The sequence below is a fragment of the Cupressus sempervirens genome, chromosome 9 (assembly GCF_028749045.1).
Source record: "Cupressus sempervirens isolate cs-2001-9-10 chromosome 9, ASM2874904v1, whole genome shotgun sequence".
NCBI classification, from domain to species: domain Eukaryota; kingdom Viridiplantae; phylum Streptophyta; class Pinopsida; order Cupressales; family Cupressaceae; genus Cupressus; species Cupressus sempervirens.
The window spans coordinates 488,344,076-488,488,254 of record NC_143126.1 but is presented as its reverse complement, the minus strand read 5'-3'; positions in this window follow the sequence as shown (position 1 = coordinate 488,488,254).

Sequence of the window (144,179 nt, the reverse complement as noted above, 5' to 3'; positions counted from 1 at the left end):
AATGTTTTCTGAATCTCTTTTCAAGAACCATGGAGGAAACCAATAACTGATCGGGTGACAACCCAACAGAACCAAAAGAACATCAAGCATGCATAATCATACATGGTTTACACAATAAGATTCACAGTGAATCAAGACTAGGGAGAGGTGGATTCTTCCAACTGGAGAAGTCAAGCACAACACCAATTCAGATGCCCAATCGGGGCTAATAACCAAGAACTTCCGTTCTTCCATTTAAACTTTCCATACTCATACCAGGTTTGTGCTGATGGGTAGGGGCCCATAACACCCTACCCTTTATCCCTCTTCTCATCCTGAGAAGAGACTCTATACAGGTTGGAGTCCAACTAAACAGACCTCTCCCAAAATTGGTCACTTCTGCCCTCTCCTAGGGTGAGTAATACCAAAACACCCATGCAAGGAAACTCAAAATTGCAAACATAAACAAGAAAGGAAAACAACCAAAAATAACAAGGTTTACAAATCTTCCCAAATACCCACAACCATACAACAGTAAAACAACAACAAGGTAACAAGAACATGAAACAAAACATAAAAATTGAATAAGGGAGATGGGAGTTTCCTACCTTCACAAAGAGGTAATGGCAATGAACCAATTCGAGTAGAGTATCCCTCCTTCCTTCAAGCTTCAAGAAATCTTCTCTAAATGTAGAGATTGGGTAACCAAACCACTAGACCAAGGAAGGCCTCTAAATAAGCCTCCAACTCAACCACCCAAAAAGGAGCAATAACTATTTCCACCCACTAGCCACACTAGAACCTCCTAACTCAACCTACACCTTGGTTAAACCCTAAGAGGAGGTGGGGTAAGACAACTCATGACAACCACTTGCAATTTTCGCACAAAGGCAAAAAGGGACTTTTTGAGTGCCCTCAAAAGTCAAAGCTAGGGGCTTAGGGGTTGGAAAAGACCCCTAACCCATACCCATACCCTTTGGTTAGAATAAAAACATGTTAAAAGCCTTAGGAAAGAGATTTAGAGACAAAATAAAATCTAGGAATAAAATAGGTCCATCTAACAACTCGAACTAGCAAATTAAGCACATAAACATTTTACGAGTGTCAAGCGACACTGAAAGAGCATAATTATGAACAATAGGGTTTCCAAATTTTAGCACATGGAGATCAGTTTTGCTCCTCCGTAGGGTTTCTCGGCTAAATATCGGCACACTCATTGCACACATCAGTAGTCCCATAAAATCACATGTATATAAACGTATATGTATCAGAAATTTCCATAATTTAAAACATGCATTAATAAAGTTTCTTCTCCCTTCATAATTCTTAACCATTAGAAATATCGTAAATCAAATCTCAATCCTACATCTACTGATTTTGTCAACATACATATACATGAACATTAAATGATAATCATCAAATATATCTGGAAATAATATCACACAACATGAAATAATAAAATATGTTCTAAGCATCAGATAATGTCTCGACATCTCGAGTCGTGAATAACAAAATAAGGGTAATGTATCACTATGCTATGATGGGTCGGGGCGAGGCCTCACACACTTGGTTAACACTGAGTAGCTCAATTAACACTAGACTCACATCACATCAATTACGAACTCGGTAAGCATTATAAAACTTAGTTTGCACTAATAAGTTTGACATACACTGTGATGCTTGGTTTACACTACTAATCAACAACTTTGTAGTAACTGCTTGGTGCAAACTAAATACTATCTAAGGGACTTGGTAGCAACTGTAGAACTCGGTAACAATTGAAATGCTTGGTTAACACTATTAACTATACAATATGCTTGGTAGATACTTACAATCTAAATAAATGTATGTCACTAATAACAAACATGACTGAAATGTCAACATATATCATGTATATGTACATCATGTGTATGTATATATGCATATATACATATATGTGGGTGTATATGTACATATATATATATATATACACACACACACATAGATATATATATATATATATATATATATATATATATATATATATATATATATATATATATATATACACATACATATCTACATGTGTGTGTGTATGTACATATTATGGATATGCACATAATTTTAAAATTTTAATGTACACACATGAACTTGTAATATATTAATTTTAAGTTCATATCTATATAATTTGTGTGTGTGTGTGTGTGTGCGTGCGCACATTTGTGTGCGTTTAAATTAACATGTATTAGTTTTTAATTTGTGCATATATAATATCAATACATACTAGAAACATGTATATACATTTTATATGTTTAATGCAATGTAAATTTATTAAATAAATGTTTTTAATACTCACACTTAAATTGTATGCCAATGGAAAATTAGAAATTAAATGTCCACAATTTGTTTTTAATACTGCACCTAAATTAAACTTGACTTAAACTAAAAAATTTGAATGATAACTCTAAATTAACAAATTGAACACACAATTAAACATATAAAGTCCCCTAATTCATATAAATAACTTGCATATAACTTAAAACCCTCAAAAAACATTGTATTAGTAAACCATATTAATGAATAACATGAACCTAGGTCTAGGTTATGAGCCCTTTAACTGTATGCATATATTTCAAAACTAGAGACCATAACAAGTTTGTAATTTAGAAATTCATGTGATATATGTATATAGAAATTTTTATATTTAGGACCCTTAAGCCATCATTTTAAGATCACTTGAACTATATTTTCATGTCTATATAAAATTTTTAATACATTAGATTATAGATTCTCCAAGCTCTAGGCTTTATATATGAACATATCCTAAACTAGGACCCAAGTTTAAGACATTTTATATTAGAACCCCTTAATTTATTATTCAATCTAGTTCTATATTTAACCTAGTTATGTGCCATAGTCCACCCATGTGATCTAGACTCTCTAGACTTAATCAACAATTATGAAGTTGTCACATGCACACATGATATAAATTGATAAAGAATCAATTAAATTATGAAGTTGTCATGCATGCACATGATAGAGTTTAGATTTAGAATTAAGATAAAGGATTTGGGTCTAGCTTACGATTATTATTCTAGGGTTATAGTGTACATCATGGTTAACAATTACTTATGGTTAGAGCTAGGATTAAAATAACATTTGGACTACAATTAAGATTCTAAGGTTAGGTTTTTGATTACACTTTTCATGGATTTTAGATTAGGCTTTTATTAGGATTCATATTAGGGTTTTATTGGTTAAATATTAGATTTTTATTAGGGTTCATATATGCACACATAGAACATTCAAATTTGAGGTTTAGGAAGTAAAACACACATTTATGTTATGTTCATTTCATGTTTAGGGTCCATACGTGCATGCTCAATTTGAATGTTCAAAAATAAATTTCAAACATGTGTACATGTTCATTTATGTTTTAGGACTTATATATATATATATATATATATATATATATATATATATATATATATAAAGTAAATTTGATACATGTACATGTGTATTCATTTCAACATTTAAAAATAATTGTGATTCATGTACACGTATTATATGTTTAATTTCATGTTTATGATTTCTAGTTTCTTAAATGTCATTGTAAAAAATTTCAAGTTTATTAAATTCCATATTTTTATTTTTATTTTAGGTTTACACATTATATGTGAAAGCTACATACATTGGTCCACATGGCAAGTCAAAAACCTCCTACCCCCCTGAGCAGCAACCTATCCTCCACAAGCAACACTAATCTATCCTCCCGAGTAGTAGCCTATCCATCTTGAGCAAAAATATTATGTCCCCCTAAGCTGTAGCCTGTACCCCCTAGAATCGGCCTATTTCCCCATATCAGCAACCTATCCCACCTCATGAGGCCTATAATCATACTAACCAAGAGCTTCAGAGACTTCATGAATCCCTGGCTAGTGGTGCATGCTCTAGTGTATATAGTAGTACATGCTAGAGTGATGTAGGAGCATCCAGTAGTGTAAGGGCAATCCTATATCACCCAAAAATATGCTTAGTGTTAGTTCTGTTTAAAGTGTTTTCATTTCTAGATACCCATTTGGGTCAAATAAAGATTTCAACTCTCATAGTTCCACTATTGATTTTTTGTGTTAGAGATTTTGAGCACCTTTGGGTACATGCCAATGTAGAAAATAGGTTATTTTGTGATTGAGACATAATTATAATGAGTTAGAGGGTGTAAGTTGGAAGTATGATTATAATTGTAATTTAAAGTACTCCAAAAAAAGAATCAAGTCAAAAGGCTTTACAATTTGAAAGTTATTGCAGTTTTATGTTGCTTGGAGACCACCTAAAAGCACTTCAAAGTCAGATTTGAGTCACTAAACAGCCTTGTATAGGCCCAAAAAATGGGGAAAGAGTCAAGCTTGTCCATAGGGCTATAGATCACTTGAAGAGCTCTCCAAAAATGTAAACAGTTTGTGAATCGAAGTCTCAAATCAAAAGTTATGCCTCCCAAAAGTTGGACTACCATTTCTAGATTCTTCTAATTTTACCCCAACTTATGACATGTTTTATAGAACCTTTTATTTTGGTGGTGGATGCCAAATGGCATATTATAAAAATTATTCCTAACCCTAAACCTAACCTAGTTTACTTAAGGATATTTTTGGCATTTTACAAGCAATTTTTGGTGGAGTTTGGGAGAAGGTACCATGAGAAGGGTATTCTCTAGAATCTAACAACATTGTAAGCCCATAGGGCATGTTGTGGAGTATATTTTTGTTGTACTAGATGTAATAGCATATCAATCTGATAATAATATTCTCCTTTTCATGTTGCATTCATTTTTGTCTTGGGTAATGTCCCCATCACAGAGCATCTTACACAAACTTACATATATTTGAGATGAGATTCATGTCACTTCTCTATATTCTACACATACTATACATGTTGTCCTTGATAGTAAGAGATGATAGGTCTCTTTAGGTCTCACTACATCAATTGCAGGGCTTAGTGCCCAAAGATGTCCTGAAGAGGGAATGTTTCCCAAATTATGTTCCATAAAATTATGTGAAGGGGTATTCTCCCCTTAAGTGTACAGATCTATAGATGGTTGCACTGATATGCCCATGCTTCCTTTTTACTCATAGTCATTATCCAAATAATTACCAAGTTCCACTCTATTTTTCATGACATCTTTATGCTAAGGTTCACTTAGGTATGGTGGTGAACTACATTGATTTACCATTGCACTGAGGACAAGAGTGTGGTAGACTAGTTGATAGGCTATTGGGTCATCCACCATAGACACAAAGGTCAATTATCGAAGAGAGAAAACCTACTATTTACCCTATATTAGGTCTGTCATCTGATGAGGCCATGCATAGAACCTAGTTGTAGGGGGTGATTCAAGGAGTTGGAGAGATTTTCATAGCTATCAGATCTATTTCAATTGATGAGGTTCGCTAGTATTTAATGTCTTATCAGCATTCTAGATCATCATTTGGTGCTTCATCTTCAGAAGACTTGTACTATGTAGCAGGCATCCCTTCACTGACTAGCTTAGAAGGTCTCACTAGAGTGTTGGCATGAGATACTATGACTAGTCTTGGTGAGGATCAATTGTATTCATATAGATTCATATTAGAGCATCTTGGCATACCCATATGAGATGTTCAACATCCTATCCATGGTAGTATCAGGACACATCCTTAGCCACATTCCTCTCATCAATTAGGTCATGGTGGTAGTACACATTATGATCCACCTTATAACCACTTTTTTTTTGTAGAGGGACATATACATACTAGTATAGACCCTTCAGCTAGTGTAGGGCATGGTTAGAGTTTAGATGTGGGCCTTGATGATGTTGAGTTTATCTTGTCGACCATAAGATGGATGGACTTGTTGATACATGATGATTCTACTTCTATTCCATTACATATAGTCAATCCACTTGTCTTCTCATTATTAGAATGTATGGTAGTCACCAGTCATGCTAGCATAGATGCAAAGATGGAGCTAGATGAGGCCCAAAAAAATTAGCATATATTGGTTGACATGATTGATGCTAGGTAATCTAAGTATTATCAGATGCCAACATCTAGATAGGTAAATCTATAGTTTTTTGATAAGTAGGAGATAATTTCCACAACAAGTCAAACTATGATATTGCTATCAGGATTTAACTATGTGATTTTTTGAGTCAAACTCATTGACCCATGTTTCATGAGTAGTGATTGAACATGAATCCATCTCTCACGAGAATAAATGGAACACTTAGCACTCATTGGATCTCAATTGTTTGAAATTGATAATTTTTGCAGGCATACATATCGTGACTTTGTAAATATACATTTTTTAATTTGATTTTTTGCACATGTCTGTATGTATTGTAGGGGGACATGCCTCTTTTTACTCTATCTTTGATGCCAGATTGTGTATGTCATCAAGACTCATTTGATGATGTTAGTAGTGGACGAGTGAGTTTTAAATGTTTTGAATTAGACACATGTACACAGGCATAGATATGTACATATAAGTTGCTTGCAATTTGTAAATTATTTATAGATTAATTTAATATGATTATGTACATTGATATTACTTTATCTTAAATATATAGAGGGGTCAACACATCCTAGTGAGCATCCTGATAGTTAGTCTTTAGACTATGCTATGAGGAGATGTCATGATGATAATCCTACACATTATTATCTATATTTATTTATTTATTATAGATTATTTGATCTAGACTTTAATCTAGAGAGACATTCACAGATTCTAGATAGATACCTTTGGATGTATACATGCACACTATTTATATTTGATATTATCTTTTGAGATCTAGATTACAAATGCTTTTTTTATTTGTTTGATGATTGATACATATATTTTAGACTTGAGAACAATGTTAAACAAATGTGTTTATGTTCAGGTTCATATACATGTTTGATGATTGCTATGCATATATACATTCTTTAGATATTTCTTTTACATGTTAGATTATGTTGGATAATGTTCTAGTATATATTTGATTAAATTGATGTATACATATGTGGTTAATTTTTTTCTATGAAAGTGATATTTAGATATGATTGAATTCAACATTTGATCTAGAATTTATAATTTACAAGTACATGTGTATGATGGTGTTTGTTGAGAAACTTGTGTTTGATTTAATTCAAGTTAAATCTATACATGTTTGATAATGTCATTTTTGTCCTGGAATTTGGACAAGTACTCTAGATAAATTTAGATATGTATAACATGTAATTTATGTCCTAATATGAACAAGTATCAGGTAATTAAAGTTAAATATATCATAATTAGTTACATAATTCATAATTTCTATAATTAGTTACAAATTAGAATTTAAACTTGACAAGTTAAATGAAAGAGTAAAAGTTCAATATAATTAGTTACAAGTCCTAATTTCATCCCCGTAAGAAAAGTGCTCAAATTTCTTCCCCTCAAGGCACATGTCCTAATTAGTTGCATATAAGTTCCTAAATTCTATAATTAGATTCAAAGCACAATTTAAACTTGACAAGTTCAATGAAAGAGTAAAAGTTCAATATAATTGGTTAGAAGTCCTAATTTCACCCCCTTAAGACAAGTGTTCAAATTTCTTTCCCTTAAGACACATGTCCTAATTAGTTGCATATAAGTTCCTAATTTATATAATTAGTTAAAAATCACAATTTAAACTTGACAAGTTAAATGAAAGAGTAAAAGTTCAATATAATTAGTCATAAGTCCTAATTTCATCCCCTTAAGACAAGTGTTCAAATGTCTTCCCCTCAAGGAACATGTCCTAATTAGTTGCATATAAGTTCCTAATTTATATAATTAGTTACATATCACAATTTTAACTTGACAAGTGAAATGAAAGAGTAAAAGTTCAATCTAATTAGTTCAACCAAATCTCAAAATGTTCAAGTTGTTTCAAATTACAAGTTGTTTCTATCTTGTATCAAGTGGTTCAGATCATTGAGGGCTAACATATAATATTTTTCCATGATCATCAATATTGAGCCTCAAATTACATATTCCAGGTCCTTTAACTAGATGAAGAATTATACCAATGACAATAACATGGTTACTTTAGTGATATACCTTATTGTTAGGTTGATAATCAGTGAAATGAATCCCATTTTTAAGTACTCTTCTTTTCTTCAAATATGTTCCCTATACAACAAGAGAACCTACATACACATTTAAAAAATCATATAGATTAATTAATTACCAAATATATGTACACATATCAATATATATACATCAATCAAATAAGTCAATAAATTTGAATTCATAAAAACCATAGATCTACATATATGATTCAACTATGTACTAACCTACGGGAAACACATTTCATCACTTATTTCAGTCTTTGTTAGCTTCTCTCTTTTTATGGTGCAACACAATAAATAATAGCTAACACCTTCTACATTTTCATATTCTTCCATGACCACAAAAACATTGCCTACACAAAGTATATGTATAAATTCCATGTGTCATGTACATGAATATATATATTATATAAATTAACCAAAATTATGAAACATTTATACACTTTTATATACATACATACCAACTCTGTTCAATCCTAAAATATGGACATAATCACTAGAAATCAATAGAATATCATTATAGTTTTCATCCTCAAAATCATTCGTATTGATAACATCTAGTGACACCAATGTCCACTCACCCACATATCCATGTTCTTAATTAATGCAACCATATTTTTTTTCATCAATGCAATTAGGACAAAAACATAAGCATTCTCTTGTGTACAACGACCACACAAATTTTTACTCATAATTGAATGCAAAGATTTTGTCTTCTCTACCCTCTTGCATGCATGCATTGATCTTCTATCACCACTTGAATGTAAGGTCCATACATACATTTTTAAAAATGAGTTTTAAACATGTGTGTACATAATTTAGCTATCACCTAATGTATTAAAAATAAATTTAATTCAATTTAAATATTCAAATTAATTTATCCCTGATACCTCCCAAAATACTCTAAATGGTATGACTTGATCTGCTTGTGATGACGTGTTATCTATATTTTCTAGCACCATAAAATGTGTTTTGCACCACTCAACCACATCATGAGAATTATTAATATGATATCCTTTATAGTCCATTTGACACTTTCTTAAATCACGTTTGATACAAGCTGCTACACCATCATGCTCACCCTTTCCATGTCCACTCTCAAGAAAATTCCAAATGTACAGTATATTAAGGTATCAATGATATCCACATAATTCATAAAATGGTACAGCTGATTTAAATTGTGTTGCACATCCATCTAACCATACAATTTTATTGTTTCTATTTTTATGCCTTTGTTTTTGAAATATTCAAAAAATGTGTCAAAACAATGTTCCACATAATGTGTGTCATATTCTTTATCATCACTAATGTAAAAGTGATACTCTTTTTTAATGACTCATCCTTGATCTCTACTTTCCATACCATCCAAACCAATTTGTGCATGTCAATAAGAGACTTGAACCATAATAGTAACCTACTCTATAAAGTAGTATTCCACTTGAAGTTTTTCTTGAGAAATGAAAGAGTAATTCTCTACAAATTCAACAACAGATAAAATTATTCTAAGTGTTACAATTTCTCTCAGTGTTTGAAACTATTCTACTTGCCATGTAGCAAAAAAATCATGATGTATATATGGTTGAATCAATTTACAAAAATTTGACATAAATTCTCCAGCAAGTATCTTATCCTCTACATATTCCAACCTTGTTGATTCTTTTCACACTTTTGTTTCTAAATTTATGTACTTATATCTCTTACATTTTACCATCCTCATCATATTAGTATCTTTATCTCTCAAATGAAATTTTGTTAGGCTACCACATTTTTCACAAGTTCCTCTTATGCAATTTATTTCACCTATTGCATGATCTTTTGGTTTGTCACATAAGATTGATGTTATGAATTGGCTTGGTCGTTTATGAAAAGAACTATGATAACCACCACTTTCTTCTATCATCATTCAAAAACCTTGATAGTACAAATCAAATTCAACATGATATCAACAACAATATGTTTCAAAAGATTTATTTATCTACACAAAATAGGGTTTGAATATTTCAAACATTGTTTATAGATAATATTTGTATTAGGATTTCAATTACAAAATGTAAGTTAAAATTCATGTTGCATGACATCCAACCAATTTTTTGAATGTTGAATATATTCCTTAAGCCTAATCCTCTACTTGATGACATCTCTTCTATTTGGTGAAGGTCAAGCATTATCAATCCAAAATTGAATAACTAAGTTCTTAATTATTTCCACAATCCTGTTAGATCAAGTAGCTCTATACATTAGAGCCCAAATTCCTTCTAATGTACTATCATCCAAATTGTTTCTCCTTTTTAGATAATTTATATCATCTTTTGACTTTTTGGTTAAAAATCTGACTTCCTTACCTTTTTGGTTTATACCTTTACTCTTAACTCGCCCAATTACCTATGGAGGAAAAAGATGTTAACAATAAAATGGGTCAATGTAGTAATCTATCAAGGACCCCTTAATTGAAAGGTACAACTCCCTTTTGAATGAAATATATGCAATGAATTTTTTATTTTTGGTTTTGGGGGTATGCTCTTAACAAGAGAGTAGAAGAGGTAAAAACCAAGTTAATCAACACTTTAAAATACCATAGGCAATTAAAAGGGGGACTAACTCACAACATGAAATATATTCTAACCTATAATGCAATAAATGGAACTATGTATAAATAGCTACAATAGTAGGAAGAAAGGAAGAGATGGTGAAATAAGTAATTCCTAGATTACACTATTAGCTAAAGTTTTGACAATACCTAGATTGTCTATCCCTTGGCTACTCCACACACTAATTTTTGGCTTCCTTATGCAACAAACTATACTAAAAAAAAAAAGCTACAATGTAAAACATAGAGAACAAGATGCTTATGCTGAAGAAAATAAAACATACAATCTATTGAATGAAGGAAACAAAACCAAGTTCATTCACATTCATTCAGCTTTCAACATTAACACATTCATTCCATACACTATAATTAAGCTAAATAAATAGAAAAACTTAAGATGAACTTAGAGTCACACATAGTAGTCCCAACTATAGGGGTTTTCTCAAAATAAATTTTGACGATATTATTAATATAGTAAAAGGTTACATTTATAGGCCTTCTCAAAATGACCAATTACATGGAAGATTTAACATCTTTGAACAAAAAGAATAAAAATAGGACAAGCTTATAGGATCATTTTCCATTACAAAGACTGGAAAAATGCCAAGAAAGGCTATATTTAGTAAAGAGAAAAGGGAGAATGACAGATGTCTAAAAAAGTTTTAGAATATCATGCCTTTTTAGATGTAACTAATTTATCTCTATAAGCTTTCATGGCTTCGATTAATTTGTCTAGCTCTTTGACATCTAGAATGATGATGTTGTCAGTTTAGACCATCTAGCAGTCATGCATCTCTATTAATTCATCTATTCTAGCCACCCTTGATTGGAATTTCTTCATTTCTCTTCTTATGATCATGTCCACTACCAAGAGCTCCTGAATCTTGAACACTTGGAAGTTGAGTGGGTCAATTGCTTCATTGAAAAATTCCAAGAACTTTGATTTTGTTCTCTCAATATCCAAAAGATTGTCATTAGTGGACATGAAAGAGTCTACGTGCAATATCTTCAATTATTGAAACAACTTCTCGATGATCTTTTCCACTAGGTCATGTACATCCTTGAGCTCATTTGTGGACCTCATAGAAATTTCTATAACAAACTCCAAGGATTGTTTCTAGTGAAACAATGACTCCTTGCCCTTCTTTAGAATCCCATGAGTAATGGCCACATTTGTCTTCATGTCTATTACTTCTTGTAGAAGTGCTAATGACTCTATCATCTTGTCTATTGCCTTCTGTATAGTTTTTTGATGATTTGAAGCTTCTTCCTTGAGCTTGTGAGCATCCAATACTAGGCTTCCCAAGTTTTCAACTAGTGGGGGACATTGAGCCTTCATCTAATCTGCCCATGCTTAGCCTACCTACCCAAATTGCCTTTCTTGTTGTAGCTTTAGGAGTAGATTTTTATTCTCCTTTGCATTTGGGTCAAATTGACTCGAAGAAGTGCTCCCAAGTACAAACCTTATGTATTCCACTAATTCTCTATTCAACCCTTTCAATATTTCCTTTTCTTCTCTAAGCTCATCCAACTTATTCTCAAATTTCTCACTAGTAGACTTCCACATGCTCACCATGGAGTCATAAAATAGGATGTTGAGATTCACTATAATGATCTAGAAATTATCCTTTGAGAGCTCATGAAATCTACCTTCCCTCTGTGGCTCAACAATCTCAACTAGCATATGGCCAATTAATGAGTTTGTAGCCAACATTAAAATCATCTTCTAATTCATTATTTTCTTGGATGGTTGAGAGGAGGTTACTTCCATGATCAAGTCCTTTGATGGGGATCAATCCTCATATCTCCTCCTATTCCTATCAATGGTCTCTTCAAGCCATGACTCTATAGAGAGCACATTGATAGTGGATTGCAAGGCAGTTGGATCAAACAGCTTCCCTGGGATTAATGGATTTGGCTTGCTCTAAGAAGAAATAGGGAAGGGAACAAACTTAGTTACTAAAAGGGCTACAATATCCCCTTGCTAAGATGCATCTTATTCCTGGCCATCCATTTGGTTAGTGTCACCATCCAAATTAATGACTTGAATATGGGAAGATGGATTGACCACTAATTTTTCTTATTCCTTCCCCTTATCTTTGTGATCCTGCTTCTCTCCAACCTTCTTGATGTTTGAAAGAGGGCTAGCTTCATAGGTAGGAGTGAGCAACACATTCTTTTTTGGAGGTTGGTCTCCACCTTGGCCAATGGACTGTAATGGACTTTTAGATATTGCTATTAGAAATAATATTCCACCAAGATAATTAAGAGGGGGATGAATCATTTATTTAACAATTAAAAAATTTATCTTCTTTAAACAAACTTAACCATTCAACCAAAGTAAAAAACAACCATACAAAGATGCATCTAGACAATTACACTAGATATGTTGACTAGAGAAACCCTTGATTAGAGGGAAAACCCTAGTGGGAATGATGCCCACAAGATGATGTACTAATATAAATAGTTTTTGTTAGATGATATACCTTGTCAGGAGTCTATTTCAACATTTAGTATGAGTCCCTGTTAGGAGACTTTGAATCCCTATTAGGAGATTCCAACCCTGTTAGGAGCTGTGCCAACCTTGTTAGGAGTTATGGTACAATGTATGAAAGAAGAGTCCACTACCCAAACATGCAATTTCAACTACAAGAAGAGCTCACTAGTCAAAAAAGTAATTTACTAGTATCTTCCTCTTTCCTCTATCCTTTCCTTTGTCCTATCAACTAGACCAATCATTGTCAGACCTTGTAGACTAGGTCACAAACCTTAAATCCAAATACTAAATCTTGGATCACTTAGCAAAACCTCCGTAATAAAGTTTCCTTCACTTCCACACTACTCTGATCAACTTCTGATTCTGCACTCTCTTTTGATTATCATCAATCATTCAATCATATCAATACACCATGATAAAGGAAAATGTCCTTTCTTTATACCAAGTCCATAAAGAAATTCCTTGATTCAACTATTAATCCTTCTCAATCAATTATTATAGGACCACATTAAGAACAATTTACACTTAGTGATAGCCTTAATATTTTTCCTTGCAACTTGAATAACTTTCTATACATGCAATATTATGACAAGCAAGCTTAGCTACATCAACCTCAACATGCATTCTGCATGTCCTCAACCTTGATCCTCAAGATATCAACTTTGTTAAGAGATATAAAAAGTTTACCAAAACATGCCTCTGTAAACTCTATCTCAGAATAGACATCACCAAAACTTACATAACTTCTTGTAGACTTCTCCTTTTTCTTCCAATGTTAAATGCATACACTAGATACTCCAAAGTATCTCCCATAACCTTGGGTGGTTATCATGCTCGACTAGCCATCTGTACCAACTTAATCTTTCCATTGTTCTTTTGTCAGATACCACAAAAGACATCAAACATGCTATGTTGACACCAATGAAAAACTTAGTCATGAATGTAACATATCATCATCAAACCAATCTTCCAACAATCTTGCCAATCTTCCAAAAATCTCCCCCTTTGGTATTGATGGAAACATAGATGAAAAACATCTAGTTCCAAGAATATCAACAAAAGAAAAACAATCTCCAAATGCTCTTCGTCAATCATACTCCCCCATTGATATACCTCAATGTGCTCTGTACGAAACTATTATTCCACATACTATTCTTATTCTGAACATCTTCCTCAGCATACTACCAAACTTTTCCTCTAGTATAATATTTTCCTACAATACTTCTCCCCCATAGTATGATGTCAAATTTCTCCTCCATAGTATGATGTTTTTCATGCCAAACTCTCCCCCATTGACATCAATGTCAAAGGTTTCTATAACAAACATCTCTACATCAAACTCTAAAACAACTGATACTTAATTAGCTTGAGTGTCAAGAGACAATATTCAAAACAACATCAACAAGAGTGCTAGATGACTTTATCCATCAAAAATACTCCCCCATATAGGAAGTATCGACATCCAATCTAGATAAAAAATGGTTGTATGTTACCCTAGACTGATGCACTCTTGCATCTTCTTATTCTGATGTAGGAAGGTACATAACCCCAAGCATACCTCGTAAAAAACTCAAAAGTCTCTTTAGGAAGAGGCTTAGTGAATATATTTTCAATTTTCTCTTTTGTGCTCACATATTCCAATCTAATTTCCTTTTCTACAAGTTTTTCTCTCAACATATGATGCTTAATAGAAATGTTCTTTGCCCTTGAATGCAATGCTAGATTCTTAGACATATTTACCATGCTTCTACTATCACAATGTATAAAAATATGTTCACTAATTTATATCCTTATATCCTTCAACATCTAACTCATCCAAATAACTTGATTGCAATTATTTTCTATTGCAACATACTCTTCTTTTGATGTACTTTGAGATGTGCAATCTTTCTTCTTGCTTAACCAAGAAACCAATCTTCCTCCAAGAAAGAAAGCTCCTCCACTGGTACTCTTTCTATCATCCATACTACTTGCCCAATCTACATCAGTATAAGCACTTAAAGGAAAATCATTAGATTTTTCATACCACAATCTAAATTTTGAAGTTGGTTTCATATATCTAAATATCCTTTTCATTATTGGATAATGTGCTTCTCTGGGATAAGCCTGGAATCTTGCAACAATTCCAAACACATTTCCTATATCCGGCCTTATATGAGTTAGATATTACAATCCTCCAATCATGGATCTATACTTCTTTAGTTCAATAGTGGGTGTCTCATCCTTTGTAGATAACTTGTGTCCAATTACCATAGGTGTTGCAATAGGTTTACATGTTTCCAAACCAAACCTTTTCAGAAAATCCTTCAAGTACATAGTCTGAGAAATAAATATTCTTTCTTTATTCTATACTATCTACAATCCTAGGAAAATTTTCATCTCTCCTATCATACTCATTTCAAATTCTTTCTTCATTTATTCTATAAACTTCTTACTTTCTTCATCATTACCTCCAAATATGATATCATTAACAAATATTATTGAAATCATCAAACCATCATCTGTTTCTTTCCAATACATATTACTATCTACCATACCTTTGTTGTATCCAAGATTTTTCAAATGCTTGTCCAACCTTGCATACTAGGTTTTGGGTGCTTGCTTCAATCCATACAATTCTTTCCTCAATCTGCATACGATGTCCTTGTCATCTACCAAAGAACATCCTTTAGGCTATATATACCTCTTCTTCAAGTTCTCCATTCAAAAATGTTGACTTGATATCCATCTGATATACTTTGAATTTTTTTTGTGCTACATAGGCTAAGAATAATTTTACTGCTTCTATTCTAGCCATTGGAGAATAAGTCTCCTCATAGTCTATTCCTTCTTGTTGTGAGTAACCTTTACATAGCAGTCTTGCTTTGTTTCTTACAACTTCTCCTTGCTCATTCATCTTTTTATTGAATACCCATTTAGTTCCTATAACATTCTTGTCTATTTCTCTGGGGACCAATTCCCATGTCTCATTCTTTACTATTTGATCAAATTCCTCTTTTGTAGCTTGTTTCCAATAATCATCTTTACATGCTTCATCTGCATTCTTAGGCTCAACTTGAGATATCAAGTATAGCTCTTCATTCACTCTACTTCTTGTCATCACACCTTTGTCTTTGCTTCTGATGATCTATTTGGATGGGTGATTCTTTATCATCTTCTCTCTTGAAGTGGGAGTTGTTATCTTAACTCTTGGCTCTATTGACGGTTTTGAGCTTTGTTCCTACCTTTTCTCTCCTTCATTCTACAAATCATTGTTAGTCTCAAGAAACACCCCATCATTCCTTGGCTTAGTAACAACAACATCATCATATAAATTGTAATAAACTATTCTCTCTTATATTTTAAACTTCTCATCAATTCTCACATTTGCACTTCCCATAATAGTCACTAAAGTTGTTTCTTCTGACACATGCTTTCCATTAACCAATCTCGTCTCATTAACATAGTCTTTCAAGGATCTTTCCAAACTTTTTCTAAATTCCTCAACTTTATCAGAAAGTAGATTCTTCCTAGCTTTTCTCAATCTCTTAGGACGTTTACGTGAAAAATGACCAAATTCTTTACATGTCCAAAAAAAAAAAAAATTCATACCTTCAGGTTCTCTTCTTGTAAGATGATCAATACCTTCCTTTATCTTTATGTCATCTTCTATTCTAGATCTATCTTCACTTGTGCTACTGTTCCCTTGTATATAACAAAAGGATTTTGGATCTATAAACTCAATACTTTTCTCTTTACACAAATCTAATAATTCACCAAGAATTTCCATAACTTGGGTGTCAAAATTTCTTCTAGTAGATGTAGGACTATCTTCTCTGAATATGTTTTCCATGGGTCTTCCAAAGCTATTAAAATTTTTCTTCGAAGAGGCTGATGCTTTGATACCAATTGTTAGAAACAATAGTCCACCAAGATAACTGAGAGGGGGCGGGGGGGGAAGGGAAAATTAGTTATCCAACAATTAAAACATTTATCTTCTTTAAACAAAATTAACTATTCAACCAAAGTACACAACAACCATACAAAGATGTATATAGACAATTACACTAGATATGTTGACTAGGGAAACCATTGATTAGAGGGAAAACCCCAGTGGGAATGATGCCCACAAGATGATGTACTAATATAAATATTCCTTGTTAGAGGATAGACCTTATTAGGAGTCTATTAAAACATTTAGTAAAATGACTCCCTATTAGGAGAATTTGAATCCTTGTTGGAGATTCCAACCCTTTTAGGATTGTGCCAACCCTATTAGGAGTCATGGTACAATGTATGCAAGAAGAGCCCACTACCCAAAAATTCAATTTCAACTACAAGAAGAGCTCACTGCTCAAACAAGTAATTTACTAGTATCTTCTTCTTTCCTTTTTCTTTTCCTCTATCTTTTCAATTGGACCAATCACTATTAAACCTTGTAGACTAGGTCACAAACCATGGATCCAAATACCAAACCTCAGATCACTCAACAAAACCTCAGTAATCAAGTTTCCTTCACTTCTGTACTAATTTTCTCAACTTCACATTCCACACTCTCTACTTCTTATCATCGATCATTCCATCATATCAACACACCATGAGAAAGGAAAATTTCCTTCCTTTATGCCAAGTCCATAAAAAAATTCCTTCAGTTGGCTGTTAGTCCTTCTCAATTAATTATTATAGGACTACATTAAGAACATGTTACACTTACTGATAACATTAATCTTCCACCTTACAACTTGAATAACTTTCCATACATACAATATTATGACAAGTGAGCTTAGCCATATCATCCTCAATATGTCTTTTCCATGTCCTCAACCTTGATCCTCAAGATATCAACTCTATTAAGAGATATAACAAGTTTACCAGAACATGCCTCTATAAACTCAGAATAGACATCACCAAAACTTACATAACTTCTTCTAGACTTCTCCTTTCTACTTTTGATGTTAACTACATACACTAGATACTCCAAAGTATCTCCCATAACCTTGGGTGGTTATCATGCTCAACTAATCATCTGTACCAACTTAAAATTTGAGTTGTACTTTTGTCAGATACCACAAAAGACATCAAACATGCTATGTTGACATTAATGATAAACTTAGTCATGAATGCAACATATCATCATCAAACCAATCTTTTGATAATCTTGCCAATCTTCCAACAACTGATTTGGTGGCCATAATGGTTGTTTCTTTGATTGACAAGGAGACTCCAGCTAATACTCCACCTATAGAGCCAATGCCTCTGGACCTCTTCTTCCTTGCTTAGGTCCACTCCACCCATTTGTCTATTCTCTTGATTATCCCTTGCATAAGAACCTCCATAGTGTTAATGACTAGATCTACAGGTGGGGTAGACAAGATTGGGATTCCTTTAATCTTCTCATAGGATGTGGGGTGCATGTAGGCTCCATAATCTGAAAGGTTAGAAACATCAACAAAATCATTATATAATTTAATTTCATCAATGGCTAACCACGACCAAAATCTCTCCTGAGTTTGGTACTCATTAAGACACCTAGACAAAAACTATTCAATATCTAGAACATGCCTATAGGCATATGCCAAATTTAAATGATCCCTTAAAAAGTTAACTAGATCATATTGAGGCGTAAATACCTCATAGTCTAACAACTTAATTTTTCTCTCAAAGGTCTAATCTAGACGCACATGAATATGGGCCAACCACTATAAGGAAGGGAATTTTGACAATCTTCTTCACATTAGAACATAGGGTGTTCACTTTAAGGATGTGTTGACATAGTTCATCTAGAATAACCTTATCTTCTAGATATCTTGGCAAACTCTTAGGAAATCTATCACAAGAGGGTAAAAGCACAAACTTGTGTCACCTTTTCTATAGGAAAAGTGATATCAAAATTTAAACTCTTCAACTTTAATGACATAAAAGTGGCATTTGTGTTTAGAATTTGAAGATGGTGTAAACTAATGAAATGTGTAAAATTGGATGAAGTTTATGTCTATAAATTTTTAAAAAAAAACTGAGTGAAAATTTTATTTATTTTTGAATTTTTAAAGTGTATTTTTTAATTTTTTAAAAACACTAAAAATATAGAGTTTTTTCCCTATCAAACAAATATATGCAAATTTTCATATTTTGGTTTGATTTTGGAATATGTTAGAGTTGACATGTATACCTAGTGCACAAAAAAAGAAAAATTAAAATTTGGCTAAAATTTTTGAAGTTATAACTAGTCAAAGTCAAAGTTATAAAAAATTGACAGTTTTTTTCTCCCATCAAACTTTTTCTATCAAATCTACATATTTTTTAAAACAAATCACATATTCTTGAAGAAGACTATCTCCTCTAGTGCAGCATTAAAAATAATAATTTTTTAGCATGATTTACTATTTTTTTCTTATTTTTTAACTGACATCTTCCCGAATCTTAAGATACATACTTGTAATATTTTCAAATTATAACATAGTATTCATAATCAAAATAAAAATAAAATTATATGATCATAATCATGACTCTGGGACCTACAAATGTATATTTTTAGTTTTTTAAAAGAATTTCAATTTAGTAGGTCAAATTGACCTTCAAAGTGAGATGTTTACAAAAGTTTTGATTTTTTCTTGTTTGGATGCCACATAAGATGCGACATAGACCGTTTCGGTCGGAACAATTTCAACCAAAATGATTTTGGCCGAAATAGTTTCAGCCGAAACCCTTGTTGGGTGATTAAACTGATAGCGATTAATGTCACTATTTGATATAAAATAAAGTTGTTTTTTCTTTTTAAAAAAAATAAATATACAGAGAAACAAAAATTGGAAGAGTATTTTCGAAAGACAATTAATTTTGAAGCAATTATCAGCAACTATTCTGTGGATTTAATCAATATTACAAAGGATCGAATATTTTGAAGGTGCTTTTTTTCTCATCTACTTATTTTTATTTTTATGTATTCTATATTGAACCCTTAGCTGATATTTAGTGAAATCTAAATTTATTTATTTTTGTTTCTATAGATTGAAGTATTTAATGGGTAGTAAAAGGAAAAGATCAAGGAAATATGATAGAATAAGAGATGACAAAATGAAAGGCCATACAAAACATAATCAAAACCAACCTACTGAAATTCCTGAATAGTATGAGATTCATGAAGAAAATGAAAGTAATGAAGAGGAAGAAATTGGCAGTTCTACTGATAAAGACAAATTAGAAAGCATAAAAAATTTGATGAATTTGGATGAAGAACTACTTTTTAGCCAAATTCCATCTAAAGATATGATAAATCATAACACTATTAGAAAGTATTGTCAGAAAATGTGGGATGAATATTTCAAGGATAAAAGTATATTTGGACAGGCACAATTATTTGTCAAATTATTTAGGAGAAAATATATGAGACCTATTTTGGAGTTGTTGGGTGTTGATAATAGGAAAATCCATGTGCACAATATTAATTAAATAATAGTTGAAAACTTGCAAAATGCTTATAACAAAATTGACAACACAACTTGAGGAGGTGATTTGAGTAATGCACATAGAGCATTGATGACTACTATATTTAGTAGAAAATTGACACATAGAAAATAGGTACGTGCAATTTCTGATGTACTACATATATTGAGAAGAACTGTCCAGAGATACATCAAGAGAAGAAATATGCTAGATGATAACATTGAGAATAACTTTTGTAGAGTTCCTCGAAAAGACATGATTTTTGAAGAGGTAAAAAGACAAGTTATTGAATTTTGGACCACACATTCTCGTGTTTCTTCCAACAGGCATGATACTATACAAATTAAAGATCAAGAAATAGGGGCCAAAATTGAACATCCAAAACATTTCATAGATATAACTCAAAGTGAGTTATTTCAAACATTCAAACAAGAATTTTCAAATGTCAAAATATGTCAGAGAATGTTTGAGAGTTTATGTCCTTCCTTTGTATGCATAAATAAGATGCATGAAACTTGTTGTAGAAATCATGTTGAATTTGGTCTACACTTGCAATCATTTAAAAAAGTTATGGTAGTACTTGATCCTAATTTGGTCATCCCTAGTAGTACAACACAATTTGTGAGGTCCATATTATGTGACAAATTAGAAGATTTAGATGAATTCAAAGTGCAATGCATCAAAAATCAGTGTGAATATTGTGGAGATTTATGCAAATTTTCTAAAATTATGCAAGTTGAGAATATTAATGAATCCACACCAATTTTATGGATGAGATATGAATATGAGACATACCAAAATAAGAGAGGAGATGAATCCAAAAAAAATTTTTTGAAGGAGAGTGAATTGCATTATGATGAGTTCATGACCAAGTTCCATCCATTGATATATCCACATATCCAACATTTTCATGGTGCACAATGGCAAGCTAAACAGTTTTGTGATTCCAAAAATTGTTTTCTACCTGGTTGTATACTTTCAGTTGTAGATTTTTCTGAGAATTATACATTTGCACCTCATATAGAGCTTCAAGGCCAATATTATAATTCTGAACAAGTTGCAATATTTGTGCAAGTGACCTATAGACATGCACAATTTGAGGTGGATTAGATAGAAATATTGGATGAAAATAAACACATCATCATCAAAGAGGTTCATTTCTATATTAGTGATGATAAAGTTCATGATAGGATTTATGTGGCTCATTTTTTTTGCAATGTTCTCTGAAGATCTCAGAAATCATGGAATAAATGTTTTAGAGCACTGGATTTGGTCTGATGGATGTACAAGTTAGTATACATGAAGTAACACATTTATTTAACTTTATTTTAACTTATATTTATTTGGACATGTCTATTTCTATTTGATATATGTACATGGATAATTGTAGATACTTATCATGTTTCATATTCACAGGACAATTCAAATTCACAAAAATCATTTAATTGGTTAGCAATGCAACATGCTAGAACCAATGTTAGGTTTTTATGAAATTTCTTTGAAAGTGGACACGGTAAAGGGGATCATGATGGAATAGAATTATGTATAAAATGTGTGCTTCAACAACATGAACTTGCAGGTAAATATATGCATTTTTTAAATGTGTATGTTTAGTACTCTAGTAGCATATATTTTAAATTTTATATATACATGCATATTGTATGTACATATAGGGAATAGGATAGAGATCGCAAATCAAATTGTTGAATGGTGCAAAGTTCATTTTGCTACTTGAGATACTGAATACAATAAGCATTACTTTTGGGAGGTGAAAGGTGAACTAAGTTATATTTATTTTTAATGTATTTTTCAAATCAAGTTGAGTTTTTAATTAAATATTTACTTTGAAATATGACAATTATTTTTTGTATTTGTAACAGATATAGATAGATCTAATCCTTACAATTTTCAAACGATTCCGGTATTAGAAGTTTACATCAAGTGATGACTACAGGAAACCATAAACCTTCAATAATTAAAGTAAGAGAGAAAACATGTTTTTGTGATGACTGCATTAAAGACAATCTAGTGAGTGCATGTGAAAATATTGTGAATGGATATGTTTCACATTGGGATTTGAAGGAGATAGTTAGAAAGCCTCCTTTTGAAGATGCTGACATTGACATTGACATTCATGATCCTATATATTTAGCTGATTATGAGCGCATTTTTTATTTAGTTATGGTAGGTTTGTGTGCATATATACATATATATAAATTAATATACATGTATATTTGTTTTAAAATTAATTTATATTTATCTATATTTTTATATACATGCAGGAGATATTTTTGTAGTTCAAGCCTTACCAAATAATGTGGAAAATGTGGACTATTTTCTTTTAAGATACACAAGTTGCTAATCAACAATCATATCCAATTGGATCAGTTTTTATTGAAGAAACATATTATCGACAAACAAGGGTAATTGATAGTGGTATTGAATTTATTGAATACAAGCTTGGAGGAAAGGTTTTACATTAAAGTAACCATGTTATAGCAACCAAATTACAATTTGAAGCAATAAAAGAAGAGGACGTCGTGGAAATCAAAAGTGGAAATTGCCTATTGAAGAACATGAAAAACTTCTAGAGATAATAAAAAGTAGAAAGGGTCCTAACAATACATTGTTTGTGGAGCTCTAGTTTACCTATGTACTTATTGTGGAGCTCTAGTTGAGCTATGCCTGTATAGCTCTTATACTTTCATATTTAATATTGACAAGATATTTGTTTTATAAATTTTTGTACATTGGATCATTTATCTTGGATATGCAAAATTAGACATGTTTTGTTATTTTTATTTAAATTCAACATGGATATCTCATTTAAGACCACTTTTTAGGACCTCCCCTTAAGATAATCTCTTAGGACCTCCCCTTAAGACCACCTATTAGAACATCCCCTTAGTACCGCCTTTTACCTGACCTCTCCTTAAGACAACCCCTTTAGTATTTGTATGTATTTATATATACATTGTTGATTTTTTCTTACATATGATTGTTAATGTTGTTATATATTTATGTACATATAATCTTTATATTTTCTTATATGATACATTCTTTATGTTTGTATATAATTGTTATGTTCTTGCATGTATTAACTTTTATTAATTAAATATTGTAACATGCATTCTTTAGGTCATACTCTTTATATGTTCTTACATGTATATGTTATAAGAACTATGTTACATATTACATACATTATATTTTATTAATTAAATGTTGTTAATTATAGTTAATTAAGACATTAAATATAATTAGATTAAATATAGTTAATTATAGTTAATTAAGGCATGTCATTAAATATAGTTAATACATGAGACATTAAATATAGTTAGATTAAGTATAGTTAATTAAACTTAAACTAAGGCATTAAAAATAGTAACATGTATGTATAAACATGAATATTGAAAACATATACATATGTATATTAACTTTTATTAATTAAATGGTGTAGTTCATGCATTCTTTCTAGGTGATCATAGTCTTTATATGTTCTTATTTACATGTATATGTTAGATTCTTATGTACATGGACCATTAAAATTATATAGTTAATTACACCTAGATTAAGGAATTAAGATGAATAACATATATATAAACATGTTCATAACACATACATAAGTTACATAAAAGATTAAGACATTAAAAGATCAATAAGATACACGTGTACATTAAAAATCAATGACATACATGTACATATATCTGGAGAATATAACATGTACCCATATCAAATGTATAAAAATAGATCATGTATCAAATGTCTGGAAATAACATATATAAAACATCAAAATCTCCATATAAACATGTATCTAGAAATAACATATAAAACATCATTTAGTGTCCATGATATAAACATGTATCTGGAAATAACACATAAAACATCAAAGTGTCCATATAAACATGTATCTGAAAATAACATATAAAACATCAAAGTGTCCATATAAAATGTATATATCTAGAAATAACATATAAAAAATCAAAGTGTCCATATAAACATGTATTTGGACATAACATGTGTTTAATAAAATAAAAGGCCACCTATGATAATCAGCTACATCCCCCCTCCTGATCCTGGGCCTTGTCCCCAAAAGGGTATATTAGCTGCATCTAAACCCTGTGTCAAATGATAACAAGGACCATTTAATTATGTGTACAGACAAATTATATCAAGATCTACATGTATATAAATCAAATATATTTATATTTAAATTGAACATACCTGGGACTCACAACATGTAGGATCTGTTGGTGTCTGCAAATCAACAAAACATAACATACTATCACTCAAACCCTATAACACATACACAAACACACACATATACATAAATTTAAACATATAGACATATTATTTACTATAGTAAAAATAAATTTAAACATATAGAGATATTTACCATAGCATTATGTAATCTTCTATCAATCTGACTGATATCTGAATCATGCAATGAAAAAATAGTATCAGTGTCCAAGTCAATAGTGCGACCCTGATCTGAAAGCATGTAGGTAAATAGACTAGGCTATCTAGAACTAACATCCTGAGTAGGTGGGGGTGTTGTAGGGTCCTGAGTAGCTGGGGCTAGTGCTGTAGCCTGGGCCTGTATAGTAGCAGGAGCAATACAAGGTGCAAGAACGTCCTCCTGCCTTTGTGAATCCTTTGGGACTATTGTACACAACAAAATATGACTAATCTGAGAGCTCATGTCACAAAGTGGAATCCTTGTGAGTGTAGATAATTCTTGATATGCATCTAAAAGATCATATGGTAAATATGATGCCAAACAATGCAATGCATCCACCTCTAAGACTGCAAAAATGTCTACTGGAGAAGGTATGTTTGCAACTCCATAATCATCATCAACAAATGTTCCATATGATGCAGCTATGGGAGTAGTATCTTGAGACTATAGCATTTATCTACCACACTAATTAGAAGAAATCTCATGTAACTATGTGGCGACAGTGGCGATGCTCGAAAAAATATGTGTCCTAATTGTGTCATCAGGAACACTCTTGCCTGCAACAACCATGTGTGGACCTCTCAGCATAACCAAAAGGTTTGGACTGACCATTTCCCATTTGTTAACAGGCACAGGAGTGTCTGTGGGTCTAAATCTATCAAAAAGTCTCGCCTAACCCTGTCCAACATGCCTTGGATAATCTATATAGTCAACATCATAGTGTAAATGAAATTTTCCAAACAATTATTTGCAGAAATATAGAGGGAACTCATCCTTCTATGGCCATCTATGATGAGTGGCCAACTAATGAGGATACATCAATGGTGTGATGAGTGGATTAGTACACTTCATCATAGAGTAGCCTCTGACACTGCGATGATCTATATAAGATAGAAACATGGATTTCACTATGTCGGTGGAAACCTGAGTGTCAACCTGTCTGTACTTCACAGTGCTAGTGACACTATGAGATAAAGAAGAATAAAATGTCTCAATGTTCATATCATCAAAAGGGTTGTATGATTCAATGGTCTAAATAATACAAAATAACTCTTCTCACATTGTTGTCACCTTCTCCCTATTAGGGAGGGTGGTAAAAGAGGAAAGCAAGGTATCCAAAACCTGCATAGCACAAGATAATCTCACAACTGTATCTCTAAATAATTGATGTCTATCCTGAGTGGAGGAGGTCGATCTACGTGCTATACCAGACTCAACACTCTGACCCCCACCACGGACACTGGCATCCCCTAAGGGTGTAGGAGCATGATCCCTAGAACTAGATGCCATAATGTATATATGAATATAAATACGAGGATATGAATGTGAAGCTACAAGAGTGATAAATATCTAGAGATCTGCACATGCATATATAGACAAATATAAACATACAATTGTATTTAAATTAAAATAATTAAAAGTTAAATTTAATTTGAAACACATGTACATATAAATACACAACATTAAATGTATGGTACTATTCAATCATGTAACATGTATGCATTTTTAAACAAATTATCTTAGAGACCATATCTAATGTACATTCTAACATGCTCATGCAAATGTGAAAAATAAATATTCGTACATGTACATGTGTATATGTGATAAAAAAAATAAAATTATTGATTAAATGATAACTAAGTGTACACATGTATACACAATAAATAAATAAATAAATCTTGACTAATTTATAGATATTTATGTAAATGCTTTGATGATTACGGGGAGTGTAGATGAGAGTTAGGACATAGGGATAGAAAAATTTGTTACTAGATAAGTAAATGAGTTTAGTTAGCAAATGTTAGTTTACAATTTAGAACTCATAACTTAATTTTGTAGTTTGAATTAGAGTTAAGAATGTTAATAAAGTAAATGGGATATAGTTTTATTAAGGTTGATAGTAAGGTCGGTCTATTATGTGCTAGTACATGTATGAATACCTATTAGAACCTACAACAAACATAATGACCTAGTAGGAGTCCCTAGGTCCCCTTAACATATATATGGATAAAAATACCTAGAAATGTATCATAAGAGGTTTTTATGTGTCATTTGGTAATGTAAGAATCATCATTACCTAATAAGACCTATTATATCCTAATAATACATATTAAGACTTATTAGAACCTATAAAAAATAGTATGGTCAACCTATTATGACTCCTATGTCCCCTTAAGACACACATGTATGGATAATGTACCGAAAAATGTATCATAAGTGACCTTAATGTGTTTTTTGGTAATGTAAAACTCATTATTACCTAACAATAACTAGTTGTTAAAATGAACATCGTGAATATCTAAGTGTGGTTCATTCGGTTAGTAAAGTGCCTATGTTATGGTTAGAATGTGGTGTAGGTTATGATTGTAGTTAATATAGGGTTATGTTAGAAGGTGTATTTAATAATGTAAAAATTAATTTCACCATAAGAGATTATTGTTTCACCTAGATCCATCAGATTATGTTAGAAACTGAACAATGTGCCCTAAAGTTTTGCTACATTTTTTACTAATGTTTTTCTACATTTTTACCTCATGTTTTTCTACATTTTTAAACTAATTTTTTTGACATTTTTACCTAATGTTTTTCTATATTTGTACCTAATGTTTTTCTACACTTTTAATTAATATTTTTCTACATTTTTACATCATGTTTAACTACATTTTTGTTAACAAAATAATTTGAATACCATTCTAAAAAAATATAAAATAATTTAAAGCAATTTAATTAATTAAAATTATTAAAATATATTAAAAAAAAAAAATTCTAAATATTTCGCTCACAAAATAGGTAAAAAACAAGTAATTTAAGTACAATTAACATTTACTAATAAAAAAACAAGTTTAAAATAAATTTAAAAAAGGGGAAAAAAAACATTAAGCCTTTATGACCAAAATGCTTGAATTGCTCTTCGAGAACCTAGGAATTGCAATGGTGAAAATGATAGCTGCAAGAGGTTTACGGCAATTTTATTATGTCAGCAAGGTTTCAACCAGAACCGTTCCAGCCAAAATCATACCAGCTGAAACAGTACGTGCCACATTAGTGTGGGAAACCACCACGTATGTTCTGCTAGAATTGTTCCAGCCAAAATTGTTACGGCCGAAATACCTAATGGTATCACAAAGGGTGACATAGGTTTGTGCTTCCACCCAAGATCCTATTTTCAAATAGGAGAAACTCAAAAATTGGATGAATGAGCATCCAAATTGGCTTATGTCCAAAATTGCCTCTGGTGAAAAATATCCTTTTAGGGCATCCTTACAATTCTCAACATACCCTCATTGTGAAAGAATCATTGATAGCCACATACTCCTCATAGCTTCTTTGTAGCTGTAGATGTCGGTAGAATTCATATACTTTGGTATGCTCATCATAGTTTGGGATGCTTAGGAGGACAGGCCATAAGTGGTGATAGTTTCCAGTGCATACAATAGATATGAGGACATATAAAACTACTTGAATCCTTTGGCCAAATTCAACCATAAGGCAAGCTCATCATAGATAATCTGTGCCTAGTCAATCTACATATCTTTAGCGCATATATCATGTACTAGGAAGAAATGGTGCTCGATGAACTCTAAAATATCCTCTTTTCCTTTGAGTCTGAGGAGGAGCAAGAGGATATCCACAATCTCTCTTTTTAGATTGGTGCCAAATAAGGTCTTCAACATTTTTCTCTTTTTTGACTAGGTAGTTTGGAATCATGTCCTCTTCATATCTTCCTGTCTAAGGGTCTTCTTCTCATTAAAAATGGATGCAAAAGATCCAAAATCAACATCACAATACTGCTTCTTCATGGGAATACCAAATGTTAACTACATTAGTGTCTTGTTTATTGAGATGAAAATAGATTGATTGGAAAAAAAAATATTCTAAGTTTCTAGGTTGTATATCTCTATGCATTCCTTCACTAACTCAGGTGCATGAATTGCCATTAGAAAACTAGTTGCTTCTACCAATCCACTCTCTTTAAGTTTTTGAGTAATTAGGTAAATGGGTTGAGAAATAAGTTGCCTATGAAGTTCACCCAAATCATAGAATTTGAAAGATGTGTCTGTAAGATCTTTTAACTCACTCTCTAGACCAATTAACTTATTGTAACCAACATCTCCAATTTTTATTTTTTATGATTGCATAGGATATAGTTCTCAATAAATAGTCATTTAAATATACTTGAAGAAACCAATTCCATGAAATTCTGATGAAATAGGTATAGGAATTAGAATGTTGACACCACACCAATGAAATTAAGTTTTCTTAACAATTATAATGGCATGATTTTCATTTAATTCCATGAGTAATGACTATTTAAACATTTTATTCATTTGCATATAAAATATTAAATTCCTAAGACCTCTATTACTTTACTTAAAGTAAAGTGATATGACTAAGAATCACTTAAAAACACAAATGCTTTAGATTTTTTGGAAGTTCCTTACCTCACTTAAGAATTTGAAATGAAGATATACTTGATAATGTTAACATATGCAAGAGAGAGAGTAAAGCTTAGCTTTTCTGCAAACCCATTTTCCTTCTATCCTTGATCATAGCACAAGGAGTAATCCTTTTGCTAGCTTGTGCAATTCATCCTTTCACTTTAAGCTTTTAACACTACATTTCCTTTATATTGGGGTTGTAGTTCCATCACTAATTTTTCCAGAAGCATCTTTGAGAATCTCTGAGGAATATTCTTACTTAAGAGTAACTTGGCTTCCTATTTTCAAATCCTTTGAAGAAGTGGCCTTTTTCATTGCCTTAGGATGGAAAATCCATTTCTTAGCAACATTTCCCAGATTGGAGCACAACTAACAACAATTCATTCTTTCACCTCAATCTGATGGCCTCAAAGCTATAACTCAAGCATGCCTCATTGATTATGAGCCCATAAATGGTTCATTAAACATCATGCTCACACTATTTGATCAATGGGATTGAGATTTGGCTCAACTTTATATAGCATAGGAAGTAGAACAAGAAAAGTTATCTTCCATAAGTATGCATCAAAAAAATCATAGCCCCATGTTCCCTCATAGCACTTGATCTTATCTCTACAAATTTGAATGAGATTCATTTTGGGTTCTATGCACAGATTTGTTTGCCTTTGGGCATGGTGTAGGAGCACACCTAGGCTAACCTCTCCATGTCTAGTATTTTGGCTTGTTTTTTATTCTAGCCAAGTTAAGAAGATTATTTTAGTTTGGTTTAAGACCTTAGTAAGATCATTTTCTATGTGGGCTAAGTGAGTTATTCATTAGGACTAAGGTCGCACAAATAGCCAATGTTAGTTGCTAATTAATTTTCTTAGTGTTAGAACATTAGTGTTGGATTAGGTCTTAAATGTGTTCTAAACACATATAAGTGGTGAGAAAGATAATTTATGGCCACAAATGGTGTTGGTTCCTCAAAATATAGAGGTTAGAGGTCCTAAAAAGTAAGATGAAGGTATAATGGCAAAGATGCCAAATGTTGTCAAGAAGTTGTCATGACAACATTTACAATTATTGCATGCAACTTAGTTACCTTGGATTCCCATCTGGATAGGAAGTGGGAAATTGATCAACATTCCTAGAATGGTGGAGATGACATCTAGAAAGGAGAAAAGACTCAAATCTACAAGAGAGAGTATGCATTGTAATAGTTTTGGGTGTGAAATATAGCTCTACAACAACATTTTCAGCAACTTCAAAAGTTTTAGTGTTGACAATGTCTTGAAATGGATTGAAAGACTCTATTTCATGATTGTATAGTTTTTTTAGATTAGTTTTTATATTTTTTCATTTGATAAGGGAGTTTATTATAGTAGGTTTTGAGGGTTGAATAAATTGCTTAAGTTCTAAACATCTAACTAGTTTTGTGCTGACTAGTCTGTATAGATATGGCTCCTCCATGAAATCTAACCATGGAAAATACCCAAGGGTAGATGGAAATGTTAGGGGATTCAATATTTTATATAGGTTTAGGATCAAGAGTCATGCGAGTATGGGCATATATTTCTTACTACTAAGCCCTATGAGAGCAAAAAGTGTCCGGTTCAAGGCTTAGGATAGGAGAAAGTGAATATTTATTGTAGAGTGAAGAAGTATAATATGGAACAAGTATAGTTCCAAGTGTGTTATGAAGATATATTTCTATGGTAGAAGTATCTAGGGAATATCAATCCATCTAAGTGTGTTGTGAACAAGAAACTAATGAGTTCCTAAGAAATAGGCCTTTTTGTCCCTATTAGACCTAGATAGTAGGAACCCCCTGTATGAATAGTTGAGGAGTCTAAGACATAAATAATATTTTAGGAAATCTAAAAGGGTACTTGAATCTAGATTTTTTTTGCCAAGTTGTTTGGGAAGTTTTGGCAAGAAAGTGGAATTCGTCATTTTCAAGGGCTAATTGGAACTAGGCCTAAATAGGCTTCTTAGAGACCAAATCTTGAAACTGATAGGAAAAAGACTTGAATATCTTTCCAAATAGATCCATAAAGAGGAAAATGGAATTTTTTCTTTAAGATAGATGCCCTTGCGATGAAGGGTAGATTTTGTGAGGAAGAAGCACTTAGATCTTTCTAAGTAAAGGTGGAGAATTATATTATCTAAAGGTGTTAGTATTTCAAGGTTAAGCACAAGGGTTGAGAACACTTTGAGAAGGGTTGGGACTTAGTTAATCACCTAAGCCAATTAGGACCTAGAGGAGAGTAGGTTCCTAGAAGAGACAAGCTAGGTCTCTTAGTAGCAGTGCAAGAAATCCTTGGAACACATACACCATAGTGGTATCAAATCTTATTTTGATTATGCTTGTGGTGGATGTTGTAGTCTATTGAATCAGTGGGAGAAAACACACCAAGTGGAGAAATAGAAGACAAAACCATGGTGACTAATGCTGAGTTAGCCAAGAAGGTTGAGGAATAAGAAGAAGATAACAAGTCACTAAGAGTAAGATTGGCCCAAATGGAGAAACTCTTGGGTGAAGTCCAAGACAAAGCTTATAGGCTCAAAGAGATGATTGAGCTAAAGAAAGAAAAAGAAGCAAAGGAGATGGAATTAGAGTTGGAGGAGGAAGCACCAACACCTGATCCTATTCTTCTTGAAGAGCCATTCTTAAAGGCATTAAAAGCATTGAGTGAAAAATCTTTAGAAGGAGTGCTACTATTTAGTGGACAAATGGATCTAGATTTAGTTGTGGACTAGACTAACAACATTGAGAACCATTTTGAATGTGATGGTATCTCTGAGACACAAAATGTTGTGGTGACCAAGTCTATATTATGAGGTTAAACTCTTACTTGGTGGAATTTTTTACAAATTAAGAGAGAAAAGGATAGAAATCCTATAATTACATGGAAAGGCATGGTAACCAAGGTGAAGTAGACCTACCTTCCTGATGACTATGAAGTTCAAAATCATAGGAGGAGAAAAAATATTAGACAAAAAGATTTAGATGTTCAAGCATACACCAAGGAGTTTCAAAAGCTATGTTTGAGATCTAAGGTGGTTGAAGAGGAAAGCATCAAGCTTGAAAGCTACTTGAATGGCCTCAAATGGTCTATTCAAGAAGAGATGAGCCTAGTAAACTTCAAAACCATTTGTTAATGCTATCAAATGGCCTTGAAGATAGAATAGAAAAGCAAGAGGAAACAAGAAACCTCTAAAGGTAAAACTAAGATAAAGGATAGTAGAGGGAAAAGAGGTGGCTATGGTAGAAGGAGTTCCGATTCAAGGGCTCAAGGTGAGATAAATTCAATGAACAAAAAGAAGGAATCTCAAGTAGAGGTTGTAGAGGAAGAAACTCTAGCTCTAGAGTAAGAAGTGGTGGACAAGGAGGAAGGGGAAATCATTTTTTTAATATGAAGTGCTACCATTGCAATTAAATGGGGAACCTTGCCTATAGACGTCTAGAGAAAGGTGGTTCATCACAAGGAAATGACAAAAGAACTAACCTAGTCCAAGATGAGTCAAATACAATAAATAAGCATACTAAGGTACCATTGAATTTAGAAGAAGGGGAGAACCTCAAGATGAGGAGAACTTTGATCAAGGAGCCAATGAAAGAATAGCCAAGCCAAAGGAGGTTCTTGTTTAGAATAAAGTGAAAGATGATGAGAAAAGTGTGTGGAGTCATTATTGACTTAGGATCTACTAACAATATTGTGTCAAAGGAAGTAGTCAAAAAACTTAAAATGACAAGAATACCCCACACCAATCCTTACAAGGTCACATGGCTCAATAAAGGCCAACTTGTGTTGGTAAATGAACATGCATGGGTGGATTTATCAATTGGAAGGTACAAGGATAATTATTTTTGTGATGTGTTACCTATGGATGCATGTCACTTGCTCCTAGGTAGACCATGACATTATGATTGCCAAGCTATGCATAATGGAGTGAAGAATTCCTATACTTTCAAGAAGGATAATGTGTGTGAAGACCCTCCTTATAGCAATATCGTGAGAATGCTCGAAATAATAGAATACAAAGTGATAGCAGAACTCAGAATGAATCTACTGATCGCAGGCCACTTCGAGGGGGTAACCTCCTTTGAGCAAGCTCAATACAATAAATTCGTCCGTGCCCATCAAGGGCCTCAACCTATTCTTATATATTGGGTACGATCTAGAAAAGTAATACTACCTATGCATGTGGGATAATAAAATATACTCACGGGACGACTTACAAAGCATATGCGTCCAACAACACTACTCTAACAAAATAAACAGAAGGAACACACAGGTTCCTAACATCCCCTCTCCCTTAGAAAAAAGCTTTGTCCTCAAAGCTTAAGGTGTGGAAATTGTTGTTGAATCTGAAGAAGGGGTTCCCAGGTAGCATCCTCTGGTTGCATGCCATGCCACTGAATCAAGACCTCAGAGATGGAGTGAGAGCGAAGCTGGCAAGTGCACTGGTCAATGATTGCCACCGGCTCCAGGATAATGGATCCTTCCGTATCCATTTCAGGGAGAGTAGTTTGTGCTCTGACAGTGGTACCCAGAACTTTCTTTAGACAAGAAACATGAAAGACTGGATGAATGCGGGAAGAAGGAGGAAGTTCCAGTTTATAAGCAACTGAACCAATCTTCTACAGAACCTTATAAGGCCCATAAAATTTTGGGGCCAGCTTATGACGCCCTTTCAGCTTTAGGGAGGATTGTTTGTATGGTTGTAGACGAAGAAAAACCATATCCCCAACTTGAAATGAGCACTCAGAACGGTGTTGATCTGCTTGCTGTTTCATCCGATTACGGGCCATGTGAAGATTATCCTGTAAGGTACGAAGAATCTGATCCCTGCTGCGGAGAACTATGTCAACTGCCTGGACTGGTGAGCTGTTGGGAGTGTAGGGAAGGAGCACTGGAGGTGCCTGACCATAGACTGCTTCATATGGAGTCATTTTAGAGGCAGTGTGGTAAGAGGTATTGTACCACCATTTAGCTAAAGGGAGCCACTTGGCCCACTGATGTTGCTGTTCAGAAGTGAAGCAATGAAGATAAGTTTCCAAGCATTTATTGACAATTTCAGTTTGACCATCAGTTTGTGGGTGATAGCCCGAACTCATCTTCAGTTTGGTGCCAGTTTTCTGAAACAGTTCAGTCCAAAAATGACTGGTAAAAGTTGCATCACGATCAGAGACAATGGAAGAAGGGAGCCCATGAAGACGAAATATCTGGTCCATGAAGATTTGTGCAACAGAGGAGGCAGTATAAGGGTGGCTGAGGGCACAAAAATGACTATATTTCGAGAGACGATCAACCACAACCAAGATCACTGTCTTGCCACCGGATTTAGGAAGCCCTTCAATGAAATCCATAGAAATATCAGTCCAAATCCGTGTAGGGATGGGCAATGGTTCGAGCAAGCCAGGAAGGAGGGTCGTTTCACCCTTGTGGCATTGGCAAGTATCACATTCAGCCACCATCTGTTGAATCGTCTGTTTCATCCCTTTCCAAAAGAAGTTTCTCCTTGCTCGCTCATAAGTTTTGAGGAAGCCTGAGTGCCCTGCTGAAGGAGAAGCATGGAGTTCATAAAAAATAGCCTGATGTAGAGCTGGGTTCTGAGGAAGCACTAGCCGACCCTTGTATCGAAGAGAAGCACCATCCCAAGAGTAATGTGGTATAGCAGAAGGATTATTGGCTAGCTGGTGAATGATTTGAGATAAAGAAGAGTCACTGTCATAGCCCTGCTGAACCGACGCTAACCAATTGGGAACGGGCATAGAAATAGCGGAAAGGGAAGCTTGATTATCAAATGTGCGAGAAAGAGCATCTGCCACAATATTCTCCTTACCCTTCTTGTAGGTGATCTCATAATCATACCCCATGAGTTTGCTGACCCATTTTTGTTGTGTAGGAGAGGATACCCGTTGTTCCAGGAAGTATTTCAGACTTTGGTGATCGGTTCTGATGCAAAAATGACTCCCTAAGAGGTATGGCCGCCACTTCTGTACAGCATGCAAAATAGCCATCATTTCTTTTTCATAAGTAGAGAGGGCTAGATTCTTACCAGAGAGGGCTTTGCTAGTGAACGCAATAGGATGGTCATCTTGCAGGAGAACAGCACCCAATCCATTGCCGCAAGCATCACTCTCAATAGTGAAGGGTTTGGAAAAATCTGGCATCGCGAGAACAGGTGTACTGCACATAGCCTGTTTCAGTTGTTCAAATGCAGTCTCAACAACAGGGTTCCAGGAGAAGGCATCCTTTTTTAACAGAGCTGTCAATGGTGCTGCAATTTTCCCGTAATCTTTGATAAACTTGCGGTAGTAGCCAGTCAACCCCAAAAAACCCCGAAGGCTCTTGAGAGTTTTAGGATGCGGCCAAGTTTTCATGGCATCTATTTTTGTAGGATCCACCCGCACTCCATGGTGTGCAACAATATGCCCGAGATACTCCACTTCCTCCTGGCCAAACACACATTTAGATAGTTTTGCACAGAGTTGATGATCAGAGAGAAGTTGCAAGACAAGCTCCAGATGATGGAGATGCTCAGCCCAAGTTTTGCTATATATGAGGATATCATCAAAGAAGACCAGAATGAATTTCTGGAGGTATGGTCGAAATATGTTATTCATCACTACCTGAAATGTTGAAGGAGCATTCGTGAGGCCAAACGGCATGACTAAAAATTCATAGTGACCATCATGTGTGCGGAAGGCAGTTTTAGGTATATCCTCCTCATTAACCCGAATTTGATGATACCCAGAACGAAGATCTAACTTGGAGAAAAAATGAGCCCCATGACGTTCATCAAGAAGTTCATCAACAACTGGAATGGGAAACTTGTCCTTTATAGTGAGATGATTAAGTGCTCGGAAATCAATGCAGAGTCACCATGACCCATCTTTTTTGCGAACAAGCAAAACTGGAGAAGAAAAGGAACTGGTACTAGGGCGAATAATACCTTGCTTCAGTAAGTCACGGACAAGTATCTCGATTTCGGTCTTCTGATGAAATGGGTAGCAGTAGGGCCTGATGTTGGGCGGAACACTGCCAGGAAGGAGCTAAATATGGTGGTCCTCTGGACGAGAAGGAGGTAATCCCACAAGTTTAGCAAATATACCAGAATACTTGTCCAAAATGTGTTGGAGATCGACAGGAGTGCTAGAGACTGCTGATGGCTGCATCTGAATGGAATGGAGCTGAGCGATGACACCATGTGAATTCTTCTTAAGAAGTTTTTTCATACGGTGTGAACTGATGATGCTGAGAGACCCTGGTTGTAAGCCTTTCAAAGTGTGTTGGTGCCCCTCGGCGGAAAACTGCATCCAAAGTTCAGCAAAATCCCAGAGAATGGGGCCAAGAGTGCGTAACCATTGGGCACCCAAAACCACATCACAACCACCTAAGGGTAAGGCAAACATGTCAGAGCGCATGTTATAATCTCCAATAGAGAGACGCACATTGCGACATTTCCCTTTACAAGGTAAAGTGCCCCCATTGGCAATCATGACTTCAAAGCTAGAGCAGGGATGGATAAAGCAATCAGCCTGTTTGGCTATTCCTGGATCAATGAAGTTATGAGTGCTACCAGAATCAATGAGTATAGTAAGAGGGATCTTCTTGAAGAAACCCTGGACCCGCATGGTTTGTGGAGTAGTGACTCCTGCCAAAGCATGGACAGATATCTCTGGTGGAGCTTCTGGTGAAGGAGGTTCAGGCTGGTGAGGCTCAACCTCATCATCCACTGTTTCCTGAGCATCTACATATTCTTCCAGTTCCGGTGGAGAATCCACATCCAAGAGATAGAGCTTTTGCTGAACACATCTATGGCCCCGAGACCATTTCTCATCACAATTATAACAAAGCCCTTTGTCTCGACTGACTCGCATCTCTGTTTCAGACAAGTGCTTGATCGGAGTAGTTCTGGGAGCTGGTATGACTGGAGGGTTGTGAGAACCTGTATTTCTGAATGGAACAAAATTAGATCTAGAGCGTTGTAGAGCACTAATCTTGTCTTCCGCTAACTTAGCCAACCCAAGGGCTTCCATCATTGTAGTAGGTCGAAACATTTTGACTTCTGAGCGAAGTGCATCCTTCAGACCACTGACAAAACAACTACGGAAGAATTCATCAGACAAGCCCTCTGTGTAATTAGCTAATTTTTCAAACTCTATCTGGTATTCTCTTACAGTGCCTGTTTGACGTAGTTTAGTGAGTGCTCCTGTGAAATCATCAAAGGAACTAGGGCCAAAGCGCTCCAAAATGAGGGTGCACAATTCTCTCCACGTTGGGCCTACATTAGCCTTGATGTACCAACGGAACCATTGAAGAGCTTCATGTTCCAAATGAAAAGATGCAAGGGAGACTTTGTGGTTATCCAAAGTATTATGCAAGCTGAAATACTGCTCTGCCCTATAGATCCATCCAGTCGGATCAGAACCATCGAAGCGTGGAAAATCAAGCTTTGGTCCACGGAAATTGCCAGAAGAGGACCCAGTATCTCCTGAATGGTTTCGGCTCATGGCTGACTGCTGAAAGTTAAGACCCAGAATTTTGTCATCCAGATCTTGAAGTTTGGTTTTGAGGGATGCAATTTCCTCTTCCATGATTTTTGCTCCTGTACGCATAACAACCATAAAACAAGGTTTTTTTTTTTTTTTTTTTTTTTTTTTTTTTTTTTTTTTTTTTTGGAATGGGTAGAAGATGAGAAACAAAAACTTTTTTAGTTACGGAAAACTTGGATTTGGGTAAAACTCATATAGGAAATGGGTGTTCGACGGGTGGTGGGAGACTATCTGGGGACAAGGGAAAAAGAAAAATGAGGGTTTCAAGGGTAGGGAGGCGAAATGAGGCGAACAGTCCAAGAGGGATAAGGGAGCAAAATGAGGAATTGAATCTTGTGGCTCAGTTTGGTGGCGATTGGATGAGAGCTGAAAAAGATAGGGCAAACCCTAAAATTAGATAAATGAGGGATTTAGGGCTTTGATATGTAAAATTTGGGGTTGGGTCGCCAAGGAAGGAAGTATGCGAAATGATATTGCAGACGTTCTGCGGAAGTATGAGCAGAAACAGAAAGCAAACAAGGACACAGAAAAAATTCGACTTAGAAAAAATTCACTCACAGACAGAACAACTGAAAAGAGTTATTGCAATAACAAGAGATATTAGAAGTGAGAAGAACCTGAAGGCCACGACAGAAAAAAAATTTGATGTAATTTCCACCCAGCGAGCCCAAGAGAGTGCTCTGATACCAGATGTGAAGACCCTCCTTATAGCAATATCGTGAGAATGCTCGAAATAACAGAATACAAAGTGATAGCAGAACTCAGAATGAATCTACTGATCGCAGGCCACTTCGAGGGGGTAACCTCCTTTGAGCAAGCTCAATACAATAAATTCGTCCGTGCCCATCAAGGGCCTCAACCTATTCTTATATACTGGGTACGATCTAGAAAAGTAATACTACCTATGCATGTGGGATAATAAAATATACTCACGGGACGACTTACAAAGCATATGCGTCCAACAACACTACTCTAACAAAATAAACAGAAGGAACACACAGGTTCCTAACAATGTGACTTTCATAATTCAATCACTATTAGAGGATGTAAAGGTGAAAACAATAGGTCCTAGTGTGCTCATGGTTGGTGAAAAGGAATTCTTAGAAGCCTTGGAAAAGGGAGAAGGTGCTAGATTGCATTGATGTTATAGCCAAGAGAAGTAGATGAAATAAAAATAACCAAGGAACTAGAGTTACCTAAGGAAATACAAAGCATGCTATAGATTTATGAAGGCATAGTAAGTGATGGAAAACTATTGACCTTACCCATAAAAGAGCTATAAGTTATAGAATAGACCTCATACTTGGAGCTACCCTTCTCGAAAAAGTAGTCTATAAGATGACCTTCCAAAAAAATGAGGAAGTTGTTCGACAAATACATGAACTCCTAAACCAAGGCCTAATTAGAAAGAGTATTAGTCTATGTGTAGTACCAACTGTACTTGCACCTAAGAAAAGAGGAACTTGGAGGCTTTGCATTGATTCAAGAGCCATAAATAGGATAACCATAAGGTATAGGTTCCCTATCCCTATTATTGAAGACCTAATGGATTGTCTAAGTGAAGCCAAGTACTATAGCAAGATAGACTTAAAAAGTGGCTATCACCAAATAAGGATACATTAAGGAGATTAGTGGAAAACAACTTTCAAGACCAATGGATGGTTGTGTGAATGGATTGTCATGCCATTTGGATTATCCAATGCCCCCTCCACATTCATGGGACTTACAAATGAAGTTCTCAAAGACTACATAGGCAAGTTTATAGTTGTATATCTAGATGATATACTAATCTATGGCAAGACAAGGAGGGAGAACCTATAACATCTTGACATTTTTTTCAAGAAGCTACATGATGAGAAGTTGATGATCAACTTGGAGAAGTGTGAGTACATCAAAATAGAGCTAGTGTACCTTGGGTTTGTCTTAGCACATGGAAAACTAAAAATGGATGAGAGAAAAGTAGAGGTTGCAATAATTTGGCCTACTCCAAGGTCAAAAACACAGGTAAGGAGTTTTCATGGTCTTGCACAATACTTTAGGAAATTTATAAGGTAGTTTAGTGCATGTTAAATACTATCAAGGGGGAAATGAAAACTAAGTTTGTATGGAATGAGCATGTTAAAAAGTGCTTTGAACTACTAAAAGAGAGGATAGCTTCTCAACCTATTTTAGTGGTGCCAAGATTTGAGAAGCTTTTCACTATTGAGTGTGATGCTAGCAATGTAGAAATTTAGGTTGTTCTAAGCCAAGAGGGAAAACTAGTAGCTTTTCATTCAAAGAAGTTGAGTGAAGCTTAGAAGAAGTATTCTTCTTATGACCTTGAAATGTATGCATTGGTTCAATTTCTAAGGAAATTGAGGCACTATTTTCTCCCAAATGAATTCATTATGTATTTAGACAATCAACCACTTAATTTCTTGAATTCATGAAAGAAACTGATTCACAAAAACATGAAGTGGGTTGAATACCTACAAGCTTATGCCTTTAATATCAAGCACAAGAAAGGAGTACTCAACAAGGTCATAGATTCCTTGAGTAGAAGAGCTCTCACAATCCAAAAAAATTAGTTTAAGAGCATGGGGATATATCACTTCAAGGATCTATACAGTGATGATGAGGATTTCGCAAACATTTATAAGGTATGTGTTGAATACGAGAATCATTTTCATATTAGATATGATGAATATACTTTGCAAAATGATCTATTTTTTAAAGGAAATCAGTAATGTGTCCCTAGAGACTATATTAGAGAGAATTTGATACAAGAAAAGCATAATGGTGCTTTTAGTGGTCATTTTGGGATTACTTAGACCCAAGAACTTGTTTCAAGGTTCTATTATTGGAAAAAGATGAATCTTGATGTAAGGAGGTATGTGGAAAGTTGTGTTATATGTCAAAAAGCTAAGGGCACTTCTTCAAATGCAAGCCTTTATCAACCACTACCTATTCCTATGGGGGCATGGGAATGTTTAAGTATGGATTTTGTTTTTGGTTTACCCAAGACAAGGCAAGATATGGATAGCATCTATGTGGTTGTAGATAGATTTAGAAAAATGGCTCACTTTGTGCCATGTAAGACCACCAATGATTCTAGTCAAATAGCCTCTCTTTTCTTCAAAGAAATGGTGTGAATCCATGGGCTACCTATCAACATTGTGTTAGATAGAGACACTAAGTTTATGAGTCATTTTTGGAAGACTCTTTGGTAAAGGTTAGGCACTAACTTATCTTTTGGATCAACCTACCATGCCCAAACTAATGGTCAGACTGAGGTTGTAAATAAAAGCATTGGGAATCTACTAAGATGCTTAACTAAAGAGTATGGTCAATAGTGGGATAAGTTGATTGGGCAAGCTGAATATCCCTACAATGATACTATTAATAGATCAATAGGAAGGAGTCCATTTGGGATAGTTTATGGACTACATCCTAGAGGTATCTATGAACTAAGAGATTTGAAAGATGGAGTGAAAGGAAGTGGCTATGCTAATGACTTTGCATGTGCTATGCAAGAAATACATGAAAAAATGAGGAAGAAATTGGTAGAGAGCACCATGAAACACAAAGAAAAGGTGGATGAAAGTAGAAATACAATTGAGTTAAATGTTGGTGATTTAGTCATGGTGTATCTTAACAAGTCAAGATATTAAAAAGGGAGTCCCTCACAAGTTGCAAATCAAGAGGATAGGACCCTATCCTATTTTGGCTAAGTATAGTAACAATGCATTCAAGGTTGAACTACTAGAAGATAGTGGAACATGGATCAAAATCTTCATAAAGTGATCAAAGATGTAGAGGATCTCTAATTACCTATTGTTATAGCTACAAGACCAAAAAACATACTGGACACAAGAGTCTATAAAAAGACTAGAACAAAAGAGTACAAGGAACACTTGATAAAGAAGCATGGATATATGGATGTTGATGTAGTATGGATAAAGAAGTCAGACGTCAAGAAGATGATGATTTTTCCAAACATCCTCAATCCAAGGGTGGATTGATCTTTTCATTTTGGGGAGAATGGTGCAGGAGCACACCTAGGCTAACCTCTCCACATCTAGTATTTTGGCTTGGTTTTTACTCTAGCCAAGTCAAGAAGAGTAGTTTAGTTTGGTTTTAGACCTTATAAAGGTCATTTTAAATTTGGGCCAAGTGAGTTAGTCATTAGGGCTAAGGTTACACAAATAGCCAATATTAGTTGTTAATTAATTTTCTTAGTGCTAGAAGCTTAGTGTTGGATTAGAGTCTTAAATGTGTTCTAAACACACATAAGTGGTGAAAAAGATTCTTTATGGCCATAAATGGTGTTGGTTCCTTAGAATATAGAGGTTAGAGGTCCTAAAAAATATGATGAAGGTATAATAGAAAAGATGCCAAGTGTTGTCAAGAAGTTGTCATGACAACATTTGCAATTGTTGCAAATGTTGCATGCAACTAAGTTACCTTGGATTGACTTGTGGATAGGGAGTGGGAAATCAATCGACATGAATAGAATGGTTTATATGGCATATAAAAAGGAGAAAATACTCAAATCTACAAGAGAGTATGCATTGTAATAGTTTTGGGTGTGAAATATAGCTCCGCAACAACATTTTCAACAACTTATTGAGTTTTAGTGTCAAGAGTATCTTGAAATGGATTGAAAGACTCAATCTAATGATTGTATAGTGTTCTTATATTACTTTGGGGAGATTTTTATTGGATAAGAGAGTTGATTAGAGTAGGTTTTTAGGGTTGAATAAATTGTTTAAGTTCTAAACATCTCACTAGTTTTGTGTTGACCAATCTGTATAGATATGGCTCCTCCATGAAATATAACCATGGAAAAAAACCCAAGGATAGATGGAAATTTTAGGGGAGTTAGTTGTGTATATAGGTTTAGGATTAGGAGTCATGATAGTATGGGAAACTATTTTTACTACTAAGCCATAGGCGAGTAGAAAGTGTCTGGTTAGAGGCTTAGGATATGATAAAGTAAAGATTTCTTGTAGGATGAAGAAGTACAGTATAGAACAAGTAAAATTTTGGGTATTTTATGAAAATATATTCCTATGGTAGAAGGATCCAAGGAATATAAATCCATTTGAGTGTTTTTTGAACAACAAACTAGTGAGTTCCTAAGAAATAGGCCTTTTTAGCCATATTAGACTGTCGTGCCCAAAACTACGTAGGCAAAAACACACAAATTTTTTTTTGAATCAAAATTCCTAATTAAATAATAAATTTAAAACTTAAATTCCACTAAATGTTAAAGCAAAACAATTTAACCTTTCTTATTAGTCTCACATATATATATATATATATAACTAATATTAATTTACAACTTTTAAACTAATTACACAACAAGCTATTCTCAAAAAATCACTTTAACAATATTAATAAATCTAATTTTAAAACTAACTAAAATAAATATCTAAATATTATCTAATAACAACTAACTAACTAAAAACTTTAATAAAATAAAATAACATCAAAGACATTCTAACTATCCTAACATTATTACTAATCTAAACTAACATTATTAAAACAAACTAACTACAATCAAACAACACTTAATATTAAATATTTAATATGACACAAACTAAAATTAAATTAACAAACTAACTAATCTTAAAAATAGCTAAACCCCTACTAACACCTACACTAACCTAACATCATACTAACCCTACAACTAACCCTCAACTAACACCTAACTTTACCCCCCCCCCCCCCCCCACACCCTACTCTCACCTAACAACTCAGCTCCCACACCCACATACCCTTGCGCTTCCCAAACATTGCACTTGGGATAGCGCACTGCCAAGGGAAGTACCTACTAATGCCTCCCCTCAGGAACATGGACAAGACTCCCATGTGAGCACTAGGAAGAAAATAAGGTGGGGAGAAAGATTTAAAATATTTGCCTCCAAAAAACAAAGTAAAGTGAGTGCTCCAAAAACAGATGGGGATGGGATGTGGTGACAGGTGATGTTGCCCTCCCATCATAGCAAATTGACTTTTGCTAAAACAAAAAATTATTTTAAAAATAAACAATCAAGAAGTTGGCGCCCAAGGGGACTTGGGTAAGAATTTAAGACATAAAGTTTATTAGGTAAGGGTAGATTTTTTTGGATATTTAGTTTTTAAATATGTTAATATTCTATTTTTGAATTGTTACATTCATTTATAAATTGATTAATTTATATTTATATTTTAAAATCAAAATATAAAAGGAATCTTTAAAAGATTCTCTATTGTAATGAGGGGAATTAAATTGCCTCCTCATACAAAAACCAGAGAGTTTTTACTCTCTTGGAACACTTTTTTTTTTGTCAAATTTTTTTTTTCTAAGTATAGATTTCAAAGCAATGTATTTTTTTTTCAAGGTGTATTTTTTTCTTTGATGGATTCAAAACATAGATTTAATCATTGTGACACAATAATACAAGATTAATTGATATCTTAAACAACTTAAATTTAACTATCAACCATAACCATTTTTCTTTCCTTAACATAATTTTCATTTTGAACATATAAGGAAACTTGAAAATTTTGCATAACTAAACCATCATCATTTCATCCTATTTTTAATGTGCATCCATATAATTGAAAATTACAATTAAATCTCATCATAAACAAATATACTTAATCACCATTTTATTGGCAAACTTGATTCAAAGGCTCAGTTGGGAAAGAATCGGGAAGAAAACTCAGCGTCGTTGCCACTGACAAAAAAGTTTTGAGATACAAATTTCATAGGATTTCAATCTTGAATTACAACAATTTAATTGAATTTTCTTCATGACCCACATCAAGGGTTCCATAACAATTTCTGCAACACATTTCTAAGAACTGTGGAGAGAACAAAATCCGATCAGGTAACAACAAGCATGACCAAGAAACAAATCAAACATGCATAATTCATACAAGGTTTTCACAAAAGGATTCACAATGAATCAAAACTAGGGAAAGGTGGATTCTTCCAAGAGGAGAAGTCAGGCACAAAACTAAAATAGATGCCCAACATACCCACAATCATACAAGCATTCAAACAACAACAAGGTAGCATAAGCATGAAACAAACATGAAAATATGTACAAGGGAGATGAAAATTCTTACCTTCACAAAGAGGTAATGGCAAATGAACAAGTTTGAGTAGAGCTTTTCCCTTCCTTGCTTCAATCTTCCAAGACTCCTCTCTAAATGTAGAGATTGGGTAACAACCTCAACTACTCCAACAAGGGCCTCTAAATAAGCCTCAAACTCAACCATCAAAAGGAGCAATAACTTCACTCACCCACCTACAAATCTAGAATCTCCTAACTCAACACACACTATGGTTAATCACTAAGTGGAGGTGAGGTGATGCAATTCATGGTAGCCATAGTCAATTTTCGTACAAAGGCAAAAAGCGACTTTTTGAGTGACCTCAAAAGTCAAAAAAAGGGGCTTAGGGGTTGGAAAAGACCCCCAACCCATACCCATACCCCTTGGGTATAAATATTTCATGTTTTAAAGCCTTAGGAATAGGTTTGGAACCAAATAGAAGCTAGGAAATAAATAGGACCAACTAACAACTCTAAAATGCAGATTAAGCACTAATCCAAATTAAGGGTGACTAAACTCGATTAAGAACCAAAATAGCAAAAAGATACTAACTTAATCGGACTTAGATCCAAAGATTACATAGCTAACCCTAAAAGCACACTGAAGAACATAAACAATTCACGAGTGTCAAGCGACACTAAAAGAACATAGTTACAAACATTAACATTTACTGAACATAGAAAGATAAATACACACATCTCACAAAAAATTGACTACGAACAACAAGGTTTCCAAAATTACCAAATAGGGATCAGTTCTGTTACTCTGTCAATTTACTTAGCTAACATATCTGCACACTCATTGCACACATCAGTAGTCCTGTAAAATCACATGTACATATATGAATACATATCACAAATTCACATAAATTGAAACATACATAAATTAGAGTTTCTCTCATTTCTTAACCATTAAAATCTCTTAAATCAAAGTATCAATCCTACATTTACTGATTTCATCAACATACATATACATAAAACATTAAATGACAAACATCAAATATCTAAGGTAACATCACACAACATGAAATAATATAATACGTTATAAGCATTAGATAATGTCTCGACATCTTGAGTCATGAGTATCAAAATAATAGTAATGTAAAAACTAAGGCTACAAAGGGTCGGGGCAAGGTCTCACATCCTCCCCCACTAGGCATGAACTTCCTCCCAGAGTTTATCAAAAGATAAGGGTACTGAGATCGCATCTGTTGCACATCCTCCCATGAAGTCATGACATCATCGTAACAATCCCATGGGACCCTAACCTTGTCCAGCTCTTGACCTCGAAGTGCTAAGGTTCATTGAGAAATAATATGGATAGGCTCTGGTGCTAATTGGCTGACCAACTCCACGTGTAGCCTCAATCATTGTAGCCTCTTGCTCAGTCTGGCGGTTGTCAACCACTGTAAAAACTCTGTGGGACCTACCCACGTCTCCAACTATCAGCTCTAAAAAAGCCCCTCTCTGACCACTGGATGACTATCCCTGTGGACACTCTCTAGCTATGTGACCCGTGCCACCACAAGTGTAGCATGGTCCTTGGGTATAAGATCATGCATCCTGTGATCTAGACTGTTGTGGGCCTCTAGACCTGCTAGACCCACTATATCCACCCATAGAAGAATGCTAAGTCTATATTGACTGTGGCTATGGGATATGTACTTTCTGATCCTACTATAACTGCCACTACTTGGGCTTAGAGCCCATGCAACCCTGTGAAAGTTCCTGCTGCTGCTGCTGAGACTGTTGGCCCTTAGAGGACCCTAGTGTATAGTTCTAATTCCCTTTCCAAGGGGGTTTCTATTGGGTAGAGTTTTGGTTCTGAGATCGATCTCGTGATTCCTGTCTACCCTGAGTATCCTCTACCACCAGTGCTATCTCCACTACCTTTTTGAAGGTGGTAGGGAAGGCCATTCAAATTGGGCCCTAAAGTGAGAAATTTAGACTCATGATAAAATGATGCACCTATAGTTTCTCATCCTTCATGTATTCCACATAAGGAAGGAGCTCAAGAAACCTGCTCTTGTACTGAGCCACTATAAGACCTCTCTGATAAAGAGAATGAAACTCCTCTATTTGTTTCTATCAAAAATGCTCTAACAAGTACCTGTCTCAGAATCTTTCCAGGAGTGATTCCCATGTGAGGGTGTCCATTCTCACTTCTCCTATGGTCTCCTCCTGATACCAACAATTGGAGGCATCCCCTCTCAATTGATGAACTACTAGGCATGCCTTTAGATTACTCCCATAAGGGCATAACCAAAAGCACCACCGTAGACTCTATAACCATCCTTCTACTACTATTCCTTCAGTGGAACCAGTATATAATGTTGGCCCGAGTTGAATCAATTCTATGATGTCATCTCCTATATGTCTAGGAGGTCTATCAAGTGGGGATCCTCTCTGGTGTATTGACTCTTCCTCGTGCTCACCTTGACCGTCTATCTGTCTTGATGGGGGAATCCTAGTCCTCTCTATGACTTTGAGTCTGCCTCCTCTAGGTCTGTTTGCTTCCACTACTGGAATCTAGTGAACTGGCTAAACTATAGGTGCTACTCTCTACTAAACTACACCAATCAAAGTCTGTAGTGCATCTATAATGTCCTAGTTTGGATTTGATGGTGGTGGAGGTGGAGGTGGTAGTGGTGGAGGTGGTCCATACTCCTATCCCGCTTTACCACCTCTCGCCCTACGACCTCTGCCTCGTTGGTTGCTTCGAGTAACAGGAGGCATCCTACACAATTTATTGTTTAGTTCAAGTTTCAGAAGCGTAATGGTTTAAGGTTCCTAGTGTTGAAATAGGGGCTCTGATACCAAAATGTCATGCCCAAAACTACATCGGCAAAAACACACAATTTTTTTTTTGAATCAACATTCCTAATTAAATAATACATTTAAAACTTAAATTCCACTAAATGTTAAAGCAAAACAATTTAACCTTTCTTATTAGTCTCACATAAATATACGACTAATATTAATTGACAACTTTTAAACTAATTACACAACAAGCTATTCTCAAAAAATCACTTTAACAATATTAATAAATCTAATTTTAAAACTAACTAAAATAAATATCTAAATATTATCTAACAACAATTCATAACTAAACTAAATACTAAAAATAATTTTAAACTAAAATTAAATATATCAATAAATAACTTATGCTAACTTAAATTTAACTTACTAACACTAACATTAACTTAAATGAAAGACTTAAATTTAAAAATATAACAACTAACTAACTAAAAACTTTAATAAAATAAAATAACATAAAAAACATTCTAACTATCCTAACATCATTACTAATCTAAACTAACAATATTAAAACAAACTAAATAAAATTAAACAAAACTTAATATTAAACATTTAATATGACACAAACTAAAATTAAATTAACAAACTAACTAATCTTAAAAATAGCTAAACCCTTACTAACACCTACACTAACCTAACATCATACTAACCCTACAACTAACCCTCAACTAACACCTAACTCTAGCCCCCCCTACACCCTACTCTCATCTGACAACTCAACTCCTGCCCCCACATACCCTTGCGCTTCCCAAAGCACACTTCCCAAATGCTACACTCAAGATAGCACATTGCCAAGGGAAGTACTTGTTGACACCTCCCCTCAGGCACATGGCCAAGACTCCCATGTGAGCACTAGGAAGAAAATAAGGTGGGGAGAAAGATTTAAAATATTTGCCTCCAAAAAACAAAGTAAAGTGAGCACTCCAAAAATAGATGGGGATGGGATGTGGTGACAGGTGATGTCACCCTCCCATCATAGCAAATTGACTTTTGCTAAAACAAAAACTTTTTTTAAAAATAAACAACCAAGAAGCTGGTGCCTAAGGGGACTTGGGTAAGAATATAAGACATAAAGTTTATAAGGTAAGGGTAGATTTTTTTGGATATTTAGTTTTTACATATGTTAATATTTTAAAAATTGAATTGTTACATTAATTTATAGATTAATTAATTAATATTTATATTTGAAAATCAAAATATAAAAGGAATCTTTAAAAGATTCTCTATTGTAATGAGGGGAATTAAATTGCCTCCTCATACAAAAACCAGAGAGTTTTTACTCTCTTGGAATACATTTTTTTTTGTCAATTTTTATTTTCTAAGTATAGATTTCAAAGCAATGTAATTTTTTTTTTCAAGTTGCATATTTTTTTTTGATGGATTTAAAACATAGATTTAATCATTGTGACACAATAATACCAAATTAATTGATATCTTAAACAACTTAAATTGAACTATCAACCATAACCATTTTTCTTTCCTTAACATAATTTTCATTTTGAACATATAAGGAAACTTGAAAATTTTGCTTAACTAAACCATCATCATTTCATCCTATTTTTAATGTGCATTAATATAATTGAAAATTACAATTAAATCTCATCATAAACATGCATAATTCATACAAGGTTTTCACAAAAGGATTCACAATGAATCAAAACTATTGAAAGGTGGATTCTTCCAATAGGAGAAGTCAGGCACAAAACCAATATAGATACCCAATTGGGGCTATAAACCAAGAACTTTTGTTCTTCCATTTGAACATGCCAAACTCATACGAGGTTTGTGCTGATAGGTAGGGGCCCATAACACCCTACTATCTCTCCCTCTTCTCATCCCAAGAAGAGACTCTACACTGGTTGGAGTCCAACTAAAAAGACCTTTCCCAAAATTGGTTAGTTATGCCCTATCCAAGGGTGAGTAATACCAAAACATGCATACAATAAAACCTCAAATTTCAAACATAAACATGAAAGGAAAACATTCAAAAAATATGGTTTTCAAATCTTCCCAACATACCCACAATCATACAAGAATTCAAACAACAACAAGGTAGCATAAGCATGAAACAAACATGAAAATCTAGACAAGGAAGATGAAAATTCCTACCTTCACAAAGAGGTAATGGCAAATGAACAAGTTTGAGTAGAGCTTTTCCCTTCCTTGCTTCAGTCTTCCAAGACTCCTCTCTAAATGTAGAGATTGGGTAACAACCTCAACTACTCCAAGAAGGGCCTCTAAATAAGCCTCAAACTCAACCATCAAAAAGGGCAATAACTTCACCCACCCATCTACAAATCTAGAAGCTCCTAACTCAACCCACACTATGGTTAATCACTAAGTGGAGGGGAGGTGGTGCAACTCATGGCAGCCATTGTCAATTTTCGCACAAAGGAAAAAAGAGACTTTTTGAGTGACCTCAAAAGTTAAAAAAAGGGGCTTAGGGGTTGGAAAAGACCCCCAACCCATACCCATACCCCTTGGGTATAAATATTTCATGTTTTAAAGCCTTAGGAATAGGTTTGGAACCAAACAAAAGCTAGGAAATAAATAGGACCAACTAACAACTCTAAAATGCAGATTAAGCACTAATCCAGATTAAGGGTGACTAAACTTGATTAAGAACCAAAATAGCAAAAAGATACTAACTTAATCTGACTTAGGTCCAAAGATTACACAGCTAACCCTAAAAGCACACTGAAGAACATAAACAATTCATGAGTGTCAAGCGACACTAAAAGAACATAGTTACGAACATTAACATTTACTGAACACAGAAAGATACATACATACATCTATCAATAAATTGACTATGAACAACAAGGTTTCCAAAATTAGTACATAGGGATCAGTTCTATTCCTTTGTCGATTCTCTCAGCTAAAATATCTGCACACTCATTGCACACATCAATAGTCCCATAAAATCACATGTACATATATGAATATGTATCAAAAATTGACATAAATTGAAACATAAATAAATTAGGGTTTCTCTCATTTCTTAACCATTAAAATCTCTTAAATCAAAGTATCAATCCTACATTTACTGATTTCATCAACATACATATACATAAAACATTAAATGACAAACATCAAATATTTGAAAGTAACATCACATAGCATGAAATAATATAATATGTTCTAAGCATCAAATAATGTCTCGACATCTTGAGTCATGAGTATCAAAATAATAGTAATGTAACAACTAAGGCTAGGAAGGCACAGGGTGAGGCCTCACATCCTCCTCCACTAGGCATGAACTTCCTCCTTGAGTTCATCAAAAGATAAGGGTACTGAGATTGCATCTATGGCACATCCTCCCATGAAGCTATGACCTCATCATAACAATCCCACGGGACCCTAACCTAGACTAGCTCTTGACCTCGAAGTGCCAGGGTTCGTCGAGAAATAATATGGATAGGCTCTGATGCTAACTGGCTGACTAAATCCACCTGTAGCCTCAATCATTGTAGCCTCATGCTCAGTCTGGCGATTGCCAACCCCTGTAAAAATTTTGTGGGACTTGCCCATGTCTCCAACTATCAGCTCTAAAAAAGCCCCTCTCTAGCTATGTGACCCATGCCACCACAAGTGTAGCATGGTCCTCAAATATAAGATCGTGCATCCTATGATCCAGACTGCTGTGGGCCTCTTGACCTGCTAGACCCACTGTATCCACCCCTAGAAAACCATTGAGTCTGTACTGACTGTGGCTGTGGGGTATGTACTTTTTGATCCTACTATAACTACCACTTCTTGGGCTCAGAGCCTTGGGAACCCTATGAGAGTTCCTGTTGCTACTGCTGAGACTATTGGCCCTTAGAGGACCTTGGTGTATAGTTCTAATTCCCTTTCCAAGGGGGTTTCTGTTGGGTAGAGTTTCGGTTCAAAGACTGATCTCGTGATTCCTGTCTACCCTGAGTATCCTCTGCCACTAGTGCTATCTCCACTACTTGTCTGAAGTTGGTAGGGAAGGCCATCTGAATTGGGCCCTGAAGTGAGAAATTTAGACCCATGATAAAATGATGCACCTGTAGTTTCTCGTACTTCACGTATTCCACATAAGGTAGGAGCTCGAGAAACCTACTCTTGTACTGAGCCACTGTAAGACCTCTCTGATAAAGAGAATGAAACTCCTCTATTTTTTTTGTCGATAATGTTCTGACAAGTACCTCTCTCAAAATATTTCTAGGAATGATTCCCATGTGAGGGTGTCCATCCTCACTCCTCCAATGGTCTCCTCGTAATGCCACCAATTGGAGGCATCCCCTCTCAATTGATGAATTGCTAGGCATGCCTTTAGATTACTCCCATAAGGGCATAACAAAAAGCATCGTTGTAGGCTCTATAACCATCGCTCTGCTACTATTCCCTCAGTGGAACCGATATATAATGGTGGTCCGAGTCGAATCAATTCCTTGATGTCATCTCCTATATGTCTAGGAGGTCTGTTAGGTAGGGGTCCTCTCTAGTGTATTGTTTCTTCCTCATGCTCACCCTGACCCTCTATCTATCTCAAAGGGGGACTCCTAGTCCTCTCTCTGATTTTGGGTCCACCTCCTCTAAGTCCCTTTGATTCCACTATTGGAATCTACTGAACTGGCTGAACTATAGGTGCTACTCTCTGCTGAACTACATTGATCAAAGTCTGAAGTGCATCTATAATGTCCTATTTTGGGTTCGATGGTGGTGGAGGTGGAGGTGGCAGTGGTGGAGGTGGTCCATCCTCCTATCTCGCTCTACCACCTCTCACCCTACGACCTTTTCCTCATCAGTTGCTTCAAGTAATAGGAGGCATCCTATACAATTTAATGTTTAGTTCAAGTTTCAGAAGCATCATGGTTTAAGGTTCCTAGTGTTGAAACAGGGGCTCTAATACCAAAATTTCATGCCCAAAACTATGTGGGAAAAAACACACAATTTTTTTTTGAATCAACATTCCTAATTAAATAATAAATTTAAAACTTAAATTCCACTGAATGTTAAAGCAAAACAATTTAACCTTTCTTATTAGTCTCACATAAATATACGACTAATATTAATTTACAACTTTTAAACTAATTACACAACAAGCTATTCTCAAAAAATCACTTTAACAATATTAATAAATCTAATTTTAAAACTAACTAAAATAAATATCTAATTACTATCTAACAACAATTCATAACTAAAACTAAATACTAAAAATAATTTTAAACTATAAATAAATAAATAAATAAATAAATAACTTATACTAACTTAAATTTAACTTACTAACACTAACATTAACTTGAATGAAAGTCTTAAATTTAAAAATATAACAACTAACTAACTAAAAACTTTAATAAAATAAAATAACATCAAAAACATTCTAACTATCCTAACATAATTACTAATCTAAACTAACATTATTTAAACAAACTAACTACAATTAAACAAAACCTCATATTGAACATTTAATATGACACAAACAAAAATTAAATTAACAAACAAACTAATCTTAAAAATAGCTAAACCCCTACTAACACCTACACTAACCTAACATCATACTAACCCTACAACTAACCCTCAACTAACACCTAACTCTACCCCCCCTAAACCCTACTCTCATCTAACAACTCGGCTCCTGCCCCCACATACCCTTGCACTTCCCAAAGCACACTTCCCAAATGTTGTGCTTAGGATAGCGCACTACCAAGGGAAGTACTTGCTGACGTCTCCCCTCAAGCACATGGACAAGACTCCATCTGAGCGCTAGGAAGAAAATAAGGTGGGGAGAAAGATTTAAAATATTTTCCTCCAAAAAAAAAATTGAAGTGAGGGCTCCAAAAATAGATGGGGATGGGATGTGGTGATAGGTGATGTCACCCTCCCATCATAGAAAATTGACTTTTGCTAAAACAAAAGCTTTTTTTTTTAAATAAACAAGCAAGAAGTTGGTGCCAAGGGGACTTGGGTAAGAATTTAAGACATAAAGTTTATTAGGTAAGGGTAGATTTTTTTGGATATTTAGTTTTTAAATATGTTAATATTCTATTTTTGAATTGTTACATTCATTTATAAATTGATTAATTTATATTTATATTTTAAAATCAAAATATAAAAGGAATCTTTAAAAGATTCTCTGTTGTAATGAGGGGAATTAAATTGCCTCCTCATACAAAAACCAGAGAGTTTTTTCTCTCTTGGAATACTTTTTTTTTGTCATAATTTTTTTTCTAAGTATCGATTTCAAAGCAATGTATTTTTATTTTTCAAGGTGTATTTTTTTTTGTTTTTTTGATGGATTTAAAACATAGATTTAATCATTGTGACACAATAATACAAGATTAATTGATATCTTAAACAACTTAAATTGAACTATCAAACATAACCATTTTTCTTTCCTTAACATAGTTTTCTTTTTGAACATATAAGGAAACTTGAAAATTTTGCTTAACTAAACCATCATCATTTCATCCTATTTTTAATGTGCATCCATATAATTGAAAATTACAATTAAATCTCATGATAAAAAAATATACTCAATCACCATTTTATTGGCAAACCTGATTCAAAGGCTCAGCCGACGTCGTTGCCACCTACAACAAAGTTTTGAGATACAAATTTCATAGGATTTCAATCCCGAATTAAAAAAATGTAATTGAATTTTCTTCATGGCCCACATCAAGGGTTCCATAGCAATTTCTACAACACATTTCTAAGAATTGTGGAGAGAATAGAATCTGTTTAGGTAACAACAAGCATGACCAAGAAACAAATGAAACATCGATAATTCATACAAGGTTTTCACAAAAGGATTCACAATGAATCAAAACTAGGGAAAGGTGGATTCTTCCAATAGGAGAAGTCAGGCACAACACCAAAATAGATGCCCAATCGGGGCTATAAAAAAAAAACTTTTGTTCTTCCATTTTAACATGCCAAACTCATATGAGGTTTGTGCTGACAGGTAGGAGCCCATACCACCCTACCCTATCTCCCTCTTCTCATCCTGAGAAGAGACTCTACACTCATTGGAGTCTAACTAAAAAGACCTTTCCCAAAATTGGTCACTTCTACCCTATCCAAGGGTGAGTAATACCAAAACACCAATACAAGAAAACCTCAAAATTCAAAGATAAACATGAAAGGAAAACATTCAAAAAACATGGTTTTCAAATCTTCTTAACATACCCACAATCATACAAGCATTCAAACATCAAAAAGGTAGCATAAGCATGAAACAAACATGAAAATTTGTACAAGGGAGATGAAAATTCCTACCTTCAGAAAGAGGTAATGGAAAATGAACAAGTTTGAGTAGAGCTTTTCCCTTCCTTGCTTCAATCTTCCAAGACTCCTCTCTAAATGTAGAGATTGGGTAACAACCTCAACTACTCCAAGAAGGGCCTCTAAATAAGCCTCAAACTCAACCACCAAAAAGAGCAATAACTTCACCCACCCACCTACAAATCTAAAAGCTCCTAACTCAACCCACACTATGGTTAATCACTAAGTGGAGGTGAGGTGATGCAACTCATGGTAGCCATAGTCAATTTTCGCACAAAGGCAAAAAGAGACTTTTTGAGTGACCTCAAAAGTCAAAAAAAGGGGCTTAGGGGTTGGAAAAGACCCCCAACCCATACCCATAGCCCTTGGGTATAAATATTTCATGTTTTAAAGCCTTAGAAAAAGGTTTGGAACCAGAAAAAAGCTAGGAAATAAATAGGACCAACTAACAACTCTAAAATGCAGATTAAGCACTAATCCAGATTAAGGGTGACTAAACTCGATTAAGAATCAAAATAGCAAAAAGATACTAACTTAATCCAACTTAGGTCCAAAGATTACATAGCTAACCCTAAAAGCACACTGAAGAACATAAACAATTCACGAGTGTCAAGCGACACTAAAAGAACATAGTTACGAACATTAACATTTACTGAACACAGAGAGATACATACATACATCTCACAATAAATTGACTACAAACAACAAGGCTTCCAAAATTAGCACATAGGGATCAGTTCTGTTCCTCCATCAATTTTTTTGGCTAAAATATTTGCACACTCATTGCACACATCAATAGTCCTATAAAATCACATGTACATATATGAATACGTATAAAAAATTCATATAAATTGAAACATACATAGATTAGGGTTTCTCTCATTTCTTAACCATTAAAATCTCTGAAATCAAAGTATCAATCCTACATTTACTAATTTCATCAACATACATATACATAAAACATTAAATGACAAACATCAAATATCTAAAAGTAACATCACACAGCATGAAATAATATAATATGTTCTAAGCATTAGATAATGTCTGGACATCTCAAGTCATGAGTATAAAAATAATAGTAATGTAACAACTAAGGCTACAAAGGGTCAGGGTGAGGTCTCACATCCTCCCCCACTAGGCATGAACTTCCTCCCAGAGTTCACCAAAAGATAAGGCTATTGAGATCGCATCTATGGCACATCCTCGCATGAAGCCATGACATCATCATAACAATCCCATGGGACCCTAACCTAGTCCAACTCTCGACCTCAAAGTGCTAGGGTTCATCAAGAAATAATACGGATAGGCTCTGATGCTAGCTGGCCGACCAACTCCACCTATAGCCTCAATCACTGTAGCCTAATGCTTAGTCTACCGGTTGTCAACCACTGCAAAAACTCTGTGGGACCTGCCCATGTCTCCAACTGTCGACTCTAAAAAAGTTCCTCTCTGACCACTGGATGAATGTCCCTGTGGACACTCTCTAGCTATGTGACACATGCCACCACAAGTGTAGCATGGTCCTTAGGTATAAGATCGTGCATCCTGTGATCCAGACTGTTGTGGGCCTCCTGACCTCCTAGACCCATTGTATCCACCCCTAGAAGATTGTTGAGTCTATCCTAACTGTGGTTGTGGGGTATATACTTTTTGATCCTGCTGTAACTATGACTACTTTTGCTTGGAGCCCTGGTAACCCTGTGAGAGTTCCTGGGACTACTACTGAGACTGTTTGCCCTTAGAGAACCTTGGTGTATAGTTGCTATTCCCTTTCCAAGGTGGTTTCTGTCAGGTAGAGTTTCGATTCTGAGATCGATCCCATGATTCCTGTCTACCCCGAGTATCCTCTGCCACTAGTGCTATCTCCACTACCTATCTAAAGGTGGTAGGGAAGGCCATTCGAACAGGGCCCTAAAGTGAGAAATTCAAACCCATGATAAAATGATGCACTGTAGTTTCTCATCCTTCATGTATTCCACATAAGGAAGGAGCTAGAGAAACCTGCTCTCATACTGAGCCACTATAGGACCTCTCTGATAAAGAGAATGAAACTCCTCTATTTGTTTTTGTTAGAAATGAACTTACAAGTACCTCTCTCAAAATCTTTCTAGTAGTGATTCCCATGTGAGGGTGTCCATCCTCACTCCTCCCATGGTCTCCTCCTGATGCCACCAACTGGAGGCATCACCTCTCAATTGATGAACTGCTAGGTGTGCCTTTAGATTACTCCCATAAGGGGGTACCCCAAAGCACCACTGTAGGCTCTATAACCATCCCTCTGCTATTTTTCCCTTAGTGGAACCAGTATATAATGGTGGCTCGAGTCGAATCAATTCCCTAATGTCATCTCCTATATGTCTAGGAGGTCTGTCAAGTGGGGGTCCTCTATGGTGTATTGACTCTTCCTCGTGCTCACCCTGACCCTCTATCTATCTTGATGGGGGACTCCTAGTCCTCTCTCTGACTGTAGGTCTACCTCCTCTAGGTCCCTCTACTTCCACTACTAGAATTTGTTGAACTGGTTGAACTATAGGTGCTACTCTCTGCTGAACTACACTGATGAAAGTCTGAAGTGCATCTATAATGTCCTGGTTCGGGTTCGATGGTGGTGGAGGTGGTCGATCCTCCTATCCCACTCTACCACCTCTCGGCCTACAACCTCTACCTCATTAGTTGCTTCGAGTAACAGGATGCATCCTACACAATTTAATGTTTAGTTCAAGTTTCAGAAGCGTAATGGTTTAAGGTTCCTAGTGTTGAAACACAGGCTCTAATACAAAAATGTCATGCCCAAAACTACATGGGCAAAAAGACAAAAAAAAATTTTGAATCAACTTTCCTAATTAAATAATAAATTTAAAACTTAAATTCCACTTAATGTTAAAGAAAAACAATTTAACCTTTCTTATTAGTCTCACATAAATATATGACTAATATTAATTTACAACTTATAAACTAATTACACAACAAGCTATTCTCAAAAAATCACTTGAACAATATTAATAAATCTAATTTTAAAACTAACTAAAATAAATATCCAAATATTATCTAACAACAATTCATAACTAAAACTAAATACTAAAAATAATTCTAAACTAAAATTAAATAAACAAATAAATAACTTATACTAAATTAAATTTAACTTACTAACACTAACATTAACTTGAATTAAAGACTTAAATTTAAAAATATAACAACTAACTAAAAAATTTAATAAAATAAAATAACATCAAAAACATTCTAACTATCCTAACATTATTACTAATCTAAACTAACATTATTAAAACAAACTAACTACAATTAAACAAAACTTAATATTAAACATTTAATATGACACAAACTAAAATTAAATTAACAAACTAATTAATCTAAAAAATAGCTAAATCCCTACTAACACCTACACTAACCTAACATCATACTAACCCTACAACTAACCCTCAACCAACACCTAACTCTACCCCCCCCCCCCCCCCCCCACACCCTACTCTCACCTGACAACTCAGCTCTCGCCCCCACATACCCTTGCGCTTCCCAAACGCTGCGCTTGTGACAACACACTACCAAGGGAAGTACTTGTTGATGCCCTCCCTTAGGCACATGGCCAAGACTCCCATGTGAGCGCTAGGAAGAAAATAAGGTGGGGAGAAAGATTTAAAATATTTGCCTCGAAAGAACAAAGTAAAGTGAGCGCTCCAAAAATAGATGGGGATGGGATGTGGTGACAGGTGACATCACCCTCCCATCATAGCAAATTGACTTTTGCTAAAACAAAAACTTTTTTTAAAAATAAACAACCAAGAAGCTGGTGCTCAAGGGGACTTGGGTAAGAATTTAAGACATAAAGTTGATTAGCTAAGGGTAGATTAATTTGGATATTTAGTTTTTAAATATTTTAATATTCTATTTTTGAATTGTTACATTCATTTATAAATTGATTAATTTATATTTATATTTTAAAATTAAAATATTAAAGGAACCTATAAAAGATTCTTTGTTGTAATGAGGGTAATTAAATTGTCTTTTCATACAAAAACCAGAGAGTTTTTACTCTCTTGGAATACATTTTTTTTTGTCAATTTTTTTTTTCTAAGTATAGATTTCAAAGCAATGTATTTTTATTTTTCAAGGTGTATTTTTTTTTTGATGGATTTAAAACATAGATTTAATCATTGTGACACAATAATACAAGATTAATTGATATCTTAAACAACTTAAATTGAACTATCAACCATAACCATTTTTCTTTCCTTAACATAATTTTCATTTTGAACATATAAGGAAACTTTAAAATTTTTCTTAACTAAACCATCATCATTTCATCCTATTTTTAATGTGCATCCATATAATTGAAAATTACAATTAAATCTCATGATAAACAAATATAGTTAATCACCATTTTATTGGCAAACCTGATTCAAAGGCTCAGTCGGGAAAGAACCAGGAAGAAAACCCGACATCATTGCCACTTACAAAAAAGTTTTGAGATACAAATTTCATAGGATTTCAGTCCCGAATTACAACAATTTAATTGAATTTTCTTCATGACCCACATCAAGGGTTCCATAACAATTTCTGCAACACATTTCTAAGAACCATGGAGAGAATAGAATCTGATCAGGCAACAAGCATGACCAAGAAACAAATCAAACATGCATAATTCATACAAGGTTTTCACAAAAGGATTCACAATGAATCAAAACTAGGGAAATGTGGATTCTTCCAATAGGAGAAGTCAGGCACAACACCAAAATAGATGCCCAATCGAGGCTATAAACCAAGAACTTCCATTCTTCCATTTTAACATGCCAAACTCATACAAGGTTTGTGCTGATAGGTAGGGTCCAATAACACCCTACCCTCTCTCCCTCTTCTCATCCCGAGAAGAGACTCTACACTGGTTGGAGTCCAACTAAAAAGACCTTTCCCAAAATTGGTCACTTCTGCCCTATCCAAGGGTGAGTAATACCAAAACACCCATACAAGAAAACCTCAAAATTGAAACATAAATATGAAAGGAAAACATTGAAAAATCATGGTTTTCAAATCTTCCCAACATACCCACAATCATACAAGCATTCAAACAACAACAACGTAGCATAAGCATGAAACAAACATGAAAATCTAGACAAGGGAGATGAAAATTCCTACCTTCACAAAGAGGTAATGGCAAATGAACAATTTTGAGTAGAGCTTTTCCCTTCCTTGCTTCAATCTTCCAAGACTCCTCTCTAAATGTAGAGATTGGGTAACAACCTCAACTACTCCAAGAAGGGCCTCTAAATAAGCCTCAAACTCAACCACCATAAAGAGAAATAACTTCACCCACCCACCTACAAATCTAGAATCTCCTAACTCAACCCAAACTATGGTTAATCACTAAGTGGAGGTGAGGTGGTGCAACTCATGGTAGCCATAGTCAATTTTCGCACAAAGGCAAAAAGAGGCTTTTTGAGTGACCTCAAAAGTCAAAAAAAGGGGCTTAGGGGTCGGAAAAGACCCCCAACCCATACCCATACCCCTTGGGTATAAATATTTCATGTTTTAAAGCCTTAGGAATAGGTTTGGAACCAAACAAAAGCTAGAAAATAAATAGGACCAACTAACAACTCTAAAATGCAGATTAAGCACTAATCCAGATTAAGGGTGAATAAACTCAATTAAGAACCAAAATAGCAAAAAGATACTAACTTAATCTAGCTTAGGTCCAAAGATTACACAGCTAACCCTAAAAGCACACTGAAGAACATAAACAATTCATGAGTGTCAAGCGATACTAAAAGAACATAGTTACAAACATTAACATTTACTGAACACAAAAAGATACATACATACATCTCACAATAAATTGACTATGAACAACAAGGTTTCCAAAATTAGCACATAGGAATCAGTTCTGTTCCTCCGTCAATTTTTTCGGCTAAAATATCTGCACACTCATTGCACACATCAATAGTCCCATAAAATCACATGTACAGATATGAATACATATTAGAAATTCACATAAATTGAAACATACATAAATCAAGGTTTCTCTCATTTCTTAACCATTAAAATCTCTTAAATCAAAGTATCAATCCTACATTTACTTATTTCATCAACATACATATACATAAAACATTAAATGACAAACATCAAATATCTAAAAGTAACATCACATGGAATGAAATAATATAATATGTTCTAAGCATCAGATAATGTCTCGATATCTCGAGTCGTGAGTATCAAAATAATAGTAATATAACAATTAAGGCTACAAAGGGTCAGGGCGAGGCCTCACATAGACCCAGATAGTAGGAACCCCTTGTATATATAGTTGAGCAGTATAAGACATAAAAAAATTTTTAGGAAATCCAAAGGATTATTTGAATTTAGAATTTATTTACTAGGTTGTTTGGGAATTTTTGGCAAGAAAGTGGAATTAGTCATTTTCAAGAGCTAATTAGAACTAGGCCTAAATAGGCTTCTTAGAGACCAAATCTTTAAATTAATAGGTAAAAGACTTGAAGATCTTTTCAAATGGTTCTAAGAGGAGGAAAATGGAATTTTTTCTTGAAGATGGATGCCCCTACAATAATTAGTAGAATTTGTGAGGAAGAAGCACTTAGAACTTTCTAAGTGAAGGTGGAGGATTGTATTATCTAAAGGTGTTAGTCTTTCAAGGTTAAGCATAAGGGTTGAGAACTCTTTGAGAAGAGTTGGGATTGGAATTAGTTAATTACCTAAGCCAATTAGGACTTAGAGGAGACTAGGTTCCTAGAAGAGACAAGCTATATCTCTTAGTAGTAGTACAAATAATCCTTGGAACCCATGCACTAGGGCATGACTTAATCATATATTTTAGCTTGTTAATTAGTATCATAGCTTCATCCTTCAAATTCATAGTTGACCTAGTTTTCTCAAGGGGAAAATCAGCTTGAAATCTTGGAATCCATGGAACATGGAATTTTAGGGAAAAATAGTAGAACATGAAACATGAATTACTTACTTCTAATTGAAAAGATGCCAGAACACACCCCAACCATGCCTAGATCACCTATACAACATGCGCACTAGAAAAATAGGAAACCCACTTAGATGATTAGTAAAGGTAATGCAAGGGACACCTAGAAGAAAAAGAAAGTAGAGCACTTAGGAAAGATGAGAAGTAAGTGACCTAAAAGATACATATACATTATCTTTGACACCCATTCACTTTCACACTAATGACTTTAAGCTTTTAAAGGGTAAGGCTAAAACTTGGTAATAGTTGGTTCTGACTAGAGACTTAGGCATTGCAAATGTTTTAGAAGGGACCCAAAATCACTAGTTTCACTTAGCCAAAATGAAATAATACTGTGGGAAACTAAACTAAGCATGCAATAGAAAAGAAAAATAACTAAGGAAAGAAAGAACACAAAACAAGGCAAGATGCAAAACAACCCTACCTAGACTAACACTTAACTACAAGGGATACCTACTTTCAATTATGAACTTGATACAACTTTAGATCCTAGCCATTATAAGAAACTAATAAAATCTCTCCAAAAGGATATGCCAGAATGAAAGAATTGTTCTAGTTGGCTTGCATAATCTTGAAAGGACGCTTCTAGAGGGAGTCAAACTTGTGATGCATACCTTTGGGCTTGTTGGTCTGATTTTTCACTATTTAGAGGTTAAGGGAAAATTTTGTGAAAAATCATTTAAGTCTTTAAAATGTTGTAGATTTGGGTTCTATTCCTTGTATTTTCAAATCCTTAGATTTTCCCTAGTTTGAAAAAACCCTTCAAATATTCTTAAAAGAATGTTTTTGGTATATTTTTCACAAAGGGAGGGGCTTGTGCAAGCATGGGTTCATATTTTAAACCTTACGTAGTCGTGCTTGGTATGAAAATTGCTTAATCATTTTATTGAAAATGCCTCTAATAATGCAAAGTTGTTACAATCGTTGATCTTGTTCAGATCAATGGGTATCACATGCCCACAATTTTGAGATGCAAGGTTTTTAAATTATGCAGGCATGTGACTTGGTGACACATAACCTTTACATTCCTAAATTCTAGTGAATCATAAATTGTTAGGAACTTTTGCAGGTTTGTTAGTACTTTTGCACACATTCTAATTTTCCTACAATATCATTGATGGATTCACCAATAGAGATATGTAGTTTACCACCAAGAAGCATCAAACATTGATTTCATTTGAATCAAGGGATAGCGCTTTCTCGCAAGAAGGAGATGCTCGTTAGATAAATAATGCAAGGAAGCGAAAATTGGACAAGTGGCAAGGTATGACAATATGGATCCACCTTTCTCAAGGATGGATATTTTTTGTGGCAAGTGTCAAACAAGTTGGGATGATTGGAGACTTTGATTCATCATTTTGACCAACATGGTGATAAGGATGCGAAGTTTCTATTAGTCGTAGATCTTTCAAAGATCAAAGGCCAGTGCATACCCAAAATTTGAAGCTACATAGGAATTTAAATAATGAGGGCAAGTGGATTTTTGATGTGTGGCAAGGTGGAGTTAGATAGTTTTAATTGTATGATGTAGTGTACCACATTGTAAATGATTGCTGACGTATACTACCAGATGTGCCATTGGAGAATTTTGACTACTGAATGGAAATTAAGTCTTATCAGCCGTAGATCTTTCAAAGATCTATGGTCAGTGCAATCCTGCATTATGAAGCTGCAAGTCAGATAAGAAAAGTGGGAATGCACCTTTGTGGCATGTGGTATAGTGGGGATAGATTATGGAGAAATGCAGAAGTCAATCCGTGTGGTTTGCCACTTGTGCTTAGCTGTAGCTACTTATGATGTGTGCTCGAGAAGTGTTAGAAATAAATACAATAGTCAGAACATGCAGATTAAAATTAGTCATATCATTGGCCCAAGTGGATGATGTGAGTGTAGAATGAAGAGTTGTTTTTGATTGTTGATCCTTGTCCAGATCAATGAAAGGTGCCTCCCCGCATTTTTAATTTGAGTGAAGTTTAAACAAAGTGGGAATGCACCCTGCAGACATGTGTCCATGGTGACATATAAAGTTTTTGCTTAGATGCACTGCAGGGTAGAATCAGTATCACCATTGATCTTTTGAAGATCGATGACTAGCACAAGCCCACAATTTGAAAATGCTCATTAGATAAGGAAAGTGGGAATGTGCCAGCATGACATGTGGACTGAATGATGCCAAGTACTTGCTCGCTCAGAAGAAGATATGTGATCTACTAGTGTGGAATATTCTCAGATGGCATGAGCTCATATGGTGGTTTCTTATTGGTCAGTACAACTGACTTGTTTTTATTAGAAAGTGAATTAGTCTAATCGTTGATCTTGTCTTGATCAATGAACGACACTTCCCCACAATTTTAAGATGCAAGGAATTTAAATAATGCAGGGAAGCAGAATTGTGATACGTAGCATTGTTTTAAAAGTCATAAAGCTTGTTATTTTTTTAAATTAGAACCATCCGATTTGGTAAAAATCTATGGATGAGATTCAAACATGGGTGCAAATTGGAGGTAACGGTTACTGAGAGTAAATATGATTCAGACCTTATGCATGCGACTTCAATGTATGAAAAGATCCCATGATTTCATCATTAATGAACCACCAAAGCATAGAGAGAACATCAGGGCATACAAAATTTTTAGAACCAGGGCACGAAAATCCTTAGTTAACACTCCAATAAAATTGTAGAAGATATCACATAGTGCAGAAGCACAAATTCTGGTAGGTAAGTACTTTGTGACTTTCTAAGAAAATTTAAAGTATCTACTATTGTGAAATTCCTAGGGTTTATTCAAAATGCCTCCTTGAAAAGAGTTTACTAGGAAAACAAATTATTTAAAATGTTCTATGCATGATGAATTTCTTGAACAATTCCCCTTATCAGTGCATGAAATAACTAAGGGGAGGGAACTCATTTCAAAACATCCCAGAGTAGTTGTAGTAGAAGGTTTTTACGACAAAGCTAATTGGGTAAGAGATACCCAGGTTTCCATGGGGGGTCTGGAGTTGTTTAAGAAATGGTTTTTAGAGTGAAAACTAGACACTCCTATGAGCAATGTTTGGGAGTTTGATATTGGTAAATTAATAGTCCCCACAGTTTTCTTTGATAGTGATTTATTGATGGATCTGGCAAAGAAATATGATCCAATTACCGGGTGGGTAAAAAACCATGCTAGAGTAAATCTGTTTAGGGTTTCTCCTGAATTATTTAGTGAGGTTTTTAACCTAAATCCCAACCATGTTGTGCATGAAAATATTGACATAGATGACCTTCATGCAAGGTATGATGCACAACAAATTTATCTAAGAATAGGGCCACTCCAGGAGCATGCTGCTAAAATTGGCACTTTGCCTATGATTACAACCAGTACCCCAGAGCCATTGTTGAGAAGATATTTCAACCTAAGAGCTCAAGCACTGTATTTTTCTCCTTGCAAGATTTTTGGGATAGATAAAGGAGATCAAATTCTAGGTCCTATTGTCCTTATAATGGCTCAAACCCCTCAATTTGGAATGAGTACTATTTTGGATTTTGCTACTTTTCTTGCAAAAGAAATTCACAATAGCCTGGTGGGGATAGCAAGGGGAAAAGTAGACAAACCATTTTGTTGGTATTCATTGCTTATGCATGTATGCTTATACAAGGGATTCACCTTTTTCTCCAAGGGTATGAAGCTGGAAACAACCAGGGATGGGGAGAGGAATCCAGTGCAGCTGTGGAGTGTAGATATGACTTCAGAAGCTACAGATGCTAGCTATGTGAGATTTTATAGATGCTTTTCTTCGAAGCTTAGGTTGCTTTTGAAATGTGACAGCCCCAAAATTCCACAAGCATTGTTGGAATTAGTTAGACCTAAAGACCATGCATAAGGATTGTTGGTTAGTCATAATTGGGGGGATATAATCCCTTATAATGTTTCAACTGTGATAAGGGTATATGATTTTGTAGGAAAGCCACATGTGTTTCCTTTTCATGTGCCCTTGAAGATAGGGATTGCTAAGCTCTTATGGAAGATAGGCACTATAGATGAGAGAGAATTTTTTAAGAAGGGCACTTTCTTTCCAATTGTTATTATAGTGCATGATTTTGTCTTTTTTCAAAAAAGGGTGGAAGCACCTGAATTTTTTTTTGGATAGATATAGCATGGCAGAGTCTCACACTAGATTCATTGACCTTGAAGGATTCTATGACCTTTTAAGAGAAAGGGTGAAAGCTTCTCATATGGTACATCAAGTTTACTATCCAGAAGATATAATCAAAAATATCTCCACATTGCAAGAACAAGAATTGAGGAAAGAGAAATGGATAGTTTTCAGTAAGACCTTGGAATTCATTAATGCTTTTGACCCCCAGTATAACCCATTGAAAGATAAGAAAGATTGGGGAGCTAAAATAAAAGAATTAATGAATAATTTTTCCATAATAATTCAAACCATGAATAAAAAGAAAGCTATGTATGTTGAGACACATCCAGATAAGGCTGCAGGAGTACAAAGAAGAATAAGCAGTAGAAATGTGGTAGCTCCTAGCCAATATACATTGCAAAAAAGGGCAGGTTATGTCATGATTCAAAATGTGCAACAAGAAACCCCTCATCAGAAGCCAAGGTAAAGAATTCCATCTGCAACCAGCTCTCCAAAAAGGCAAAAATTAGAGCAGGGGTCTTCTTCTTCTCAAAAGGAACAATACTGCCCAAGCCAGTTCGCAATCTAGATAGATGATGAAGCATCTCTAAGGGAATAGCTTAGAAAAATGGGTGGAGAAGGGGATGTGATTGTCACTTCTATAGACCTAGATGTTGGAGAGCCACAAGAACCTCCTACACCTTCCTTGGACCTAAACATTGTTGATTACCAAGGTAAGGAATTTGACCCAATAGTTGCCCAGGCTTCTAAAAGATTTATTAATGATGAAAATTTTGTAAGATCTAGGGATTTTTCTCAGTTTTTGTGGAGATTAAATATGGGAAATTTTGAGAAAGCCTGTGAGAAAATCAAGGCTGAGCAACCACATAAACCTGACCCAATTATTAAGGGAGAGGTGAAATAAAAATTTTTGAATGATTTTTCCCAGTTTACTCCTGAAGCTAGGAGGCAAATAGTTAGATAGTCAAGAGTCCTCCTTCTACCAGAATGGGATATAGCAAATGCTATTGTTTTTTATTCAGTAAGGAAGCAAAAGGATGTTCAACTAACAACTCCTGAAGAAATATTACAAGCTCATAGAGGAGTCACATTTAGTGATGAACACCAAGCCCTTGTTATATGGTCCATGGAAAAGAGGGAAAATACCAGGATGCATGAGATTCCCACTGCAGAGAATACTGGTACATTGATAGTATACAGGCTTGGTGAGGTAAGTAGTAAGAAAGTAATTGGGATGGCATTAGAGATGCTAAAATTTGGTGGCATGGTGTTTGGCCAAGAAGAAGAAAAATTTTCCCAACTCAATGCTAGATTTGAGGAGGTATTGAAAGCATATGAGGAGAGGGGTATGCAAATATAGTCATTGGAAAATAAAGTAGCCCAAATGGAGAAGATTCTGGGGAAAAGAAAATTAGGAGAGACTAGTAAGCCCAGAATTGCATACCCCCCAAGGCCACCTATTGAACCTTTCAAATCCACTCCAATCATTGAGATACCTGATACTCCAAAGATGCCTCAGTTTTATACTATATATGATTTTGAAGAGGAGAAGAATAAGTTGTATGCAATGCATGTAGAGCTTAACAATTAGCATGAAGAAAAACTGAGGCATGGCATTATGTATCTAATAGATAGGATAGAGTGGCCCACATTCTTTGATCAATTATCAAAGATTTCAGCAATCAGGGATGAATTAAAGCAAAGTGAAACTATATTCAAACCCATTATAGAGAAGTGGACAAAGAGAAGTTCAACTATCACTGCTATGTGTATATCTGTTATTCATCTAACATATCATCAAATAGAAGGAATTTTTGAGTTACTAAATAAGTTGCAGGATTTTGATGATAAAAAAGATTCTTTCTGCAGAAGATTAACTAATTATCTTTCCAAGTATTTTGTTGAAAATTTTTATTTATTCCCTTGTGCCCTAAAGGCAATTGATAAAATAAAGGAAAAGGAGGAATGGAAGAGAGAGCTAGATGAAGCCTTCTGTGAGAGAATAAATAAGGTTATAAATGAAGTAGGCCATCTATTGTGGGCAGTAACAAATGAGGAGTTAGTTAAAGTGCAAATATTTTATAACTCCATCCAAAAAGAATTGGTTAATATGGAGGCAATTGAAAATTCCCTGATAACTGTACAAAGAGAAGTTTTGATTTTTGATTGGCTAGATGATATTGTTTATAATAAGTGGAAGGACAAATTCATGTCTACAGAGCAGATGTCAGAAGATGACAAGGCAGAAGATCATGCAAATGTAACTATTAGTTTAATAGTCGATGATAAAGATAGAGAAAATCCCCAAGTTAAGGTAAACTTGCAGATAACTGAAGGAGAAACATCACTTTCAAGCCTCATGGTCACTTATTTCGAGGAATCAGATGGATAAAAGAATCAAATTATTATGCCAATTCCAGAGGATATAATAGAAAGGGCCCACAAAAGGAATGTTTGATGTAAAAAAATTTCTGTTACTCACATTTTTGTCATCTTGTGATAAGTGTATGTAAATGTTTCTTACACCCATCACTTTCTCTTAGCCTGAAGCTTGTTGCATCTTACACTATTTAAGTAAGATTCTAGGGCTAGAGAATGGTCTAAATTCTATTCTTTCTGAGTGATATACTTAGTTTGTCTTTTTTCCAATGTTTTTGAAAGAAAGTTTGTGATGTATTTTCTCTATCATTTCTCTGAGAATACATGAATATAGAATGAGCGGTGTTTCTTTCTGAAGGTCATTCTAAGTCTATTCTAAATTGTATACAATTTTCAAGGAAAATAAATAGAAATTATGAACTATCCCCATATCAGTTATTTTTGAACTTTGTCTCCTTCTGATTACTTGGTTATCTTGATGTTGTATAAGTAAAGGCTTGTGTAATCGAATGTAATCCAGTTAGATTGTATATCTATTTATCAATGCTATTAATTCAATGGATTATGTAAAAAGCTCTGATGAATTTGATAAGGTTGCTATAGTAGTGAAAAGGATTTTGAATGATGAATTCTAAAAAGAATTGCTGATAATATCTATTGTAAGGAAACAAATTAGATCTAAGGATTTGTTGTAGACTCTAAACCCCAATGGATTAGGCACTGATCAAATTGATTTAGCTGAAGGAGAAATATGTCACAAATGGTTTTTAAATATAGAATTATTTAATAAATATTACTTTTATTTCCTGTAGATCTTCAAAGTTGGTCAGTACTTATCTGCATGGAATATTTTAGCTTCAGTTAGCCACTTTTGCTGAGAGCACTTGCAGATCTATAGAAGAATTTTTGGCCATATCTATTATATGGGATGTGTTTATCAAAGTTATCAAGAATTGTGTATGTATTTGAGGATTTGAGATTAGAATAAGAATGAAACTAAAAATAATCCTCATACAGTCTTCCCAGTCTTGAATCATCCCTGCGTATACCCACCCTGGTTTTACAGAGCTAGAAGAGTAGAAAACCACCCTTGGTTTTGTTGAAGTTGGGCCCAAATGCTTTTCACATGCAATTATTAACAAGAATTGGCTAGTCTTTAGATTGTATGAGTATTGTCATCTTGGTATTAAGCATTTTTTTGCTTAGTAGTTTTAGTTCATTTTAAAACACCAATAGGGCTCATGCCTTCTATCCCATAATAGGATTAAGTCACCCTCCATGAACTTCCTTGGTCTAGCCTTCTTATCTAAGAATGCCTTCATGTGCTTCTAATGATCAACCATCCTTTCACATTCTTCTTCCAACTTAGTTAGGTACATAATGTGCTTCTCCAATCCATTTTGGAATATTAAATCCTTGATTACTTGTTGTAGCTTAAAAATGGATAGCTCTAATGGGAGAGGAAGACTTGCTTCAAATCTATATACTAGCTCAAATGGGGAAATCTCAATTGCCTTCTTAGGTGTTACTCTATCTTCCTAGATTGCATCATGCAATTTCATGTGCCAGTTCTTCTAGTTCTCAAAAACTAGCTTCTTCATGATATTGATCAAGTTTTTATTGCTTGATTTTTCTTAACCTCTTCCTTGAGAGAAATAGTCAAATGAATGATTAAGGTGTATATTGTTATCATAGAATAATTATGTAATCTCTACAAAAGAAAAATAAGAGATGTTGTCTATGAAAGGCTTCATTGGTACCCCAAACCTTATCAAAATGTTCTCCTTGATGAACTCATAGATGACCTCAAAAGTCATTTTCTTAGTTCACTTGGCCTCCACCCATTTGGTGAAGTAGTATATAGTACTGGTGACATACAAATGACTAGAAAAAGAGGGCATATTGATTGGTCCAATGAAATCAATTCCCCATTGCTAAATGGGGCCTTCAATTACAACTGGCTTTAGGTGTAGAGCAACTAATTAATTCTTTCTAGAGAACATCCTACACTTGTTCTGCTTGGCCACCCACTTATAAGCATCCTTGAACATGTCAAGCCAGTAATAACATTGCCTCAAAATCTTCTATGTAGTAACTATTGATGAGAAATGGTTGTCTTAGGCCTCATTATGGAAACTATGAAACAAATTTTCTTATTGAGGTTTATCCACACATCTTAGGAAGGTTCCATCTATTTCTCTCTTTTATAGTTGATCGTCATATATGGAATATTTAGCTAATTTAGTTCTGAGGTCTCTTTTCTACTTGTATGTTAGTCCATCAGGGCAATGTCCATAAGTTACCAAATAGACAATGTTTGAGAACCAAGGATCTTGAAGACTAACCATTAGTTCACTTAAAGATTCATCTTCTTGGCTCGATTCCTAATTTTCTGCAATCATCTTGCATAAGCCATTGTTGCACACTAGTTTTATTGGCTTCAAGTTGATGCCATACTCTTGAACTTTTTCAATCCATGCACCTCTAGTGTTGCACCCTATCTCTTGTTGGATCAATACACCTTTGATGACCAGATTAGGTACAAATACAATAGAATGAGAGTGTAAAAACACAGAATCTAAATTTTTTGAGTGCTCTTACCACTACATGTGTGTGCTTTTCCATTTGAAAGTATCTTAACTCATGCTCTTTCAGGGGAGTACTCATGAAGGAAATCGGCACTTGGATACCTTCCTTATTATCTTGCATGAATATTGTAGATAGCATATGAGCCGAGGCATAATAGTATAGTATGAACTCATTAGTGTAGTATGGATGTACCAATATGGGTACTTTGGAAATGACATCTTTAATTTGATTGAATACCTCTCTTCCAGAATCATTTCATTTGAAACTTTGACTTCCTTTCATCATATCAACAATGCACTTGGTGATTTTGGAAAAATCAAGGATGAAACATCTTAGAAAGTTCACCTATCCAAAGAATGTTTTGACTCTAGATTTTCTTCCTAGAAAATTTAGCTACTAGATAGCTCTAACATGTTCTAGGTCAATCCTGATGCCTTCTTGGGAGACTATGTGATCTAGTAGTTTTCCTTCTATAACAAAGAAGATTGATTTCTTGGGATTGAGTGAAATCCCATGCTTCCTACATCTTTTCAACACTTTCTTCAAATCTCTTAGATGATTTTCTCTTTTCTTGGAGAAGACTCTTAGATCATCTAGGTAGATAATGATAATCTTATCCTTTAGATTAGTGAAGGAGGAATTCATAGCCCTTTGAAGGTGGCACCAACATTAATGAGCCCAAAGGGAATTCTATTATATGAAAAAGTTCCCCAAGGAGTGGTGAACATGATCTTGAACTAGCCTTCTAGATTTACCTCAATTTGGTTGAAACTTGAAAATCCATATAACATGGACATCATCTTAGAGTTTTCCATAGTTTTTAGTAAATGAATCATATTAGATAGGGCACAATTGTCCTTTAGATATGCCTGGTTCAAATTCCTAAAATCCACACAAATTCTAATCTCCCTGCTCATTTTTCGGACTAGGACAATGTTAGCTATCCATGTTGAATGGTGTATGGGGTAGATAGTCCTTTCTGCTAGCATCTTCTGAACTTCCCTAAAGATGATGTCTGAGACCATAAGGTTGTAGTTACACTTCTTTTTCCTAAAGGGAGTGGTTTTAGGCTTTAGGGGAATTTTGTGCTTGAATTCACCATTCCTAAAGGTCTTTAGGTTCTTGTATCCCCAAGAAAATATGTCTTAGTATTCTTATAAGAATCCTTTTAGTTTTTTCCTTTCTTCCTTTGAGTAACTGCTATTGATATTAACCATCTTGGGCTTACATTTAGTGCTAATGTTCATTCCTTTATACTCTCCAGAAGTTCAACCTTTTATTCCCCTTTAACTTCTAATAAATACATCATGTCTATCAAGTAGTTTCTCAAGGGAAATACAATTTTGAGGGATCATGTTACCTTTGAGTTGTTCAGCTCCAAGCTCCAACTCTTTCTTCATATTAGGGGATAAATATTTGCAGGCATTTTTGCTTCCTTCAAAGTAGAGGTCACTAAAAGGTTCAAATCCTTCCAAGACATATTGGATCTATTTATCATCATTAAACACTTGTTATATTTCAAAATTTGGTCTAAATAAGACTTCAACCTTGTATTGATTATCTGTGATATTTAAATGTGCAAGTAGTAGCAAGGATGATGAGGCTAACAAGCCTACCCTTGCATTCAGCTCCCTTGGAACAACTTGAATTAAGAAGGAATCCAAGTGCTCAATCTCATCCCAGACCCTATTTCTGTAATTCCCAAGCCTTTCATTTTTTACAGTGTACTGAGCTCAAACTTGTTTTACTATAAGTTTGCATGCCCTTGAGCTCTTAATACTTTCACTCCTCTCTTCTTTACAATAGGGATATCTAACAAAAAAGGCTTCATACTCTAGTGTGTTGTTGATGATTTTGAATTGCAGCTTGTATGCAAGATGAGTTATATCTCCATTTGGGGATACAAGCACTACACCAACTCTGGACCCGATAGTAGTGCAACTACCATTGAACTCTAGGGTCCAAATATTTAGGTCACTAGAAGGCTCTGGTTGTTTCTTAGAATAGTTGAACTTAGAGAACATTATGTAATTTTGAAAATCCATTTCTTGATATAGGATCTATGCCTTAGGGTCATTAGGCTTCAAGATCATGAACTTGGCCTTCTCCTCAGGTTCCAACTTGGTTTTCTTGTTACCCACGAGAATTATGGCATGAGAGCAATCCATCTTGATTTTCCCTCCCATGTCCTTACAAAACCTTCTACTCAAAAGAATACCCTATTTGGCTCAAATATTAGCTACCATGATGGATAGATTCGTTCTCTTTGTAAGGTGAGCAACCAATGCTACTTGTGCATCTTTCACTTGACCTATTAGAGGTACTTTCTTTGCATCCATGGAATAGAAATGTCCAAATGTCTTGGTAAGGGTCAATCCAAGGGAGTGAGCAATAGAAGAGGGCATGACATTATCAAAAGCTCCTAAATCATTTATGAAGTTACTAAGCTTATGAATATTTATGTATAAGGACACATAGAATGGGTACAGCTTCTAACTAGGGGAGATAGCCAAACTGATTCTTCTTCTTCTTTGAAAAGCATAGGAAAAATAGACTCTTCATTATCTACTAGGCCACTATCCAATTGAGGTTGGTCATTGCTAATGGTATAGTTGACATTAGGCTAAGTTTTGGCATTACCATCACTTTTACAATAATCTACTAGCTTTTGCAATTTGACATGATGTCTTGAGATAATCAAGGGGAGAAACCTAGATACAAGCATCCTTACAATATTGTATAATATCAAATGAGGAATGAGGCTTACCACTTGATTAAAACTTTGACTACTCTTTCCTCTAAGATGAGGAAGTGGATACTCTAGTTGTAGCTAGTGAAGGGCTAGTGGTTCTATTCTGAGAATAAATAGGATTCACCAAGTTCTTCTCTCTCTAATTTATCATTGCCATGGTCATCTAAATCCCATCTAAAGTGGTGAAGTAGTCACCTCTAACCTCCAAATCTGATTCATACTCCCAAAAGAATGTTCTAGAGTCTCTATGGGGAGAAAAATCATCTTCACTTTCAAGGTACTTGATGGTTAGCTCATTAATAGTAGTTATTTGCTTGTGTCTATTCATTTTTGTGTAGGAATCACCATCATGATCCACTTGTAGATGAAAAATGCACATATTTTTCTTCTTGGGAGGTGCCTCAATAGCAAGTTTTTGCTAAGCATATGATAATTGCAATGATCTACCCTCACGAGGTCTTTGGGGAACATCTTGATATGGTTACTAAAGAGAAGAGTTAGGTTTCCCCATTTGTCTCTTCATGGAAATAATTTCATTAGAGAGCTTCTAAAGAATTGCTTCAGTATTGTTAGTTACACCAAGGGAAGAGCCCATTGATGCTCCACTCTGAATTTCTCTTTTCCATTTCTCGGCTGCTATTAGATCATCTTCCAATTTGATTGTGAATGTCTGAGTAGCCAAAAAATTAGCCACATGTGCATGCCTAATTTGAAAAGTTATGTCAAGGGGCATGGAGTTGATGACGAACATCTTTTGGTTATTAGTAGTAGGCATGCTTGTAGCAAGAATCCTATTGACCAACTTGTTAAATTTAGCAATGAAGTCTCTCATAGGAACACTAGGTTCCTTCTTTATTTGGGTAAGTTGAGTCAACAGAGTATGTTCATCCTCTGTACTCTTGCATCATGCTTCAAATTGGTTCCACATGTCATCCCAGGTCATAATACATCCTACTAGAAGGTACTGAAACTAGTCAGCTGCATTGTCAACCATGGTTTCCACAAACACCCTCATTGCTACATTTTCATGTTGAGGATAGATGAAACTACATGCAGCAAAGAAAGACACAATATGCTCATTAGTAGAGAGCTTCCCATCACCATTGAATTTGAAAAAAATATTTCAAGAAGCTCTAGGGAGGTCATTGTTGGTAGAAAGTTGCAAAGGGCCAATAGCATTACCCTAGGGTACAACCATTAATGCTAGGAGGATTGTTGTTATAGCCTAAAAAGTGATAGTAGTTGGGGTAATTACTCCCTAAAGAGTGAGTTCATTCCAAAATGATGGGATTTGAGTGTGGAAAATAGGAAGAGAACATGAATAGCTACATATCCAAGAAATAGGGAGAGGTGGTGGAAAATGAGCACCGCATATACCTTGATATATTAGATCTCCAAAGCAGGTTCTCCCTCTTCATATAGGATCTTCCAATATAGGGAATTCAACTTTCTACAATTCTTCAAACATAGGGTTGACTTTCCCTTTACCATGACCACTGTGGGTATATGTAGAATCTAGGGTGAACTATCTTAGCTCACAATGGGTGCATTTCTCTTAATCTTCTTTCCTATAAAACTCCCTCCCAATATTCAACATTAGCTTTGTCGCTTTCAAGGCTAAAGCTTACTATTCTATATTGGTCAAGGGACTTTTGACTTTTCCAAGAGAGGGTATTCAAACAATTTATTATGTCCTCTTGTTTGTCCTAGAAACCAAGTTTAGGTTGCACTACTGGGATTTGTCCCTTATGAGGCAACACCATTTCTCCTTAAGAATTTTTATACATCACTCAACTATTTGAGTGCCACAAAGATGATCTCTAAGTTTCGTAGTAAAGCCACAAATGGACTTACTTAAGAGAACTTAGGATGTATGAGTGTCTTACCTAGTAGAATCACCAAAATTTGTTCATTAACAATTTGTCTTCCTTATCTTTTGGTTTATACCTTGATTCTTAACTCTCCTAATGGCCTATGGAGGAAAAAGTTATTAACAATAGAATGGGTCAATGTAATAATCTATCAAGGATCCATGAATTGAAAGGTACAACTCCCTTCTGAATGCAAGATATGAAATGAATTTTTTATTTTGGGTTTTCGGGGTATGCTCTTAACTAAAGAGTAGAAGAGGCAAAAACCAAGTTGCTCAACACTTTAAACAACTTAGTAAATTGAAAGGGGGACTAACTCACAACATGCAATCTATTCTAACCTACAATGCAATAAATGGAAATATGCATAAACAACTACAACAATAAGAAGAAAGGAAGAGATGGTGAAATAAGTAATTATTGGATTACACAATTAGCTAATGCTTTGACAATACCAAGATTGTCTATCTGTCAGCTACTCCACACACTAGTTTCTAGCTTCCCTATGCAAAAAACTATACTAAAACACACAAGCTATGATGTGCAACACAAAGAACAAATGAGATGCTTATGTTGAAGAAAATAAAACATACAATCTATTGAAAGAAGGAAACAAAACCAAGTTCATTCACATTCATTAAACTTTCAACATTAGCACATTCATTCCATATAGTATACTTAAACTAAATGAGTAACAAAACTTAAGATGAAATTAGAGTCACACACAGTAGTCCCAGCTACAAGGGTTTTCCCAAAGTAAATTTTGATAATCTTATTAACATCATAAAAGGTTACATTTATAGGTCGTTTGGTTACATGGATTATTTTCTTTGTAGAGCACCTCTAAATAGAAAGACTAAAATTAGGACAAGGTTGAATCATTGTCCACTATAGATATTGACAAAATACCAAGAAATGCTATATTTAGGAAAGAGGAGAGGGAGAATGGAAGATGTTTGCAAAGTATTAGAACATCGTTCCTTTTTAGAAGTAACTTGTTTAGCTCTATAAGTTTTCATGGCTTTAATTAGTTGTCTAGCTCTTTGACATCTAGAATGATGATGTTGTTGGCTTGAACCATCTAGTAGTCATGCATATTTATTAATTCATCTATTTTGGTCACCCTTGACTGAAATTTCTCCATTTCTCTCCTTATGATCAAATCTTCTGCTGAGAGCTCCTAGATCTTGGACACTTGGAAGTTGAGTGGGTCAACTGCTTCATCAACAAATTCTAAGAACTTTGATTTCATTCTCTCAATATCCACAAGCTTGCCATTAGTGGACACAAAGGACTCTGTGTGCAATATCTTCAAGTATTGAAACAACTTCTTGATGACCTTTTGTACTAGGTCATCTACATGCTTGAGAACATTTTTGGACCTCATAAATCTTTCTCTAATAAACTCCAAGGATTGTTTCTAGTGATCCAATGACTTCTTTCCCATCTTCAAAATCTGATGAGTAATGGCCACATTTGTCTTCATGTGTATTACTTCTTGTAGAAGGGCCAATTGCTTTGATAGCTTATCTTTCTCCTTTTGTATGGTTGTCTAATGATTTTACTCTACTTCCCTAAGCTTGTGAGCATCCAATACTAGGCTTCCCAAGTTTTCAACTAGTGGGAGACCTTGAGCCTTCATCTGATCTACCCATTCTTGGCATACCTACTTGAATTTCCTTTCTTGCTACAACTTTAGGAGTAGATTTTTATTCTCCTCTACATTCAGGTCAAATGGACTTGAAGAAGTGTTCCCAAGTATAGACCTTATTTTTTCCTACACTAATTCGCTATCCAAGACTTTCAATATTTTCTTTTCTACTCTAAGCTCTTTTGGCTTATCCTTGATTTTCTCATTGGTAGACTTGCACATGTTCACCATGGAGTCATGAACTAGGATGCAAAGATCCACTATACTAGACTAGAAATCCTCTTTGAGACATCATGTAATCTACCTTCTTTTTTCAGCTTAACAATCTCAACTAGCATATGGCTAGTTGATGAATCCATAGCTAGTGCATCGATTTTCTTTTTTTTCTTTGTCTTCTTGGATGGCTAAGAGGAGGTGACTTGTGTAATCAAGTCCTTTGATGGGGATGCATCCTCATATCTCCTCTTCTTCCTATTAGTGTTCTCTTTGAGACATGATTCTATAGAGAGCACAATGATATTAGACTACAAGGTAGTGAGATCAAATAGCTTCCTTAGGATTAATGGAGTTGGCTTGCTTTGAGAAGCAATAGGGTAGTGACCTTAGGTACTAAAATGGCTAAGGTATCCCCTTGTTGTGATGCATCTTGTTCCTAGCCATCCATGGGGTTAGTGTTTCCATCCAAATTGATGACTTGAACAAGGGAAGATGGATTGGCCACTGGTTTTTCTTGTTCCTTCACCTTATCTTTGTCATTCTCCTCTCCAACTTTCCTAATGTTCAAAAGAGGGCTAGCTTTTCAGGTAGGAGTGAGTGGCACTTTCCTTTCTAGAGACTGCTCTCCACCTTTCCCAATGGATTTTGATGGCCCTATAAATGTTGATGTAGTGTCCATAGTGGTTGACTAGGTGACTCCAACTAATACTCCCTTTGTAGAGCCAATGCTTCTGGTCTTCTTCTTCATTGCATGAACTACCATTAGAAAGTTGACTGCTTCTACCAATCCAATCTCTTTAAGTTTCTAAGTAATTGGGTGAATGGGTTGAAAATTAAGTCATCTATGAAGATCATCCAAATCATATAATTTGAAAGATGTTTATATAAGCTCCTCACTCTCCAAATCAATTAAATTATCATAACCAACAACTCTAATTTCCATTCACTATGGTTGCATAGGATGCAGTTTCTGATAAATAGTTGTTTAAATATACTTGAAGAAACCAGTTGCATGTAATTCCAATGAAATAGGTATAGGAATTAGAATGTTGGCACCACATGAATGAAATTAAGTTAGGCCAATAATTATAATGACAATATTTGTATTTAATTCCATGAGTAATGACTATTTAAACTTTTCATTCATTTGCATGTAAATATTAAATTCCTAGAAGCTTTGTTACTTTACTTAAAGTAAAGTGATATGACCAAAAATCACTTAACAACACAAATACTTTATCATTTTGGGAAATGCCTTACTTTGCTTCAGAATCTAAAATGAAGATATAATTGATAATATTAACATATATGGGAGAGGGAGAAAAATTTAGCTTTTCTACAAACCTAATTTCCTTCTATCTAGGTTCACAACACAAGGAGTAATTATTTTTCTAGCTTGCACACTTCATCCTTTCACTTTCCACCTAAAGCTTTTAATAGTACATTTCCTTTATATCTGGGTCACAATTTCATGACTAATTTTTTTAGAAATATCCTTTGAGAATCTCTGAGGAATATTCATACTTAAGAGTAACTTGGCTTTTTATTCTCAAAGCCTTTGGAGAAGTGGGATTTTTCATTGCCTTATGATGGAAAACCCCTTCCTTAGCAACATTTCCTAGACTAAAGCACAACTGACAACACTTAATTCTTTCACCTTAATCTGATGGCCTCAAAGCTAGATCTTGGGCATGCCTTATTGATTATGGGCCCATAAATGGATCATTAAACATTGTGCTCACACTATTTGATCATTGGTACTGATATTTGGCTCAAGTTTATATAACATTGGAAGCTGAACAAAACAACTTCACTTCCATGAGTATGCAACAAAAAAACCATAGCCCTATATTCCCTTGTAGGACTTGATCTTATCTCTACAAATTTGAATGAGATTCATTCTAGATTTAGTGCATAGCTTCATAGGCCTTTGGGCATGACTTAATCATATTCTCAACTTGTTAATAATTGTCATGGCTTCATCCTTCGAATTCACACTTGACATAGTTTGTTGAAGGGGAAAATCAGCTTGAAAGCTTAGAATCTGTGGGACATGGAATGCTAGGGTAAAATAGTAGAATTTGAAACATGAATTACTTACTTCTAATTGGAAAGACATTAAAACATACCCCAACCATGCCTAGATCACCTAAACCCTGAGCACACCAAAAACATAGGAAACTCACTTAGATGATGGGTAAAGGTAATGTAAGGGAGACCTGCTCGTGGGAAGGCTAGGATAGACTAGCTAGTTTATGTATTGATCCTCTCTAGGATCCAAGTGTTTATCTAAAACCTCTGATGGTCTATAGGATTCCTGTCTCATCCAAGGATCCCTTGACCTACCCTAACTAGGCCACGAAATTAAACTATCTCATCTTCGAACATTACAAGCTTTGATCTCTAGAAACTATCCCTTACATAAGCTTATAAGGGCCTTCTAGGGTTCAACACCATTCCCAATCTCCAACTGAGGATTTCATGAGTTCTAAGATGTTTTTAGGGAATTTGGAACCTTTTCAATGCATTGGTATGGTTGGGTTATCACCTAATTTGAGGGTTCCATTGCAATATAGGGCTACAAGGAAGAGGCCTAATTAGCCCTCCTTCTAGTTTTACAGGGTCTTTAACAAATTTCCATTAAAGATTCAAAACTCTTGCTCTAAAGAAAATCTACTAAAAATGACCCATTCTCAAGGATTTTTGGAGTCTCAAGCTTTCAATAGGTTGTACAACACCTATGCCAAAAATGAGGGTTTTAAGGGTTTCATGGTCTTGTCACTATCTTGCTTTCCAACAACACCTCTCCAAGGTTATTAAAATCCTCTCCTACTCAAAACCACAACTTCAAACACCCTTATTGACTCCCTCCAAGGGGCAAGCCATGGAACTCCTTCCTCTACTCTTGAGAACTCTTTATCTGCTGACTGCTCCTAGCTAGGCACTACCAAGCTCCCCTAGGGCTTTGTCAAACTAATGCTTGCAATGACATTCAAGGTCCTTGCAAGAATACTTTTATAGAGTACGGTCTATATCTTTATAATTCAAGTTTCCATGGAATTTCCATTGTGGAAACAAAAGTTACAACCCTTTATTTACATGACTCTCCACAATTGGCAGAGCACTATCCAAATGCAAAGAAATTAATAAAATGGTCACAAAGCTTAAAAGAATCTAATCTAATGTACACAAATGAAATAAAAAGCACTATAAAAAAATTCCATCTAACAAATCCACAAGCTCTCCTCTATTTGCTTCAAACCATAACAAAAAATAGTGACTATTTTGGCAATTTTTGGTTTAGTCTATTGTATCCATACTATAGGCATACAATAGCATTTTCCAAGCCTTGATTTATGGTTCCTTAGGTATTAAGTACCTTTCTCCTTAGTAAGTGTGTTGTGTTAGGTTTTCTTAGCTACTTAAGCAAGGTTACAACCTTCACAAAGGAAAAGTTGCTTAGCAACTTTTGAGAAACTTTTTGTTCTTACATCAGCAAGACCATTTGTAGGTCTTTCCAAGGCACTCTTGTGCTCATAACTCCAAAAAATGCACAACCTAACACCTCTAATCATATAGCTTGGAAATGATCTCATGATGACATCTTTTGAGCAACTTTTTCTCTTACACTCAAATGACCAAAGTTTGGGTCCTCCTAAGGTACACATGTGCAAAAAAAAAAACTCAACAAAACTCCTACTAACATGGTAAATAAATTAGGATGATTTCATTCCCTAAGTCATTGTACCATTTACATCAAGAACCAATTGAACCTCTAGGACCTACCCTAGGCCTAGGCACACAAACACAAGCTAAAGCTCTTATTTACTTACATGATTCTCTTAAGAAGTTTCAACATGCTAAAATGTGATAGTGGGAGCCCTTGGAAGGGTGATCCTACACCATACTCCCCCTTTGGCACAAACTAAGGCACTTTGGGGTCAAGAAGAGCTAGATCAACTCCAAACTTCTTGAATTGTCCTTCTTCAATCTAGGTGGCTTTAGATTTAGGCCAATCAACACATTTGATCAAATGCTCCATGTAAACTTGATGTATAGAGGCCTTCTTCACCCTAGAGTCTAATACCTTCTCTACTTTGGTGGGCTTCTTCTTGGGCATTGCATTAGTTTCTATGTATTGCAGCACCTTTCGTGGGTCCATATCTTATTGTTTGACATCTCCCTTAAACATGACCAAGTTTGCAACATTAAACACTAAGGAGATGGCTAAGTCTGATGGCAAGTGCCCCTTGTAAGAATTCCTTCAATATTTGGCTAAAATCTGACATGGGCCTACTCTCTTCATTTATATCTTGGTGGGCATGCCCTTTTGCATCCTTTCTTTGTTAAGATGGACCATGACATAGTCCCCAATCTGAAACTACATTTCTTTCCTCTTTTCATCCATTTTAGCGTTGAGTCTTTGAGTAGACTCCAAAATTATTTTCTTCACTTACTCTTGAACCTCCTTGATAGTTTGAGTGAAATATTCTACATGTCCACTCTTCAACTCCATAGAACCTAAGTCCCTCAACTTACACACTACTCTAGGTGTCTTCCATATACTATCCCAAAAGGACTTCTTCATGTGGCCCTATTTATAGTGTCATTGTAAGCATATTCAGCCTAAGATATAACAACATTCCAAGTTTGTCCATACTCCTTTGTCAAACACCTTAGCAAGTTACTATTCACCTTGTTGATAACCTTAGTTTGACCAATAGTTTGAGGATGGCATGTTGAACTACAAGAGAGATTAGTTCCCAACCTTTTTCCATAAGGTTTGCTAAAAATGACCCATGAACTTGTTATCTCCATTAGACACAATACACAGAGGAAGTCCATGAATCCTAACTATCTCCTTGAAGAAGAGATGTGATATATAGCTTGCATCATGGGTATTTTTGCATGGAATGAAATGAATCATTTTAGAGAACCTGTCTACTACAACATAGATGCTATCCATACCTAATTTTTTTTAGGGATTCCAACCACATAATCCATACTTACAAACTCCCAAGGCCTATTTGGAATTGGAAAAGGTTGAAAAAGTCCTACATTGCTTGAACCTCCTTTAGCTCTTTGGCATATTCCATATTGCTCAGCATGTCTCCTCACATCCCTTGCTAGCTTAGGCCAAAAGCAGTATCCCTCTACTAACTTGAATGTTTTGTGTATGCAAAAATGTCCACTCAAGCTGCCATTATGCTTCTCTTAAATTGGATTTTCCCTCATGGATCCTCTAGGTACACATAGTTGATTATCTTTAAACAAAAATCCATTTTGAAGGGTATAATCTATGAAATCACCATGGAAATGGTTCTTAAACTTTAGGCATACCTTTTAGGCTTGTGAGAAGTCTTCACCTTCCTCATATAAGTCTTTGAAACCTATTATTCCAATGCTTTGCAATTGTACTTCTTGGATAGTCAAAAGATTTCTACTCAAGGCATCTACTACCTTGTTGAGTTGTCCCTTCTTGTGCTTAATTGTGAAGGTGAAGGATTGGAGATCCTCCATCCACTTCAAATTCTTGCTACAAGCTTCTCTTAAGTGTTTATGTAGCTTAAAGTTTGATTATGAGTAATGATAAAAAATTCTTTGGGTAGGAGGTAATGTCTCCACTTCTTGAGAGATTGTACCAATGCATACAACTTTAAGTCATAACCTGAATACTTCTTCTTTGCCTCATTGAGATTCTCACTAAAGAATGCCACATGCCTTCCTTTTTAACTCAATACACCCCCTACTACTACACCACCTGCATCACATTCAATGATGAACAATTTGTCAAAAGTAGGTAAGAGCAAGATAGGTTTTGTGGCTACCTCTTGTTTCAATGTTTGAAATGCCTTCTTAGTCACCTCCATCCACTTGAACTTGGTTTTCAATCCTCCTTTGATGGTGTCTAGTACTAGTGCACAAATCCCACCAAACTTCCTAATGAACTTTCTATAGTACTAAGCTAGGCCATGGAAACTCCTCACTTCACTGGCATTTTTAGGAGTTGTCCAACTCAATATTGCTACAACTTTGTCTTCATCCATTTTTATATCTCCTTGTGAAAGAAAAAAGCCTAAATAGACTAGTTCCTGCTTCATGAAATCACACTTTTCTAGATTAATGGTTAAGTGTTTCTCTTTCAATTTAGACAATACAATTCTAATATGCTTTAAGTGTTCCTCTATACTCATGCTAAAAATCAGTATGTCATCTGAATAGACTACAAAAAACTTACTTTTGAAGTCTTTCAACACCTCATTCATGAGCCTCATGAATGTACTTGAAGCATTTGAGAGGCCAAATGGCATAACTAGCCATTCACAGAGTCCTTCAGTGGTTTTAAACAATGTCTTCCATTCATCTCCCTCTTTGATTCTAATATGATGATAACCACTCTTAAGGTCTATCTTGGTGTAGTACTTAGCCCCTCCTAAGCAATCCATCAAGTCTTTAATCATAGGTATAGGACACTTATACTAGATTTTGATCTTGTTGATGTCTCTAAAATCTATACATAATCTCCATGTTCCTCCCTTCTTGGGTGCCAAAAAAGTAGGCAGAGAACATGGACTGATTTTTTTCCTTATCAACCCTTGATCCATCAACTCTTGTACTTGCTTTTTAACTTCTCTATTTTTATTAGGAGTTAGCTTGTAAGGTGCCTTATTTGGAAGAGATATTCCTAGAACCAAGTTTATTTGATGGCTGATTGCTCTTTTAGGTGGTAGTACTACTAGTGTACCGTTTGATATAATGTCTTTAAAGTCATCAAGAATCTATTTCACCTCATGAGGTATTGCCTCCTTCTTAGCTTCTCTTTCTTCCTTAGGTTTCACCACAATGGCATAACCCACTCCTTCTTCTTTGTTAAGAGTCTTCATGAACTCTTTCCCCTTCAATAGCAGTACATTAGGACCGCTTCCTTGGTTTTTAGATTCTAATAATGACTGAATTTTATAACTTACCCCATCCTTCTTGAAGGTGTATGAGTTGAGCTTGCCATTATAAATGGCTTTCCTATCAAACTATCATGGTATACCTCATAATAAGTGACAAGCATCCATAGGTAAAACATCACATATAACCTTGTCTTTATATCCTCCTATGGTGAACTCAATCCATGCTTGCTCATTTGCCAAAACATGTTGCTGCTTGTTTCACCAGGTGACCTTTTAGGGAGTGCTATGAGGTATTTTTGGAATCTTGAGTTTAGCTAAGGCTTCCTATGAAATGATGTTATCAGTAGACCCAGAGTCTATGATAACTTTGCATAATCTTGGATCTCACTCTAAAGAGTGCTCTTCTTTACTTTGGCTCTCTTTGACTAGTTCTTTAATTAGGATCCTTTTTATCATCAAGTTCTCCCTACATTCACAATCCAATTGGATATCAAGTGACTTCACACTTGCAACATCTTCATGGATGTAGGTTATCTTCTTTTCTCCTTATGATGTTGATCCCTTTTTAGGACACCTATAGGCTAGATTCCCAAGTTATTGGTAATGGTAACATTTCATTGTAGTAAAATAGGATGGTCCTCTTCCTCTTGGTGATCTACCTTGGCCTCTAGCTCTACTTGAACCACCTATTTGACTAGTTTCTCCACTTTGTTTAGTTAGTTTGGATTCACCTTGGGATCTTCCTTCATTACTCCTACCTCCATAGCTTTCCCTTTGTCCTCTACCATCTCAACCTCTTCCTCTATTCTTTGAGGTACTATCTTGGTTTCTTTTCCCTTTCTCTTCCACCTTCGAAGCCATTTGATAACACTAATGGACTATTTTAGGAGTGACAAGGCTCATGTCTTCTTGAATAGACCACTTGAGTCCATTCAAATATCTTTCCAATCTAATGTTTTCATCTTCTACCACCTTACACCTTAAGTATAGTTTTTGGAACTATTTAGTATAAGAGTGCACATCCATATCTTTTTGCCTCAAATTTTGTCTCCTCCTATACAGTTGTATTCCATAATCTTTAGGAATGTAGGCTTGTCTAATTTTAGCTACCATTCCTTTCCAAGTGACAATGGGACTTTTTCCTTCTTTTTCCCTCTTTGTTTGAAAAAACTTCCACCAGGTTAGAATAGTACCTCTTAACCTTGACTTTTCCACCTTGACTTTTTGAGCATCAAAGACACCATCACATTCAAAATGGTCCTCTATTCCTTCAATCCATTCCATGATGAAGTTTGGATCCATCTTGCCACTGAATAGAGGAATGCCTTCCAAGGCTTTGCAATTTGTTGCCTTTATTGCCTTCAAGAAAGGCTCTTCTAGTAAAATAGGGTCTAGTGTTGGAGTTTCTTTGTCCAACTCAATGTCTTTCTCTTTAGCTTCCTTCTCTTATTTCTACTCCATCTTGTCCTTAAATTTATCAACTGTGTCTTGGACCTCACTTAACAACTATTCAAGTTGTGTCAATATTTCTCTCAAAGACCTGTTGTCTTCCTCTTGCTCCTCTACTTTATTTTCTTGTTCTTTTCCCTTCTTGGCCAATTCAGCATTGCTCACCATTGTGTTGGAACCACTGGATTCACTAGGTGACAACATTCACCATGCTTTGCACTTGCTTTTCCCCACACCTTTGTACCCTCTAATACCAATCTAGTGGGGAGGCTAGGATAGACTATCTATTCTATGTCTCGATCCTCTCTAGGATCCAAGTGTTCATCTGAAACCTCTGATGGTCTATAGGATTCCTTACTCATCCAAGTATCCCCTAACCTACCCTAACTTTCCCACCAAGTTAAGCTATCTCATCTCCCAATATTACAAGATTTGATCTCTAGCAACTATCCCTTAAATAGGATTATAAGGGACTTCTAGGGTTCAACACCATTCCCAATATTTAACAAAGGATTTCATGAGTTCCAATATATTTTTAGTGCATTTGGCACCTTTTCAATGCATTGGCATGGTTGGGTCATCACCTAATTTGAGGGTTCCCTTGCAATTCAGGGATACAAGGAAGAGGCCTAATTAGCCCTCCTTTTCGTTTTATAGGGTCTTTAACACCTTTCCCTAAAAGATTCAACACCCCTAATCTAAAGAACATATTCTAAAAATGACCCATTCTAAAGGATTTTTGGGGTCTCAAGCTTTCAATAGGCCATACAACACTTGTGCCAAACATGAGGGTTTTAATGGTTTCTTGGCCTCTTCATTGTCCTACTTTCCAATAGCACCTCTCTAAGGTTATTTAGATCCTCTCCTCCTCAACACCACACCTTCAAACACCATTCTTGACTCCCTCCAAAGGTCAAGCCATGGAACTCCTTCCTCTACTCTTGAGAACTCTTTATCTGCTAACTGCTCTTAACCAGGCACTGACAAGCTTACCTAGGGCTTTATCAAACTAATTCTTGCACTAACAGTCAAGGGCCCCATAGGCATAATTTTATAGAGTAGGGTCTGTATCTTTAGAATCCAAGGTTCCATGGAATTTCTACAATGGAAACAAAAGTTACAACCCTTTATTTACATGAATCTCCAAAATTGGCAAAGCATTGTCCAAATAAAAAGAAAAGAATAAAATGCTCACAAAGATTAAAAGAATCTAATCTTATGCACACACATGAAAGAAAAAACACTATAAAAAATTTTCCATCCAAAAAATCCATAAGCTCTCATCTATTTTCTTCAAAAAATAACAAAAAATAGTGACTATTCTTGTAATTTTTGGTTCAATCTATTGTATCTGTACTGTAGTAGTACAATAGCATTTTCCAACCCTTGATTTAGGGTTTCTCAAGTCTTAAGTACCTTCCTCCTCAATAAGTGTGTTGTGTTATGGTTTCTTAGCTACTTAAGCAAGGTTAAAGCCTTCATAAAGAAAAAGTTGCTAGAAACTTTTGAGCAACTTTTTGTTCTTACATCACCATGACCATTTCTAGGTGTTTCCAAGGCACCATTTTGCTCAAAACACCACCAAAAAAACAACCTAAGACCTCTAATCACATAGCTAGGAAGTGATCTGATGATGACAACTTTTGAGAAGCTTTTTGTTGCTCAAGCAACTTTTTCTCTTACACTCAAATGACCAAATTTTGGGTCCTCCTAAGGCACACATGCGCTCAAAAAAAACTCAAAAAATCTCCTACTAAAATGGTAGATCAATCAATATGACATGATGCCTTCAGTCATTGTACCCTTTACATCAAGAAATAATTGAACCTCTAGGACCTAACCTGGGCCTAGGCACACAAACATGAGCTAAGGCTCTTATTTTCTTACATGCTTCTCTTAATAAGTTTCAACACACAAAAATTTGATGGTGGGAGCCCTTGGAAGGGTGCTCCTACACCACATGGAAGACAAAGAAATTAGAGCAGTCAGGAAAGATGAGAAGTGACCTAAAAGATACATAGATGTTATCTCGAACACCCATTCACTTTCATACCAATGACTTCAAGCTTTCAAAGGATAAGACTAAAACTTGGCAAGATGACTATACCCAATATGAGATGATAGTGAAGAGATCTTTTTTTTTTCTTCATAATTTCTTATTTAAAATAGATGACAATATCAGTCTTCATGCAATGGATTTATCTATGCATCTAGTTTTCTTCCCAATGGAATGTAAACCTTCCTTAACACTTTCAACAATATCTTTTTATAGTGTAGAAGTCTTCCTCTTTTTTATACTTGTATCTATACCCAATAGTTTCAATGGTTATTTTAAACCATCTTTAAGAAGTGAAATTGATAATAGTTGAGTTTCTCCACTATATCAAGATTCTCAAATTGTGCAATTATTTCTTTACACTTTTAATTCAATTTCCTCTTCATAGTATGTGTAGGTTGACTAGCATATTCTCTCAAATTTTCCATATCCATTTCAATTAAATGATATATGATGTTTCTATGATTAATTTTTCTCATCAATCTTTGACCTAGATTAACATTCTCATTTATTGTTTAATCTTGGGTTGCAAGAAAAATTAAAATAAAGACTTAAGATATCCAGTCTTTTTAGGGGACATATGTGTATATACATAGCAAGTGAAATATTAAATACAATTTTATGTAACATTCATATGATCCTTCTTCAATATCCATTGTTTCATCTTCAATTTCCTCCTGTCCAATATTTCTATCATCTACTAATGCACGCACATGATATAACAAATAAAATCAAGAAAGTTTGTAAGAGGAAATGTCTCTAAAATAGAAAATCAAAGATATAAAGTTTTCCTAGATCTAGAAATATAGAGAGAGATTACATACTTATGAGAGATACACATGCACCTATTTGAACTTGGGATGAACCTCAGTACGTTGTCTTGGTTAACTTTGTCCTAAATAAATTCATAATTTAAATTTGATCGTAATTTAATCAAACCTAATACTAAATATTCATAATTCATAAACCCTTAATATTAATTTAATGGTAACCCTAAGGACCCATTTGTTTGTTGGAATAGGAATAGGAAATGTAATTCCTATTTGGTACCCCAAATTGGAATAGGGAATAGGCAAACATATTCCAATTTTGCCCCTAAAATGAGCATATGTCCATTCCAAAATGTAGTTGTCATTGGAATGGACCATTCCTATTCCCAACCTGATTTTTTTTTTTTTTTTTTAAATTTAAATTGGTTTTTTTTTAAATTAACATTTTAAAAAATATTTTAAAATATTTTTTAAAACATTTTTTATTACATTTTTTTATTATATCTATTTGTTAAGAAAAATGAAATAAATTATATTTCTCATTAGCTTCAATAAGTAAAATAAAAATGAAAATAAATTAACTTTTTTACCATTATTGAAAAAATTAACCAAAAATCAATAACTTAAAACAAAAAAATTAAGGGAAATATTTTTTAAAATACAAAACTTCACCTTATTCCTATTCCAATTTTGTAAAACCAAACAAGGGAGCAACATATTCCCAATCAAATACCAGGTTAATCAAACAAGAATGTGATTGCTCTTTTTCATTCTCATTCCACATTTCCATTCTTATTTTAATTTTCCATTCTAATTTTCTATTCCTATGCCAACGAACAATTGGGCCATAAGTTAATATTTACCATATTCCTAATTAGATAAACCCTAATCCTAACTATATAAAAAATGTCTAGAATATGATTGTACACTATATATTAAATATGTATTGTAAAGAAGATTACACGTGTACCTTGCCTCCTATAGTATCCTGCTAAATTTTTTTGATGATTTTCATCTTCTTTTTCTTGAGCTCTTCTTTGTACATATTTACTGTCACTTTTATCTATATTGCCAATGTCACAAATTCTTCTTTCAAAAATAAAAAATAGACAAGTTGTAAAATATTTCCTCCCTCTCAATTGAAATGCAAATTATCTAATTTGATTTGAATGTTAAAATTGAAAACAAAAATAGTTATTACTTACATGATATTTTTTTTCAAAAAAGAAAACCTGAAAGGCTAACTAAAGTTTTGATCAGAACTAACTAGATAGTTTTGATCAAAACTAACTAGATAGTTTCGATCAAAACTATGATCAAAACTAACTAGATAGTTTCGATCGAAACTACCTAGATAGTTTTGTTCGAAATTATCTAGTCAAATAACCACAACCCTAACCCACATTTTTAGTTTCAATAGAAACTATAGGATTTTGTTTCTATTGATAAAATATGGAGGAAGGCCACATAATGGGTAAGTACACCAAGTTGTGGTGCCAAAAAGGGGGTATAAGTGGCCTTTAAAAAAAAAAATTCTTGAAATCAACAATTTCTAAACTTCAAGAAGAATTTGAAGATAGTTATGCTCAAAATTATAAGATATGACAAAAAAAAAAAGTAGTAGTCCTTTGAATCTAGTTTCTAAACTACTAATTCTTTTTCAAAATGGTTTAGTTTAAGGTCCTCAAAAAGGGGGACAAAGAAAGTGGTATTTCTTTTTTAGAAAAACATAACATAGTGCAAAGCATGGCCCCCTTGAAATTTAAACTTTATTTTTGAAATTCTTTAATCGCTTTGGTCAAAATTTACCTAACACCAAGTAGTTTATCCCACAAATTTTGGGTAATTTTATAATGTGATTTTTTAAAATAAATTTTGTAATTGGACACATCCAAAAAACATAAAATATCTGTGTCATCCTCCTAAGTTCTTATTTCTAAAAACTTAAGCTGTTATGAAATTCGATGAACAAGATAAAGTCTACACCCCCATTAGTACATGTTGGTTTTTTTAGAGAAAATGTACATACATTCAAAAGAAATTATAGTTGAAAGGCTTGAAATAGTATGAATTTAAAATAAATTATATGGTTATATAGCTAACATAGAGATCTACAACATCATGTCACCTAATTTTATCGATGCTCAACCATGAGGAAACTTGAAGGAGAGCACACAAGAAAAAACAATCATTTTTTGTATTCTTGATGCAAAACATGTCTCAAACCAATTTAGACACTCCAAACCTTTGGGTTAGATCCCCAAGGAAAATCCAAGCCTTAGGCTTGGTAGAATCCAAAGCTTCAAATAGTGCATGCATGTTATTTAAAGCATTTTTAAATTCAAGGATTACATAGAATGTACACACTTTGAAAGCCATGTATTTCAATAGAGGGAGAGAGAGAGAGAGAGAGAGAGAGAGAGAGAGAGAGAGAGAGAGAAATTTCACATAGTGCATGTTTGTGCTTTATAGTGCGTACGCACTATATGAGAATACCAAAAAATAGTTACAAGGAAAGTTTGGGTCCCTATTGACCCATATTCTCTTATTTGTTTCTTGTCTGTTCTGTTGTTCCTATAGAAAACACAGGTTTCATGGTATTGGAAGCTAGAAAACACCAAATTTAATCATTGGACACACTATTTGAAGGGTTTATTAACATTCTTTTTATAGAAAAGGTTAGTGTAGTCCTTTTTAAGTATTCTTTGTTACCATAGAGATAAATTTTATTATAATTTGACAAGTTGTTTTATATATAGTGAATTAATTGAAATTTGTATGTTTGAATGAATTTTTATTTCGAAATGGTTAGAAATTTTAATGTATGAATAATTCATTATAATTCTACAAGTTTATTAATATATATTGTGTATTCATTGAAATAATTGTGATTTTTATATGTATTTGAATGATTTGTTGTTTACAAATTTTAATTAATTCAAATGTCAAAATAATTTGACATATAGAAATCATCATCATGCCAAGAAAGAAACCAAAAACTCAAAAAATTAAAGAGAGGGAGAGAGATTTGGCATCTAAAAGAGATAAAATGAAACTACTACCTGAACAAAGAAAATTGAAACGCAATAATGAAGAATTTTCTTTAGAAAAGAAAAACAAACTACCAATACAAAAAAAAGAGAGGAAGAATTGGAAAGACAAAGATAATGAATGAGACACTTATGCTCAAGAAGACCATTGAATTGTGAAGCTACACCATCTTCCAATGTTGGACTCATATCATCATCTCATGTTGAAGAGATGCTAATTTTTATATTTGAAAATGCACACACTCCATCATGTCATGTTGAAGGAACAACATCAACATATCAAGTAGGTGATATTCCATCTTTTGCATCTTATTGCCAAGGCACATCATCTTTAGTTCAAGTTACACAAAACACTCAACCTTATGTTGATGTAAAATGTTGACATGATGGAAGAGATTATAATACCTTCTAGAATTCATTTTAGAAGACCAAAATATTTGATTGATATTGATACTAATATTTTGAAATCAATGCCTTACAAGATTAGCAAGTGTACTTGTCAAAAAAATTTAATCCTATGTGAAGATTATTCTTTGAAGAATTAAATATGACAGGTCAATGCCAATTATTTTTTTGAAATGATGAGGAATTTGAAATTTATGCCCATCATGAAGATTCTTGTTCTAAGAATGATGGATGATTCAAATAAAAAAAGTATTGTAAAGAATTTAATGAGTGCATATGACAAAGTAGGTTCTAAATCATGCACCAAAGATATTAATATCACAAGATGTGTACTTACATCGATGATAGTAAATACCCAAATGAAGAAAGCTTGAATCATGAGAAAGATAAGAAAAACACTAAAAATTAGTAGAGGTGCTCTAAGGAGAGCCATGGTAAGGCATGAGAGAGTGGAAGATCCAACAAAAAAATGAGTTATGGACATTTAGATGTGGACTACCACAAAAGAATAAAGAAATTAGTGAAACTTTGAAATCACCGATTGCATATTTTTGGACAAATGCCACGCATGTTTCCCCTAATCAAAGAAATTTAAGAAGGGCAATTGGTAGCCCAAATTGAAATCCACATGGGGAATTTTTTTTGGACTGAACTAAGGCACAATTTTTTGCAAATTTTAATTGTATGTATCCTCAAATTTGAATAAGTCAAAGATTTTTTGAGACGGGTAAACTTTTTTATGTGAAGATAAATAACACATGCACAACTTGTTGTCGTAGGATACATATTGAATTTTCTAAGAATTTTGATGTTTTTAGGCATATTTGTGTGTTTTTGCATTCTAAGTTTGTTTTGCAAGATTATGACATGAATGAGTCACCTAGATCTTCAAGGGAATTAATATCCAATATTTTACATGAGATTTGGGATGGTCAAAAAGTTTACAACATGTCATGCATAGATGGTATATGCTTATTTTTTGGTTCTTTGTTGCTTTTATCAACTTGTAAACATATGGAAAGTACACATGCAATTAGTAATCAAATAGTAGATTATAGAAAATATAAGACAATTCTATATGCTCTAAAAGATGAGAATAAGGGTAAAAGATGTGATTTAGTCATTGAAAATATTCTAGTGCATGAGTTCATGAATATTTTTTGTGAGAATATTAATTATGAGTATGCAAGGCATACACATAGAACTCGATTGCTAGATTTTCAATTCAAGTTGTGCAAGGATACATTTCCACTAGATACCATTGTTTTAGTTGTAGAATTTGCAAATAAATACATGCTACAACCACAAAATGAGGTGCAAGAAAAGTATTATACTTCTCAATAGGTTTCCATATTTGTTTACATAATATTCGTGCATTCACCTACAATTATAGAGGATGATAGGAAGATATTGAGGGAGTGCCATTTTTAGATTAGTGATGATTGATCACTTTCAATAAAGTTTTTACATGGTTACTTTCAACTATTTTATGAAGATTTGGCTAATAGGGGTATACCATATCACCAACACAGACAATTGTGCATCTCAATTCAAGAATGCACAAATGTTCTATTGGTTGAGTAGGATGCACATGTTGTCTAAAATTTAATATATGTGGAATTTCACAGAAGTTGATCATGGAAAGGGAGATCATAATGGTTCAAGCACATGCATTAAAAGAGCCTTAGCTCATGAAGAATAAAATTACAAAGATGGAGCAACATTGATAGATGCAAAATCCATCATCTAGTGGTGTAACACTATAATGTGTCCAGGTAAGGAAGGTGAGTCTATAGTTCATAGATTTTTTTGGTTGATAGATAATACTAACATTGCACCATATGAGGACTGTTGCACATTTATAGGATCAAATGAGTTTCACTCTTTTAGAATCTTCAATGCAAGTTTATGGAGTATCCACACACAAATAATGACATGCTTTTGTCCATCATGTGTAGAGGAATATTGGGATGAGTGTTAGTCGACTGAATGGGTGGACAAATGGGATATACAAGTTTTGGACCCAATTGACACCTATCATCCCTCACACACACCAAAAATGATAGGGATGGATTCATCCATTGATTTTGACCACTTGTCTGATCTAGTGAAACCTAGTAATATATATCTTTCTTATATCAATATGTAACTTTATAACTTTTACCTAAGTATTTGCTGAATTAATGACTGCATTATGTACATTTATCATTGTAGGCCATGTTTTATCTATTATTGCTCCTATAGATAATGAAGAAGGGAAAATTTTTTATTTGTGTCATTGTGTCTAGGCGAATTTTTTTGGATCATTCAGTTACAGATGGTGAAGTTTTAGAGTACCATATAGGTGTGGTGGATATGACTAGTACATGGATTAGATGATATTTTATGAAGAACCCTATCTTGTGATTATTTGAGAAATTTCAAATAGAGAGTGTTGGTGTTTGAAAATGTTGGAGGGTTTTTAATTATCCCCATGAGAATATGACATATCTAGGGGCAGCTAACTCCCATTCTCAACATATCATTTCAAACATAGGGTCAACTATAAGGCTTGACCCTTCTTCTACTTCAGGCTCTGCTAAACCTAGTCGAGTAGACCTAAGATTCAAATGATATTGTACCAGTACAAAAATATATCCCTAAATCTATTAAGTAGATTTTACCCTTATTTCTCCTAATGAATCATGAAATGACATAGATCTATAGTAGCTAAATGCAAAGCTATGAATCTCATAAGTTGAGTGAGGGTTAATCATTTAGGTCCTTCAACATGAAAGGGAAAGACCGTTTGATTAATAAAGTTGAATTCAACAAACCCTCAGATATGCAGCAATATGACTTTAATGATCCTATAACTGACTAGTGCCTAATCCATTGGAAAAATCCATGAATCAAATGCATACATATGGATATCTAATACTCATGTATATATTTAGATATATGATCTATCTATTTACCTTGTAAATAAACATCGGTGCTCAATCCAAACCTCATTCTTACATGATATCATTCTCAATGAACTTGCAACCTTGTTGATTCCCTGAAGCATTTACATAACTCCTTGAGTCATAAGCAACAATAAAACAACATACAACCTTAAGAGACTACAACTATGACCTAAGCTCTTTGTTCAAAGATCATAAAACATTGACAATTCACTGAATCTAGAGACGAGAATCAAAATGAAACTAATGAAATTATTATGCTCTTTGTATTAATATCCTTGAAACAATACAACCAAATGCATGAAATGAAAACATGAAAACACCTAAAAAATATGAACCATCTATATATTCCTTCCTACTGCTGTTCACATGAGAGAATTATGCTGAAAAATATGGTGTCATAGTATGGGAACACATCAAAACTGGATCCAAAACTTGGTATCTCATTAGTGAGTAATTTTTCTCCAAAGACTAGAACCCCTACAATAGATGAAAGAAAGAAAGATATAAAAGATAGATGAATTCCTGGATTTTTTATGCAACTGACACTTGTCCATTTGAAATTCCCTCTCCTAGAAAAGAAAAGATTCTCTCTAACCTCTCTCTTCCATTTGATCTGATTTGATTTCATCATTATTGTGTAAAAAACTTCTAAATATCTAAGCTAAATGATAAAACCTTTATGCAACAAAAAATCTGAACTGCATTATGAAATGCTGGAGCAATTGAGGTTTAACTGTTTAGAATGTGATCAAAATTTGACCCCAATTGAATTTTCATTTGCCTTTTAACAACATTCAGGTCATTTCCATGCTAGAAAACACAATTGAACTTTGATACTTGAATGCGGTTGCCTATTAGGAATTTGGGATAAAACCTCATGTAGCTTGAATCAGTAGTATTCTGTGCAAAAATTGACCTTGGAATCAGAAAGTTCATCTTCTCATGATTATGACGATATATAACATCACATATTTTGCCTCTCAGAAACCCATTAAATCTCAATTTGAAAAATAGTTCCCCCCTGCTAAAAACATCAAGTTTGCACTTCTTTAAAAATTTATTTTTTCAAAAATTTAATTAGTCTAAAGTTTAAACTTTAGAATGTGAGCCTCTTTTGATTTTAAAAAAACCTTATACGTGCAAACCTTCTAAGAAACAATAAAAATAATATTTTTATTATTACTTTCAAATTGCTCCCTATCCCTCAATTTTAGGGTCAACCCCAAGTTTGACCAGTGCCACATGTCATTTGTTGATTGGCTGACCTCTCAAATGTAGTGCCACATCATCACTGGGCAGGCATGGCACCACATGTCGAAAGTTCACTTACCCGCATTATCTATCCAATGTGTATCTTCTTTTTGTGGGCATGAACCATTCGTTGGATCTGTCACATGGTAGCATCTTGTGCCTCGTGTTTGAACTACACGTCTTACCACCTCATTGTGTGTGGGACTCACTGCCATGTGGCAGCTTCTCGCATTCCTGCAATGTTTAAACTTTGAGCACTTTGTTTATGTAGATGTGTGCTATCCACCCGACGTGGACAAATGGCATGATCTAGTGCCACCTCTGCCATGTCATCATTCTTGCGTGTTTGTTTAAAATTTCTCTCAAATGACCTACCAGCTGTCCTCCAACCTGTGCATTGACAACTCATGCACGAGGCCCACCTTGAGGCATGCCCCCTTGCCTTTGAAAATGGCCTACTCTTAATAAAATGTGTTCACTATGAACTATTGTATTTAAACATTTAAAATGTTGTTACATAAAAAATGTGGGACAAAGATCTGCAGAATTTCTCCCAAACTTTGTTGTTTTCCTCAGACCATGCCGACTATTGATCTTTTCCATGTCCCTTTTCTACCTGAGACTTATTATTAATGACAAGGACTACTTTTTAATTGAGTCATGAGCTCCTTTTATACATGGTAGCTTTGGTGAACAAGGATAAGTGATTCACACTTGCGAGTTGGATTATCCAGGGTTGATCATCTTGCAAGGAAGTTGTAGACAAGAACTAATTGAGGTAGCCTACAGAGAACTTGTAGCGGCTAGACAAAAGTTATAATGGGCATGAATCTTCAAAATCTAGCTGGCATTTTTCTATCGAGCTCTAATTTTAGGATCATTGGTTTTAAGTGTTTCCACATACCCATCATGAGGAGCATAATGTCTTTCCTTCGATTGCTGCCTTATAGTAAAGCATCATTTTCTTCCCAAGTCTATTGTCATTGATTGTCTTCATGGCATCCCTTTTCACCATGGGCGGTTCCTTTGATCATGCATTTTCCTTTATTTGGTGTGGAATGTGTTATTTTTCATGGTGGCTTCTTGTTTACATAGGCAGAGCTCCTTGTCTTCTTCAGCTATTCACTATGACTGCTATGTTTTGAAATGAGTGGCTTCTCTAATTCTCTGAAACTCTGCATTTTCATCTCTTATGCAAGCACAAACACTACTGATTGCTCAAAGATTCTACCGTTTACTTGACTATTGCTTGTTCTTGGTATGGCATGTGCCTCCTTTCTTAACACTGGCTACTGTTGGGAGCTCCCTGTTGCCTCACGTGAGCCGTGGTGCTCTCTTTTTTTTGGCCTACATGAGACGCCTCCGTTGTTTCTTTATATGGCTCCATGCTCTTCAATGCATGAGCCTCTCAAACATCATCTTTGCCTTGCATTTTAAAATCTCATCCAATTTGTTCCCTACGTGAATGCTTCTTGTTTTAGTTGTGGACAGAGGCTTCTTTTTATTTTCTGGGCATTTTTTTTATACTTCCCCCTTTTAATTTGAATGTTCTTCCATTTGGCGTGGAGTTTTTTGACTCTAGCTAGTGGCTTTTCATTTTGAATTGCAAGTTCTTCTTTGATGACTAGTCGTTGCCTTCCTTTTAATGGTGTGTGGCTTTGACTGCTCCTTATTTCTTGTCTACTAGGTGTGTTTTTATACTACTTAATGCATGGGAATCTCTCAATGTTTAGCATAGTCTTTGATCTAGTGTTGACTGCCTTCTACATAGCATATACTTCCCTTTTTTAACTTCACAGATTTTCTCTATGGATTACCTCCTATCTGCGGGTTCTCTAGATTGGAGAAGCATTTCTGTTATGGAGCTCATTGTCTCTCTCTTCCTCCCACGTGGTTGTCTTCATGTGACATTTTTATAAAGCTTAATAAGAAATAACACTTGGGTTAAAAAACAAGCTTCCCTCTAATTTGAAACTGAGATTTATAAAACAGGATTGCTAGCCATAAAGCTTAATAAGAGATGCCCCTATGTTAACTATTTCCAACCGCTCAATGGCCTTGATTTTTAATAACCCACTCAAATGCACAATCCATAAAGCCTCTTTCACATCCATAGTTGGTTGAATCAAAATCCACCAATGCTTTCTTAGGCAAGCTTACAAACTTCCTTGTAGATATTGCATTCACACCTTCAATTGCCCTTGTTGTTGAGAAAAATCAGCCTTTTAATCAATAAACATATAAAAGTAAACATAATTTTTGCTGAAGTCTCACACTATGAGTAAGGAGTACACTTGTTAGCGATATAACGTGGACAAGAAGTTTGCATTCCTATCGAAATATGATGGAAAATCAATCAAAATATAAGTCCACACATTCAATTTTATATCCACTCCTCTATATTTCCCATTTTCATGTTTTTATCTTTTCTTCTAGCCCTACTTAAGGTCTTATTAATCTGACAGGATTAGTTGGGCCCCAAAGTGGGTCTGGCTAAAAAAAAATTCATTTTTGAACACTTGAACTGGCAAAATGATCCATTCATCATCTAATATTGATTGAAACCAAGTTCGATCATTGAAAACAAATTTTAAAACTCATTTTTCCACTTATCTATAAACTACAAATTTGGTGCTAGGAGGTCCTTTGACTGGCCTTAAAAATTGATCCAAACACCTGATCAGGTTCTGAAAATTGGTACACTGAATCTCTGTTCCACACACTTGCACCCTATCAAATCTTATCTTATGAAGAATTCCTAGTCAAAGGATATTTTTCGACAAATTTTCCTTCTTAGAATTACCTACAAGTAAACACATTAGAAAGTAGTAAACTGGGTTCAGAATCGGTTTCAAAAAACTAGGTAAACTGACACTTGGGAAAACACAAATTGGGAAACTTGTTCACTGTCATGAGGAGAGTATAGATCTATGATTTGGGCTCATGATGAATAATAGGAAACATTTGGCGAGTGGTCAAAGTGAGCTACTTGGATTTTACAAACTAGAAACACTGATAGAAAGTGATATTTTGCAAATGGAATTGACCTGGAAAAGTGTGCAGATGGATTTGTCATGACCTAAAAATTGGTAAACTTAAAGTATTTTTGAAGGAAAACATAGTAGTACAATCCATTTGATCTCACCTATCATAGATCTTAAGTTATGACATCACAAACAGGGGTACCAAATAATCTACATTTGCTGACACCAGTTAAAGGATAGAAATTGCGTTTGAAAACTGATCAAACAGATTCATCATGAGCCGAAACTTGACAAATAATAAGTCTCTAATGTTTACAATGCAACACAAAAGGAATTTTCTCATTTCCTTCAACTGGTCAAAACTTATAGCATATCAAACAGGGCCTCCCAGAATTATGTGCAATGTGCATTAGCATGAAAATAACAAATGACCAACTTTGAGGGATTCAAAATCTAGTCAAACAGACTCGAAATGACTCAAAATTTGAAGCATAGGCTCTTAGGTATGGAAACTAGACACTCTCAAAGCAGCATATCATGAAACATTTCTGGGTTAAAGATATTCAAAGGAAAACACAACCTTTGGTCACTATTTGACACAAGGTAAAATGCAGATTTGGCAAATGCTCAAAATGGGATCTTACAGAGTAGCTCAGAATGGCAATTTAACATCATGGAACACATAGACACACCAAATAAAAGGTGTTAGAAGTATTGAACACCTCTTGGGCCTCAAAAGTACAGCCAAGTATGACCTCATCAAAAGCATTTATAGGGATCAATTTCTCAATGGTGCTCAAAATTCAGGAAGGCAATTTTGAGCACCAATAGAGAGGAAGATTCTTCATTATTTGAACCTTGTTGTTGTGTCAAATGTCCACTTGATAAAATATGGAGGAAAGCCACATAATAAGACTCTTTGTAAGGTTTGTGAGTCAAACCACAAGGAAATAGTTGAGACATAAAAATGTAGAGAAGATCCAACTAGTTCATTATATTGAATATAATTACAAAATCATGGACCTCTCTCTCTTTTTGTGATGCAGAATGCACAACTATGTAGCTTCAAATGGACTTTACCACTTTTTCACCCAACTAACAAACTACCAAATCTCCAACCTTCTCAGAAGTTTTTATCAAATCTCAATCCTCCAATTGATTAGAGAAATAAGACATCCAAGTTTACCAAGAATCCAAGGAAAAAGAACCAAGTTCACCCAATTTATGGTTTTAGGACCTATTTCCCAAAACTAGGTCAATACTAGAAAAACACAATAAAGATTTATCCCAAGGGTTATAGGGTATGGAATGGACTTAGGGAACTTAGAAAATGAAACTACACCAATGATTTGATTCCCACACTTGCACAATGTGTTAAACCCCAATTTCACCTACTAGCCCTATGAGCCCCTATTAGCCCTCCTTAAGAGGTTTTTAGGATCTAACTTCTCAAAGTCCCAAACATGACCTAAAGAAAATCAGGGTTTTGGATAAAATTTTTAGAGTTGTAGAAATTACCAAAGCACCAAGTTCCAATTCCACTATAGCACTCCCTTTCCTTCACTAGAAACCATAGACCTAATTGATCAAGTTAGGCTTGGTTTACAAAGCAACATAGAGCAAATAGGTTCATGGAAACACACCCAACACTCAAGAATGAATAACAACCTTATTTCAACTTGTTCCAAAATTCTTAGCCCTCCAATAGGTCTCTAACTCCTTTCATACTCCAAAAAACATGTCAAAAAGGTCAAATCCTCTTAGGTACTTGCCCTAGGGCTGGTTAGGAAAAATAGCAAAATATGCATAAAATTGTTGTCCTACAAACCTTGCTGCACTAAATCTTGAATAAATTGAGCAAAACAACACTTAGAAGGATGAAACAAAAAGAAAAGGAAAGGTAAGTAAAATATCCTCTACTATCAATCATTAGATCAAACCTGCCAATCCATACAGTATGACCAACATACATAAAATAGTAAAAATGGCTTCAAAACTCAAAATCCTTAATTGCAACTTCTCCCAATCTGTACAATATGCCCCTTTAAACCTCACAAATAAGATATTTATCCATAATAGGCCTATTCCAATCATTAAAACTTTCTTTTTGAATATTTATAACTCCTTTGCAACCAAGTTTCATTTGTGAGCAACTTTTCAATTTTGTAATTTTGCACAAAAAGTGCAATTTTTTCAATTTTCACTAGATTTCACTTCTAGGACTTGGAAAAGGTTCCAACTTATTCAAAAATAGTTTAAAAAAACCTAATCCTAGGCTATCTTGAACAAAAACACAAAAGGACCCAATTTTGCCTAATTAGAAACTTTTGCTCATATCTTGCACAAAGTGGCCTAGGCATACATATCTTACTCATATCTCTCTTACTATTCATTGTGGGACTAAACTATTTTCTTTTTTAACTCTAAGTGGATGGGTAAACCCTAGTCCCAAGTTCATCCCATCCTTTTGACCACTTGAACATTCTCTGGCACACCAAATGGAATTGACCCTAAGGGCCACTAAATGCCATAGGGAAATGATCTTTGATGGTGCATATCTTAGAGATCGTGTGAGGTATGGATACAATTCTGGGTGCTACAAGATCTTTTTTTCGAGACCTAAAATAACCTCTTTCTCTTTTTTTAGATTGGATTATTTTCTAATTTTGTGGCCCAATCTTGGGTGATGCTAAAACTTGTAGTGTTGACCAATACAAAGTCACCAACTGGTGAATCTCTCTAACCATTCATGATGGGATTGAACTATCTACTTCATTAGCTCTAAGTGATCTAATAAACCCTACTCCAAAGCTCATCTACTCTTGTTGACTACTCAAAAATTCTTGGGTACACTTGATAGAATTATCCTTGAGAGTCACTAAATGCCATAGGGCAGAAATCTTTGATGGGACATATCTCAGAGCTCATGTGAGGTATGAATGCAATTATAGGTACTACAGGATCATGTTTTTGACACCTACAATAACCTCTCTCTCTTTTTGGAGATTGGGTTATGTTTTGATTTTGTGGCCCCATCTTGGGTGATGTTGAAACTTGTAGTGTTGGCTAGTAAAAATTTAGCAACTAGTGAATCTCTCTAACTATTCATCATGGGATCAAACTATCTACTTTGTTAGCTCTAAGTGGTTGGGTAAACCCTAGTCCCAAGATCATATAATCTTGTTGACCACTCAAACATTCTTGGGAAAATCAAACATAATTGACACTGAGAGTCACTAAATACCATAGGGTTGGAATTTTTGATGAGGCATATCTTAGAGCTTGTGCAAGGTATGGATGAAATTCTAAGTGCTACAGGATCATTTTGTCAACACCTATAATAAAATTTCTCTCTTTTAGGAGTTTGGATTCTATTTTGATTTTGCAAACCCCTCTTAGGTGATGTTGAAACTTGTAGTGTTGGCTAGTACAAAGTCACCAACTGGTGAATCTCTCTAACTATTTTTTATGGGACCAAACTGTTTGCTCCATCAGCTCTAAGTAGCCAAGTAAAGCCTAGTCCCAAGCTCATCCCATCCCATTGACCACTCAAACATTCTTGGGCATGCCAAATGAAATTGACCCTAAGAGTCACTAAATTCCATAGTGAAGTGATCTTTGATGGGGCATATCTTGGAACTCATATGAGGTATGGATGTAATTCTAGGTGCTACAGGATCATATTATTGACACCTAAAATAGCCTCTCTTGCTTTTTGGACATTGAATTCTATTTTTATTTTGTGGCCCCATCTAGGGTGATGTTGAAACTTGTAGTGTTGGCCAATACAAAGTCACCAACTGGTGAATCTCTCTAACTATTCCTTATGGGACCAAACTGTTTTCTCTATTAGCTCTGAGTGGCTGGGTAAATTGTAGTCTAAAGCTCATCCCATCTCATTGACTATTTGAACATTATTTGGAACACCAAACATAATTGACCTTGAGAGTCACTAAATGCCATAGGGAAATGATCTTTGATGGGGCATATCTCAGAGCTCATGTGAGGTATAGATGAAATTCCTAGTGCTATAGGATTGTGTTGTCGATACCTACAATAAAATCTCTCTATTTTTAAAGATTAAATTCCATTTTGATTTTGCAACCCCATCTTAAGTGATGCTAAAACTTGTAGTGTTGGCCAATACAAAGTCACAAACTAGTGAATCTCTCTAATTATTCATCGTGAGACCAAACTTCCTTCTCCATTAGCTCCGAGTCTCTAGGTAAAACCTAGTCCCAAGCTCATCTTGTCCCATTGACCACTTGAGCATTCTCAAGAACATCAAATGGAATTGACCCTAAGAGTCACTAAATATTGTGTTGATACTTGGAAGAATGAAAAAGATACAAGAAATTGAAGATGACATCCTATGGGTATAAAACTTGTTCTTGGGGATTTCTCCTTTTGTGCAAACCATCACTTATCATCCCTCTTCCTTCTCTAAATTTGGCTTGAATTATCATCTACATTCAAACCTCAAACTCCTCCAACCAACACTAACTTCCCTAGCCAAGTATCCAAAACTTTCCTAGAGAATCATTGAAAAATTAGCTAACTCCATTTACAGGGCCCAAGACTTATGATACATTATGTACAATGTGTCTTCTCCCATTTCCCTCAGTTTTGTGATGATTCCATCTTGGGAACTCATGGGAGAGTCATTTTTGTGCAGATAGCCTGGGCAAGACCAACACAAATGATGTTTTCAAAATAATTTTTGAAACCTTAATAGATGAGCACTTCAAGTAAAGTTTAATGAAGAAAAAACTATTGTAAAAACATGAACTAACTTAATCTAAGGTAAAACTTCAATGTTCAATCCATTATCTCAAACTTTCTTTCAAAATCCAAAAACTATTAAAGGAAATGTAACAAAACATTTGCATTCAAATTCAAGAATGAACTCTTCCAACATCCAACCAATAGATTTTATTTCTTCTAGGTCTATAGGACCTCCTAAGATATGCATTTGTTTAAACCAAACATCTTTCCTTCATTCCATGCCAAAACTAAAATGTTGCAAAAAATGTTGAGCAACTTTTAAAAGTTGTTGACCACATTGCATTTTTTGCAATTTTTACTTCTAGACCCTTGAAACCTTTTTTAATGGAACCAAATAGGTTCAATAAAGGTGTTTAGAAATAATGTGGTCACCTGGTAACCAATATGCCTATTTTTGTCCCCTAGACCCATTTGAGTAACTTCTTGATAACTTAGCAACTTTTGGCATTTGGGATCCTAATCAACCAACATTACATTTTATGAGTTCTAAACACTTGAACAAGATAAAAAATCACTATTTAGGACCTAGTTGGGTCATATCACACTTACCAATGACTTGTACAGACATTGACACACTTTGACCTGTAGACACCTAAAAACTTTTAGAAAATAAAGTATTTTTATTTTCTGAAAAAGTCTTGATGACATCATCTTTTATTAATTAATTAATTAATTAATTTTTATGCCATTAAATCCCTTTATCTTAATTAAAAATATTTAATTAAGGAATCCCTCCCAAAAATGTTTAAATCTTATTTAAACATTATTTCCTTATTTATTAATTATTTAATTAATAAATTGACCAAAAATCCCAAAATAAATAATTAATTTATTTTTTTCCCAAAAGTTGGCCAATTTCCTTAAGACCAATAAACCTCTTCCAAAATCTTCTAGTCCTTCTTTAATTTCGATTAAAGGCTAATCTCATCATTTCCTACCCCTAATCCCAACTCAAAATATTTAATTAAGATTAAATATTAATCCTCATGTTTGTTAAAAAAATTTTAATAAATATCTCCTCAACCCAAACCCTTGAAATAAATAAAACTTTATTTATTTCCTAAAAATCTAATTTATCCTCATCCTAAGAAGTTCTAGACTCTTCTAGAAAGTCTTCATCCTCATCCTAGGAAATTCTAGACTATTCTAGAAAGTCTTTATCCTCATCCAAAGTTTAGACTCTTCTAGAAGATGTCTTTAAACCTAATCCTAATCCCCTCCTAACCTTGTCACATTCCCTAAAAATGGGTTAAAAACTTCCTAACCCAAGCCAAAGTTAACAAATATCTCCTCCTTCACCCACCCTCATTAAATGCCATCCACTTGCCTATCCCTAAGCTAATCCTAAACCATCCTAATCCATCCTCTAATCATTTGCACAATCCTAAGCAAGCTTAAAACCTTCCTAATCAAGTCCAAGTCGAAATTGCTCTCATCACCCTCAAAATATCTCAACCATAAAACTTTATGAAGTCCACTAGGTCATAAATGACTCTTACAAGCCCTTTTATTGCTCTTACAAGTCATTATGAGGGTCTTTATGAAGATTTTATCCCTTGAACCTCCTTTGTTGACTCATCCTTCCCCTTTCCTCCATCCTCTCACCATGTGACATGTGTCACTCCTTGATTGGCTATAAGGAAGCACAATCCATGTGCTCTCCTCTCATGCAATCTGAGCCCTCCATAAGCTTTTTCCCATCCTTGCATCCTAGCCCTTGATCCCTCAAGCCCTTTGCCTATTTAAGGAATCCTCTCCCAAGCCATTTTAACACAATCCATGAAGTAAAGTTATAATGCTATTTTGAGAGCCAAATCCATACTAAAGCCATCTATCCACACCAAAAATCCACAATCATCCATTGAAGCCTTTGGAAGCATATTGAGCATACATCCTATCCATTTAGATAAAGCCACTCAACAAGAGAGCTTCTCATTGAGAGAGCCCATTAATGGCTCATATTTTCAATTGAGAGCTCATCTTAGTCTATCTTGAAGTTTATAAATTTTGTTTAGTTTTTAGAAGCTTTATTTAAATTTGGTTTCTATTGGCATACTAACATTGCTCATATACATGACCAACTAATATCCCCCTAGTGTTTATTAGCTTGCACATACTTAAAAAAGGTTTAGTCAAACCAACTTGATCTAAGCACACCAACACACACTAGTACATTTGAGGTCATTTTTTGACCATTAATGGTCAAAATTTTGACCCAATTTTTGGCCAAATCTCGACCAAGTTTGGCCAACCCATTGGTCGATAATTTTTGGGTCAAAATTTTGACCAATACATTGGTCGAAACCTTTGAACCATTTCAACACAAGTTCTGCCAATCATTGGTCAAAAACTACCAAGTATTGGTCAAAATTCTGACCAATGATTGGTCAAAAATAGGCAAGCATTGGTCAAAATGTTAACCAATGCTTGGTAGAAAATTTTCAAGCATTGGTCAAAATTTCAACCAATGATTGTCAAAAATAGCAAAGCATTGGTTGAAATGTTGACCAATGCTTGGTAAAAAATTGCCAAGCATTGGTCAAATTTTTTTTTAGGTGTACACTTGTTGAGGTCCACTTCAACAATGGCCCTTCTTGTGAATTTTTTGTTGAAAACCTTTCTAATGAGATATTGTGTTATGAGCTCTTCATCAGTGGGATGGAACATGAATCCAGGAGGTAGTTGTGCATCACCCACATCATGACTGTAACTAAATTTAAGAGCCTCTATTATTGACATGTAAATCATCAACCTAAAAGTGCCCATGCTTGCTTGAAAAATCCCAGCAAAGAATGTTGCAGTCAGGGCCAAGTGCAAAGCCAGTTGAGGATTTTGTGTTGGGGAGACCTCCTTCGCAATCAATGATCCTATAAGAAGTGACACAATGACCAATGATCTATAAGATGGTTTATAGCCTCTTCCAAATCACCTAAGAAACTCTGAGATTAGAACAAGTGCAAAAGGAAATCTATGTGATACCCTTCCAGAAATAATATATGACAACCACTCTATGGATTCTATTAGCAAAGAGCTATACCATTTGAAATTGCCTCCATTCCTTTTCCCTTGGCTGCTTGGGTAGAATCTCATTGCTCTTCAATTACTTCAACAGAGGGATTTCCCATCTGTCAGTAACTACATATTTTAATTAAGGAGTTGATGTTAACATCATCAATCATGTAGAAGCTCCAAAAGAAATACTAACTCAGACTTAGAATGTACTATGACATACATATTTTATTTTTCAATAGAAAATATTATCAATCGAAGCCTTACTTTCTATGGGGGGTCATTTTCTGGTTCAACAACTCCTTCATTGTCAAGTTCAATGTCTGATTCAAAAATCTCATCATCATTGACATTTTCTTTTGGCACTTTTGGTGTAGCACTTGAAGTACCAAATTGTTCATCCAGATCTATATCATCATCACTTTCATCCTCGGAATTACTTTTTTGGAGCACATTTTACAAAAATTTAGTTAAAAAAACTACAAACATTTTGGAGTCTCGTGAATGTTATAATTCAGATCAGTATAAAACTCCATAGAAAATGATAAAATTGATTCAACACATGCTTTCTTTGTTACAATTCCTACCTAAAACTCCTTGGAATAACACTAGTGAGTTCTTAGGTGAGAATAAAGTTAAATGTGGGAGCCAATTTTTATTTAGAAAACCAACTAATACAGTGCAAAATGTACACAAAAGAAAATTTCAAAAGCACAAATACCAACAAAGATGTTTGGGACTCAACTTTGGAGTAAAAACGTATGATATTAAGATATTTCATAAACTATAATTCTAATATAAACCTACCTGCTAAATCATAATATGCTTGTTTGCCTCAAAAATACACAACTGAATCCTAATAGTAAGATCACAATTTGACTTCTTATGTAAAATATCTCCTACTTATAAAGCTTCAAATATCTTAACCTTTTTCTACTTTACTTCTTCTAGTAATGCTTGAGAATTTAATGGTACCTAAATGTTTCAATTTGAAACAAGTACAAATTTCCCGATATCTAAGTGTCCAAGTCATTTACTATAGTCTACACTAATGCAATGTCTTTGTTCCTCATATATTTTTCCTAAGAAATTAATTAAACTAACTAATTAAATATCAAATTGTCTTGATATTACTAATATTCTTTCATTCCATTACTGAGTTTCTTTCATTCCATCCATCCCATATGATGATTATCAAGAGAGTTTTCCAATAGAATTTAAAGGTTTTCTAGGTTCAAGTATTTTCACAAAGAGGAACATGAGAAAAAATTGATTATTGAGGGGGGATTCCAAATACTTCTACGCTGTGAAAATAGTATTAACTATTTAAGTTATTACAAGCTCAACACAGTAACCACAAGTACACTTAGCCAATTAGCTAAAGTCTTGATTCCCAATTAATGGGTTGCATTAAATGCAAGCATGCTGCAATTGATCTTAATTTTAGCGTTAGTAATGATTTTTTGTATTGAAATCATAGATTGGTGAAGCCAATGGCAAGAGCTATTTATTAACGAATTTTTAACTAAAATCATGTATCACTGAAACCCATGGTAAAAGCATTCAAGTTACTAGATGAAACTTATTCTGTGAGCTTGTATATTTGAGTTGCAGAGTTTTTCCACACAATCTTTCTCCATCATCATATATTGACCATATCAACTTCATGCAAAATTTATACAACTGTGGTACTCAGTAAATAACATTCATTCCTTTGCATTTTCTTCATCTTCTGCTTCATTCACATTGACTGTGAAAGTGCACTCTTGATCACACCCAAGCTATCAATCACACATAAAATATAGTGTATACGTCTTCTCTCCAAGCTCTAAAGGTGCAGTAAACCCAAGCTTGACTTTAGTCTTCCTTTGGAGCAATACCCTCCTAATGGCCAGTAGCTGATTACTTTTTAAATCCCTAATTACTAGCCACCATACTTATTCCTTTTCTTTGGGATGCCTTGGTGTATCAACTGGACCCAACTCATGTCTACCTTTAATATCTCTTTCTAGAGTGACTTGCACTATTACATTCTCTCCAGGCCTCACATCATCACTGTTAACTATGTCATATGTCAAATCAATGTTTGGGAAGTGATTACAAAAATGAGCAATGTCTAACAGCTATGAATATGTCATTTGTAACAATTCACACCTTTCATCATCCTCCATCTCAACTAAATCAAAAATAGTTTCAATGTTTTTCCCTAGATTTTAATGGCACTTCTTAGCAAGTTCCTTGGTGAAATGTGGAAGCTATAACAGGACAAAATCATGGTCCCAAAGACCTTGTATAACCATTTGGCTCAATTCCATTGCTGCAAGAGCTAGATTGAACCAACCATTACTAGAAATAACATCCACCATAGCTTGAAGAAGCTAGTTAGTAGAAAGAAGCTCACTGATCTAGTGTTAGGTTGCTAGCTATGACATGACTTGAAAAGTGAGCCTACAACAATACATTTTCCTTTACATGTGGATCAATATATTTTGGTTTGTCAATAGCAAAATTTTGATGATTTATCAATTTTCTTATTGATTCTTCTTCACCTGGCCATATGGGAAGCTATGAATACTCTAACCAATACTTATGACCAAAATAAAATCTGCAATTAACCATTAACCCAACAAACTTCTGCACCTTGGAACAACAAAGCAACTAAAATCATGACCCAATCTTCTACAACCTCCACAATGTTATACAAGGCTTGACTCACCTTACAAGAAGGACCTTATTGAGGTTTTCTAATGCTGATTTAAGCTATCATAGACCCAATTAATAGAATCCTATGGTCCCTCATGCAGAATGATGAGTTCACTATCAATTTGACTTACAATTTTTTTCTTAAGGTTTCTACAGACACTACCTATTGGAAAAAAGTGTGGGAAGTCTAACCCATCCACAAAGTGAATTTATTCTAGTGGATTGTGTTGCATGGTAAATATCTTATGCTAGACAACCTTGCCAAATGTGTTTTTAGTCTAGCCAATAGTTGCAACCTTTGTTTGAAGGATGAGAAAAGGATCAACCACCTCTTTTTGCACTGTGAATGCTCCATTTTTATTTAATAACTCATCCTCAACAATCTCACCCTCCCTAGGTTGTTCAATGAGAAAATAAAAAAATTTACTAATGGCTAATATTTCCCCTCCTAGCACCCTTTTCTCCAACTTCTTTGACAACAATGCCCCCCTGCCCCCAATTTCTATTGGAGCATCTAGAAGGAGCATAATAACAAGATATTTAGGTATACTAAACTATCTCCTCTTATTTTATTTTTCCTTGGAACCATGTTCCTAATCAAGAACCCTTTAGTTTCCCATTGGAAGAGCCCTAGCCCCCAAGTACCCCCTTGAGGTTGCTAACCTTCACATGACTAAGAATTGGAAAATTGATAGAGGGTTTAGAAGACATGATAATTCTAAAATCCTCACTAGAAAGGAAACTAAATGGATCCCATGAACCTCTTGTGGGACAAACTTAACTTTGAAGGTGAGGTGAGTAGTGGTAAAGAGGTTGTGGGAGGATTAATCTACAATAGTAGGAGTTTCCTTATAGATGTGTATGTCAGTCCTTTCAGGGACCATACTATCAACAAAGTGGAGGGTATGGCCCTCTTGTGGGGGTTAAAATTTTCCCTTGAGTTGGGATGCACAAAATTGGAAATTGAGGAGGACTCTAAAATCATTATTGATGTGGTTAAAGGTTGTTCTAGGGTAGTGTGAAATGTGAATACTATCCTCAATGACATCCTTAACCTTCTTTATAATTTTGATATGGAGAAAGTAAAACATGGCTATAAGAAGGGGAATTCACTAGTAGATTCTATGGTTGTTGTTGGTCTATTTTCTATCAGCTTGAATTGTTGGAGGGCAATCAACCTTGTTTCCAAGACTACCCAAAACCTCATAAGGTAGGAGTAGGGTGTTGCCAATAGTGGTGATTGTGATATTTAAACTTTATAGATAAGGATATCTTAAACCTGACATGATGGGGCCTTACCTCCTTGGAGTCATATCTTTTAATATAAATATTATCATAGATTACTCATTCAAGATGGATGTTGATTAGGATTTTGTTTCCATTGGTTGGTAGAGTTGGACTTACACTCATAACCTTGTTCTATGTACTACTCATGATGGTTTCGCCATATGCATGTGACCTCACCTTTTTTGTTGGTGTTCTAAAATAGATTTGGGTGGGACTACTATATAGCTTTTTATTGTGAGTAATCTTTCACCTCTGAATTTTAATCTTTACACTATGCAGATGAGGTGGAATTGCAATAAAATACTCCTTCAGATTAATTATAAAATACTCCTTTCTAGTCAATGACTTCACTTACAAAATAATATCTTTTAAGTATTTGTATAACTCGACCTTTAACCTTAATTATTAACCAACAATGTTATTGTTCAAAGACTTCACTATTCTTGCTATGAAATTCGATTCTTGATATTGAGTATACAAGATAACATTAATAGATTTCTCAATTGTAAGATACAATATGGTCTTAAACTCCTTATGTTCACTTCCTTGACTTGACATTATAATTCTATATTCAACATATGGTTTGTAGGTGTACATGGTAGATATAATCCTATAATGTTCCCTATCCCAGTTATATGCTATTTGGGATTCACTTCTTTAGATGCTTCTCTCGATATAATTAATATCCTTATATTTATCCTCTTTAGATCACCTTGTTTGATTAAATAACTTTTTTCTAAAATATAGGTAATCCACAATTGGTGTTTCCACTATGAGTAGATATTATTACCTTTTTTTTTTTCAATTATAGGTTTTCTTTGTTAAAGAATGGTATAATGATTCTTCTTGTAACTATTTGTTATCTATAAATAATGCTCTGAGTTCATAATACTCAAATCACTATTCTAATATTAATATCTGATGTAAATAAATGCCCCATGACTGTCATTCTATATTCTTTGGCCCCATAGAATGTATGGTATTGATATCTCTATAGTATTTTGCCTTAAATTCCTACTGAATAGACAATGTTTTACTATGTTGTAACTGATGATAATGTCAACACTAATTTGGAAGATTAATTGATGACTATATTGGATTGTTAAATTGATCTTCAAAGATGATTTCTATGTTCATCTCCTTATCATTTGTGCTAGATACTCTATACCAATGGTTTGATGAGCCTCCTCCATTATTTGTAGACTCAACAAACCCATAATTTTGGAAGAAGACATTTATAGTAACATAATGAGTTAACTATGAAATTAATGAGCTCATATTATACTAGCATTAGCTATTTGGCTCTTTTGTTAGCGTGGCCCACTAAAAATCTGAATGAGTCCTTCCTGACCAGTTCCCTATTAATATGATATAAAATTCATTAATACACAATACTAATCAAAACTTCATTAACACATAACAATATTCATTAACATAAAATAAAAATATGTATTAATACGCATCATTCATACATAATTACTTAAAACAAAGTTCTTTCATTATCCAATAAAGTTTATCAAAGAAGATTTTAAAAACATCATTTCTTTTTTTTGTTTTTCTAAGCTCTCTTAAGAAAAGCACTCATAGGAGCATCCATATCTACTTCATTCTATTCCTCTTCTGGTACTTGTAATGTTAAATTACAATGGCTCCTCTTTCGAGGAGTAGGAGGTTGCTGCACTAAAGGGGGCTCTATTGCAAGAACAAGTGAATGGGATAAATTGGCATACTCTTTTTCTTTTTCTAACTATTACAAGTTTGTAATTAAGTACGAGTACAACATAAAATGCATTTTTATTACCTGAAAAATTCCACATCATGTACATTAACATCTTGATCTGCCACAGTGTCAACATGTTGAACACTTGGAACATGGTCCACTCCTACAGCATGATGTTCAACATGCTCTAAAATATTCAAAAAAAGGATACACATCAAATTCCAATTGAAGATGTTAAATTGTATTCATAATTGCATAATTAATTTCCAATAGCAAATTAATACCTCCACCACTATAATGCACATCATGGGCTTCATCACGAGTAGGTTCTATGGTAGGATATGAAGGCTGTAGTAAAATGTTATGCACATTGTTATGTAGTCAATTTACATTTAAAACTAATACCAAAAAAGAATCTTCTCAACTATTTAATTTCATTTAATTTTCATCTGATCAATTTACCTGTGAGATATCATTTGGTGCACTGGATTCTTGGGCAAGCCTTACAGATTCTTCACGTAGGCATGCAACCACAACTTTATAGCCTTCCTTCAAGGCAATTTTTCTAGTTTCATCTATGACCTCCACATTGAAATCTATGCCCTATGTTTTTTTCTTGATAACATTAGTTTTCCATGTATGGTCTCATTAAACAAAACTGTTTGCAACATTATATTTAAAAATAAAAAAAAATTCATTGCTCTACTTACAAGTCGAGACTACAGATTCATATAGCCACTAGAGCCGAGTTTGTGTTGGCCAACCTTTTCTACTCTCGCTTTTGTAGCCACGGATGTGTCCTACAATCTATGAACAATTTCAAATAGCTTAGATTATATATTTACAAATATCAATAATTAGTGCATGATTACAATGTACTTAATACTTTAATGGCATACCTTTTTTTCCCTTGTGCTACTTCATTATCTCTATCTTCACATAGCCTTTTCTCCTTTGCATCTTCTATTATTTCATTCCACTCCATCGGTGGAATCATAGAAGGGTAGTCATACTTTAGGTTATCCTTAAGAGCCCTTCTATATTGATCCCTCACAGTCTTTATATGCTTTAATGCTCTTTCTAGAAGTAGGCCAGTGTCAAAAATGTTTTTCCCAAATTTCTCCTCAATAGATGCAATCAGCTGATTTTTTAATTCCACAGCTTGTAAATTCCACCTTTTTAAAAACAAATAGATTGTTAGATCAATAACTTTAATATATTACAATAAATAGAAGAAAATTAAAATTATGTAGCAATGATATGAAACTACATACCTTTTATGTATGGTGGGTCCAAATAATCTCAATGTCATATGAAAAAGATGTTCAAAGAAAGTAGTATTACCTACAAAAAAGGCCTCCTGCCCTCTGTAGTCACCAAGGACATGTTCCCACATTTCCTGCCATTCCAATATTAGAAACACCATGGGATGTGGGAAAAAAATAAAGTCATGAATAGAGGCTTGAAAGCCTGTTGAGGAATATAATCAGAAGATGAACAAAAAATGTGGACAAATCCCAGAATGATGATTAATAATTTTAAAACAATACACCATTAATCAATTTAGATGACTCCATTCAAAGAGATTTTTGGTTACAATTCTCTTTAACTAGAAGATCTGACCATTGAGTTATAGAAATCTCCAATAGCTCAAAATATAATCTAGAAAATTGAAGATATCAATATGTTGAAAGATAACTGAGTTGTAGTCATAAATATAATGAAGGAACTAGTGTACTAGTGTCAAAGTAAAATGAGTTTTGAAGTTATAGTCATATGCCTTACGTGAATGCCAAAAACTTATATGCAGATAACATTAAAAATAAAAGTTGAAACCTGAACAAAAATTCCTAGATGATGAAATGTGCAACTTATCAACTCCCAATTAGACCTTGCTGATGCTCTGATGCCACCTAATGGATTTATACAAAGTCATGTGTGGTGGCACATGATAAAATAGAGACTAAAAATTATATTCCTACCAGTTTCCTATGAGTGAGCTTAGCTACTACTTTCACACTACCAAGATGATGAATATTTGAGGAAAATTGTGTAGTAATAACTCTTCCTTTTGCAGAAGCAATCTTTCTCAATAATGCTTTGGCAACATCTATTTCACTGGTAGTTCTTCTAGGTGAAAGATGTGGAGTTGCTCATCATCTGAAAATAGAACTAATTTCAACAAGGAGCATAATCTTACAACTATCAAGTACATTTGATGTTCCAAGCACTTTGATGGACCATAGAGAAGCTGATCAATTCTTGAGCATGGCAAATAAAATAGTAGTTCTATAATTCACTGACATAGATTAAATAATAATTATCTAAGAAGTATTCAATTATATTAGACACAAAACCTTGATCCTTTGGAAACAACCATCTATTCATTGATTTTCTACTAAGACATTAAGTCAAAGGTATTCTATTTCCATTTTTCATTTGACACCCTACTAACAAACAAATAGAAAATATTTTTAAAACTATATCCACAAAAATCCTCATCAAATGGGTATATGAAACTTCAATAGAACAAAATTTTATGTGAACTATAGTTAAATAATATAACTCTAGTTTTTTATTAAGATTTGCAACTATTATACCCCATTACAATTTTATTTTCAAGCTTCTTATGCAAAAGGATTTGCTGGAAAACGGTAAGAGGTCATTCAGTGAACTAGAAATTGAAACCTTCCTAAAATCCAATCAAAAGATTGATGTTAGATATTTTCTAGGGCAATTGAGGGATACAAATCCCTATAATCATCTCAATCCACATATATGATGTGGCTTTGAAGTTTTGAAGGGTTCAGAAAGATACATATTTAATAAATAAGCTTCTCAAATACATAGTAAAGAATTGTTTGGTCTGGCATCTCAAAATTCTCCCTTGATCCCATAAAATCAACAACATTCTCATCTTTCGGGGAGCATATATGCTGGCAATTATATCAAACCCTAAAACATAGAAGACAATAGCATAATATTGCTAAGATACATGTCCGTAAGGATAGATGGGAGAAGGGTGTGTAGAGATAGCTAGACCTTTTATTAGACTAAGATTCAACACCCATCCAAAAAAATGCCACACTCTTAGAGTGGTATAGGATATTTGTGGAGTTTTCTTCTTGTATAAGATTCCCTAGCTTCACTATTCATGGATTTTGTTATCTTTTCATTGCTAAAACTCAATTGTTTCTAAGATTTTAATGCATTCACCTTCAAGTACACAATCAAAGTTCTTCAAAGTTGTATCATAAGTTCAGTTCCTTCTGAGGGATTCCTTCTAAATTCTTATGCATGGAGATGTGCATGTGTGTAAAAAGATAAAGCTATTGTTAAGAAGTTGGGGGCATTGAGAAAGACTGGATGGATAAGTAATGCCTTCATTTTCCCAATCCAAGCATTGTTACAAAAACTAATCTATATGAAAAGTGGCAAATTTGGAGAGGACCCATTTCTAAAACTTCAAGAATCGATTCAGCTAACCATAAAATACCTAATATCTACCATTAAATTTAGGGTTACCCAATTCAAGCATGCTTATTGAAAGGCATTATATTATCGACACAGGGCTCTCAAATTTCCAAGTCTACAAATATATTTAGGAGTTTGCAACATAAGAATTCATGGTCAAGATGTTAAATTTTGGATTACCCAATTCAAGCATGCTTATTGAAAGGTGTTACATTATTGACATAGGGCTCTCAAATTGCCAAGTCTACAAAATATTTAGGGGTCTGCAATATAAGAATTCATGCTCAAGATGTTAACATTTATACTTCACTTTGATAGCCTCTCTTCAATTTTTATCAACATAAACTAAGGTAGCAAGAGTCTAAACCATAAATAGTCCACGACAAATAAGAGTTTTTCCAAGAGATATTGGGAAGTTTTGGATCTCTACAAGTTGTGTTTCATTGTCCCCATCTCTTGTTGCACGAAAAAACAATCTCCAAGGCTGCATCATTGGCCTCTCATATGTCCCAAGATCAAGCCTCAAAACAACATTTTGTCTCATTGGAAATCCATGTGACAATTACAATGCAGTATATCTCAGATCATATTAAATCCTCTGTCTATCAATAGTTTGGCTTAAAATTAAGCATTTCCTAAATATGAAATGTCAGGTACTAGTAAAACCTGAGATTAATTGTTTATGTTTAGCCTACAATAATTCTCATTGCAAATGTGGGTTTCATGGAGTAAAACTGATCTTCCTTACCTCCTTAGCCATTTGGAAGTATTTGGAAGTAAGAGATATACTGATGAAGATTTTGTTTGCTTTCATTATTCTTTGATTAAGACGATTAATGTTTGGTAACTTATGTAGGAGAGAAACATATTTAGGTCTTATTTTCTCTCTAATATCTATCTACCGGATTAGGGAAAATTCAATATGATATAGATGGAAGAAATAAAGATAATGTTGATGAAAGATCAAGTAATACTACCCTTAAGGCAAAATAGGAAAATACTGAAAAGAGAATCTTCTAAGGCTCCATCTATACCTACATAATATAATGGGCAAAAAGATACCATAACAACTGAGTTACATATGCACAACTTAACTACCAATCAAGGCATCTTTGATCAATGTCCTTGTTTTTGTATTCATTCTAAGTTACTCTTTGGTCCAAACTGGTTATAGTTGAGTAAATTGCTCCATTTGTAGGGTTATCAAAAAGAGTTATAAAAGTGAATTAAAGATGCATTTAGTGTCTCTATCAGAAGGTGTTGTGATGATTACACAATAAAGATAACAAAAGAGCCCCACAACTAGTGAGTTGAGTTCTCATGAAGACATTAAGAACTCACACCCATGTCACTTAAATAATCAACTCCATATTCATGCATTGTGATCCTCGTGACTAACTTAACTACCATTTTCTACCCAATTTTTCTTATAAAATAAAATTAGGGACAATAAATGTTCATCGTCAATACAACTATACATCTAAACTTTTATGGCTGGAACAAGGGACTGAGTAGTAGAACTGTATGTGATAGGACATAAGTCAAGATTGTTACCAATACTGAGTTGGCTGCATTTTGAACTCTTACAAATTTTGAAAGGATTTCTCCCTCTTATATTGACAACAATTTGACTTACACACATGTGATAATATCAAGCACACACTAAAAATTTTATTTATCTTTTACAAAACTATTCTATTAACTATTACTTACACACTGAACTACTACTTTACAGTGTACAAAATTCTAAATCCATTCCCTATATTTATTTCTATTTCTATAAATTGACACAATCAGAACAAAAATGACCAACTAATAATCTATGCATTGCAATGTCATAAAATATTTAGAATCTTTCAAAAGGCCTGGGTCAACATACCTATTTTAGCAAATAACCCTTTAATGTCTTTAACAGATCTCTCCAAATTAGAGAGAGGTGTGCAGGCATGCTCGGTCAGAGTGTTTCTGCTCACCATACAACATCCCAAATGTAAGTCTCATCTAAGAATATCTTGTAAACTACATCTACTAAATAACACTACATGCATACAAACCTTCTTTCTTATGGTTTGATATTATTTATTCTCTTTCTTTAATTGCAAATTTTTCCTATTTGTAATCTTCCTTTAAAGCTGATATTGTTTTCCTGGATTGCTCAAGAATTTTGTACACTTTCAAATACAGTTCAAAAATGGGGGCCTAATGTACTAGTGACATCACAATTCCTGCCAAGGAAAATTGCATTGGAAGATTGATATAGTAGAAATAATAGATTAGATTAAGAATTATAATGATATTAATCATGAGAGAAACATAATATAGCCATAGGATATGTGAGACTAGAAGGAACAATATGATTAATCGTGATAGCCTTTTAAACAACACTAACTCAAATAACTTGTGGTGCAATATTATTTTGCCCCTTGAAAATGCACACATATATCAATGTCTAATAGTGTATCAGTTATTCATAATTTTAAATTGTTGTTCAAAAATTGATATTTGATACAAAAGTTTCAAGTACAATATTTCTTTAGCACTGTGGCTATCAAGTTTTCAAGGAAAAGGGGATTGGTAGATCATATTCCTTAACTAATGGTTGAAAAGGGGATCCAACATCAAGGAGATTTCCTTTAATAATATTTTTAACATCTAAGATCTATAGCTTAGCTACATTTAGCTCTAGTAAAACAGTGTAGACTAATGTAGAAAATATATGAAAAAATGAACAATGTTTGATGTGTGCATAGTATGTTAGAAGAAAATGAGAACACGATGGGCAGTAGAGGTGGACAATTACCAGACCCAAATAAGTGATCACTTTGTCTACCTTATTCAATTCATCCCCTACAATCATTAATGGAAAATATTCTTTTGACTAATTTAAAAAAAAAATGTGAAGAGATATCCCATAAATACAAAGAACTCAAAACTGACAACCACAGAAATTATGAAAAATTCTATGCATGAAAGACATTTTTTTTTCTCTCCTCTCATGGCATTTACACAATGCAAATATTTATTATCCTTTTTTGATGGATCCATGAGAACACAAGATATGAAAACAACTGCAAGAGACATGAAGAGATCACTAAACTCCCTATTTTTTAAGCATTGGCCACATCTTCAAGGCATTCAAATTTTGAAAACATAGCAAGGCATGTGGACTATTAAAATATATCATCTAGTACTCAAAAGTATATTATTTAATTGATGCACAATTTACTAACATAAACTAAGTTTTTATGTACATTCTTGCATCAGTGTCTGTGATACCTTTGTCTGCCATCTACAATGCTAATTGTAACATATTATGGTCTCTGCAGAATGTAATATGCTTATAGACATATGGACAAACCTCAAAATGGGGTCATTTACTAGACTAAAAAGATAAAGTCTAAAGAGAAAATGGAAATTTGGAAGAAGAAAGAAGACTTCCCTAAATAGATCTTGAGACCATTGGTAGTATAAGAGTGGCTATGTACTATGAAACACTGAAATTATTGAGGAGAAAAGAACTAATGGAATAGTTCTATTCGAAATCAATGGCACTAGAATTGAGGATTTGCAAAGCCTAGGACATAGTAGATGAAGCATTTTTCTATCCCACAATGCTTGCTAGTTTGGATTGTTATTGATGGAAAAACTACTATTCATGTTAGGTTGGATTGAGATTGATTGAAAAACTACAACTATTGTGTTAAGGATATAGAATTCTGCAAAACAACAAATAGAATTACCAAAAAGCCATTAAAATTGTTCTGTCTATAAATAGTATGAGCCACATTAAAGTACAAGATTGCAATAGTAATCATATATGCCAGAATCTCCTAAAGAAAAGTTCATGCCATTGATTATTTTTTAACAGAGGCCCAAGGACTGAGATAGGCAAGTGGGAAAAATGTAAATCCCAATGTTTCAACTGCAAATTAAAAATAACACAAATTTTTTAATTTAAAAAACTGAAAATCTTAAATTTAATTCAATAAACTGATTTCTTTTGCATAAACTATCAAACTTACAGAATCATAATAGCCAATATGAATCTAATCAAAATGATTTTCATCAATGCAATCATTCCATTCTATATTTAGTAGAAGCAAATGAAATCCCTTCAAGACCAATAAATTATAATCTACTATATTATCTATAGCGTTAATTCTATGCATTGTCATTACTGTAATTTTGTTTAACTGAAGAGTTACCCTAGAGAAATCTAGTTCAAGAATAAAGATCTATTAGTAATTAATATTATTTATATAGTATAATTTCATCTATAAAAGAAAACACTAATGAAAGGAAAGAGAAAACACCAATTTTGCATTGACATGGATACAGTCCTATGGGTACAATGTTAGATACTAACACAACCATTTTAAAGACCTCTAATATGGATATATAGGTGTGTGGACGGAAGGTATGGACATAGACCAAAGTAACTGATAGAATTTTTTTTCCCAATAACTATGGTTGTGCCTACCCTTACAGATTTTCATCCAAATGTGGATGTATTGACAATGAATTTTAATAGTCTCTCAGAAAGCATCAAAATTTTTTGGTCTCTTAGAATAAGGTTGTGTTGAATATGAGTTTCTTGCAAAATTTTAGAGACTTACGAATTCACAATCCCCCTTCCAAGCCAAACTTTTTGAAAGCTAAGCCACTCTTTACTGCTATGAGGTAGACTTGAAAATAAAGAATAATATGAATACATTCAAGAAAATCCTTGCACAAAATTCATCTAGTTTTATCTAGTTCCTTGTCTCATAATAGTAAAAAACTCTCAACTTCAAACACTTAATCTGCAGCAGTTGAGACCTAAATTTTTTTAATTTCTTATACACCTCATACTACTATGGACAATTATTTCTGTTATACACTCCCACATGCTCTTCACCAGCAAAACACCTATCTTTAAATATTCTAAATCAAAAAATGTAGAGATCAACTCAATATGGCCTTGTCCAGCCTGTAGTCTGCCATCTACTTTAATTTTTAAATTTTTTCCCATTTTGCACCATAGCTCTTGCTAAATATTGACAAGTATTTTAAGAAGGAATAACTTAAAAATCACATACTAAGCTTAATTCATAGACCAAAAGTGTTAAATAGTCAAAGTTACTTTTTTTTGAAAAACTTAATTCTTCCCTTAGTGTGTGATGTTTAAGGGTAGCCCCTTGAGAAACATACCTTCTCTTGCATTGGTATTTTGAAAACACATCTGCCAACCCTCTGAAACACTAATCAAAGAGGGAAAAAATAAATTTTTCCATGGTTGAGGTAAGAAATATGCAAGTTTTCCATTATGAACATGGAAAACAAAATTTATCCATGAAAAAAGAACAATTCTATTGGCTAAAAGGAAAAAGATTAGTAACTGTTTAACCATATATCCTTGGCAATAGTTCTCAGGAACTAATAAATAGTAATTACCTGAATTTCTTACTTCTTTGACCGGTGTCTCTTCTGGCAATGTCGTGACTCCTCTACCTCTATATAAACTTTACACTTTGACCTTTGATGATTTGGTAAGAAATTAAATCATATCCACCATTCAAACAATATAGAACTTTCCTACAATACTAAACTATGTATCTTCCACACTATTGAAAATGTTGTCAACACAGTAAAACTAGCCACCTTCCAGCTCCTAGTTTTCAATACTGGAAGGTGACATGCAAACAAGGTAAAACAAAAAAATTCTAGTGCTTGAATAATATGAAGTGCAATAATACTTTTTAGTATTTGGGTCATCCCAACTATCATATCTTCCATGTTAGATAGTGTAAATTAATCATATTATACTGACAAAATGGTTAGTAAATAGTCGCTCAACACCCAATTTAGTCAACTATACAGCCATTCACTTTACCATCCACCGTGAATGTTGCATCAAACTTTAACCAATAGTACACTTCACATTTATTATGTATTTCTATATATTGGATGAATTAGTAATGCAATCTCAGAGCTCTTTTATAGAGTTTCTATTGGAATATTCAAATATGGAAAGAATACTTATGAGAGGGGGGGGTGAATCAGAAGTATCACACTTTAGCCAACAAAACTTTTAGATGGAAGTAAATTGCATACATGTAAATACATCAAGTAAACATGAAACTAAACACATGCATCAACAACTCATAACACTGGAATTTGGTAACCCAGAAACCCTCCAGGAATAAGAAGGTAAAACTGGGGTGGGGATGATACCCACAAAAATCACTGCAACAATATTGTTCAACCACTTTCGATGGTCTGCCCTGTTAAATTCTTTACACTGTATTAATAGTGACTTGGTTAGAGGCTTTACAAACACTTTACATGAAGTGTCACCCTGTTAAAGGATTTAAACACCTAATTAAAGGATCTACAAAGTAGCTATTAAGCTAACCTATCACCATAGGATTTTCATTCTAATACAATTGCTAGAAAGTATTAGGTATAATGAACCTGATAGATTACAATCCTTGATTGCTGAATGCAGGCACCTTTTCCACTTTCTCTGATCTTGATCCTTTTGTGATCTAATAACCCTCACTTCTAAAAATAGATTTCCTTGTGCACCCTTGTATGTCCACTCATACATTTACAATGAAATTTTGTCTTCCTTATAAAGACATTTGAGGATTTAGGGTTAGGTATGGATCTATGATCCATATTTAATCTTCATTTTCTACTTATTATTTGTACTTCTTCTATTGGTTGCATGCCTTCATCATTCTTCTTATTGGCTGCATGCAGATTGTATAGGAAAAATAAAAGATTTGATCTGATTATTAAATCCTTCGAGATTTACCTTATGTCGGCTTCAAAAATTGTTTGCATCATAGTTTGTGCAATTACAAACTCTTATGTTGATATTCTAAGTTACTCGGCTCCTGAAGTATTGCTGATACTTGGCACATGCTATTTCCTGGATAGCTCGGTACCTAAACAAAACTGTATCACTCGGCACCTTATGTTGCTCGGTACTTGTTAACACTCGACACCTTATGTTGCTCGGCACTTGTTAACACTCAGCACCTTATGTTGCTCGGCACTTGTTAACACTCAGCACCTTATGTTGCTCGACACTTGTTAACACTTGGCACATGAAGATCACTCAGCACCTGAAGTCTTTCCTAACTCGGCATGCATGGTGTACTCGGCACCATTATAGAGTGGGTAAGTGTATTGGCACTCAAATGTCAAAAACCATTATGAGGTTAACAATCTCCCCCTTTGACATGACTGACAAAAAAACTTAACTAACCTTATGAGTACATTTACTAATCTAATTGGTATATACAAAATTTTAAAGAAAACTTGATCAAAATTTGTAACTTATAATATATACCTCAAAAATTTTGTAACTCCCCCTGAGTTGATTGTGCCTTATCTGTATATCAAGCTCCTTCTTTGTATCTTTTCCTCCCATTAATTCCTCTCATAATATCTATATCTCTCCCTATTATGTCTCTTTTCTCCCCCTTTTTGACACTTATGTCAAAGAATGTTTAAGGGTTAAGACCATATTTTGTCAAAAATGTGTTGTTTACCTCCATAATCATCCTGAGAGTTGCATCCCAATTGTTCAAAACAATTTCCAATGACTTATACTAGATGTCAGTCTCGGAAGCAAGATGAATAAGTCCTTCTGAAGTAGAAAGATTTGGGTCTTTCTTGAGAATAGTTTCATCATATACTTTCTCTTTATGGATATCTCTAAATGTGGGGTAATGGAGGATTGGAGCTGTATTAGTTTGGCCTTGATATTAGTCTCATCTGCTATTAATACGACTATTTCTTTGTGAGTGTGAAGCGATTGAGAAAAATGCTTTTCACTTTGCACTAGATCATTTGGTAGTTGCATGCTTGAAATGTTTAAATTTCTTTCTAGACTCGGTATCTTTTGGCTTGTTTCTTGTGTGAAGTATGAAAAATCACACAACTTTTTGTACAATGAGAATATATTCTCAAGTACCTTTTTCACTTTGTCAATAAGCTTTGCCAATTCAACTTGTGAAAGTGCAATTTGACTTGATATTTTCTCATTCACTTTCCCCTGAAATTTTCTTTCTGACCATTCCATAAGTTTTGCATTTGTTTCTAGATCTTCATTTGTCACCTAGTCAACAATATCTATTAATTACTCCGTGATATGCTTTGACTCATCTAGTGATTGCACACTGAAGGCTTCCATAAAGATGTCTTTAATCTCATATAGTGTTTTCTTTTGTTTATACTCCTTCCTGAGTATCTCCTGTCTTTTCCTCCTATTCAGTGCTTCCTGCACCTCATTGATTTGATCAATGGTTATTGTTTTTGAGTCATAGTTTGGTATGACTATCTCCTCATCTAATTTAGGGTCTCCATAGTGAAGTACCCTTGTGAATCTAGTAGTACTAGATGTTGGTACAGATATTTGCAATGGTTGGTGTGAAGGAGTTCCTGAGGTAGGCAAATCTATTAATGTTTGTATTGCCTCCTATTCTTAAGGGGTTTTTACTGTTTCCTCCTCCTTCTGTCTACCATGATCAATTATTGTAATCTTGGGAAGTGCACCTTGTGTTTGTGCTATAGGATCAGATGAGTCTATCCTATTTGTTCTATTCCTTTTTCTACAGCTACACTTGGCTTCTGTATTGCAGCATCAACTATGCTTGTTGGCATTTGAAATTGACTACTAGTAGTTGTAGAGATGATAGAAGGTGGTTCTTGTGGATTCACCTTATCTTTGACTGTACTTTCTACTAGTTTTTGTAATTCATCTATACTGACCAATACTAGATCTGCACATAATATTACTTGTTGTGTAGATTGGTCAAGAATTCTTTTAAGATCTTTTGCAATTAATGGATTGATATTATGACCAAAAGTATTAGGAACTTTAGTAATAGTTACAGTGTTTGTAGGTGACATGGATGCTTGAGGAGGGCTAGGGGGTGGCAATTGTGTGTCTTGCACACTCTGATTTGGTTGCTTCTCTTGCTCAGCTATTCCCATTATATCCTATTTTTGTGTCTGTTCCTCCTCTCCATCTTTGTTTTCTTCTTCCTTCTTCTCTTCTTCTCTTTTCTTTTGTTCTTCTTCTTTCCTCTCTTCTTCTCTTTTCTTTTCTTCATCTTCTTTCCTTTTTCTCCTCTCCTCTATTGGTACAATAGCTTCTTCCTTGTATTCTTCTTCAAGAAAATCTTCAATCTTTTTGTACAAGTTTTTCCATGATTCCATTGTTCTTTGAAGAATTTCTTCCATCTTGTTTTGGAGTATGAAGAATGCCCTGTATTTAGGTGTAAACCTATTATTGTGCCTTTTGACTGCATTCTTTACTTGTTCCTTAGTCAAATCCGGCAATACACTTGCTAGAGTTGATTCCCTCATCTCTTTCTCCATTTTCAAACATAAATGCCATCTATCTTCTATAATTTTTGACAGTTCTTTTGGCAATTGTCCATCTAATTCAAGTGGAGTGTACTTGAACTGTGCCATCATTCCATAAACTATTTCTTCTATCTTATTCTATTCTTCTTTAGTAAATTTATTGAAATCAACTTTATTTAAATTACTTAAGTCACCATTTCCAATATTTTTACATAAGGTATCAACTGAAGAATGGCTTACCTTTTTAGATTGGTCTTCTTCATCAGTGTCAGGTTGAGCCACATATCTTCTTCTTTTCCTCGGCTCTTCCTATGTTTCCTTGATTTGTTCTTTCTTTGTAACTTCTTCTGTAGCCTTTTGAGTGGAGGCCCTTGTTTAGCTCGTGTTGTTGGCTTTTGAGGTGATGACGTGGTAGCTTTCTTTGATCTGGGCTTAGCTAGAAGGCTGTTCTATTGCCTTTCTCTTCTTTGGCTCAGCTTTAGTTGGTGCTTCCTTGGCTTCTTCTTCCTCTACACCTTCCTCCTTATCTTCTCCAAGACCTTGAGTTAATTCTATTGGCCCTTGTTCTTGCTCATCTTCATCATCACTGTCATCTTCTTCTTCTTATACTTCAGCCTCAATTTCTTTACCAAATTTCTTCTTAATCTTCTTTAATAATTTGTCTTTCTTCTTCAATGTAGAAGCAGTTTTTAATTCCATGTTTATCTTTGATCTTACCACATCATAAGTTCCAAAATGTGGAGCACTTTTATTTGTTTCTTCTGCTAATAATGCAGTTATTGTTATAGATGCCTCATCAATATTAATTTCATATCCAAATGGCCTTAGCCATCTTACCTTTGGTATTACTGCTTGAATATAGGTAAAATCAATGTCAACTAAGAAACATATATCATTGGTATGTTTTTCAATAAGGAAATTGGTATCCTTGATCTTTACTTCATGGATTTCTTGAAATCCTCAAAATAGCTTGTCATCAAGGTATCAAAATTTTCTCCCATTTGCTCTATATATTCATTAATTTGAGCAATGATGGTTCTGTCATTCCTCCATGCCACTTTGCCAAAAGAAGGAAACTCATTCTAAACATAAAGGAATACACAAACTAGGATTATTCCAAATTTGCATTGAGTGCCCTTTATTCTTCTTATGGTAGCTAGGTTTTCATTGATCTGTTGTAGTTGCAGTTCTACAAGATCATAAGTATGATCCTTTTTCACCAATTTGTAGCCTACATCTACTGCAATACATGGTACACTATTGAGTCTACTAGATTGATAGAATTTATGGGTGATGACTCTAACAACAAACTCAACTAGAGGATCCTTTATGGTGTGAATTGTCATTCCTCTTTTGTTCCACTGGGCACCAGTGTTCTTTTCAATAACCTCCTTTGATTCACTTCCCAGAGTTTTGTACTGATCTAGGGTTGGGTACCCTATTACTCTATGTATGATTTCTTTTGTCAATTTGATGGGAGAATCTTCTAACCACAAATTTCCACCATGAATTCTGCTTAGCACAAGTCTAACCCATTCTATTTTGAATACAGTGGGAAGGCTCAAAACTTGGGTTAAACCCTTTCTTTCAACGATTTTGAATTCATCTTTCAAGACTCCATCTACACACAATTTCTCATAAGCTTGTCTTATTTCCATGTCTCCTAGGGAACCTATCTTACAGTTGTAACATTTTATCACATCTTGGACCATTACAACTTTTGGGGGAATATGGGAGAGAGCTCCAGCTAGCTCATTTTTGTAGGCAACTTCAAGTATAGGATGGAAATCAGGTTGCTTGACCTCATTTAAAACTAATTGAACTTCAAAAGATTCTTTTACCTCAGTTTTCTTTGAACTTGATGCCATTTATGCAAGCTAGGGTTTTTACAATAAAAAGATACGAAACTGCATAGCTTGGCACAAATGAAAATACTTTGAGATTGATGAAAAATGTGTTGAATGAGGTTGTAATCTGCTTGAAACGTTGGATTCTTGCTATGAGGTCGCTCAGCTCTCTTCTTCTTTGCTTCTTGATCGCAATAATATACCCTATTTTCATCGCATTAAATGCTCAACTACCAACTCGGCTTGCAAAATATTTTCACTTTTCTCAATTTCCATTCGAGTTAACCAACTCGACATCAGTTATCAGCTCGATCGTTGTTAGGAGCTTGGCATGTGTTGGAGTTTAACTCGACATCCAAAGATATTCTGGAAACAACATTTAGATTTTGTCTTGACATCTTATTTCATGTAGGTTTATACTTTTCTTAGCTTCTTTGTCTTGGGACTGATGTGTGATATAGCTTTGTATATCAGTCCTGTGTACTTCTCATGCTTAGTTTGATGAAGTGTGATCACTTGACCCATTGGGTGAAGTGATCCCTCCACTTGATGTGTTGCACTCATCTTTCTTTTTCCAAGTCTTGTTCATTTGACCCCTTATCTTTTTGACATCAATTTTTTGTTTTCCTTTGTTTTCTTCAGTCTTGGGTGCCTTTGATCTTGTAGGACAGTTTCTACTGATATGACCAATTTTCAAACAACTGAAACATGTAGTTTGATTCAACCATCTTTTGTAGTTTCCTCTGAATTGTGTTCTTATGCAGTTCTGTGCTATATGTCCATATTCTTGACAATAATGACAGCTATATCTAGTATTGTAATCCCAATGATAATGACTTTCATTCCCTTCTATTTTTGCTAGTTGATTTAATGTCCACATAGGTTTTGATCTGCATTCAAATGCCCTATGTCCATACTTTTTGCAATTATAACAATGTCCATCAAATCTTTGAGTCCTTGTGACATTGGATCTGCAATTTTGTGTCATATGTCTTTGCATGTTGCACTTGTGATAGAAACTCTTATTTTTGGGTGTGTTTGATTGATTGAATCTTCTACTCTTGGACACATTTGTTGTATGCCCTTTCTTATTACAGTAATGACAAGTGGGTTTTGAATTCTTACCTTTTTCACTTCTTTGCTTAGCACTCTTTGATGACTCCCCAATTTCAGTGCTATTGTATCCTTGTCCTAATGTATCATGGGCAGATTTTGGGGATTTTAGCAACTATTCAAAATACTTGATAGCTTCACTTGACTTGTTGAGATTCTCTACTACCTCTTTTTCTCTGTTCAATTCATTCTGCATTTGTTCATTCTGCATCTTTAAAGTAGAGATCTCAATATCTTTCACATTGAGTTCATGATGAAGGTTCATCATTTGGGCAAGTGTATCCATCTGCATGTTTGAGATCCTTGTCAATTCAGTACATTTCTCTTCAAATCTTTTTGCAAGGTTTCTTTTGTCATTTTCCATCATAACTTTATCTTCAACTACTCTTTTCTTGTGTTCAGTGATTTCACATATCATTATGGCTTGTGACTCATGTTCCATCTTGAGAGACCTTATCTCATCTTCTTGAACTTTATTTTTCTCCATTAGTTCTGTTGTTGTTGCATCAAACTCTTTAGTATCTCCATTGGAAAATATGTTGGTGGTATCAATCTCCTTGTAGTGTATATCATTTTCAGCTATGGCTAGATCCTTCCTTTTTTTTTATGAGCTTCTCAACTTGTTTCTAAATTCCTCCAAGCTATGCAGAGCAAGTTGCGCATCTATCATCTTATTTTCAATGATCTTTCCAAGTTTGAAAGCTTCCATCTTTAGATCATTTCCTCTCAAGCTGTTAGACTTTTCCTTGTGAGAATTTGGATGCTCTGATACCAATTGTTGGAATATTCAAATATGGAAAGAATACTTATGAGAAGGGGGGGGGGGTGAATTAGAAGTATCACACTTTAGCCAATAAAATTTTTAGATGGAAGTAAATTGCATACATGTAAATACATCATGTAAACATGAAACTAAACACATGCATCAACAACTCATAACACTGAAATTTGGTAACCCAAAAACCCTCTAGGAATAAGAGGGTAAAAATGGGGTGGGGATGATACCCACAAAAATTACTACAGCAATATTGTTCAACCACTTTCGATGGTCTGCCTTGTTAAAGGCTTTACACTGTATTAATAGTGACCTGGTTAGAGGCTTTACAAACACTTTACATGAAGTGTCACCCTGTTGAAGGATTTAATCACCTAATTAAAGGATCTACGAAGTAGCTGTTAAGCTAACCTATCACCATAAGATTTTCATTCTAATACAATTGCTAGAAAGTATTAGGTATAATGAACCTGATAGATTACAATCCTTGATTGCTGAATGCAGGCACCTTTTTCGCTTTCTCTGATCTTGATCCTTTTGTGATCTGATAACCCTCACTTCTGAAAATAGATTTCCTTTTGCACCCTTGTATGTCCACTCATACATTTACAATGAAATTTTGTCTTCCTTATAAAGACATTTGAGGATTTAGGGTTAGGTATGGATCTACGATCCATATTCAATCTTCATTTTTTGCTTATTATTTGCACTTCTTCTATTGGTTGCATGCCTTCATCATTTTTCTTATTGGCTGTATGTAGATTGCATAGGAAAAATAAAAGATTCGATCTCATTATTAAATCCTTCAAGATTTACCTTATGTCGGCTGCAAAAACTGTTTGCATCATAGTTTGTGCAATTACAAACTCTTATGCTGATATTTTGAGCTACTCAGCTCCTAAAGTATTGCTGATACTCAACACATGTTGTTTCCTGGATAGCTCGGCACCTAAAAAAAATTGTATCACTTGGCACCTTATGTTGCTCGGTACTTGTTAACACTCAGCACCTTATGTTGCTCGGCACTTGTTAACACTTGGCACCTTATGTTGCTCGACACTTGTTAACACTCGACACCTTATGTTGCTTGGCACTTGTTAACACTCGGCATCTGATCTTCACTCGGCATTTGAAAACTACTTGGTACATGAAGATCACTAGGCACCTGAAGTCTTTCCTAACTCAGCATGCATGGTGTACTCGACACCAATATAGAGTGAGTAAGTGTATTGGCACTCAAATGTCAAAAACCATTATGAGGTTAATAGTTTCTCCTTTGTGCCTTGTTTTCTAGAATGGTATTAGAGCTGATGGTTTTGGTGATATTGGTGGATGTCACTTTGTCTAAAATTGCTTACAGTTGTGGATGCTCTGTTAAGGATGGTGCTAAAAGGAGGCAGCCATCAAGCAATCTAAAATTTTCTCAATCAAAGGAAACCATTGTTTCAAGTTAGTTTTGAAGCTACTAATTATATATCTTGTTGTATGTGCAAATCACCACTTTCTAAAATAAGGAGAAATAAGAAATCAGAAATAGTTACCAAAGTTTAAATCTGTTGACATGCTGAATGGTGCTGCCACTAGTTGAGCATTATAAGCTATTATCAATCATTGGATTGTTGATCAATTTAATGTCATAAGCATTCGGGGTGTTCCAATCAAAAGGCTCTAGAAGAATACTTCCCATTTTATTTTTATTGAAGTGTGAATCCAAGATCAGTGTGTCATCAATGTATTTCTTTAAGAAAGTCCTCAACCTAAACAACTTCATGTTTTCTGTTCTAATTTGTAATGCCTCCATAAGAATGCATCAAAGTCATCTTGACAATCTGCTTATAAATCCTCAAGGCAAGGGAGGTGACCACCATAGCTAGTGGTAAATGTCTTGTTTAACTTACCTCTTGGTGTCAAAATTAGGCCTAAACAAGTAGAACTCTCTTAGTTTAAGGATTTCCAATTTGGCACTTGCATCTTTAGCAGTTGCCAAAGTGCACTTGTATCCTCTACATGATAATGAGAACCCCACAACTTTTACCTTTTCTATGGAAAATACATTATGTACATCTAGGATTTACTTGTAGAACTCAAGCATGATGATTTGATCAAGTTATAATGTTGAGGTAGTAGATAGGGATGTCATTAGAACCCATACACATGGATATAGGTGTGTCACCAACTCTTTATGAACCACATCCCCCATGGCTTGATAAAGGTTTTCTCCTTCTTGGAAAATTAAAATATGGGGTCCCCTTGTAGGCATATTATTGTGTTGTATAGGAATGTACCATTAGCCTTGCAAAATATTGCAAAACATATTTCAAAATGGAATCCCCATGTGGTCTTTAGTCTCCAACGCTTCATATTGTCAACACAAATCTATCATCCAAACTACTTAAGATATCATATAAAAATTGTGAGTCTGCTACAACTCTTTTAGTTATCAACCAATATTTTCAAAGATCATTTGTGCCTAGTCAAAAATGGTAGTAGATTCAATAATGTTGAGATTAGATAATACATCCTTGGGGAATATTCTTTCACATTTAATTCCATAAATATGTGACATAAAATAATGATGATCCCTTGGATGGGTAATATGACTTTTTTCCTAGAGATAGTGGGTGAGGAGGATTATCCACTATGTGTTCACTTATCACTTGCATTCATGCTCCATGGATTGATACTCCCTAAGGGTAAAGACCTTATTGTTCAAAGTCATGTACTTTCTTCTAGGAATCCAGAAGACTATGGTTGTGTTGATAGAATCAAAGGCAACAATGATAGTATTGTCTAGTAGGGAAGGAAATCATGTAGCTAGTGAGTAATTATTGTCCAAGGTGTTTCTGATTTTTGGACAGTGAATGGATGTAGGAAAGAAGCATTTCTAAACTATCTTAGACTAAGAAGGTTGGTATATTATTCCTATTGAGAAACATTTCCTTTGTGTATATCTTCCTTGATTTCCTCTTAAGTTGAATTCTTTGATGTCTATGTCCATTAGAAACCAAACCAAGTTCTCTATCTTCAACACTTGGAGCACATCATCCTTCATATATTTCATTGTTAGCACTACCTTTTCAAACTCTTTGGTCAACTTTTCTCTTCTTTCCCATGGGTTTGATGATACTTGTGTCAGGTTTCCACTGGTGTGGATGATGAGGAAGCTATGCTCTTGACTCTATCTTTTCCTACAAGATAATATTTTATTAGTATACAAAGCCAACACAATCTCAGTAAAAACCAAATTGAATTATTACTTGTGTCCAAGCCTTGGGGTTTCTAATTACTCATTCACAAGTTACTTAATGAGGATTAAGGAAACTTGAAGCTTTGATAGTGAAATCCATAATATGTTCTTAGGTAATTGATGTTGGAGTAGGATTAAAGAGGAAAATATTCCCCCAAAAGATAATCACTTGATGAACATTATAACAAGGGCTTGGGTATGCAAAATAATTTCTTTAATACAACTTGTGAGAAAAATAGTAAGTGGTAGAATGAGATCCTAGAACCTAATGATCTAATGTCTAGTTTTGAATAAAGGGTGTCAAACCAAAACTAACAAGGGTACTTCTAATGTGCGACCTATTATTGGGCCAATGTTAAAGAGGGTTTCAAGGGAAACCCTCTTTTCAACTATAATTTTGGACAATGCACTTAGGGGGGGGGAGTACTTCAAACACCAAGGCAAGTATCATGGAAGGCCAAATTAGGGCATCAAAAGATAAGCTCCAAGGGAAATTCCTTCTACACATTTTTGACACAAAAAACGGTAACCTTTCAAAAACCCTTTCAAAGATATGCCCCAAAGGTGTCTTAGATCCAAGAGGAAGAAGCCCAAAAATAAGACCAAATTTAGGCAAGGTAGAACACTCAACAACCTATGGCTAGGATACACACCAAAGGAAAGTTGCCTATGAGTGAGGAAATGGGAGGACATTTTCACCTTGTAAAAAAGGTGTTCTGTTCAATGCAGTTCTGCAAGCCTTAGACATCTACGGAGCAATCTTCAGGGGGTTTGTGTGTTGAAACAAAAATGTGAAGCATCTCCTTCAACTCACCCTCTATAAATGGGCAGTATGGTGTGAGATTGACAAGAGTAGGGGATGCAAATGACATTTTGTGATAGTAAAATGTGCAACGTAATTCAGTCTAATGACATTAAACCAATGGCATTATTGGTGGAAGGCTTTAGGTTTTAAATAAACCTCATGAAAGAAGAGCATGCCATATTTAGTGTAAGCACCTAAGCATGAGACAACTCAAACCACTAGAAGAAATGAAATAATCAACCAAACGTATGAAAACATAAAAAATGTATGAGGTAAATACTAGTTTAAGTGCAAAAAGTGTTGGATTCAGAGCCAGATGTTAGAGATGGAGTCTAGTGTTCTAGATGAGGAGCCAGTGGTGGTAAAGCAAGCAGCACTGGCATGGGTCAACCCTACTTCATGTGCTCAATGTCAAAGAAATTGAAAACAAATTTGCATGTTAAAGTTAAGCCCGTGTTGGTCAAAATTTTGACCAACACAGGTTTAGAGTTTTAAAAATTGAAATTTTTCCTTCTACAATCTGACCAATCAAAACCTTATTAATTGATGGTCAAAATTTTTGGTCAAAAAATGACCTCAAATGCACTAGTGACACCACCCTAACTTGGCTAGAGTCACAACAAGTCTTAAAGTAATAGAAACACAAACAAAGCCAAACCAAGGGTTGTTAGGTGCCTTGCACCAAGATAATGATAGATAAAAGATATCCAAGAAAAAATCCAACAATTATACCTATAAGAATCATAAGAAGAGCATATATAATGTATTTCCATGAATGAAGCTCTCAAAGAGATGGATAAGAAAGAAATATTGGTATCAAATTCCATGAATAAATTAAAAACTTTATTTTAGGTCTTCTCATGTTCTGAAGATAAAGCATATATGAACTCTTGATATGTTTATGATGACACCGAGATTCAAGCTTAGACTTTTACATCCAGCCAACTCAAGAGTCAAACTTCAATGCTAATTGTACAATAGTAATAAGAATTCAAGTTTCACTATTCTCATCCCAACAAAAACTCAAAATAAGTTACTCATAATCAAAAGTACACATAAATTTTATAATCTAAGTACAAATTAATACAATAGCCTTGTTCACATGTCAAAAGATACTATCAAAACTTATTATAATGAGTCCTACCCTTATTTTGGATGCAAATTACATCAAAATGAAATACATGAAATACTTAAAAAGTAAACAAAAAAAAAGATATATATTATGATAACCAATTTGTCATACATCAATTATAAAATGTCATATATATATATAAAATATGTCCACTAACATAAAATCCAAGATATATGTCTACTAATGCCTATACATGTATCCATCCCTCTATCTTCTCCTTCCCACAAGAGGAAGGAAACAAATCCCTAGAGGTATTTGGTCATTGTGTGGAGGGAGATGATGAGGATGATGGGGTCTTCCTCACACACTCACTCATCCTCTTGTTTAGGCTCCTCTCTAACTAGAGTTGATACAAAAAAAGTATATCTGAATCAATAATTATTATACATTAAAATCAAATATATGTACACACAAAATTAATTATTTTCTTACCACCATCAAATAGTCACTCTATACATCCACCTCAAAGGCTTTTAGATGATTGGGAGTAACAAGGTCCTACAACAATTCAATCAATATAATCACTCAATCATACTTATAAATACCATTTGAAATTTCAATACTAACTATTATAAATAATAACTAAAACTATGAAAACTCTTTCATACCTCAACCAATGGCCCTAAACTAGCCATCGCGATAGTAACTCCATGATCGATACACTTGTGAAGATAAAGAGTCTACATCAACAAATACAAATCATATAATACAATTTAAAGATTTTTTAATATAATTTAATATAATCAAATGAATTAAATTAACATGAAACAAATGTACCTCTATGAAGCTCATATCATGCCTAGGCTCAAAGTCCCTTGTGAATGTTGATGGTCCAGTAGAGAACTAATGAACATGGATAATTTTTTGTATCAATCCTTCATATGATTACCTAATAAATATATGTATTAATTTAAATGATTAAATCAATACATACCCATTGACTTGTCAATGAGACATAAAATGGGGCTAGAGAATCTGTACTAGAGCCATCAACACTTTACCCTAAATTTTGAACAATGTTAAGACATGCTAATTTATTAGTCATTCATTGTACATAAGAAATGTGATCAAAATAGTTTATTATAATTGTAATTTACATGTGTGTCAATGCCAAATGTCTCACTCAGGATGTCATCACTCACTAGCCCATCATCCATAGTGTCTCCAACGTGATAGGAAAATGTACATAAGGATCCACATGATGTGCACATGTGACCATAGTGCAAAGAAGGTTCCTCCTTAACTAATGGTCTGACACAATGAATGAGGGTCTTTGTCAAAGCATTGATAGTCCCTAGAGTACTAGTTACTACATGTTCCTTCACAACTAAAGGAATAATGACATGCTCACCCTATGGCTTGACAATAGGTGCCCTAACTGCATTAGGGTCACAATGTGCCCCGACCTCTCAAATGATGACCCCCCACCTCTACCGTAAGGATCTAAAATATAAAAATAATTGGGGATCTCTTTGAAGACAAATTCACAATACAATTTATTTAAGAAATATATTGGAACCTCATGATTATTGTAGGGAGGGGTATCAAAGACCATTCACCAACTATCCCAAAAGTTATTTCTAATATCATCATGTATGCACTAGTGGATGGGAAACCTTTTAGTTATAGTTTTAATAGTGTCTTGTTCTCCTAGATTTTTAAACAATGCACATATATTAGCTTTCATTATTTCCTTTTTTTATATCTTTATAGGATAATTTGTTTGCATAATATCTTCTTTATTAGATTCTCTCTTAACACAACAAATATCCAACTGACCACTAATAGAAGCTACATGCTCATAATAGACTCAAGGGAGGATGTCAATTGTGTTCTCATAGGATTAGTTTTCCTTCAAGCTTTTAACCTACCAATGATTGCTTCTAATTCATTTTTCTCTCTTTCTATTTTATTCATTATATTGTCTTGCATGCTAGGAGGTCTTTCAATTAGTGGAGGTTGTGGAGGTTCTTGCTCTTCCTCATGAGGGTTTTCACTTTGATTTTGTTGATCAGGCTAGGGATTTGGTGGTTGATTATTCACATTTCTTGGTAAGAAACCAATTGCATTTTAAATAAATAAACTTGAAGAAAACCAAAAAAAAATGCAAAATAATGCAAAAAAGAGAGTATAAAACATACTTCATGATCCTGATCTTGATCTCTAGTGATGAGGAGGCATTTTGAGGAGAAGAGTGAGAAAATATTTTACTTTCTACAAAATGCATTTGTTATTGGGGGAAGAGATTGAAACCAAAGAAAGGAAACAAAAAAATGAGATGGGTCACGGGTTGTAGCTCATAAATATGTGTTTGAAAAAGCATGCACACACTATGTCTTGGGCTCCAAAGCCTAAGCCATAGCATGCACAGTATTACGCGTGTGCATTATTACAAATTTGAAATAAAAAAGATGTGTGCTATCTTTTTGGAACCACAACTTGGTGCATTCATCTTGATAGAATTACTATGAATGAGCTTTCTAATGACTATGAATTTGAAACATTTTGAATTTTTTAGGTATACATTTTTTACGTGAATTGAATAGAGGTTCATTATTAAAAAAAAACTCTATATTGGACACTTATAGAAAAATAATAACTAAGAGAATAATTTTTTGTTAATATCTAAAATCTTTGTATTTGAGTCTTCTTTCAATCAAAAAAATAAAATTTTAAATTGGATAAATATATAATTATTTACATGTGTCAAAAGGCACATATGTCCAAATTAGTGTTATGCCAACTTTAAACTCTGATAAAATATGAAATACTAAGGATAACTACATCAGACCACATCCATGGTTTTGGCATGAATGTTATAAAACTATATTCAAAAGAATCTTATTGATATCTATTTTAGAAAAAATGTTATATGTGTCAAAAGTAGTGTCACTCTTTCAAAATAAGGTTTTTGATAACATACCAATTTTTGTGGAAGAAAAAATAATTCAATAAAATCAATTCAAAAATTTTTTAAAAATATATTTAGAATCTAGATAGGAAATCCTAAAATGATCTAATTTACTTCATCTTCAAATTCTTAATTGTTTAAATGAAAATTTGCATTTGAAAGTGAAACTTTTCTTAAAAATTCATAGTTCAATGTCAGTTTAGGCAAAAAAGTGTAAAACATTATTATGGGTCCACCCAATATGCTAATGTGTTTCTAGATGAGATACTTGGTATATCACTACATTATGACATTGATTTACATATTGATCTCATATTTCTTAGGAGTCTTAGCACATGACTACTTAGGATTTGAGTGAGATTCAATATAGTTAGATAAGTTGTTGGACAAGTGAATATTTATCCTATTGTATCCACATGAGATGCACCTATTATCTTCATTAAAATAAAGGTTGGATCATTTTATTCATGCATTAGCTAACAACAATTGAATAAAGTGAAAATAAAGAACTAATTCCCTTTTCCAAGAACAGATGACTTGTTTGATCAAATGAGGCAAGAAAGAGTGTTCTCAAAGATATATATGAAGTCGGGATACTACCAAATTTGTATCTAGGAGACTAGTATTCATCAAAAAACTATTTTTACATGTTAAGGGAATCATGATTATATAGTTATACCTTATGGGTTGACCAATGCACCATCAATGTTCGTCAGTTTGATGAAAGGGGTGTTCCACACATACCTTGATCAATTTTTTATTATTGTGCCTTGATGACATACTAATCTATTATGAGACTATGAAGGATCATAAGGTCCACTTGAGTTGGGCATTGTAGTGATTACAAGACCATGTAAATCATTTGATAACTTGGATAAGTATGAGTTCTTCTAGATCATAATGAAGCATTTGAGGCACAATGTTATGGGTAATGGTATTGTAGTGGATCTTGCTAAGATTCAACATATCATAGATTGACCAACACTCACTAGTGTTTCAAAGGGGTGTAGTTTCATGGGATTGATGATTTACTATCATCAATTCATAAGGGATTCAGCTTGTGTGGCTTATCCCATTACTTTTCTTCAAAGGAAAGGGAAGATATACCTTTGGATGGAGAAATGGGAGACATCATTTGAGACTCCTAAGAGTGATTAACTAGTGCATCTATCCTTGTAGTGCCTATTCCTTAGGTTACTTTATTGTGTGCATAGATGTGTCATTAGATCATATGAGGGGAATGTTGTTGCAAGATGGAAGTGTGATTGCATATGAGTGTCAAAAGATCAATGAACATGAGATAAACTAACCCACACATAATTTAGAGTTAGTAATGGTTGTGCATGCACTTGCACATTGGAGACATTTTTATTTGGGTCACAGGTTCGAGCTACATAGAAATCATCATAACTTGTAGTATATCTTTATTCAACCACACCCACATGGAAAATATCATTGTTGGATGGAAAAATTGTGTGAGTAAAATTTTGATGCACATTACATCAAGGGGGAAGAGGTTGTCACTGACTCCTTGAGTAGGAGAAGGAATGGGATATTATTTTTGTCATTAGGAGTGGATTTTTGTAGCTATATCTTAAATTTTTTCATAGTGACACCTAATATTAGGAATTTAGAGTGGAGATTTAGTCTTGACATGAGGGGCATTGAATAGGTTATTCTTTGGAGCTTGATGGACTATTTCAACACTTAGAACACATTTATGTGTCATTTATAGGAGGTCTTCTTTCTTTGGAGTTTTCAAAAGAACACTATGCATTATATTTTCACATCTCAACATTAAGAAGATGCATTCCAACCTTAGAAAGTTATACTTTTTGGAAATGATGAGGCATGACATTTATTATCCTATTTCTTCAAGCATCAAGTTCTAGAGAGTGAAGGCAAAGCATTAATAGCTTGTGAGTCTTTTTTAGCCATATTCCGTTCCCAAGTGGAAGTGGGATATTATATCTCTTTATTATATCACATGGTTTCCTATGTCATTGCATCATCACAATGCTATTATGGTGACTATGGATAAGTTTTCCAAGGTAGCTCAGTTTCACCCATGAGAGCATCATATATTATTCCTTTGTTAGATCATACATTCTTGGAGGATATTGTTCAACTCTATGGGATTTATCATAGGATCATTTTATATAGAAATGAAATGTTTAATTTAACATTGTGGACATATCTTTATGCTTCTACAGGTGTACAAATCAATTATTACCCATAAATAGATGTATAGATAGAGTGGTTGAATCAAGTTCTTGAGGAAATTATTCACATGTACATTATGTATCAACAAGTAAAGTAAGATGACTATGTGTACTTGGCTAAGTTTTCATATAATAATCGATATCATAGTTTTCTTGGTATGCCAAGTTTTTAGACCTTGTATGGTAGACCTTTTCATACTCCTTTTAGTTGGGATTAATTAGAGGACCAACTAGTTTTGGGTCCTAAGATATTTCATGATATGTAGCAGTAGGTTGTTCATATTAAAGAAAATTTGGCTACTACCCATTATCAACAAAAGAAGTATGTAGATATCAATAGGCTAGATCACCACTTTTCTATTCATTTGAGAGTTCATTAGTAGAAGAGCCCCATCCATTATGGAAAATTCATTGAGTTAGCATCACATTTTGTTGGACTTTTGAGATCCTACATAGGATTCATTATTTTTCTTATCACTTGGTGTTTCAACCTAGCTTATCACACATCCATGATGTTTTCCATGTTTCTAAATTTTGAGACACTATGTTCCTGATGCGACCAATATACTTGATTGGGATTGATGAGGCTAATTATTGCCTCTATTTCATGATAGTTTTAAAGCACTTTGTTAATACTCTCTTTCATTTTCATCAAGAAATTTGTGGATCTATGTTTACCTAAACCAATGATTAACCTATGGGTAGATAGTATGTCATCTTTTTCCAATGTCATATATATGATGTAATATTTCATATAATTATCAAAATGTGTGTTCTTATTTTTGAATTTAATTTGAAAATGCTTATTTGCAATTATCTTTGCATTATAACTAACCTGTTAGCAATGAAGCTAAAGATGATTGGAAGAATTCAAAGATGAGCGTGAAGACAGCCAATAGCATTCAAGGAGAAAAGAATGTTGAGGTGTAGCCATGGTGGAGGAAAGTCATAACGGTTCCAAAGGATACGATAATGAGTATGAATGAGCTATGAAGACTTACTACATTCTCTGCATTTAATTCTTATGGTAAGTAGATGTTTAGACTTTATTATTCCTGCCTTAAGCTGTTATCTCTTCTTCCCACCTTGAGTTGTTATTTTCCTTCTTTCTCTCCTATAGATTTATAGATAGGTTGTTTACTTTCTATTTTAGAATAAGCATTGATCTCGTATATATAGGAATAATATCAAGTATGTTGGTTTAGTTAGAAGGAAAAAGTTTATGGGAATAGATTGTTAACTTTTACAGTGACTTGTGTTTTTATAGTTCTATGTGTTGTTTCCATGTAATGAATTTCTAAAATGTAATGAAATAGTTTTTTGGCTTCTATCCTATGTTAGTAGTTTAGTTGAAGCTGACCAATGGGCCCCACTTGGAAGGTGGATTAGATTAGGATAGTATAGATTTATTTCCAAGCATTTTTAGTATTGTAAGTAGAAGTTGTAAGTTCCTTCTTGTAGCATCACACTTCGTGAATGTTCTTGTAGCATATGTGAGAATAGTTATAGTGGATGAAGTGAGTTGGAATATTTTTCAACCTTTCATTGTATTTCTAGTATTCATAGAGTTAAGTGTGTAAGTTTCCTGCAACAATAGTGTATGTTTTTTTCCTTGCATTTCAAGTATACGTCCCTGGGTTGACAAGATTAAATGCACCTCATAGTGGGAAAAATAGTCCTTAGATTAAATACATTATTCCTAAGCATGGCCTAGAGCATGACTATGATACACCTAGTGTGATGTGGACCATTTTTGGTGCCATTGCCAGGGATGGTGTCAAGCTAGGAGCATTTTTTTGAGTCATAGTTCTTAGATAATTTTTTAATAGAAATTTCTAGTTTTGAAGCTTCCTTCACCAGTGTGAAGAGTTTAATTGCATGCATCAAAGAGGAAGACGATGAGATGAATATGGTAGATTTCCTCCATAGGAGTCTATTAATTTGAATGAAGATATTGAAGAAGAATAAGTTGAGTTTCCTTTTGAAGATGCAAGCCTTGTTTTTCCTACAACATCATCTTCAAGAGCAGAACCAATAGATACAAGTGGTTTTCAACATTTTACTAAAGTTTTATCTAGTTTTCTTGATAATACTATTTTGAATCCACCAGTTGTTAATCATCTGGTACCCAATATCCTTTTTCTACAAAAACCTCATAATCTAATACCTCTAGTAATGGCACAACCTACTTTTCCATTTCCTCTCCCAAGCCTTATAAATACTGATAATCTCAAGAGTATACCTACAGTTGCCCTTCCAAAGTTTTATGGCCTTGCAACCGAAGACCTTGATACTTTATTTTTTGAATTTGACATACTTTTTCATAGTTTTGACTACAACACTGATGCACATAAGCTCAAATTGTTTTCAGCAACATTAAGAGAATCAACTCTATGATGGTTCATGGGCTTAGGAGCCAATGCAATAGGAACTTGGGATGAAATGTAAACTTTGTTTTTGGATAAGTGCAAAGAGTATTGCAAAGCATCTAGTTCAAGAGGAGATGATGTCTTTAGGATATCATAGAAGGAGGAAGAAACATTGGAAGACTATGTTTCACATTTCTTATATACACTACAGAAGAACCCTCAGCATGTGTTGTTTGAGGATTCACAAAAGATAGTCTTTCTAAGAGGTGTAAATGATAACTATCTAGAAGCACTAGACCTGATGGCTGGTGATGATGTATGTCAAGCTTCCTAGAAAGACCTCAAGAAGATTTGTCAGAACTATTCAAGGTCAACCATGAAGAAAGGTCAAGGACCTCATTCCACAATCACTAAAGGAATCAGTCAAGGTATTTCAAAGCTTGAGATATCTAACCTATTGTCAAATTTCAAAGAGGACATCATCAATGATGTCACTACACATCTTGACACAATGACTGCAAAGAAGAAGTATGTAGAAGCTGAGTCATAGCTAGCTAAATATTGCCCTCATTGCTAGAAGCAAAAGAAGGACTGCCAATGTAAACTAGTTACAAGCATGGAGAACCAACATCTTCCAACTGAGTACCTCAAGATAGATGGAGATGATGAGCAAGTATTTTTATTTCTCAATGTCGACCATGGGCCCAACATTAAGTTATACCTTAGGACCCTTTGCAAAATTCAAATTCATATGGTAATCAATGACAAAATTGTAATCCCCAAGGTCCTCCACAATATCAACCTAATTGGAATAATGCTGGGAAAAACAACCCGCAACAATCCCAATGGCCTTAGAATTCCCAACCACCCTAGTCTAGCCAATAGAGTAACTAATGGCAGAACTAATAGAACTACTAGAAAAACTAGAAAAACCAATGGCAACAACCCCAAGGGAATTGACAATCTATGAACCAATGGAGGGGATCTCAATAGTGTTCTAACTAAAATACTAGTACTACACAATTACCACCTCCAATTCAACAACCTGCTCTAATGCCACCACCTACAAATCCTGGACCTCAAAAGTAGGCACAATTACCTGCACAACATTAGTCGAACCCAAATAGCCAATAGCCACAATAGCCCATGTATAATATTGATGCTCAACAATATCCTACTTATGCTCTGAGTGTTGTAGATATACATCTGATATCTTGTACAACTTTACCAACACCTAAAAAATAGATCCTCCTGCTGCATCAGAACCCTTAGTTGCTAAAATGATTGACCTAACCAATGTCACCATGTCAACCCAAGCTAAACTAGGAGACCTTTTTGAGAAAATTTTATACAAAGAAAACCTATACTAGCAAAGGAAAAGCCTTTTGATATTGTTGATCAATTGAAAAACATACATGTTCAAATACTCCTATTCGAAGCCATTAAAGATGTTCCAATCTATGGAAAAGTCATTAGAGATGCTTTCCTAAAGAAGCCTAGAAGGAAGAAAAAGGACCCCACCACAATCCATGTTGTGGGACAATTGGTTGACATTATGTTAGGAAAATTGATCACACTAAAATATTTTGATCCAGGAAGTCTAGTAATGAATGTCAATATAAATGATCAGTTTGTTAAAAATGTTTTAATAGATCTTGGTGCTGCTATAAATGTCATGACCAAGGACACTATAAAGAAGTTGAAAATAGAAGGACTAAGGACTACTCCAACAATTTTGCAACTTGCAGATAGTTCTACTACCACCCCTGATGGGATGATATAAAACATAGTGGTAACCTTAGATTTTTTAGAGTATCCTACAAACTTCATTATTTT